Source organism: Phyllostomus hastatus, unplaced genomic scaffold (genome assembly GCF_019186645.2).
Source record: "Phyllostomus hastatus isolate PE091 unplaced genomic scaffold, TTU_PhHast_1.1 phas_contig_133, whole genome shotgun sequence".
NCBI lineage: Eukaryota > Metazoa > Chordata > Mammalia > Chiroptera > Phyllostomidae > Phyllostomus > Phyllostomus hastatus.
The window spans coordinates 1,507,977-1,632,799 of record NW_025333577.1 but is presented as its reverse complement, the minus strand read 5'-3'; the positions used below and the strand labels follow the sequence as shown (position 1 = coordinate 1,632,799).

The window sequence follows — 124,823 nt, the reverse complement described above, 5'->3', positions numbered from 1 at the left end:
TGGAGATCCTGGCAACACAACCAATGGTGCTGGGAACTAAGGAAAGCCTGCCAGCTGAGCACAAATTACTAGGAAAAACCGAGAGCTGCCTAAGCCACAGACTTCTATTTCTTTTCCTGAAATACAGTACCCCAGACTGGGCAAAGGGGGAAAGGAAGGACTGTGTGTGTTTGTGGGTGTTTCAGGGGACTTTGGGATTTTGGCGAGGTCATTGGGTCATTACTTTTAGTCTGTATAGCTTGAATAAATAGCTCTTTTCTTTTTAACCAATCTCTAGCATGGAGAGCTATAATTCTCTGGCTTAGGGAAAGGTGAACCTAGTACAGGGGGACCCCAGGAGAAATGGGGATTAATTTGGTAGCATTGTGGGACCCTCTTCCCTGGTGGCCAATCGGGGAGGATCATGGGAAACCACATACGCAGTAGCTTTAAAGTAATGCAACTATTTGTACATGTGCAGTCAAGTCCAACAAAACTAGCCAGAAGGGATCTGCCCTATAAAAATAAAGTCCCTCCAGCCCATGAGGTCAATCTCTGCTTGGAGTTGACCTGCTCCCATGTTCTCTTCTATGAACTCTGGGTGTCTGGTTCAATTCTTTGTCCCGATCACTAAGAACCTGGTTACCCGTGCCCACCTGTGACACATGTGCAAAAAGGGCACCTGAAAACCATCATCTCATTTTGCAGGGAAGGGACTACTCTTTCTCTGGTGATTGCTGGGACTTTTGTTCATGAGTATTGAGAGATCAGAAAAAAAGTTGTGAAGTGCTATTCACAGAGAGCTATTAATAATAATTGTGTATTTATTCAAAAACAATGTTAGAAAAGCTCTGAGGAAACACCAGTGGAATGAGGAACAAGACAAGACCGCAGTTAATTTTTTAAAATATATATATTTTATTTATTTTTAGACAGAGGGGGAGAGAGGAAGAGTGGGAGAGAAACATTAATGTGTGGTTGCCTTTTGTGTGCCCCCAACTGGAGACCTGGCTCACAACATAGGCATGTGTCCTGACTGGGAATCGAACTTGCTCTTCTTTGGTTCGCAGGCTGGCACTGAATCCACTGAGCCACACCAGCCAGGGCAAGACTGCAGATAATTTTTATCAAGAAACACTGAAATCTGAGTCAGGCTGAGCCCAATCTTTGTATTGTGATTTTTTAAAAATAATTTATTTTTAGAGAGGGGAAAAAAAGGAGAGAGGGAGAGAAACATCAGTGTATGGTTTCCTCTCATGCATCCCACACTGGGGACCCGGCCGGCAACCTAGGCATATGCCCTGACTGGGAATAGAACTGGCAACCCTTTAATTTGCAGGCTGGCACTCAACCACTGAGCCACACCATCCAGGGCTGTGATTTCTTTATGAGATCAAGCCTAGTTAATTTGTTATGCTTTCTCATTGAAGTTTTAACTTACCATTTCATCATAACTAATGTTAAATGATACTTCTAAGCCTAGTAATCATGTATTATTATATAAAGATTCTGTTCAAAGATCGTCTATCTTATATTTTCTTCGTATTGATTTGTGTAACTTCTATTCATGCAAGTCCTTGATTCAGATATTTACAACTTTTACTAAAATTTTCTGTTACTATTTTTAGTTATTTTTAGGAGACATACAGAGTGTGACAGAAGTAATGCTGGCTTCAGTGTGGCTTTATTATTTATTATCATCAAAGACAGCAATTTAAACATTACACCTAAAATGCCATATGGTGTGCTTAAGTATGATATTGTTATGTTATAGCATTACATACTAATGATTTTGTAATAAAAGAATTTGTAATAAAAAATGTGTTATTTGTGCCAGACAATATTTCATATATATATATATATATACACACACACACTTATAATGTAAACCCAGTGTTTTTAAAGTTGTCGTAACTATAATTAGCAACTCTTCAATTGGAAAACATTGACATTTACAAGTTTATTATACAATAAAAAATAAAGAATATAGATACATAGAAAAGGGTGAGGTCTGGGAGGGTCCCAATCTCAGGTGTATCGGTCAGTGAACCACAATCCTGGCCAACTGATGTGTTCATAAAGTTCATTAAACTCTGCACTTAAAACAGCATAATTGATTATTACCTCAATCTGTAGGTCCTCTCTTCTTCTTCAAAGATGAGAGTAGGGCTAAAAGTTACAAACTTTTGATCATAGTTTAGTCTTTCTGGTGACCAGCACCTATCCAGAAGCCATCAAGGAATCTACACCGAGTCACATGACTTTCAAAACAAAAGACACTCCTATCACCCAGGAAATTCCAAAGGATCTGGAAACTCTGTATCATCAACCAGATAAACAGCAACAATTACAACAAAAGATGTTCTTAGTGCTCTTATCACTTAGGAAAATACAAGGGTTTCCAGAGCTCTGTCTCAGGAACTGTGGCAGATATACATAGATATATATATTATATTATCTATGCTATAACAATGATAACATAAAGGATGTTATATTATAGATAATGTAATACATATCTATATATCATAATTATAACAATTATATTACAATAATAATAATTACATTATAATTATTTCACAATCTGGCTTACAGAGGTCTTTGGGAAAAAATTTCCCTTGACCAGGAATTATGCACAAGAACATTTATTAGATCACCTTCTTACATCATACACAAAAATCAACTCAAAATGGGTTAAAGACTTAAATATTAGAATCAAAACCATTGTTAAAGCATAGAAGAAAACATAGGCAGTAAGATCTCAAATATTTCTCATAGATATATTTTATCTGATATATCTTTCTGGGCAAGAAAAACAGGAAAAATAAAAAAATAGAACTACATCAAACTAAAGAGATTTGGCATAAGAAAAAACCAATCAACAAAATGAAAAGACAACTGGTTGAAGAGCAGAACACATATGTCAGTGATACATATGATAAATGGGTTAATATCCAAAATTTAAAGAACTTGTAAAACTCAACACTAAAGGAAAAAAAAGCATCCAATTGAAAAATAAGCAAAGGACCTTAATAGATACCTCTAAGGAGGACATACAGATTGCCAGTAGACATACGAAAATGTGCCTGGCATCACTAATCAGGGAAATACAAATTAAAACCGCAATGAGATAGCACCTCACACCTGTCAGAACTGCTATCATCAATACATCAACAAAGAGCATGTGCAGCCAAGGATTTGGAGAAAAGGGAACTCTTATGCCTTGTGGTGAAATACAAATTGGTGCAGTCACTATGGAAAACAGTGTGGAGTTACCTCAAAAAATTAACAACGAAACTGCCTTATGACCCAGAGATTCCGTTTTTGGGAACACATCAGAAGAAACCTTAAACACTAATTTACACATTCTAAAGAATGTCTGGATCCCTATGTTCACTGCAGCATAATTTACAATAGCCGGGATTTTAAAGTAACCCAAGTGCCCATTGGTAAATGGGTGTCAGTTTGAGGTAATTGGGGAGGTTTGGGTCAGAAAAAAAGTTATATGTCCTGGCTGGTGTGGCTCAGTGGATTGAGTGCCAGCCTGTGAACCAAAGGGTCACCAGTTAAATTTCCAGTCTCAGGCACAGGTTTGTGTTTTGGGCCAGATCCCCCGAAGTGGGCAGGTGGGAGTCAAGCACACATTGATGTTTCTTTCCCCTCTCTAAAAAATAAATTTGAAAAGATAAGAATGAGGATCCTGCTGTGGCTAGTGTGGCTCAGTGGATTGAGTGCTGACCTGCAAAGAAACCTAAGCACTAAGCACTAAGAAACCTAGCACACTGCATGTTCTGGTGAAAGAGATATAAAATCATGTAAATGGCTCTAAAGGAGGCTTTTCCAGTATTGTCATATAGAGAAACAAAATGCGCTCAGTACATTTAAGACTTTTCTCCAGAGTCAAATCTCTGGTGTCTAGGATGACATTTGCAAGTAAAAGATTGCTCACATTATACTCATTAAGGTCTAGTTCCAGGGTGAACTCTCTGATGAGGAATGAAGTCAGATTTATGGGTAAAGATTTTCCCACATTCACTACACTGATAAAATATTTCACTGTTGGGAACTGCCCTATCTGATATCAGAAGCTGTAACCCCCGCCAAGGCTAAGGCTGAGGGAGTGGCCTTGGACCATAAGCCAGCAAGGAGACAAAATCTTATCTCCCTGGCAGGAGCGCTGCTTCATTCATAACTGAACCCCAATGCTTGGTTCGTTAGCCAATGACGGGTACAATTCCCCAAGGGGGGAACATCCTAAGACAGGCACGATCACGTGGGAGGCCCCCACAAAAGGACTTTGGGGGCTATAGCAAAAGGGGGTGATGGACCCTCACTCCTCAGCTGTGATATAGCCTGAGTCCTCATTGTCTGGGAGAAAATCTCCGTATCCCTTGGCTGCCTTACTTCCTTGCTCCACCTAGCCTGAAACAATGACAGGGTGGTGCAGCTCTGTGCTAAAAAGGGCGGGTTCCCAGGGTGATCAGGCCTAAGAAAGAATATGTAAGATCCTGTGAAACCTGCTTTGTTTAGAATGCTCTCAGTTGAATGAGAAGGGTGGAAGGAAGAAGTAAGTTTGTTCTTTAAAGTTTTACAGGTCTTTGATCCTGACTCAAAATAGGCCCTCAGACTTCCTTGCTATCTATTGTTGGATCCTTACTTCCTAGCAATGAGTAATGAGCTTTTACCTGAATTCTTATTCAAACGAAACCAATAAAAGCCTCTCCAGAGGGGGAACGAGGTGCTCTCCCCACCAGAGAGAGGGTGGCCAAGCGGCGCCCTCCAGGAGAGAGGGTGGCCAAGGCACTCCCCACAGGAGGAGTGGCCCTTCTGTTCCTATTTCCCCACAGGATCTGGTTGTCTCTGTGTATGTTTTTAGCATGTTTCAACGAGCATCCGCAGCCGAGATGGATACTGCTGGCCAGTATCCTCCACATTTCACCATTGTGAACCCTCTGGTGTTGAATGAGGATAGACCTTTGTCTAAAGAACTTACCACAGCCACTACATTCATATGGCTTTTCTCAAGTATGAATTCTCTATAGTGTTCAATAAGTACACATCTGTAGCCAAAGCATTTCCCATAATAACTACACTCATAAGGCTTCTCTCCAGTGAAAACTTTCTGGAGTAGAAGGAGTAGAGAATTACAGCTAAAAGATTCCTTACATTTACTACACCCGTATGTCTTTTCCCAGTGTGAACACTCTGGTCTTGAATGAGGCTAGAGAAATTCCTAAAAGATTTCCAAAATTCACCATGCTCATTATGCTTTTCTCTAGAATAAGTCAGATGGGGCTGAATAACACTGGAGAGTTGCCTAAAGAATTTCCCACACCTGGCTGGCGAAGCTCAGTGGATTGAGCGCGGACTGTGAACCAAAGTGTCGCAGGTTCAATTCCCAGTCAGGGTACATGCCTGGGTTGCAGGCCATGGCCCCCAGCAACCGCACATTGATGTTTCTCTCTCCCTCTCTCTATCTCCCTCCCTTCCCTCTCTAAAAATAAATAAATAAAATCTTAAAAAAAAAAGAAAAGAAAAAGAATTTCCCACAATCATCCTGACTGGCACAGCTCAGTTGGTTCAACTTTGTCCTCAAGAGTGGTTTGATCACTTGTCAGGACATATGCCTATCGTTCAGGCCCAGTCCCCAGTTGGTGAGCATGCCACAGGCAACCAACTGATGTTTATTTACTCTTTTCCTCCCGTGCCTTCTCTCTATAAAAAAGAACACTACCAATTATAATCTTTCAAAAATACCATTAAAAAAATTTCCCACAATCACTGCACTGAGAAAGCATTTCTTGAGTGTGAAACGTTTTAGATCATATGAAGTTAAAAATTTTCTAGCCATGGCTAGGTTAAAGCATCATCCCAACACCTGAATGTGGCAGGATTGATCCCTGGTCAGGGCAAATATAATAATCAACTAGTGAATGAATAGTTAAGTGAACAACAAATCAATATTTTTCTCTCTTTCCTAAGTGTCTATTTAAAATAAAAAAAAATATGTCCAAAGTTGTTCTCATATTCACTTCATTCATAAGGCTTTACTCTACTATGAACTATGTGGTGACGGGAAAGGCTAGAGCTTTGTCTAAAACAATTCCCACACTCACTACACTCATAAGGTCTTTCCCCAGTGTGACCTCTGCAGTGATAAATGAGCATACTACTTTGTGTGAAAGATTTCCCACAATCATTACACTCAAATGGCTTTTCTCCAGTGTGAAGTTTCTTGTGTTGAATGAAAGCAGACCTTTGGTTGAAGGACTTCAAACAATCAGTACAATCAAAGGGCTTTTCTCCAGTGTGAACTCTCTGGTGTTGAAGGAGGCTAAAGCTTCGGCTGAAGGACTTCCCACAATTACAACACTCTTAAGGCTTTTCTCCAGTGTGAACTCTCTTGTGATGAAAGAGGTTAGATCTTTGGCTGAAAGACTTCCCACAATCACTACACTCAAAAGGCTTTTCTCCAGTGTGAAGTTTCCTATGTTGAAGGAGGTTAAAGTTTTTCCCAAAGGTTTTTCCACATTCGCTACATTCATAAGGCTTTTCTCCAGTGTGGACTCTCCTGTGTGTCTGGAGGTGATGCTTGCGAATAAAAAAAATTTTTTTAATGTATTTTATTGATTATGCTATTACAGTTGTCCCATTTCCCCCTTCTCTCCCCTCCACCCTGTACCCCCTCTCCCACCCACGTTCCCCCCTTTAGTTCATGTCCATGTGTCATTCTTATGAGTTCTTTAGCTTCTACATTTCCCGTACTATTCTTGCCCTCCCCCTATCTATTTTCAACCTACATTCTATGCTACTTATTCTCTATGCCTTTTCCCCCCTCTCCTCCTCCCACCCTCCTGCTGCTAGCCCTCCATGTGCCCTCCATTTCTGTGGTTCTGTTCCTGTTCTAGTTGTTTACTTAGGTTCTTTTTGGTTTTGCTTTAGGTGTGGTTGTTAATAATTGTGAGTTTGCTGTCCTTTTACTATACATGTTTTTTCTTTATCTTCTTTTCTTAGATAAGTCCCTTTAGCATTTCATAAAATAAGGGCTTGGTGATGATGAAACTCCTTTAACTTGACCTTATCTGAAAAGCACTTTATCTGCCCTTCCATTCTAAATGAGAGCTTTGCTGGATAGAGCAATCTGGGATGTAGGTCCTTGTCTTTCATGACTTGGAATATTTCTTTCCAGCCCCTTCTTGCCTGCAAGGTCTCTTTGGAGAAATCAGCTGACAGTCTGATGGGAACTCCTTTGCAGGTTACTGTCCCCTTATCTCTTGCTGCTTCTAGGATTCTCTCCTTCGTTTTTACCTTGGCTAATGTAATTATGGTGTGCCTTGGTGTGTTTCTTCTTGGGTCCAACTTCTTTGGGGCTCTCTGAGCTTCTTGGATTTCTTGGAAGACTGTTCCCTTTGCCAGATTGGGGAAGTTCTCCTTTATTATTTGTTCAAATACGTGCTCCATCTGTTGCTTTTCTCCTTCCTGTTCTGGTACCCCTATAATTCGGATGTTGAAACGTTTAAAGGTGTCCTGGATGCTCTTAAGCTTTTCCTCAATTTTTTGAATTCTTATTTCATCATGCTTTCCTGCTTGGTTGATTCTATCTTCCTTCTGGTCCACTGTATTGTTTTGAGACTCAGATTCCTTCCTTTCACTATTGGCTCTCCTCCGTGCATCTTCCTGCATCTCTTTTATGGTAACCTGCATCCTTTCATCTAAATTGCGCCCAAAATCAACCAATTCCGTGAGCTTTCTGATCACCAGTGTTTTGAACTGTGCATCTGATAGATTGGCTATTTCTTGGTCGCTCAAAAGGATGAGTCCTGGGGGACTGATCTGTTCTGTTGGAAACATGTCTTATGTCTTTCCCTGTCTCTCCTTTTTTTTTTTTCCAGTCTGGTCGCTCTTGTTACATTGGGGGGCGGAGCCTTAGGTGTTCACCGGGGCTGGAGACCCCGGTCGCTAGATTGTGACGTTATATGTGGGGGTGGGGACGGGGGCGGGGGCGAACAATGGCGGTAGTTCCGTTCTCCTGGGCTCAGACCCTTCTTTGGGATCCTGGGCTGCGAGCTCTGCCCTGGTCCACAATCGCTGCCTCACTGGGTCCGCCAGCCGCAGCTTGCGTACTCAGGGATCACCGCTGCGTTCTTGCGCCCCAGATGGCTGTCGCGCCGATTTCGCGCCAAATTTTCCCCCAACCTCCGCGTGCCACCGACTCGCGCCAGCCCCGCGGCCGCCCGGCTCATCATCTCCTACCAGTCTGGATGTACGGGTCTACTTCAACTTCTTGGCTGTCCGACTTCCATTCAGATAAATCCTCTGTCGGTTCTGAGTGATATTCTGTCTCTAATTATTGTTGTTCTAATCTTGGTTGTGCGAGGAGGTACGGTGCGTCCACCTATTCCTCCATCTTGCTGGAAGTCCCCGAATAAAAGATTTTCCACCTTGAATACACTCATAAGGCCTCTCACCAGTGTGACCTCTGCGGTGATCAATGAGTTTAGACTTTTGTCTGAAAAATTTCCCACAATCACTACACTCATAAGGTTTTTCACCACTGTGAATTTTATGATGTTGAATTAGAGAAAAGGAAAGGCGAAAAGACTTCCCACATTCACTACATTCATAAGGCTTTTCACCAGTGTGAATTCTCTCATGCTTACCAAGAATAGATTTGTAGCAAAAACACTTCCCACAAAAAGTACACTCATACTGCTTTTCTCTACTTTGAATACTCTGCTGTTGAAGGAGGCTAGACCCTGGGTTGAAGGACTTCTCACAGTCATTATAATCATACAACTTTTCTGCAGTGTGAACTCTCCCATGTCTCTGGAGGTGATATTTGTGACTAAAAGATTTCCCACATTCATTACACTCATAAGGCTTTTCTCCAGTGTGAACTCCACTGTGTCTTTCAAGGCAAGACACACTGCCTTGAAAGATATTTGCGACTAAAAGATTTCCCACATTCAATACACTCAAAAGGCCTTTTACCTGAGTGCCTTCTGCAGTGATCAATGTGTTTATTCTTTCCTCTGAAAAACTTCCCAGAGTCACTATACTCATAAGGTTTTTCACCACTCTGAATTCTGTGATGTTCAGTGAGAGACAAAGAACAGAAAAAAGTCTTCCAACATTTACTACACTCATAAGGCTTTTCACCATTGTGAATTCTCTGATGCTGAACAAGGAGCAACTTATAGCGAAAGTATTTGCCACAAACAGTGCACTTATGCTGCTTTTCTCCACCAGGAATTCTTTGCTGGTGAATGAAGCTAGAGCTTTGGCTGAAGGACTTCCCACAATCACTACAATCAAACAACTTTTCTCCAGTGTAAACTCTCCCATGTGTAATGAGGTCCAGAAAGTGTCTAAAGGCCTTACCACATTTACTAACCTCATAAAACTCTTTATTGCAGCAGATACTCTCACACTGAATAAGTTTGTGGTTCTGGCTGGCAGCGTCTTCACATTCACCCAACAGCTGAAGACTTTCTCCACCATGAAAGGCCTTCCTACTCTCAATGCCACTGTGTCGCTCCTCACTATTAGGAGTGGCCTGGTGCTGGAGAAAGCTTGAGATAGCTGAGATGTCCTCCCCAATCGCCCCACATATGAGAGGTGCCCCTGATACGAAAAAGCTGTACCTGGTCACAGATGAGACCATGTCTGTATCTGCCCCCCAGGGCTTCTCAGCACTGGCAGGCCTTTGTTGCTGGTGTAGGTTTCCACGGAAACAGAAGCCTCTCACAGACACGTTGCTGAAGAATGCTTTCTGCTCAAGGTATACTGCTTGGAACTCAATCACATGCAAAATATCTTTCAAGATTGAGACACACTGCTGACAAGGATGGGCCTTCTGAGTTGCTGGAGCTGTATTAAAAGCCCCAACCAGTGACTCTTCTTTTATAGGTACACACTGCTCACAAGAGGCTTCCTCATCTTCTTTTTTATGCCAACAACCTGAAAGCAGAGAAATGCTGATAAAATGCATACTGATTCTGGTGGGAGGGGCAAGTCTCATTACTAACATGTGGGGACATAATACAATGGTTTCATGACATTGTCTGAAACAGAGATATCAGGGCATATTGAGTGAAATGCTGCTTTGCAGTACTGGGCATCTGAAGATTACAAAATGAAAGAGACCTCACCAGATAAAGGACGCAAAGATGGCAAGCACCATATGGAAAAGAAGCAGGATGTCAAACTCATCTTCTGCTACCAGCATTCATCAGGGCTTGTGTGCTGGTGACATAGGCAAGATATGCGGGAGATTGGTTATTTCCTTTTCTGAGTAAAATTCAATAAATGAATAGCTGTTGTTTGAAGACTACAGATGGATATATTAATGCCTTATTAGCCCTGCATAGGTAATTATTGGACAGTACTGCAGAGGGAACTGTGCAGAAGAACAGGTGATGCATGGAGGCACAAATGTATGGGTAGCCAGGAGGCAAGAAGTCACAGATGAAATGACAAGTCAACAAAGTATCAAGTATGGGAAAGAAAAGGTAGAAATGTGTTATGGCCAGTGGCAGTTGCACAAAAACAGTACTGGACACAAGACAGGTTCTTGGTATCTTCCGAACACAGCCCTTATGTAATGACCTGTAGCATTTGCCACAAAGACCAGGCCTCCTCTGAGACCATCCTGCCATGTCTACCCTGTGAAAGAACTAGTGTTCTCCTTGCATCCTCTATTGTACTACTACTTAGAACCTCAATGATTCAAGTATTAACAAAAGATAACACATGTGATCAGCAAGCAGTGACCCAGAGAAACTCACAATACAGTTGTATTCAAGGGAGACAATATTACAAAAAAAAATACTTTAAGGAGGGTCTCACAAGAAAAGCCCACAGTTCATGCAAGTAATGATTATGTCCAGGTACACCCAGTCACAAAAGAACTTTATTAGAGAAATGAGGGCAGAACTGGAGGCCATGGATCTAGACATAGTCACCCCACAAGAAATAGGGCATGAAAGGTGAAATCCATTAAGCTATTTGCAAGACTCCTAACACCCATATATTTATCTGCACTGTTTTAAGCAATATGTGTTAGAACTCCTCAGGGAGTTCACAGCTCAGGGCACTACTTCACACAGCTCAGCACTGGCAGACACAGCTCAGATGGCATGAAAGTGGGGGAAGAAAACTGATTTCCAGTCAAAATGGCATCACAGGTAAATACAGCTTGCCTCTTTGCACAATAACATCATAATAACAACTAAACCATCATACAAGGATCACTAGAACAGTCAAAAATCAAACCAAATGAAACTCCCACAACCATGGAATTAAAGAAGAAAAAAAAAACACCACAATGTGACTGGTAGGAGGGGCATAGAAATGGAACAGGCTGGTCCTGCACCCACATGTGGTGAATAAAATTAAGAGAGGTATATTTGGAGCAAAGCTTCCTTACTCCATTCCAGGCCTCCTGGGCCAGGGCTCCAATGCCAAGAAGAGAAGTCACCTCAACTTCTGGTTGTAAAAACCAGTAGGGATTGTGGTTGTGGAAGACAGAAACTGCTGGACTCCCTGCCAGATACTCTTAAAGGGCTCGTGCATGGATTTACTGAGATTCAATCCCTCTGAGTTCTAGCGCCAGGGCAGCAGAGTGAAAGCCATCAGAGACATAAGGGTAGGAACTGAACTGTTCAGCAACAATGCAAGACTGGGGGTGGGAAGCTTTCTCCCAGACAGAAGAGCTGGCAGAGGCTACTGTTCCTTTTCTGAACCTTCCCACTACATAACCACATGGTCAGGAGAAGGCATATCTGGGACTCTGTCAACCTGGCTCACACTGTTTGTCCCACGATGGTGGTTCTCTGAGGTCCTACTCCACCAACTCTTGCACCCACCCAAGCTGTTTCCACTGACTTTTCCATATGCATGGCTTGTCTAGGCCCATGCTTCATTACCTCTAAAAAGCAGTATCTGGCTTTACTGAGCCTTGTGCCTCTCACTAAGTTAGCCCAAACCTGGCACTACCATCAGCTGGCCTCAGTTCACAGCTTGGCCTTACCTGGGCACCTCCAAGCCAGCAAACTAGCAGTCATCTGCAGATCACTTTGTAGCTTATGCTGTGTATTCCAGACAGAACATGGGCTGTGGATGACCTTGGCTGTGCCAACAACAATAAAGGCTGAACTACAACAGGAGGGTGTATACAGTCCACACAGTGAGTAAATCACGAGTACCTAGCTTGGGTAAAAGGGGAAGCTGTGCAACTGGACCCTATAAGACATGTACTACATCAGGCCACTCTACCAAGCCAGGGAGATGTATCAGGTCTACCTAATACATTGAAGCAAACACAAGGAGGAAGCCAGAATGAGGACACAAAGAAACACGGTGCAAATGAAAGAACAGAATAATATCCCAGAAAAAGAACTAAACAAAATGGAGACAAGCAATTTACTAGATGCAAAGTTAAAAACACTGGTTATAAGGACGCTCAGGGAACTCAGCGAGGACCTCCACAGCATACAAAAGATCCAGTCAGAAATGAAGGATACATTAATAAAATAAAGAACAATTTATAGGGAATCAACAGAGTAGATGAAGCTAAGAATCAAATCAGCAGTTTGGAACATAAAGAAGGAAAAAACACCCAATCAGAACAGTAAGGAAAAAAAAAAAAAAGAATGAGGATAGTGTAAGGATCCCCTGGAACAACTTGAAGCATACCAACAGTCACATCATGGGGGTGCCAAAAAGAGGAGAGATCAAGAAATTAGAAACGTATTTGAAAAAATAATGACAGATAACTTCCCTAACATGGTAAAGGAAATAAACATACAAGTCCAAGAAGCACAGATAGTCCCAAACAAGATGAACTCAAAGAGGCCCACCCTAAGACACATTTTTTTTTTAAGATTTTTCTTTATTTTTAGAGAGGGAAAGGGAGGGAGAAAGATAGGGAGAGAAACATCAATGTGTGATTGCCTCTTGCACACCTCCTACTGGGGACCTGGCCCACAATCCAGGCATGTGCCCAACACTGGAAATTGAACCGGCAACCCTTTGGTTCACAGGCCAGTATTCAATCCATTGAGCCACACCAGCCAGGGCCCCAAGATACATCTTAATAAAAATGCCAAAATGTACTACCCTCTGGGGGGGATGCACCAAAGTTTAGAGACAGAAAGAGAATCTTAAAAGCAGCAAATGAAAAGGATTAGTTACCTACGAGTGAGCCCCCATAAGACTGTCAGCTGATTTCTCAAAAGAAACTTTGTAGGCCAGAAAAGATTGGCAATAAATATTCAAAGTGATGAAAAGCAAAGACCTACAACCAATATTACTCTACCGAGAAGAACTATCATTTAGTGTCGAATGACAGATAAAGAGCTATCCAGACAACAAAAAGTCAAAGAAGTACATCACCACCAAACCAGCATTATATGAAATGTTAAAGGGTCTTCTTTAAGAAGTAGAGGACCAAAAATATGAACAACAAAATGGCAACAAATACATTCCTATCAACAATTCAATCTAAAAATCAAAATAAACAAAGAAGCAAAGCAGTAACAGAATTATAGGTACAGACATCATTTTGATGTTCCCTCTGGTTACCAGAGGGAAGGAGAGTTGGGAGGATGGATGAAGATGTGAAGAGGGTAAGAAGTACAGATTAGGTAGCTACAGAATAGTCATGGGGATGTAAATTACAGCATAGGGAATAGAGTAGCCAAAGAACACATATGCATGACCCGTGAACATGAGGATTGCCTGAGGGAGTGGAGGTAGGGCTGGAGAAGGAGGACAAGTGAAAAAATTGGAACAACTATAGTATCATAATCAATAAAGATAATTTTAAAAGTGGGAGAAACTAGGAGAGCCCATTGTCTGGCCATGGGAAAGACACAGCTACCTCTGGAGAAAATAAAGACAGGACATCATGACAAGACACTAGGAGTAATATGACCGTCTTACCCACAGATGCTACAACTGCAAAGATTTCCAGCATCACAGTGCAGTGCAGAAATCTCTGAGCCTCATCAAGGAGCCCCCACTCCTCCTGAGAGAAGGCAATGGCTACATCCGCAAAGTTCATATCCTGTCAGAATGGGGAAAGTTCATTCCATGGTCAGCTTCTCTTGGATAACAAGTTTGTCATACCCTATACCCTCGACATGCATCAGCTCACTTGACTCCCTGTAGCAGAGAAGATATCTTAATACCATTAGAGTTACCCTCTCCGTATATTCCCACGGATACTATGTATTCCAATAACAGTAATAGGCAGATAGGCAAATATATAATATCTGAGCTCTGAGCCAGGCATGTGGGCCACACTGCATCTTGTCAATACAGTGGGTGTGACAAACATAGGTTAGGGAGAGAATTTGGCCACAGAGATTGTGTGAGTGATTTGACAGTGGTCTTATCAGTAAAGATGCCTATTATCTCCGAGGTTCTACTTTCACCACCTCCCTAAGCTATTTCCAATGCCAGTGGAGGTTTTCAAGCTTGGATAGGAATGACACCTGCTACCTCATTGAGATCTTATCAATTCTCAACAATAGGCAGGAGCACAGTCAAATGGTATCTAATCATGGGACCAGGCATGTAAAACCACAACAACCCTTTCTTCAGGCAATTTACATGGGGTTACTCATGTCACTCCTCCAGAATCCACAGACGTGGGCTTATCCTACATTTACTATTAAGTCAATGCCACCAGAGCCCTAGGGCCACAAATTCACATGCCCCCTCCAAGTGCACCTCAGTCTTTCTCCCACACCTCTCTCTCAAACCTGCACTCCCACAGCCTCAGGCTCCTCTTGCCCTGCACCACAGTTATCACCTCGGCCTCTCTATTTAGTATTCTGTACATATTGTCCAGAAAATACATGGTAAAACCAAACAGTATCAACTATAATCCAGACTCTGACTGTGTCCACTGACAGGGCCTGCCTTGAGTCCTGCTTTGAAGGCCTCCTTCCCTGACAGTCAGTCCCTTGCTTCAATCTCACCTCACCAGAACCACATCAGATCTCACTCAGATAGATATAGCACTCCTCCACTGGTGTTGCACTTATGTCCTGACACCAGTCTCAGCCTTCCCCTGTCCACCTCACCTTTACTGAAGGCCCATCTTCAATGGTGCTCTACCCCACGCACAATAAGACTCACAGATGACCACTCTGACACTAAGCTAATCTATCAGCCTGAATGCAAAACCCCCGGTTTCACCAAGGGTCAAAACAAAGTCCTGGGGAGTCTTTAGTGCAGTGAATTCACACCAGCCCAGTCTCCTCCTATGTGAATTACTCTCAATTTTACAATCCATCTCATGTCCACTCATGTCTTAGCCACTTGACAAATCATAATCTTTCCTTGTCCTTCTACATGACCACTTCTGATCATATCCTCTGTTGTGACACCCACTTCCTACAACTAGATGGCCTGGCACGAAACCCACTCCTTAATCCCACCCTGCATTCCTGGGCTACTACTACCATTATAATCTTGTGGTCGAATCCCCTTATCAATGTATCCTACAGCTCCTCCCTGATCCATACACTTTTCTCTTCCTGTGGAGAAATCTACATCCTGAACTCCACCTCAGAGTTACAGACATCTATGAACTGCTCTCTGAAACAACTCATACCATTAACAGTGCAAAAACAAAACTCTGATATCCTCAATGAAAATTACTGTTACCTCTGGTTTTCCCCATTCTCTATTGATAATGCTTCCATATTTCAAGTTGTGAAAACCAAACCATCAAATCACTCCTGACTCCTACCACATTCTTTCTCTCAACCTCAAAATTAGAAAATTTTAGCAGCAACACCTAACAGTCCCACTCAGAAACCAACGGCTTCTGCCACCTCCACAACTTCCTGCCTGGTCCTTCTACCACCTCCCTCACACCCACACTTTTCTCCATGCTGCAGCCTCAGGGATTCCAACGAGACCTGGGTCAGGCCACCTGTCTCCACCGCTGCACATCTCCTACTGCTCCCATCACCTGCAGAATACACAGCCAACTTGTCACAGAGCTGCTCTAGACCTGACTCCTGCCCCTGTGGTTCCAGTTCACAAAAGGAAAAAAAGATACCTGCAAGTTTCTGAACCAGTTCAGCCTCCCTTTCAAGCCCTTACACATTCTGGTACCTATCCCTTGGAAGAGGTCCTCTCATATCTCGTTCTACTGTCTGCCAAACACAGGAACCACTTCACATAACTCTAAACCTGGATCTAGAACCCTAGGCTTGGTGACTATTCGAGGTCCACAGGCCCAAGGCCGGAAAGAGTGGCACCACAGTCCCAGGACACTTCTATCTTAAAGACCATTAGAGTGGAAGGCCCTGATATAAGCTCCACAACCAGAACCCTGAGCGATACTGCAGTCCCAGAAATTTGTGCAGACAAAAAGGTCAGCTGAGAGCCTGGCCACCACCACCAGGACCAACGGGCTCAAGCCTCTAGGTGCCCTGGCAATGACTGCACTACCTCAGGGTCTCCATCCTCAGTGCAGACTCTGTCAGTCACGTCACCTTTTATAGGATTCACCTTCCAGTCCCCAACAGCTATCACCTCTGCAGGTCTCTCCTTCCACTGAGCAGTGTTTGGAAAACGTTACAACCCAGTATCAGCCAACGTGGAACTTTTATTCACAACTCTCCACAGCCACCGCATCCGGAGAATGAAGTAAAACTCCTCCCGCACAACTTCGCCTTAGCTTCTGCGTCGCCTTTAGACACAAAACGGCACGGATTTTCCTCCCGGCTCTGCCTACCCTGCGCGTCTTTACACCACAGCGCCTCAGCCCGTCCACCCTCTCCCACTCCTTCACATCGGGTGTCAACCACGAGCGCCTCTGGGTCTGGGATCACTGGACTTGGGCTGCAGCACGTGATGGGCGCTCCGCACGGGCTGTGGGGTTGGCGGAGAAGGGAGGGCCCGGAAAACTGCACTCACCTCAGCTGGACGCCTCTACACGGTTGCCGCCAGCTCACTTAAGCGAAGCGTAGACTGCGAGGCTCAGAGGCCCTGGTCTCGAAAACAAGGAACTCACGCAGCGTGGAACCCTCCTCTGCACAGCTCCCGGGGCGCCCCCTCCTATCACACCACTAAGGAACCTTGCTTGACTCAGTGATCACAGAGGAAAGGTCAAAATGACCGCCACAGAAAACCGGAAGTCCCGCCCTAATCGGTATCGCACTTCACCAATGTGTTCTCTTCTGGGCTTTCACTGGTTCAATCCCGCCATCGCTGTGCTGTGTTGCCCTTTGGGTAAGATAGTAATTTTTAGTCACGTAGGAGACATTAGCTGCCCATCACTGAGTTTAAGAAAAAAAGGTTGTGACTCTGGGGAATGACAATTTGAGGTTTCACTGGACGGCTGGCAGATTTCTGGGAAGTGTCTGCAACTGATCACTTGTTTAGGAGACATTATTTCAGACTCTTTGAAGTTCAATATCCTACATGAGACAGAAAGTATTATTTCTAAAGCAATTTGACTATATTCTCATTGAAACACAAAATGCATCCACCATTACCTGGAATGTGTTAACCATTTCCTGCCTATTCAAATGCATGGAGGCAGAAGTGGATTTTGTAACTCAGTACGTTCAGTCTGGGCCATGATTGGAAGAAGGGATTTATGCTCTCAAGGAGGAAGACTGGGAGTTATCTGTCCCTGGTTCCCACACAGGACATCTCTCCTGACTCTATCCTCAGTGACTGTACAAAGCTATAGACATCATTGTTTATCCATTTAGTATTTCCTACTCAATATTTTAAGATATAGCCAATTTCTTTAGGAATCTGATCTATTTATAAAATGAAGAGCAACTCAACAAACTCCATTTGTGTATAGGATATTGACTACAGTGTTCTCAGGCAGATCACATGTGCAAAGGGTAAATCAGAACAGCATCATCTTGTCATTTTGCAGGGAAGGGATTGCAGTGTTTTGCCATATATAATGTACACCCACGTTTTTTCGGCAAACTTTCAGGAAAAAATTTCATTTAATTTTTTAATTCAATTATTTATTTTTAAAATATTTATTTTTAAATAAAGAGGAAGGGAGGGAGAAAAAGAGGGAGAGAAATGTCAATGTGTGCTTGCCTGTCACATGCCCCTTACTGGGGACCTGGCCTGAAACCCAGGCATGTGCCCTGACTGGGAACCAAATGGGTGACTCTTTGGTTTGCAGGCTGGCACTTGTTGGGAACAGTCCTGCCTGGTTTCAGAAGCTGTAACACCCCCCCAGCTAAGGCTAAGTAAAAGACCTTCAGACCATAAGCCACTAAGGAGACAAAGCTTATCTCCCTGGCTGGTGAACCGCCTCCGTCCCTTTTACTTCACCCTACCTGGCCCTCAGTGCACGATCAGTTAGCCAACGATAGGTAAGATTCCTCAAGGGACGGATGATCTAAGACAGGTATGATCATGGGGGACCCCCAGGGAAGGACTTGGGGGGCTATAGCAAAAGGGGCTGATGGACGCTCACCCCTCCGCTTTGACGTAGCCTGAGTCCTCATTCTGTCTGCACAAAGTCTCCTAATCTTCAGCTGCCTTACTTCCCCTGCCTGATTTAAGCCTAAAACAATGAGAGAGGGTGGTGCAGCCCAGTGCTGGAAAGGGCGGGTTCCCCAGGGTGATCAAGCCTAAGAAAGAATACATAAAATCCTGTGAAACCTGCTTTGCTAAGAATGCTCTCAATAAAATGATAAGGGTCTGAGCAGAAAATGAGTTTGTTTCCCAAAGTTTGTAGCCCCTTAGCTAACAGAATAGCCCTCATAGTTCTTTGTATGCTATCTATTGTTTGATCCTTACTGCCCAACAATGATTAATGAGCTTTAACTGTATTCCTGTGCAAACTGACGCCAATAAAAGCCCATTGAGGAAAAGGCCCTTGGCCCTTCTCCTTTGAGAGATCAGCCACCTTTCCTCCCCAAGCAGATCATGTCTTGGTAGACTTATTCTCATTCATGGTGGCTGGGGGGTGGGGGCCCTGTGGGTGGAACCCCCCCAAAGGCACTCAATCAACTGAGCCACACCAGCCAGGGCTTAACTTACAATTTATAATGACTAATGTGAAACTGTGGCAGGAAAAGAAAAAAGAAAAACCCCAAAAGTTTCTATGCTCTGTAACTGTAACACTTCCAAAATTTCACACAGGACTGTAGAAGCTAACCAGTCGTCACCAAGGCAATGGCCGGTTATCTCAAGGTCGTACACTAACTCCCATGATAAGCTCCTGTGCTCGGTAGCTTCCTCTTGCGTTTTGCTCCTTTGTCTCCCATATAAGGTACCTAGACCTAACTTCCGCACCTAGCTTCTGTAACCTTGCTTCACCACGTAGGTAGGAAGCCCGGGACTATTTAAACCTCCACAAGAGTAAAGATCAGGGCTCAGGATTTGGGATTTAACCCCTGGGCCCCTGGGAAATAAAGTTTGTGCTTCGTTATCTCTCGGCGGGTGAGTGATTTTCCACAACAAAACAACTTTTCTAGGCCTAATAACCATGTATTCTTTAATGAAAATTCTGCCCAAATATGTTGCATTTTTTAATATTTGTGATTTTCTTATTGATTTGTGATTTGGTTGTTATCAAAGGAATCAAGTCCTTCATTCAAATATTCACAATTTTTCCCTACAATTCTGTTGCAATTTTCTATTACTTTAAGGTTATATATGTAAGGTATACATATTTAAGCTATACATATTATGTAATCCCATTGTTTTTAAGGTTGTATTAACATAATTAGCAATTCCCCAATATTTAATGTTTTAGTTTATATTTTAATTAACTTTTTCTACACAAATTGCTATGGAATTTCTTTCTCATAATTGAATCGTAATTAATAAGTTGATAATGAGTTGCAGTAGATAAATCCCTAAGGTAAAATTTGGGGGGATTGATTTGGCCATCTCCTTGGGCTTGAATGAAATACTAAACATTTAACCAATGGGAAATTGGATGCTAATGACTGACACCACACAATACTGTCATAATTAACATGTTAAATTTTAGTCCCAGTGTGAAAACCATAAGTTTGTATGACAGCCCTAAATGAAGCTGTGATTTCTGTGTCTACAGTGCTTATATTGCTGAAAAATCAAAAGATTAATGTTGGAAAATTACAATATGAGTTGAATACAGTATTATAATTTTTCTTGTCAATTTTAGGGCATTCATTCATAAAGTAGGATTCAAAAATCATTAAATGAAGACAATTTCATTAGATGTAGAAGAGAATTACAATCTGGAACTCTTAAATAACTGAGTCTCTCTCAGCGGGTGTCTGGGAGACTAATCTTCCTCTGCTAATGTCACCTGAGATAATCTCCTGTAAAGGAATGCTAATTATTTGCTAGATTCACCACTACAACTTATAACTAGTACTAATTCTCAGCATGATCTAGAAAAATAATGGACACATCAGAAAAATTATACTTTGCCAGTACATTTTTTTTTTTAATCAAAAAAGCTAGGGAGCTACTGTGGGTGTGAGTTCTAAGGTTGTTTGACCAGGAAGAGCAAAATATATTAATACACCAATACAACAGATGAATGGACCAAATTCACTGATAGAGTGAAGAATAGAGATTCACTTTAGTAGCAGGTTAGCTTATGAGGCTGGAGGAGTTTGTTCTAACAGCCTACCTTTTCAGTTGACTGTGGATTCAATGGTGGCCTTTTGGTTAATGAGGCTGAGATGCCAGAATTTGTCTCATATGATATACAAGACAGAATTGAAAGGCTTAGGAAGACAGTGCTCCTTTCTGCAGCACCCATACTAAAACCAAAATGACAAAGAATCAAATCACCTTTGCATGACAATGACAAATTTGTGAAGCTTTCTATATTCTTTTAAAGGAAAAATTAGGAATAGAAGTATTGGCTGAATTTATCATGTGTGACAAGTACATCTATATGTGTATTAATGGCATTTTAAAATCTTCTGTATTTGATAATGTTGACATCTTGGAAGCCTACAGACCTGGAAGTGACTTCACCACCCAGAGCTACCTAATTCTAAATATACAACCTGCCCCAAAACCTGTCTTTATTTCATGTGCAAACCAGCCAATTCCTAACCATAACCCATACACTTCCTTTATCTGACTCTCACACAACAAACCAGTATTTTCCCTAAAACAACCCAGGGCTAGGTACCAGAATAGTAGTGATCACTCCTATTCCTGAAACCTACCAGAATCACTCAAAGTTAACAATCCTATATAGTGTAAGCTACCCTGCTATCCCTTTCTCAAGAAAGCCACAAGAAACACTTCTGCTCATGTTCTCACTCCTTTCTGCTTTCTGACCAGCACTGTTGCTTTGCAATGTGTCCAAGTGTGGTACAACGTGTCTCTGCTCTTGGGAACTGTAAGTAATGAAAAATTCTTACAGACATATTAAATACTCCATGTCACCAATCACCTCTGTAAATTAACACCCCAAGGGTAGCCCTGCTTGATGTGGCTCAATGGATTAAGTACAACCCTGCGAACCAAAGGGCTGCTGGTTCAATTCCCAGTCAGGGCACGTGCTTGTATTATGGGCCAGGTCCCCAGTAGGGTGCCTAAGAGGCAACCACACATTGATGTTTCTCTCAGTCTTTTCCTTCTTCCTTTCCTCTCTAAAAATAAATAAATATTTTTTAAAAATTAAAATAAAACCGCAAGGCTATAATCAAGATAATTGATGTAGAAAACAGGGAGACTGGTGATATTCTACAGAAGAGCATGCCTTCCTGACTGCTCCTGGCTGCCTAAGCAGATTACTTAAACATCCAACATTGCCTGAAAAGGCACAGCTAATTCTTGACCCATTTACTCTTTGGGTGCCATTTCTTTATGCTGTGAATGTGTACGCTGTCATGGTACTCCAACTTCATTTATAAGATGATCTCAAAGAAGGGTGTGGAGAATGGTCATGGCTAAGAACATCTGTTAAATTGGTTAGAACTTGAGCTTCCTTCAGACCTTCAACCTATCATTCAATGTCTAAAAAGAAACAGTGATTCCCAGATGGCACTCAGTACTAAGGGACTGATGGTAGGGAGAACCTTTTAGTAGTATTAGTAGGAAGACTAACAGGGTTTAAACACAAATTACTCTATGTAATGGTGAGGATGAGTGATGTGTTCATGGTGACAGTGATGACCTTGCTGCCTTCCATGAGGACAGGGAGGAGTTTGCAGAGAAGGTACAGCATGTGGCGGGGAGGGGCCCTGGGGCCTGTGGTGATATCAGAGCATTGTTATGAGACGGTCCCACCTCACAGGAAAGAAATCTGGGGGTCTGGCTGGAATCTGCTGTTTCCCTCAGAGAGAGGATGCAAAGGAACAAGTTGAGCTGACCCAGAACTTGTCAGCTAAATTTTCCCAGCTCATATGCCTGTCTGCTGGGCACTCCCTCTGATCTGCAGTTACCCACTTTGAGTTGACATAACAAACAATGCCTCTGCTCAATAATTTGAGGGGTGTTAAATGAGATAGTTCTGAGGAGAGCTCATTAATATTAGCTACCTATGAGAATTTTTTTTCAAAGTTGCCATGCAACTTTGGTAGAAGAGCCCCACACTTCCTGAGATACTAGACTGTGGGCTTAGAACGATGCCCGGATCCACACCCTCACTGGAGGTCACTAGAGATTCCCCCTTCAATCCAAGCCCATGTCCACTTTTCAATAGTGAGCAGAAATCCCTCCAAGGCTGTTGGAAGATATAAACAACTCAAGTGCCTAGAAATTGGCTGGTCTTCAGAGTTCTGATATTTCTGGAAGGAGGAATTGGTAATGGGTAGCAGTGCATCTGGAGAGGGACCACCCAAGAAGAAAGTTGTGATATTTTTACCCAAGGCTCCTATCGAAATGGGCATGTTGGCAGGGTTCTCACCTGCCTCTTCCTAAAGCTATAACCACCCCACCTGACAGAAATAGTTACTACATGGCAGAGCCACCCAATCACTTCCATGGGACCTTAAGTAAAAAGTGGCCATCTATCCAGAGCCCTTTAAACACTTGTAATAAATTTACCCAGCTTCTACCATCCTTGGGATTTGAATATTTTCAGGCTGACTTAAAGCATTTCTTTGCTGAAAAGCCCCAGCCCTTAGTTGCTGAAAAGGGGATATTTAATTTTTTAAAAAAAATTTATTTAGAGAGAGGGAAAAAGAGGAAGAAAGAGGGATAGGTTGCCTCACATACCCACAGTGACCTGGGACCAAATCACACTCAAAAAAGGCCTTTTGAGTATAAGAATTGTGGGGTGTCTTTTTCCAGAAGCTTTACCCTTCATTGTGATCAGAGTTCACATGGAGAATAACCTTATGAGTACACAATGTGTAAATACTTTCATGAGTAGCTCCACCTTTTGTCATCATTGAGTTGTTCACTAGATAAAAGCTTTTTGAGTACAGGGAGTGTGGGAAATCCTTTATCTGTATCAGCCAGTTGCATTGTCATCAGAGTTCTTACTGGGAAATGTCCTTATGTATGCAGTGAATGTGGGAAGTGGTTTTTTGTTTTTTTTTTTCTTCCCCATCAGTAACTCGTTATCATGAGTTTACACTGCAATGCTTTCTGAGTGTTGTATGGGGAATATTTTACCAGTAGCCATGGCCTCTGTTATCATAAGAGTATTCACAATCACTCAGTTCTTACAAGAAAATTAGGGAAATGTTTTACTTCTAGACATTTTTTATCTTCTCTGAAGTCACAGGTGGTAGGTTTTATACATACATGCAATATCAAAAGTGTTTTTTATAGCACTAAGCTCCATTATATTTAGAGATTTCACTCTAGCTAAAGGCCTTAGAAGTACAGGCAGTATGCAAATTTCTTTTTCCATCCTTTTTCCTTTATATCACCAGTTTCCATAGGAGATAAACTTTCTGGAGACACCAATGTGGGAAATCTTTTACTTTATAGTCATTTACACCTTAGTCACAATTCCCTGCTTAAAGGCTTCAAGTGTGGTGTGAACATGGGAAATCTTTAGCTGAATGTCTACAATCTTTTTTTTTTTTTAAAGATTTCATTTACTTTCAGAGAGGGGAAAGAGGCAGAGAAACATCGGTTGATTCTCACGTGCCAACTGGGGACCAGGCCCATAACCCAGGTATATGCCCTGGTTAGGACTTGAACTGGTGATCCTTTTATTCATAGGCCTGTGCTCAATACACATGGGCTGGCACTCAATCCAGCCACACCAGCCAGAGCGTCCACACCCTTTTTACATTGGAGAGTTCTCATTGTGAAAACAGTTAGATTTTAGAGTATACTTTTTTTTTTTTTAATTTTGAGGGGGGTGGGAGGGAGAAAGGGATAGAAACATCAATATGTAGTTGCCTCTCACCCACCCACTACTGTGGACCTGGCTGACAACCCAGGCACGTGCCCAGATTGGGAATCCAACTGGCAACCTTCTGGTTCGCAGGTCAGCAATCAACCCACTAGGCCACATGAGGCAGGTAAATTTATTTTCAAATGATTTAACTTACATTTACAGAGTGGAAGGGAGAAACATTGATGGATTGCCTTTCATACTGGCCCTGATCTGGGATAGAATCCACAACCCAGTCATTTGCCCTGAATGAGAATCTAATTGGTAGATTTTGGCTTTATAGGACACCCAATGAAATGAGCCCCACCAGGGAAAGCTAAAAAAGTGACTTTGTTTCCAACCCTGAATGATCTCAATGTCATCCAACTTGATAAGGTATAAAATAACTTTGTAAGGTGTTACCCCTGACTAAAAATATATACTATCACCCAATCTTTTGCAGATGAAAAAACCAATGGCATTTTTTAAAAACAATTTTTAGAGAGGAGGGAAACAGATTGGTTTCCTCTCACATGCACTCAACTGGTGACCAGGTTGACAACCCAGGATTGTGTCCTCACTGGGAGTCAAACTGGTGACCTTTTGGTTTGCAGGCCAGTGCTCAATCCAAGGAGCCACACCAGCCATGGCCCAATGGCTTTCTTAAAATAGCAAAAAGTTCAGAAAGCCTTGAGCTCCCTTGGCAAAATGTACGCTCATTAGCCCTAATGGCCATGTAGTCCACTCACAGGGACAAATCAGCTATCTCTATTGAAAGTTCCACAGGTGTGGTGTTTTCATTTCTCATACCAAGCTATACCCTATTATTTGCAGGCATGGCAAAATAGTACAAGGTACACACATACTACACTCAGCCCCTACCACCACCTTGTTAATTCCAGTTTGGTTCTAAAAAGTAGTATGAAAAAATAAATGGCTACCCTTCAATATGATATTAAGAAACGTCTAATTAGTTACCAGAGTAGGAAGTATAAACATTAATGTGCCAAAATATACGGCCCCTGGCACCAATATGTGATCTCTGGTAATACTTATTGATCACCCCACAACTCCCGGCAACTAATCTTTGCTTCTCCAAATACAAAGTGCATTATCTCCAAGGCAATGTAAATCAAGTAGTATATTGTTTACTTTTGTTCTGTGTGATCTTTTTTCTCCCAGATTTATTTCTCAACATTATCTCATATTATGACTTTGTGTGGGTGTGACTTCAATCTTTTTTCATCTTTACTAAGGTATAATGAACAAACCTGTGTAATATTTATAATGTACATTGTGATTTGATAAGCAAATACATTGTAAAAACAGCTCAGGACTTCTAATTTTGATTTTTTTTTTTTTTTAAGTTTTGTAACTAGGAGAAAACTTGGAATCTGTGACAGGCCAAGGGTACACTGTGTAAAGACCTGTTCTTTCTTTCCTATTCCTCCTAAAATGAATTTTTAAAAAATTGTCCGAATTTATTCCCACATTTGCTTCACTTGTTTGGATTTTCTCTACTATGAACTTTCTGGTGCAGGGAAAGGCTAGAGCTTTGTCTAAAACACTTCCCACACTCACTACACTCATAAGGCCTTTCCCCAGTGTGACCTCTGCGGTGATCAATGAGCTTACTGCTTTGTCTGAAAGATTTCCCACAATCATGACACTCAAAAGGCTTTTCTCCAGTGTGAATTCTCTGGTGTTGAATGAGGGCAGATTTCTGATTGAAGGACTTCCCACACTCATTGCACACAAAAGGCTTTTCTCCAGTGTGATTTCTCTGGTGTTGAACGAGGGCAGATTTTTGTTTGAAGGCCTTCCCACAAATACTACATTCAAAGGGCTTTTCTCCAGTGTGAATTCTCTGGTGTTGAAGGAGGCAAGAGGTTAGCCTGAAGAACTTCCCACAATCAATACACTCAAAGGGCTTTTCCCCAGTGTGAACTGTCTTATGCTTAAAAAATTGGTATTTGCGACGAAAACATTTCCCACATTCACCACACTCATATGGTTTTTCTAGAGCATGAACTTGATGACGTTTAATAGAACACCTCCGATGATTAAAAGATTTCCCAAATTCACTATACTCATAAGGCATCTCTCTCGCATGAATTCTCCCATGTCTCTGGAGGTGATGTTTACGACGAAAAGATTTCCCACATTCACAACACTCAAAAGGCCTTTCACCAGTGTGACATCTGAGGTGATCAGTGAGCTTACCCTTTTTTCTGAAAAATTTCCCACATTCATTACACTCATAAGGCTTTTCACCAGTGTGAATTCTCTGATGTTGAACAAGGGTAAATTTGTAGTGAAAATGCTTCCCACAGACAGTGCACTCATGCTGCTTTTCCTCACTGTGAATTTTCCTATGTTGACAAAGGTTAGATCTATGTCTGAAGGACCTCCCACAATCACCACAAACAAGCAACTTTTCTCCAGTGTGAACTCTCCTATGTGGAATGAGGTTAAAAATTTGTGTGAAAGCCTTTCCACATTTGGTACCTTTGTAAAGCTCTTTTCCAGAGCAAACACTATGTTGTTGAACATATTCCTTGGTGTGGCCAGAAGTTTCTTCACATTCACCAGGCAAGGCCTGCCCACTGCATTGCTCCTGACCATTAGGAGTGCCCTGGTACGGGAGAAAGCTTGAGATGGCTGGAAATTCTTCTGTAACCTCCTTATCGGTGAAAGGGGCCCTGTTTATATATCCTTTCCAAGGCTTCTCTCCACTGGAAGGCCTCTGTTGATGGTGAAGGTTTGCACTGAAACTGGCGTCACTGAAGAATGCTTTCTGCCCAAGGTACGCTGCCTGGGACTCAGTCAGGTTCAATATGGCTCTCAAGACTGAGACACACTGCTGACAAGGAAGGGCTTTCTGAGTTGCTGGAGATGTCTTAGAAACCCCACCCTGTGACTCTTCTTGTACATATACACTCTGCTCACAAGGGGCCTCCTCATCTTCCTTTTTATGCCAACAACCTGAAAGCAGAGAAAGGCTGAAAAAATGCATGTTGACTTTGATGGGAGCAGCAAGTCTCAACATAAAAGTGTGTTAGGCATTAATGTGATGGTTTCATGACATTGTCTAAAAAGGAGAGATCTAAGGGCATACAGAATAAAATGCTACTTTGCAGTACTGTGCCTCTGAGAATAATCACAAAATAGAAGAAACCTCAACAAAAAAAAGGACACAGAGATGGCAAGCATCACATGGATAATAAACAAGATGTCAAAGTCACCTTCTGCTAACTATTGGTGACATAGGCAAGCTGACCAGGAGCTTGGTTATGTCCTTTTCTGTGAAAAATTCAATAAATGAATAGATGGTGTTTGAAGACTTCTTAAGAATTTATGCATTCCTCATAACCCATATGTATGACATTGTTGCAGATTATTGCAGAGGGAGCCATGAAGAGGAACATGTGATGCACAGAGGGCACATATGTGTACACAGGAGCCATGAAGTCACAGATGAAATGACAAGTCAGCCAAGTGTCAAGTATGGGTAAGAAAAGGCAGAAATGAGGTGTGGCTAGCAGCCACTTGTACAAAAACAATAATGGACACAGGTGAGGTTCTTGATATTATCTGAATACAGCCCATAAGTAATGATGTACCTCAGTTCTCACCACAAGGGTCAGGCCTCTGAGACAATCCCGTCAAGTCCACCCTGTGAACAGAACGAGGATTCTCTCTGCCCCCTTTATTGGCTGCCGTGGCTCAGTGGATTGAGTACCAGCCTGTGAACCAAAGGGTTGCTGGTTCAATTCCCAGTCAGGATACACTCCTTGGTTGCAGGCCAGGTCCACAGTGAGGGGCACACGAGAGGCAACCATACATCAATGTTTTTTTCCCTCTCTTTCTCCCTCCTTTCCCCTCTCTCTAAAAATAAATAAATAGTTAAAAAAAAAATCTCAATGATTCTAGTATTAATTAAAGACAGCAGAGGTGCTCAGGAACCACTGACCCAGAGCAACTCGGCATAAAGTAGTATTCAGGGAAGGCAATGTTACAAAAACAAAAAACAGAAAACAAAACAAAAAAAACAACCCTTCAAGAAGGACCTCACAGGAACAGCTCAGGTTAATGTAAGTAATGTCCATAAACTGGTACACAGAATCACAAAAAAATGTTAGGTAGAGAAAAAAGGGCAGAACTGGAGGTCATGGATGTGGACACAGTGACCCAAGCAAGGAACAATGCAAGTAAGGTGTGATCCATTAAGCTGTTTGCAAGACTCCTGACACCCAAACACTTCCATGCACTTTTTGAGGTAACGTGTTAGAAGTGCTCGAGGAGTTTATGGCTCAGGACACTCCAAACAGCTCAGCATTGGAAGCCACAGCACAGATGACAAGACAGTGAGGGGGAATCAACAGAGCATGTGGTCTGGCTGTGGGAAAGAGAGCTACTTCTGGAGAAAATACAGAAGGTAGGACATCACCTCAGGATAAAAGGAGAGGTTTGAAGGTCTTACCCACAGATGCTAGAAGGACAAAGATTTCTAGCATCACATCGCAGTACAGAAGTCTCTGAGCCTCATCAAGGAGCCCCCACTCCTCCTGGGAGAAGGCAATGGCCACGTCTGCAAAGCTCATATCCTGTCAGAATGGGGACAGTTCATTCTATGATCAGCTTCTCTCCTAGGATTCTAAGTTTGTCCTACCCCTCAACCCTCCACATCCATCTGATACCTGACTCCCCACATCAGAGCAGATACAAAACCTTGGTGCTATTAGAATCACTCTCTCCTTATATTCCCATTGATACTGTTCCTGCCCACAAAAATATGCTGATGGGCACACAGACAATACCTTAGCTCTGAACTTGGCACCTAGGCCATACTGCCTCTTGTCAATACAGTGAGTGGAATACAGTGGGTGACACAAACTTAGTTTAGGGGAGAAGTTGGCCACAGAGATGATGTGAGTAATTTGAAATGGGTCTTGTCAGGTAATACTGCTGTGGTCTCCTAGAATGTCCCTCCAAGACACAAAAAACAGGGCATCCCCTTCAACCTATGTGTCCCATCCCAGGGTCCTTATTCCATCACTTTAAACAAACTTCTGTCCTGTACATAATTTTTGGAATTCCACTTCTCTCACACAGCTATCTTTCCAGAGTCACTTGAAAGGAAGCACAGCCCTGCCAGGACAGAGATTGTTCCCTGATCACCTTCTTTACCAGGATTCTAATGTCACCACCTCCATAATCTATCTCCTGCTTACTGTCTCCCTTCCCCATGCTAATGTTTTCAAACCTGGGTGGCAGTGACATCTATCTGATCAAGGTCCTATTGATCACTGTATCAGCCCTCAAAAAGAGTAGGCAGGTGGGCAGACAAATGGAATCTAATCTCTGAACTGGGAATGTAGAATCACACCCTTTTTTTTTTCATACACTTCCCATGGAATTACCCAGATCAGTCTTTGAGAATCCACCAGACACGAGCTCACCCTCTATTTACTCTTAAGTCAAGGCTAGTGCCCTGGGGCCATCAATTCACACTGCCCCCTCCACGTGCACCTCAGTCTTCCTACCATACTTCCCTCTCAAAGTGCACACCCACAGCCCCAGCCTCCTCCTGTCCATGCCACAATTATTGCCTTGGCCTTTCTACTCATTACTCAGCATATGTAGTCCAGAGAATACATGGTAAATTCAAACAGGATCAAGTACTACCCAGTCTCTGATGGTCCCCCACTGACAGTGGCTACCTTGATTCCTGCTATGAAGGCCCCCTCCCTGAGGGTTCCTTGCTTCAACTTCACCTACCAAGAACCACATCAGATCTGAGATACACACAGTCTTCCTCCACGGGTACTGTACCTGATAACCTGACACCAGTCTCAGCCTTCCTCTCTCCACCTCACTCTCACTCTAGGGCCAGCCCCAGTTGCCCTCTACCCCATGCCCCGTGAGTCTCACAAATGAATACTTATGCCCCTACACTTCACCTGTCAGCCTGACTGGGATACCCCAACACAGCAAAGTCCTGGTGAGTCTGTAGAGCAACAAATATGCACCAGCACCAATCTTCCCTTGTGTGAATTACTGATGTTTACAATCCATCTCACGTCCACTGATGCCTTGAAGGCCTTGGCCACTTATCAAATCATATTCTCTGCTCATCCTGCTACACAACCACTTCTGTCTGTATCCTCTGTTGTGACACCCACTTCCCACGACCAGATTCCCCAGCAGGAAATCCAGTCCTCAGCCCTGCCCTGTCTTCCTGGGTTACTACTACCAGTATCATCCTGACCAGGATTCCCCATATCACAGTGACCTACAGCTCCTCCCTGGTCCACAGACTCTCTGGTACCTTTTGGAGAAATCTTTATCTTGAACTCCTTCTCAGAGTTTCTGACATGTATGAAATGCTCGCTGTAACATCTTATGCCATTAACAGGTCAAATATAAAATTCCTGATATCCCCAATGAAAATCTTTCTTTCTAGTGTTTTCTCCCCTTTTCAATTGATGATGTTTCCATAACTGCAGTAACTAACACCAAACCATCAAGTCCTGACTCCTACCCCTCTCTCAACCTCAAGATTAGAAAAATTCGGCAGCCACACATAAAAGTCCCATCCAGAATCCAACTGTTTCACCCACCTCAAAGGCCACCTTCCAGGTCCTTCACTCACCCAAATTATATAATCAGACTTCTCCCTGGTCTTTCTACCACTTCTACCATACCCATAGTGTTCTACATCCTCCTGCCACAGGGATTTCAATGAAACCTAGGTTAGATCACCTGGCTGCACTGCTCCAAATCTCCCATTGCTCCCATCACCTGCAGACAGACACCCAACTTGAAACCAAGCTGCTCTAGACTTGACGCCTGTCCCATTGGTCCCAGGCACATAAGAAAGGATACCTGAAGGTTTCTGAACCAGCACATCATCTCCTCCAAGCCTATGTACATTATGGTACTTATGCCTGGAAGGATTTCTCACATCTCATTCCACTGGCTGCCAAAAACAGGAAAATCTAAACCTGGACCCAAAACCATGGGCTTGGTGTCTGTTGAGGGTCCCCAATACCAGAAGCTGACAGTGTGGCACCACAGATCACAGACACCTGTATCTCAAAGACTCTATGCGTGGGAGACCCTGAAATAAGCCCTGCAAACCAGGACCCTAAGTGATTCTTGAGTTGCAGGAATCTGGAAAGAGAATGATCTGTTGAGAGCCTGGCCACCACTCCCAGAACCCACAAGCTCAGGCTACTAAGTGTTCTTGCCCAACTCTGGGGCCAGGTGCTCTCAAGGTGACTGCATTATACCTCGAGGCCTCAGTACTCACTATAGATTCTGGGAGAAAAATCATCATTTATAGGATTCACCTCCCTGTCCCTCACTGCTATCACCACTTCTAGTCTCTTCTTCCTCTTGATGGGGGGAATTTGAAAGTTGTAAATGTTTAGTTTTAAGTAATACTTAATGAGCTTACTAATAATGCATGTAAAAAGCTACTATTTCAGGAAATAAAGGTACAACTCATCCTGACTCCAGGATATGACAAGTAAGTCCATCTTTGAGCCCCAGGAGGACTGAATGCAATCAGGATGGTATCTGAGCCATTGTGCTCCAGAGAGAGACATCTACTGCCCGGGGTACAGATAAAAACAACCACTGCCCTTGCTGCTATAGCTCTGTGGATTGAGCACAGGCCTGAGAACCAAAGGGTTGCTGGTTCGATTCCCAGTCAGGGCATATGCCTGGGTTGCGGGCTGTGTCCCCATTTAGAGGCACATGAGAGGCAACCACAAATTGGTGTTTCTCTCACTCACTTTCTCCTTCCCTTCCCCTCTCTCTAAAAATAAATAAATAAAATATTTAAAAAAAAAGACAACCACCCAGGTCATGATTGGTTATAGCTGCCTGACACTCAATCCACCGAGCCACGCCAGAGTCACCCAGACCACACTGCACAGGCTGCAGATAAAGATTCACTGTTCAACAAATAAAGGAATGCTGGGCTTTTATTAATCTTTTGCCTTGATTCCAAACCCCTTACCTACCGTTTTCCTTTCCTTTTTAAACGGGTACTTTCAAAATGGAATACAAGACCATCTTTCAGGGTGCGCAACCTGCAGTCTTAGATCGCCAGCCATCTGGAAAAAAGCGGACATAAAAGATTCAATCTTTTTCTCTCCTTATCGGGCCTGGTGGTGACTGGCAGCACCAACGCCAGCGTCTCCAGTTTCACTCCGAGCAATGTTTGGAAAATGTTACAACCCAATCAATCAAGATACCTCTTTTCCTCACAACCTTCCATGGCCACCCGCGTGCGCTCCTCACGTACAACTTCGCCTGAGCTTCTCCGGAGCCTTTAGATACAAAACAGGTCCCAGTTTTCCAGGTTCCTCCTGGTTCAAGCGCCCTTCCACGTTTTACGCGGCAGCCCCTCAGACCATCAGCCCCTGGGACCGTCAGCCTCTCCCACACCGTCACGCCCGGTGTTACCTACGAGTGCCTCCCGGCCCCGGAAGCTAGGGCCTGGGCTGCAGGACCTGACGGAAGCCCAGCACTGGGGCTGGAGGGCTCGGGGGGCTGAGCGGGGAGGGCCGGAGGACCGCGCACGCCACTCAAACCAGCGTCTCAGCCCGGCCACGCCAGCGGTTATGTGGGAGAAACGGAGCCTACGAGATAATGAGACCCGTTTCCGGCCAAGAGGAACACGCAGGGCCTCAGACCCACCTCCGCACAGCAGGGACCACACCTGTTCCGCGGCTTCTGTCCAGACGCAGCGATAGGGAAGCCCTGACTGGAAGAGATGGGCGAGGCCAAAATGTCCGCCAGAAGAAGCCGGAAGTTCTGCCCTAACACGTTGCGCACGCACTAATCCGCTGTCTTCTGAGTTTTTTCATTGGTTGAACCTCTCCATCCCTGTGCCTACTGCCCTCTGAGTCTTGTATTCTTTTTAGCTGCGTAGGAGGTGTTAGCTGTCCATCACTGACCTCAAGGTGTATATAAAGGTTTTGTTACACCAGGAGTGGCGCTGTCGGATGTCAACTTCAGTTTCACCGCCTGTTGTGCAAGTTTCTATTTCAGATTCTCTGAAACTCAGAATGCTACAGGAGACAAAAACTATTATTTCAAATCCAATTTGACTGTATTCTCACTGAAACACAAAATGCATCCACTCTTACCTGAATGTGCTGCCTTCTTCCTATACAAATGCATGGGGTCAGATTGCTTAGTGGATTTTGTTACTGGTTCACTTGCAGTGACTTGGCCTGTGTCATTAGAAGTAGAATGGCAGTATTCCAAAAAGAAGCCCACCCAAGATCACCTTGCATACTAGAACCGTGGTAGGTACCAGCAGAGGCTCTTTTTGCCCCAGTGTTTTCTGGATTTGCACTGGATGAGCTTGGGTGAGTTTCCTTGGAATTCCGGACCTCATGTTATAAGAGGCTGAATTTCTTTGATGGTGTTTGTTTGTTTGTTTGTTTGTTTGTTTTTTATCCTTGAGGTAAAACTAGACGGTTAAGGTTTAAGAAACCAGGCGAAGGTAGGACAGGGGGAGAAAAATGGATGGCTGATTTTTAACTTTGGCTTATAGTTGAAGTTGCTAACTGGGGGTCTTAACATTTGCTGGATAAATAAAAGTCTAAATTCTTTTAGCCCTGAGCATGAGAGGCGCTTACTCCCTCTGGTTCATCTCAGACATTCTTAGGTGACTAGAAATCTTTGTGGAGTGGGCAAGGGAGGCAGAGACTCCTGGGCAGTTTGAGATGCATAGACAGGGACTTACCCTTACTGGAAAGAATTCACTTACTTGCAAGTACTTACAGAAATGGGAAGATTTAACCAGAAGTGACCAATTTAACATGGCTAAAATGTGTCTCTTTTAATGCCTGAAATAATTTTTGCATGAAAAATTAGAAAAGCAGGCTCTAAGTTAAACTGAATGAATGGGAAGCTTATCTTGATTGCAAATTAGAAACTTCTAGGAGGAGCACATGTCAATTAGCACTAGAATAGAAAACATGGAAGGCCACTTTTCAGGGCTGGCTCTGGCGGTGGCTGCCCCCAGGATGTGTTTTCTTAAGTAGACTGGCAAGCTGTGGAAGCCATGGTTCCAGCGATCTGCCCATTTTCTGATTCTTGCCAGGCCAGGGTTAGGCCCTTCCTGGACCTGCTGGGGATTCATGCTCTTTGGTCAGCTCCTTTTCCAGGGTTGGAGAAGCTGGGCTGTGCCCCTTTGTGTTGCTATTTTGGCTTCTGCTGTGGGAACCTCTGGTGTTGTGCTGCCTCATCTTGTTACAGGGTGCAGCCAAGAGGGGGGGACCCCAAATGGACATTTGAAATGGGGTCCAGAACTTAAGGTGTCCAGGAGATTTTAAGATGTCTCCATCCCCCCCCACCCAGGGTGTGGGTTGGGGGAAGGGACAAATGGAGCAAGGCCATTGAGATCTGTTTTGCATAGCAACAGCCTTGCAGCTACCCTCTGGCGTGGTCATTTAACATATCTATAGCCTTTGGCTGGTCGCTTAGATATGTTAAATAGCTGTGATCATCTCTGGGGGGGGTGATGGAAGTAACTTCCCCACCAACACGTGACTGGGGGCAGCTCCCCCAGGCTACAGCGCCTGCGTGGGAGCTCGGAGAAGATTGGCCGAGGGGATTTAAAACCCAGACTTGGCGGCCATTAGGGGAGTGAATCATGCGCAGCCCTGAGAAGGAGAGCCATGCGCATCCCAGAAAAGGAGAACCACGCGGCTTTCGCAGAGTGAGGACTCTCCCTTCCCGCAGCCATAGGAGGGAGAACCACGCGGCTTTGGACAGAGTGGGGACTCTCCCCTTCCCGCAGCCCTGAGAGAGAGAACCACGAGGCCTGGACAGAGTGGGGACCCCCGCAGCTTTAGAAGGGGGAACCACCACCTGGTTTTAGCAAAGATCCTGGCGACTCAGCCGAGGGTGCCGGGAACCCAGGGAGGTCTCCCAGTCGAGAAGGAGGACTAAGAACCAGAGGACTGTCTGAGCCATGGACTTCGTTTTCCTTCCCTGAAATACGGTACTCTGGACTGGGCAAAGGGGGGAAGGAAGGAAGGACTGTGTCTGTTTGTGGGTGTTTTTGGGGGACTTTGGGGTTTTTGATAAAGACATTAGGTCACTACTTGAAGTTTGTATAGCATTAAATAAACATTTCCTTTCCTTTTCACGAATCTCTGGCATTGAGAGATGTCTTTCCTCGGGCGGCGGACATGACGGACCTGGGGGCCTTTTAAATAATAGTATATCGTCCCAGGCCCCCCCTTGTTCTGTTCTGTAACAATCTGGTTTCTGCTCCACATGTACTCAGAGGAGGGTTTTTTCCTGCTCCATCTTTTCTAGTGGTCCTGATTCTTGGCTTTGGTTGAGCCCAAGGGAAATGCTTCCTGCCCACCTGGAGGGTTAAATCCTAAGAGTGAGGACCAGGCAGCTTCCTGGAGTGTATGAATAATCCTGTAAATACTACAGATTCCAAGTAAATCAGGCATGATGAAGTGCTGTGGCTTCATGATGAAGCAAGCTTGGTGTCTGGTTCAACTGCCAAGTTTGTTGAGCTTAATGTCTAATGCAACAAAATTACTAAATTTATTTTGCTGGGAAGCTCTTGTGGAGAAGTCTGTTTCTACTGCAAAAAGCCAGGTTACCTAGGAGAAATTGGAGAAGGCTGAAGTGGGATTTGGAATGAGAAGGCAGGCATGGATGAGGTTGCTCTAGGGTGTTCCCTTTTCTTCTTGCTGATAGTTTGGGAGAGGTTGAAATTATCATGGAGAGGGAAAGTACTAAGGCCCTTACATATAGACTTTATCTGTTTTTTATTATAATATTTTATATTAATGTCAGGTATGTCACAGGTGTGACATAATCCCAGGGATTAGGTAACCAGGTTCTTAGTGATCGAGGACAAAGAATTGAACCGAACACACAAAGTTTTTAGCATAAAGAAAGAGGGAAGATTTATTAAGTGATAGTACACTCCACTATCGATAGGACACGGGAGTGGGCCAACTCTGAGCAGAGAAGGGACACGTGTGCTGGGGGTATTCTCTTCTTATAGGTCAGAAGCTCCCTGGCTAGTCTTTGGCGGGCTTTTCCTGCGCAGGTACAAGGAGTTGGATTTGAAAGCTACTGTGCATGTGTGGTTTCCCATGATTTTCTTTCTTTTTTTTTTTTAAGATTTTATTTATTTATATTTACTTTTAGAGAGGGAAGGGAGGGAGATAGAGAGAGAGAGAGACATCAATGTGCGGTTGCTGGGGGTTATGGCCTGCAACCCAGGAATGTACCCTGGCTGGGAATCGAACCTGGGACACTCTCATGATTTTCTTGATTGGCTACTGGAGAAGGGAGTCCCACAACGTTATTTCATTATAATGATATTATAATGAATCAGGGGTAGGGGCAGGCACATTCCATGATTCAGAGTTATCCCAGAAAACAGGAACAACCCGTCTTAGGGGGCCTTTGTCATGTATAGATGTTTTCTACCTCAGCCCTGCGGGGCCTCTTGAGTTTCCTTCCTGACTATCTCCTGCCTCAGGTATATAGTATAGTGGTTGGACAGTCATATACTTTATAAACCAATCCCCTCAATATTTTAAGTAACCACCTAGGACCTTACCGTGGTTATTATATTATTAACTGTGTCCCTTATGCTGAGTTTTATATCCTTGTGACTATTTTGTGACTACCAATTTGTAATTCTTAATCTCTTTCACTTTACTCACCTAATCCCCCCTTTTCCTCTGGCAACTCACCCTCGGAGTAAGCTTCTATACAAATGGTAGAAATAATTATCCAATGTTTGTTTTAAAATTAGAACCTATTTCCTTCCAACTAGGAAATGTTATGGAACAAAATATATTTTTACCAATGAAATCTATTCTGATTCACCTGGTAGAATGTGTTAGATCTATGCAGGCCTAGGAGGAATAAAAATCACCAGGTGAGAAAATGGCACTGTGGGAAGCTGCCTGCAGACCCTATCCAGAAAGATTAGGGTCTAGGGTCGGCTTATTGGGCATAATAGGATGCAGCTTTCACCCAGCAACCAGCTCTAGCCAATCAGACCCTAATACCCTAAATGCAGGTTTTTGCGTTTAAAACCCCTGATCTAAGAACAACGGAGCAAGTCCCAACCTCCCTTGGTTGGCTCCACTTTTCCCCAGGAGTCCCAATCTCCCTTGGTTGGCTCCTCTTTCTCCCAGGAGTCCCAACCTCCCTTGGTTGGCTCCTCTTTCCTCTTAACCTCCCTCGGTTGGCTCCACTTTCCCTCTTATTCCCCTCTAATAAACCCTGCTCTCCTTAGCTCGCTATCCCTCCGATCTCTTGAACGACTCTGAGCTAACAGCACGAGACTTTCTTGAAACCAATGATGCCCAAATATCTTTTTCCAGAAGAGTGAAATGCACTTAGAACTAAATAAACCAGATACTGGACCAAATAGGAAGATAATGATTTTAAAGGAACCTCCCAAGAGGAAACTAATCTTGAGACTGACTAAACATTTCCTAACCAAACCATCTTTTCATTGTTAACTTCCATCAGAGCTGCAGGGACAGCTTAACAGGATACAGGCTCTGCTCAGAATGGCCCAAAACATCCGAGACATACAAGGATGTCTCTAACTCTCAGCATGCTACATATCTGTCTCTCTGTAGATGGGAAACCAGTCCACAGTGCCGTGAAATTCCCCTTTTGGAGTGCATACTTGCCAAGTGCAACATCTCCTGGTCTCAATATAAAGTAGACATTGGAGAGATCTGGACAGTCAATGACACCATTAATTTTAATACTATCTTACAGCTGGACCTGTTTTACTATTCTTAAGGGAAATTGACAGAGGTTCCATATAGCTAAGGCCATGGCTCTCAGAGATGACCCTAAGCTATTTGTTGTGTGTAAACTGGAAAAATGTACCCAGATGAAAATATTTCAAAAGTGGGTGAATGGATTTGTTAGCCTTTTATAAACATTTCAGTCGCACCCCAGCTGTTCAGGTATTAAAATTAACTGTCTTGATTTTACAAATGAAGTTTTTACAGGGCCAGGTGTATGGGTCCAGTACATCAAAGCCCACCAAATACTTTTACCTTTTCAAAACCTCCTCTAGTCATCTTTAAAAGCGTATAGGTAATTGGATTTATGAAACCAAAGATCTTCTAGAAGAAGCTTGCTGTTCTTTCCCTACATTTTTGAAGAGCAAATACCTGGTCTCCTTCAAGAAATCTGGTCTAGGCCATCTTTTAAAATACAGAGTTTTGGATGGTAAATCTTATCAAAAAGGGAAACACATTAGCTATATCTGAGCAAATCAATTTTATTTATTTTGGCTGTGCTTTTCTAAATCAGTAAATCCTGGTAAAAGTTATTGAATATCTAGGTATTTTGAAATAACATGGAATATGAAACACGGACAAAGGAGTGTGACACATGTGTGAGTCAGGGGCTTGCAAGAAAGTCATGTTGGCCACCCACCCAACTCATCTTAAAATAACATGAAATACTGAAACATTAATCGCTGGACAAGTCTTAAGTTCACCTGCTTTTGGGTTTTTGTTACAAAGAGGCTGTAAAGTGGATTTGGAGCTGTTGATAAATGTCTTGTGCTTTGTTGGAGGTGCACATGTGGTGCATTTTCTGCCTCTGGATGGGGTAACTAGGGTATAGTATATTATCGGCCTAAAGAAATTAAATACTGATATAAATTAGGCAGGATCCTGTGCTTGGACAAATTATTTGATATTAAAACTGGTTTTAAGTTTGATTAATGTTTTTAGAGTTATTACCATTAAAAATGTTGTTTTGCCACGAGATTATGTTACGGTCTTTTAGTTAATTACTTTTGACAACCTCCCCAAAGTTCAAATTTTAAGAGACTTTTTAACTGAGAAATGACTGAATTACTCCAATGGACTCCTGGAATACCTCAAGGATTTGTTCTCTTTCCTTAGAAAGGAGAAGTTTTTGAATTAATTATGCCTATTTAATATGCTCAAAACTACATGGGAAGCTTTTCCAAGCAGAATAATAGTAATTATGTTCTATTTGTATACATATATTTTTGTTAAAATAGATGTTCTAGAAATTTCAGTCTGCCCCAGGGAGGAACTTGCAAAGATTCAGAATCAAGTATAAACAGGAAGCACCCAGGGGTAGCAAGTATCCTGTGAGTGACACTGGACAAGCCAAGACTGATGGTTCCCCGTGGAAATATTAAGCAATGATACTCCAAGTGTTTGTATCTCACACACTGGAAATTTGTGAATTGTTTCCAATGCTCAGTGCACACCTCTGATAAGTCATGTACCGCATTTCAAAACCTCGCATACAGTTTGGTCTTTATGTATTGAGATTTTGTGTTATATCTAAAAATATGGGCTTTGTATTGTTCTTTTATGTCAGTTCATAGTAATTACTACTTGCCTAGAAATTGTTTTCTTGGAATGTTATAACTTACAAAGCAGCAAAGTTCTTTATCAATTGCACTATAATCAAATCTATCGCCATGTCATTTTAAGTTTTGTCATTTATAAACAGTCATTGTTTTCCTCTTATGCATTTGCAAATACATTATGTCCCTGGAAAAGTTCATAAAAAGAATTCTTACTTACTCTAAATTACAGGTATCTAAGTAGGTCATATCTTTGAAATAAAAGATTTATAGAAACCTAAGGAATGACTGCATTCATGTAAATACAGGCACATAATCAAGACAAAAATTGATTATATGGGACTGAATGAAAATAATTATTTTTATGACTTTGTTCAAAATATTGCTAATTTCAAATCTTTTTGTTCTCCAGATATAAGGGAACTTGTTATTTTTTTCTCTAGAGCCATTTGATAAATTATACCCTCATAAGCAATACTGAAGCATTTATATTTTTCTATTCCTAATCCCTCCAGAATTTGGCAACACTTCATAAATATTGTTTTCATGGTAATATGTTTATTTGCAGAAATCCAATAAGAATCTGTTCTCTTTATAACAGAATTTTAATTAAGCAGGTTTTCAATTGTGGTTTTATTAACCAAATCTTTGTCTGGAATATCATGATCCAAAGAGTCATGCCTGACCCTGCTGCTGTGGCTCAGTGAATTGAATACCCACCTGCAAATCAAAGGGTCCCCAGTTTGAATCCCAGTCAGGGCACATGCCTGGATTGTGGGCCAGGTCCTCAGTAGGGGATGCTTAAGAGGCAACCACATATTGATGTTTCTCTCCCTCTGTCCCTCCCTTCCCCTCTCTAAAAATAAATAAATGAAAGCATAAAAAAATTAAAAAAGAAAGTCATGTCTGGACTGAATGTGAGCAGAAAGCCTTAAGAAATTAAGATTGGTTTTCAAAGCTAATAAAGGCCCACTGCAGAAGTGACCTGGCACCTTCCTTGGTCACATGGTTTATGGCAGTCTTTCCAGATAAAGGAAGAACACCACTTTACTGAAAGATGGTAAGGAAGTAACCTCAAGACATTTGGGGGACCTCACGAACTTGAATAATCCACCAAGTCCTCTAAGTATTACAAAGAAGATGGCAACTTTGTTGCTTGTCTTCTGTGCCCTGATGGGTTGACTAAATCTCAGTCTGAGGGTTCCTGTGAAATTCCATTGAAGTAGATTTGGAAGGACCTATATAATCAATTACTATTCTTGTGTTTATGCAAATAATCATCAAAATTGAAACTAGATTTAACGCAATCTCTCATGAAAAATGAGGTTAATTTTAGGGAGAGAAATTGTTTCAATGGAAATCACAATGCCCAGTTGTAAATATTAGACTCTAGTTAAAGTTTTATTTTTCACGTACAAGCTGAATTGGATCCTGAATTTTTCTAGTTTTCTTTCAAGCTAATGTTTCATTTTTTTCTTTCACCCTTTGACTTGGAATTATTGAGAACTACTAATGCAGTGTCAACCGTACAGAACATACCTGAGCACCTCATGACATCAGAGATATTTAAAATGCAGACAAAGAGTATCTATTAGATTGTCATTTTAAAATATTTTAATAAATAACCCAAACAAAGCCTTAACATAGAACAGTCACTGCTAATAACACCCAGTGTCCCTGCAGATGAGTTTAAAAAATGTATTTACACCTGGGAAATTAGCAAAGGCTACAAACCTAGACTTTACTTAATGTATTATTGAGTCTTTTAAGATTCTGTTTATTTTTAGAGAGAGAGGGAAGGAGACAGAGAGGGAGAGAAACATCAATGTGAGCTAGATACAGTAATAGGTTGCCTCTCACATGCCCGCAACTAGGGACCTGGCCTACAACCCAGGCATGTGTCTTGACTGGGAATAGAATTGATGAACTTTCCGTATGTAAGCTAGTACTCAATTCACTAAGCCATACCAGCCAGATCTTTTCTTTTGTTTGTTTGTTTTTCTATTGTTTAAAATATTAAATTCATAAAAAGAAAACAGGCAAAAGATTCTGAGCAGACATTTTACTAAAGGACTTAAACAGAGGGTAAATAAATGCATGAAACAATGCTCCCCATTATGAATTTTTAGGGAAATGCAATTATAACCAAAGCAAATTACCACTACACTGATTTCCAGAGCTAATATATAAAAAGATTAACTATAGCAAGTGATGGAAGGCTTAGCAGAAAAAACTGGAATTTTCATGTACTGGGGGTAAATGAAAAGGAAAAGGCAACAACCATTAGATCACTGTAACGCATATCATAAAATGTGAAACAGCCCTGGCTGGTGTGGCTCAGTGAATTCAGTGCCAGTCTGCAAAGCAAAGGGTTGCCAGTTTGATTCTCAGTCTAGGGCAGGAGTGTCAAACTCACTTTCACCAGGGGTCACATCAGCCTTGTGGTTGCCTTTAAAGGGCTGAATGTAATTTTAGGACTGTATAAATGTAACTACTCCTTAACTAGGGGCAAGGAGCTTAGCACTCCCGCCGGGTAGAATCAAGGTGCCAGGCCAGATAAAACAGGGTGGAGGGCCTTGTGTTCGCCACCTTTGGTTTAGGGTACATGCCTGGGTTGCCAGCCAGGTCCCCAGTAGGCGGCACATGAAAGGCAACCACACATTTAAAAAAAAAGTAAAACATTCACTGACACTGTAACAGTTTGTGTAATAAAACATATATCCATATAAAGAAATTAATACAAATATGTATAGTACCTTTAATTTCCTAAACCTGGAATTAACACAAACCACAAACAGATAAGTGAATAAATAAAGTGGCTATCTAGAGAACATACTACTCAGCAATAAAAAGAACTAACCATTCAAATAAGCATTAGTTTGAATTGAAAGTCACTCTGCATCATGAAGGTAACCATATTTTTTTAAAGAGTGTACACCTTACCATGCCTATAAAATTATACTGAGTACAAGCTGCAGCAGCCACTGGGAAGCAACAGCCATGGCTCTGTGCTACCCCATGGCCATGGGCCTCAACAGGGCCACAAGGTGACCAAGAACATGCCCAAGCTGAGACACAGGCAGAACCATGAGTACCTCACCAAGTACAAGTGTGTGTGGCACATAATCCCAGAGGTGTATGGCTTAGCATCCTATGAGCAGTGTGCCATGGACCTCAAAAGTCTAAGGAAAAGAGGGCCTTGAATTTCATCAAGTATAGAGTGAGGACACATACCTGTGCCAAGAGGAACAGAGAGGACCACAATGTCCTTTGATCCATGAGGAAGGCAGCAGCCAAGAACTGAGCCCCATCCCCTGTTTTTAACAAAACCTGGTCAGGAAAAAATACTCTACAAAAACACACTAATGTACCATAAAAAGAAAAGATTAACCAATGATTGCCTAGAAAACTGGGGAAGACAGGAGAGAGATTATAAAAGAACAGGAAGTAAATATCTATATGGGTGACATAAATTCATGTCATGTGTGACAGTTTCACAGCTTTATCTGTATATCAAAGCTCAGCAAACAGTCCACATTAGATAAGTGCACTGTGTTGCATGTCACCTGTACATACACTTGAATAAAGCTTTAAAATTTTTCAAATAAACACCTAGATATCCCTCTTTTCTTAGAAAATTAAGAGCCCTGGCCGATGTGATTTAGTGAATTGAGCACTGGCCTGCAAACCAAAAGGTCACTGGTTTGATTCCCAGTCAGGGCACATGCCTGGGTTGCAGGCCAGGTGCCCCGTTGGGGGCATGCGAGAGGCAACCAATCGATGTTTCTCTCACACATCAATGTATCTTTCCCTCTCCTTCTCCTTCCCTCTCCACCTCTGAAAATAAATAAAATCTTTAAAAAAAGAAAATTAAAATGGCAACCCTATGTGAACTCTACTACCCCTCCCCTTATGTTCTAGAAGGGGCAGCCTTGCCTCAGTAGCAGCAAATATCACCAAGAAGTGACAACTGTTGCTATTGAATCATCAGGAATGTTGACGGGGCCACAAGAGACACATCCTGGGACTGACTACTGGCAGGGATGTCTAACGCACAGCCCTCAGGCTGCATGTAGCCTGGGATGGCTGTGAATGCATCCCAGCACAAAATAGTAAATTTACTTAAAACCTTTTGTTTTTAAATGTGTGGTTGCCTCTCCCATGCCCCCTATTGGGGTCCTGTCCTGCAACCCAGGCATGTGCCCTGACTGGAAATCAAACCAGTGACCCCATGGTTCACGGGCTGGCACTTAATCCACTAGGCCACACCAGCCAGGGCTACGTCAAACTTTTTTTTTTGCTCATCAGTTTTCATTAGTGTTTGTGCATTTATTGAGTGGCCCAATAAAATTCTTCTTCTTCCAATGTAGGATAGTGTATGTTCCACTAAGAAATGTTTAATTCCCAGAGAAGCCAAAAGGTTGGACACCCCTGGTACAGGATCATCCTTCCCTCTAGCTTTGTTTTCTCACATGTAGAACAACAGCCTTGACATGAACATCCTAAAGAGATTCCTTAATTCGCAAAGCCATTAGTTTCTCTGCAAAAGACCTCAGCTTCAGGAAACAGATATGGGGGTCCTGAGAAGGTCTACACATACAAAACACACAAGCCACAGTTCCTGGAACATTTGTGAATAAATTTTCAGAAGAGGCAACTTCCATCTAATTTATGGTAGATTCTTCCACCCATTATTAATACACTATCAATATTTCTGTCCTAATTGTGGTTCCGCCTAATGCTTAGAGTCTTTTTTTTTAAGATTTTATTTATTTATTTTTAGAGAGGGAAGGGAGGGAGATAGAGAGAGAGAAACATCAATGTGCGGTTGCTGGGGATTATGGCCTGCAACCCAGGCATGTACCCTGGCTAGGAATCAAACCTGTGACACTTTGGTTCGCAGCCAGCGCTCAATCCACTGAGCTATGCCAGCCAGGGCTTAGAGTCTTAAAATAAATGAACCTTCCTATAAAATGTTGTACATCATGGCACATCATTCCTTTGCCCTCAAAATTGCTGGAAATTATGTAATATATGTGAGTACTATGAACAAAAAAATAAAATTCATATTGTTCATGAAAATACAACAAAGGCTTCCTCTACTGGGTGACCTTTGACCTCCCCAATAATCAGGGCATAAGGATGTAAATTCAGATCACAAATTCATGCAGTCTTTCTTTTAAGGACTTGGCCAGCAACTCAAAATAAACCCATATTGGACAAAGTGATTTTCTTTCATCATTCTGTCCCTTCTAAAGCACAGGAAGTTTGGGATCCTCACAAAACCTGTTTACCTCAACATGCTGAGAGATCAAAATTCTGCTTTCAAATCATCCCAAGCACTAAATAGAAGCACCAAAATTAAAGGTACAACAGCAAACAGACCTTTACAAAAAGATCATACACCAGATCATTCACTATACAGAAGCAATTCCCAGGTTTGTAAATGAGGACTTGGAAAAATTCATCACAGGGTAATGTGAGAACAACATTGTCCCTGAAAGAGGCATACCTTCTTAGCTGAGGATGGGTTTTCTGGACCAACACTGGGTCAGTGCCATTCTCCAGTCAGAGAGAAAGAAATGAGGATCTCACCAAGAGATCAGAGTATTCATAATATCTTCAAGCAAATTAAAGAAGAGAGGCCAGCTTCCCTGAGCCATGCTGGGATTGTAACTGAGGCAGCTGTGCAGGCGAGCCAGGTGATAGAGGTGAAATGGCTTCAGTCAAAACACTGGCCACAAATAGTGACATCAATCCAGTAACAGTCCTGGGCAGGTTAGAAAAGGCAATGCAGCTCCTTAAAGCCTCTTGCATCTAACACATAAAGAATGTAGCACAGTGTATGTTCCACTAAGAAATGTTTAATTTCCAGTAATGTGATAGTGTGTTAGAAAATAACATTCCCAGCACATTTAAGGCTTTTCTCCTATGTGAACTATCTGGTGTCGAAGAAGGTAAGATTTGAGGCTAAAAGGTGACCCACTACACTACACTACACTCTAAAGGTCTTTTTCCAGTGTGCACTCTCCAGTGTTGAAGGAGGCTAGAGCAGGGGTGTCAAACTCATTTTCACCAGGGGCCACATCAGCCTCGAGGTTGCCTTCAAAGGGCTGAATGTAATTTTAGGACTGTGTAAATGTAACTACTCCTTAACAGTTAAGCGAGAGCTCTGTGCTGCCACCAAGTAGAAACAAGGTGCCAGGCTGATAAAACAAGGTAGAGGGCTAATTCAGCCTGGAAGCCTTGTGTTTGCCACCTGTGGGCTAGAGGATTGGCTATAGGCTTTCCAAGAAGATGTACTCAACAATATTCAATATGGCGAGAACATCGTCTAAAGGACTTCCCACATTCGTATGGCTTTTCTCCAGTATGAACACTTGGGTGTAGAATGAGGGTATAGCTAAAGGATTCCCCACATTCACCATATGCATAAGGCTTTTCTCCAGAAAGAACGCAAAGGTATTGAATAAGGTGCCAGCATTGTCTAAAGGATTTCCCACATTTATTACACTCATGTGGCCTTTCTGCAGTGTGACTTCTTTTGTATTGAATGAGGACAGAGTTTGTGTTGAAGGACTTGCCATGATCCCTAGTCTCTTAGGGCACTGCTCTACTATGAACTGTCCTGTGTCAAATGATGATACAGATTGGTCTAAAAACTTTCCCACATTCGCTAGACTCATTAAGCCTTTCTCCAGAGCAGACACCTTCATGTTGAACGAGTTTCTGGTTGTGGCTGGAACCTTTTTCACATTCATCCCACTGGTGATAACCTTTTCTGTGAAAGGCCTGCCCATTCCCAGCCATCGGGTGGCTTCTCAGTGTTAGGAGTGGCCTCAAGAAGGCCTGATGTGGCTGGAACATCTTCCCAAACCTCCCTACAGATAAAAGGTTGTCATGATACATACAAGCTACATCTGGTCACAAATGAGGCCCTGTCCATATGACCTTCTCTCTCCACTGGCAGGCCTCTGTTGCTGGTGATGGTTTGCACTGACATGACTCACACATGTGTCACTGAAGAATGTTTTCTGCTCAAGGTATGCTGCTTGGAACTCAGTCAGGTGCAAAATACCGTTCAAGACTGAGATACACTGCTCACAGGGATGGGTCTTCAGGGTTATTGGAGCTATTTTAGAAGAATGGACCTGTGACTCTCCTTCTACAGATACACTCTGTTCAGAAGGGGCCTCCTCATCTTCCAGTTTATGTCAACAACCTGAAAGCAGACAAATGCTTAGGAAATGGGTATGGATTTTGGTTGGGGTAAGGAAGTCCCATTACAAAGGTGTGTCAGGCATACTATGTCAGTTCCATGGGATTGGCTGAAAGTAAGAGACTTGGAGGCAGGTTGAATAAGGTGCTGCTGTGCAGTTGAACCTCTAAGATCACAAAGTAGGGGAGACCTCACCAGAAAAAGGACATGAAGATGGTAAGCGTCACACGGAAAAGCAGGATCTCCAATTCATGTTCTGCTAACAGTGTTCAGCAGGGCTTGTCTGCTGGTGACATGGGCAAGATGTGCTGGAGGTTAGTCATGTCCTTTGCCCAGTAAAATTCAATAAATGAGTAGCTGGTATTCGAGGACTACTTAAGGATGTATGCACACCTCATTAACCCATGCATAGGTCAATGGCGGAGAATACTGCAGAGGGAGCCGTGCAGAGAAACAGGTGATACAGGCAGGCCACAAACGTGTAGGTGGCCAGGAGCTGGGGAGTTACAGATGAAGTGACAAGTCAGCAAAGTGTCAAGGATGGAATTGATACATCAGAAAAAATGTGAGCTCTGGACAGGTTGCTTAGTTGGATGGATCATAGTCCTGTGCACAGGACTGTGCACAGTCCTGTGGTGCATAGTCCTGTGCACCACAATTATTGTGGGTTGGATTCCCATTCAGGGCACATTTCCTGGGTTGGGCTTAGATCCCCAACTAGGTGGGTAAGGGAGGCAACCAATCCATGTTTCTCTGTCTCTCTCTTCTTTTCCCATTCTCTCTCCCCCTCTCCTTTCTTTCTAAAATCTACAGGGTCTGGCATGAATAACACCCTTTTTATTACATAAAAATCTTTTATTACAAAATCATAAGCATGTAATTCAATAACACAACAATATCACACTCAAGCACCACATGAAATTTTAGGTGAAATGTTCAAATTGCTGTCTATTCTGTGTGAGACATTTATGTACCCTACCAACCACACTCAATGGCATTACTTCTGCCAGACCCCATATAAACATATTCCTGGGTGAGGATTAATAAAAACATCTTTGAAATATGATTTACAGAGAGCTATTAATAATGATTATGTAGTTATTCAATGACAGTGGTATGAACTGCTCTGAGGACACCTCAGTGGATGGGGAAAAGAGTTAAGATTTCAGATAATGTTTATCAAGAGACACTGAAGTGTGAGTTAGACTGAGCCTAATCTTGGTATTGTGATTTTTTTAAGGTTCTCAACCACTCTTTTTTTTTTTTTAAAGATTCTATTTATTTAGTTTTAGAGAGGGAATGGAGGGAGAAAGACAGAGAGCAACATCAATGTGCGTGCGGTTGGTGGGGGTCATGGCCTGCAACCCAGGCATGTACCCTGACTGGGAATCGAACCTGTGACACTGGTATCCTGTGACACTGTGATTCTTTTAAAAATATATATTTATATTGAATTTGTATTTGATTCTTTAAGTTATATTTATATTTAATTTATATTAATTTTAGAAATATGGTAGACCAACACACATCTGAAAAAATGTCCAGTCAGTAATGCAAATTAAACCACAATGAGATATCACCTCACATGTGTCAGAATGGCTATCATCAATCAATCAACAAACAAGTGCTGGCAAGGATGTGGAGAAAAGGGAACCATTATGCACTGTTAATGGGAATGCAGACTGGTGTAGCCACTGTGGAAAGCAGTATGGAATTACCTAAAAAAATTAAAAATGCAACTGCCTTATGACCCAGTGACTCCACTTCTGGAATATATTTGGAGAAACTTGAAACACTAATTTAAAAAAATATATGCATCCCTATGTTCATTGCAGTATTCTTTACAATAGCCAAGATTTACAAGTAGCCCAAGGGCTCCTCAGTAGATGAGTGGATCAAAAAGCAGTGGACACCCTGGCCAGCGTGGCTCAGTTGGTTGTGGTGAAGTTACTTACATTGAAAGGCTGGGAGTTTGATTCCCAGTCAGGGCACATACCTAGGTTATATGTTCAGTCCTTGTTGAGGGTGGGTATAGGAAGCAACTGATCAATGCTTCTCCCTCTTCCTTCCTCTCCCTCCAAAATCAATAAAGATAAAAAAGCAGTGGTACACTTATACAATGGAATACTACTATGCCATAAAAAATAAGGACATGTTATATTTTGAGACAGCATAGATGGATCTGGAGTTTTATTCTAAATGAAATAAGCCCAGTCAGAGAAAGAAAAGTATTATATGATTTCACTCATATGTGGAATCTATTGAAGAAAACAAACAAGATAGAAACAGAATAATAGATACAGAGAACAGATTGAGAACTGTCAGAGAGCAGGGGGTTGGGAGGGCTGGGCGAAAAGGATGAAAGGATTAAGCAAAAAAAAAAAATCTTATTAACACAGAGAACAGTATAATTACCAGAGGTAAAGGGGGTTAGGGGGTAGTAGAGGGTAAAGGGGGAATAAATGGTTATGGAAAAAGACTTACTTTGGGTTTTTCACACAAAATACAATATGTAGGTGATGTATTATATGTATAATTGTACACCTGAAACCTATATAATTTTATTAACCAATACAATCTCAATAAATTTCATAAAAATATAAAAAAATAGAATAAAACTCTTGGATACAGCCCCAGAAGGCAGGCAACCTCTCCACACAGTGGAGCCTTATCTGCAACCCAATAGTCCTCCCTTCTATGAATGCAGAGAGGAAAATAGGGAAATGTCACAATTTACCTGGCACATTGCTCTCTTCCATGATTCAAGCCATTCCTTCATGGCGCCTTTCAGTTTCTCAGCGGGACGGAGCCCCAGTTCCTAGTGGACGCCAGTTCACAAATGGATTCCGAATAACCAGCACATGTGCTTTTGCCTCTGTGCTGCACAGAATAATTTTTTTCTCTAAACTGCCTTTTCAAACTAGTTGGACAAATAAGCTCCTTCACTGCCCCCCACCACACCTGTCATCTTTGCAACATATGGATGGATAATATTGCACTTTTATGGTATCTGTTCATAAAATGGCGTTCTGCAACTTTCAGTCACCAGTCATATTCATGTCGCATTTAGCTACTGATATTTCCAATGGATTAAAGAAATTATTATATCATTTGAATATACTGATTCCTTTTCATGGGCCAAGGCCTATCCCCAAGTTCCCACCTCCCCTCCCCATGGTTTTAGGTGCCTGTGGATCCATGAAAATAAAGGGTGTGGACAGAGGACTAGGTAGCAGGTAGAGTTCGTGCCCTGGCATTGGAGCTCACTGTCTTTTCACATGGGACACCTTCCTAGATTTTAAAAAGTAAACAACACAAACATTATACTTTCATTCACTCAACAGGTATTTATTGGTCATTTAAAATGTGTCAACCACTTTGTAGGCACCTGAGGCACTTTGCTGAACAAAAGAGAAATTCCCTGCCCTCCTTAAACTTACATTTTAGAGGGGGAGAAAATGAATGGAATATATGATCGAGAAGTTACAAAGTATGTTCTAAATAGAGAAGTACTATGGAAATATGCATACTCATAGACATATTCATATGCATTACCCAGAGGAAGCTTCAAATGTGGAGGAAACACGTCTGAAGGCATTTCTCTGGTGCATCCTCAGGTGGCGGTGGTAGGTGGATGACTGGCGGAAGCATCTCTGGCACACAGAACACACATAGGGCTTCTCTCCCGTGTGGATTCTCTCATGAGCCAGAAGGTTGGTTCTGTGGCTGAAGGGCCTACCACAGGTACTGCACCTGAAAGGCTTCTCTTCTGCATGAATCTTCTGATGCACTTTTAGGTCTGAGGCTTGGACAAAGCCTTTGTTACACACGGCACAAATAAATGTCCTCTCGTTATTGTGTCTTCTCTGATGGACTCTTAACTGAGAGAAATGCCTAAAGATCTGGGAACACTTGTCACATTGGTATGATCTTCGGGCTCTGTGGAATCTTCTTTGGCGTCTCCCACGTCTAGAGCTTCCAGCATTGTTCTGATGGGTAGGATCAGGCTCAGGGGTGACCTGGTGCAGCCTGGAGAGGAATGCCGGTCTCACCTCCATGAGGACATCTTGATTACAAGGTCCTTTTGGGGACCCTTCCTGGGACCTAGAGGGGCTTAGACTTACTCTTCTGTAGCTGAGTGAATTCTCTAAAGAAACATCTCCCCCTCCAGGCCCAAAATAGTTCTCTTCCTGGATAATGAGCAGGGGTGGTGTTTGATAGCCTTGACCAGTAATATTGTCATTTACTTCAGTAGTTTTCAAAATGTTGCCACCATTTTCTTTATCCTCATCTCCTGTGAGTATAAAGAAGTGACTGAGCAAATCTGTACCCAAGAAAGAGTTTACATGGTAAATCCCTCTGGTCCCTGGGTCCCCCTTACTCACCTTGTCCTGTTTGCAGAGAAGCATTGTGGGAAGTCCAGAAGGGTGTCCCCATGTTTGCCACTGTTGGGGTTCTTGCTGCCAACTGTTTTGTTAAATGAACAATGACTTCTCTTAAGGGCATATTCTCAGAAAAGAGGGCTTCCTGTCCCTGCATGTGGACGTGTACCTGTTAAAAAAAAAAAGAAAAGAAAAAAGAAAGGCCTACTGTGTGGGAAACCTACCCAGTCAGTCTTCCTAAATCTCTATACTGCAGGCTCCTACTCCTCTTTGTTCTGCCCATAGCTCTACTTGCATTATATTTCATTCTGATTTCTTCATTCCTAATGAAAAAAGACCAAGGTTTTCTGAGGGAAAAACCAGCTCATGTTCAGGCATTTCTTCTCATCCTTGAGTTTCTGCTTAACTGACAGTCTCTTAGCAAGTCCTCCTACCACCTCACCATGAAAACCACCATAAATTAATGTTGGCTTTTCTATGTCCCACTGAATTAATGCCTAGAAAACTTCTTTATTCTTGCTTACTTAGGATGGTAGATTCCCCTAGTAAGGACTAATAACTGAGTCTATAGTAACTCTTTCTCTACTTTGGGCATCCCGAACAGATTGAAATTATTCTCTGTCCCTTCTGCCCCTCTCCCCAGGGTCAGAACCCTCTACTCACCAAGCCAGGAGACTTCATGCAATCATCACTCAGACATTCCATGAATGACTCCAGGTTTTTGCCACTTGTTTCCCATTTCTCCTTCAACATGGATCTGTCACTACAATGCCTATTGATCATAAATTGTTCCAGGACCACTTGAAAAATAATTTCATCCTTGCTGTGTTTTTCTGGTTGCAGCCATGAGTGAAATGACTTATAAATTCTTTGCAGTTCCTGCCTTGCACACATTTTATTGCTGTTCTGAAATGAGCTGAGCTGAGTGTTCTGGAACCCAGGGCCCCCGTCTGCCTTTTGGAGAGCAGGTCTTTGGCTGGGGGTAAAGACCACATTTTCTGACCTATAGTCATCCCCACATGGTTCACAGAGAAATGAAGTCCTGAGATCTAAATCCATTCTTACAATATTTCTCAGAGACTCAACTTTCAGGATTCTGTTCTTGAACACCTGTGTTGATAGTGCTGGATGCTTAAAAAACTGTGAGCTAGAAATAAAAGAGAGATGAGAGACATGTATTAAATTCTGTCACTGGCATACTTAAAAAATAAATAAATTTCAGTTGGTCAAGATGGAGGCATAGGTAGAGACACTGTGCCTCCTCAAATAACCAAAATGAGGACATCAAAAATTTAGAAACAAAAAACAACCAGTACTGACAGAAAATTGAACTGTATGGAAGTCCGACAACCAAGGAGTTAAAGTAGACACATTCATCTAGACCGATAGGAGGGATGGGGTCGGGCAGCCATGAGGAGAGGGGTCACGGCAAAAAAAGAGAAAAAAACAAAGCAGCAGCTGGTGGACCCCAGGCACACAAGGCGGCAGCGGGCGGACTGTGGAGGGGCTTGGTGGGCAGGGTGGCTGGCGGACCAGGTGGTCCCACATTTGCACACAGATAAACCAGGAGAAACTGGGAAGTGAGACAGACCAAGCAACCCAGGGTCCAAGCACCAGGAAATAAAACCTCAAAATGCCAATTGAAAACACCTGTGGGGTGTTGAGGCACCAGGAGAGACTCTCAGACCCACAGGGTTCTAAAACATATACAAGTCCACCCACCTGGGATTGAGCACCAGAAAGGCCCAGTTTGCTTGTGGGAAGCAGCAGAAGTGACTGAAATCCTACAGAGAGTGGAGCAAGCGCCATTTTTCCCTCTTGGACCCTTGCCCCACTTACAGCATCACAACACAGCGACGGGGTTGCCCCGTCCTGGTGAACACCTAAGGTTCTGCCCCTCATACATAACAGGTGCGACGATAAAAAAAAAATGTCCCAAACAAAAGAACAGATCAAAGCTCCAGAAAAAAATATAGCTAAGTGAAGAAGAGATCGCCAACCTATCAGATGCACAGTTCAAAGCACTGGTGATCAGGATGCTCACAGGATTGGTTGAATTTGGTCACAAATTAGATGAAAAAAATGAAGGCTATGCTAAGTGGAATAAAGGAAAATGTACAGGGAGCCAATAGTGATGGGAAGAAAACTGGGACTCAAATCAGTGGAGTGGACCAGAAGGAAGAAAGAAACAACCAAACAGAAAAGAATAAAGAAATAAGAATTCAAAAAAATGAGGAGAGGCTTAAGAACCTCCAGGACATCTTTAAACATTCCAACATCCAAATTATAGGGGTACCAGAAGGAAAAGAGGAAGGGTAACAGGTGGAAAACTTATTTGAACAAATAATAAAGGAGAACTTCCCCAATCTGGCAAAGGAAATAGACTTCGAGGAAGTCTAGAAGCTCAGAGAGTACCAGGAAGCTCAAAGAAGTTGGACCCCAGGAGGAACACACCAGGGTACATCATAATTACATTACCCAAGGTACAAATGAAGGAGAGAATCCTAGAAGCAGCAAGAGATAAGGGAACAGTCACCTACAAAGAAGTTCCCATCAGACTGTCAGCTGATTTCTCAAAAGAGACCTTACAGGCAAGAAGGGGCTGGAAAGAAGTATTCCAAGTCATGAAAGGCAAGGACCTGCATCCAAGATTGCTCTATCCAGCAAAGCTTTCATTTAGAATGGAAGGGCAGATAAAGGGCTTCCCAGATAAGGTCAAGTTAAAGGAGTTCATCATCACCAAGCCCCTATTATATGAAATATTAAAGGGACTTATCTAAGAAAAAGAAGATAAAAAACATGTATAGTAAAATGATAGCAAATTCACAATTATTAACAACCACACCTAGAACAAAAACAAAAACAAACTAAGCAAACAAGTAGAACAGGAACAGAACCACAGAAATGGAGATCACCTGGAGGGTTAGCAACAGGGGAGTGGGAGGGAGAGAGAGGGGGAAAGGTATAGATAATAAGTAGCATAGATGGCAGGTAGAAAATAGACAGGGAGAGGGCAAAAATAGTATGGAAAATGTAGAAGCTAAAGAGCTTATAAGTATGACACATGGACATGAACTAAAGGCGGGGAATGTAGGTGGGAGAGGGTATGCAGGGTGGAGGGGAGTGAAGGGGGGGAATGGGAGAACTATAATAGCATAATTAATAAAATATATTTTTAAAAAGATAAATTTCAGGCTCAGATTACCATATTTTGCTGTGTATCATGCATACTGTTTTGTCCATTTTTTTTAGGGAAAAATAAGGATGCTCATTATACATGGATATAATGATTACATACCATAGGTATAATAATCTCATGTATAATGCACACAAAAATGTGGGTGCACATTATACGAGGCAAAATATGGTATTTTATTTGTGAATTTTGAAAGATACTTAAGAAAGAAATAACATTAATTCTTACCAGAATTCTCTAAGAGAAGAGATAATCCTCTTTTAATTAATGGAATTAATTAATCAGCCTTCCTGATAACAAAACCTTACAAGTGCATTATGGAAAGGAACAATAGTGGCCAATAATTCTCACCAGCATAGACACAAAAATTCTAAACTAAATATCTGAAAATCAAACCCAGTCATACATAAGGAAAACACCTCATGAATAGACAGCTTTTATCTTCTACATGCAAGTTGGGTTAAATTTCAAAAAGCAGTATGAATTACCCTTGGAAGGGAACAAACATAATGTATCTTAGCAGATATATTAGATATGCTCAAGAAAATCACTATGCAATGCTGAGAAAAACATTTAGTATACTAGAAACAAAGTACAGAAAAAAATTATTCTTATATGTTTTGTCCTCGAGACTCAAAGAGGGAAGCCCATTATCAATGTACACAACATTTTTCTGGTACCTAAACCAGGGAAATAAAATCAGAAAACATGTCAACTATTATTTATAGATGGCCTAATTTTGTCTGAAGGAAAAATACAAAATATTTTACAAATACTAGACTAGGAGAATATAGCAAGGTGCCTGATACAGTTCAAGATGCCAAAATCAATTTCTGTAATAAGACAAGCAGATAAAATTAAAGCAAAAATTGTATCACTTCCTTTACCAACACCACATATCTACAAACAAATCTAATAAAAGATATGCAAGCTCTGGCCAAGAAGCTCAGTTGGTTAGAATGTTGTCCTAATATACCAAGGTTGAAAGTTTGATCCCTTGTCAGGGCACATGAAAGAAGCATCCAATGAATGCATAAATGTATAGAACAACAAATCGATATTTCTCTCTCTCCCTGCTTCCTCTAAAATAAATTTTTTAAAAATTATATTTTATTCATTTATTTTATCCTCACCCAAAGACATTTTCTCATTGGTTTTAGTGGTGGGGAGAGAGAGAGAGAGAGAGAGAGACATTGGTTGCCGTCTTATTTGTGCCCCAACTGGGGATCAAACCCAAAACCTGCGTATGTGCCTGACTGGGAATCAAGCACACAACCTTTTGGTCTATGGTACAACACTTCATCTGAGACACACCAGCCAGGACAATAAATAAAAAAAATTAAAGAAAGATATGTAAGGTGTCTATACTGATAATACAAATTATTAATATATGCCCTAACTGGTGTGGCTCAGTGGGTTGGTGTTGGCCTGGAAACTAAAAAGTTACCAGTTCAATTCCCTGTCAGAGCACATCCCTGGGTTTTGGGCCAGGTCCCTGGTTGGGGTCATGTAAGAGGCAAACAATCAATGTTTCTCTAGTACATCAATGTTTCCCTCTCTCTAAAAAGAAATATAATCTTTAAAAAATTAATATATGGAAAGAAAAGCCATGTATGTGGATTGATTGAAAGGCTGGAAGTTATAGAAAATGTCATATATTTCCAAATTGATTTATATATTCAAGGAAATTCCACGGAAAATCCAGAGAATTTGTGTGAATTTAAGTGTGAAAATTGATAGTGATTCTAAAATGCCATGGATATCAAAAGGCCAAAAAATAAACAAAATATTTCTTTTTAAAAAACACTTTTAAATTTTATTTTCTTATTTATTTTTAAACAGATGGGAAGGGAGGGAGAGGGAGAGAGACAGCAATGTGTGGCTACCTCTTGCGTACCCTGCACCAGGGACCTGTTTGGCAACCCGGTCATGTGTTCTGATGGGGAATCGAAGCAGCAACCCTTTGTTTCACAGACCGGCACTCAATCCACTGAGCCATACCAGCCAGGGCTAAACAAGATATTTCTGAAGAAAAAATTTAGAGGGTTTACACAACCAGATAATAAAGTCTCATTTTGTGACTATTATTAATACTGAAGACAGTGTCCTAATGGCACAAAGATTGACAAATACAGCAACAAAATAGTGTCCCAATAGAGATGGAGAGATACAGCTGTTTGATTTGTGAAAAATGTGACACTGACTTGATGCCATTAAATGAAGGCAATGAATGGTCTACAGTATAGTCTTTTAATTAATGTAAGAAAATCTACTATTAGAAGTACAGAAAAACAAGAGTGGGCCGGGATCCACGCAAATGAGTTGTGCTGAAAAGTCTAACTTAGGCACAGACATGTGTCTGTCCACTGCAGCTACACCTGTTAGTCCTATGATCTCTTAGGAAACTTTCCTTCAGAACATTTCTTTCCGCTTCACTACTTTTGTCAAAGTTAAATCTTTATATTTATCTGTTTTTTTAATTTAATTTTATACAAATTGACTTTAGGGAGAGAAAGGGAGTGAAACATCAGTTTGTTGTTCTACTTATTTATGGATCCATTGGTTGATTCTTGTATGTGCCCTGACTGGAGGTTGAACCTGCAACCTTGGGGTATCAGGATGACCCTCTAACCAACTGAGCAACCGGGCCATGTTGATTTTAAAATTTATTGATTTTAAAGAAAGAGAGAGAGAGAAAAGGATCAATTTCTGTTGTTCCACTTACTTATGCATTCATTGGCTATCATATGTGCCTGGACTGGGGATCAAACCCACAACCTTGGCATATTGGGACAATGCTCCAACCAATTGAGCCACCCAGCCAGGCCCTTTTTTAGTTTTGTAAGGTTTTCTTAGACCCCACCGAGGAAATAAACAGCCAATTAGCCATGGAAACAGGCAGATAAGTTTTATTTTGGAAGTTTGTGCTCCCGGGCGACATTTTCTCCACCCGGAGAAAGGGCTAAGAAAAGCCACGTGGGAGAAGAGAAAGGGTGGGAATTTTATATGGCTTGACTTCGTGCAGGAGCCAAGGATTGGTTCTGGTCTGACATCACCACCTCCTTCAGGTCAGAGTTCAGTTGCCATATTACTTGTAGTCCAAACGGTGGCCATATTTGTAGTCCAAAATGCTAATTGTAACTAGGTTCCCAATTGTCCTACCCCGCCCATCCTGACCTCTTTGGTATAATAGGGACAGGGGGATAACATGGTCTATCTGGCTTCTTCCTGCTGTCAGAATGGGTGTAGAGGGGAGGGGCAAGAGGTCGGCTATCAGGGATGGGAGGGGGGAGTAGTTTTGGGCCTGAAGCAGCATCTGGTTGAAGGTAACCTGGGAGGCTTCACGCTTTCCTGGAGAAACTTCAGGAAACTGGGGCCAAATGTTAACAGTATGCAGATTATTATGAGTGGCCCTAGGACCAGGGCCAGGGTGGTAAAGAGTAAAGAATGTCACCACAGGGTTATTGTTTCTAGAGAGGCAGGGTCCTGGTGTAATTTGTCCCTGAGATCCTGTAGGATATTGACATTTCCCTCTACTAGGCCACTTTTATTTACATAGAAGCAGCAATGTCGCTGCAGAAAGACATGTCCTTCCTTTTTCTGCTGTTAGTAGGTCCAGGGCTCTGTGAGTCTGGAGAGCAACCTGGGCTACCGAGGTTATCTGTCTCTGCAAAGATGCTTGAGAGGTGGCAGGGGCATTAAGGGCCTGCTTCAACTCAGCCCATAGTTGGCAAGTGGCTTAGAGACTGTGTGCTAACCTAGCACTGCCTATTCCAGCTGCTGGCAGCATTGTGAAGGTTGTATCTACTAGTATGAGCAGGAATACTGGCCCATTTTTCTTCATGCCTGGTTAGTTTGTCCCTGAGCTTCCCCTCTCCATAAAGCATAAGCTGTGGGGTCAGCACAGTCAGGAAGCAGGAGAAGGCAGAGGCGGAGTTAACGGTCCACAGCAGCATTTCATTGCACCAAAAAAAAAAAAAAGTACCGGGGGGCTGGTGGTGCTACCTGATATGGGAATAGTTTGGTTGCAGGAGGAGGTGCTATCAGTGGCATAACATACCTGCAGCTGGTATCCAGGATCTTAGAGAAGAGATACATCCTTTAAGAGGAAAGGTGTGGGGGAGTCGGTGATATTGAGAGGATTAGGGATGGAGACGGCTGCAATCGGAGAACGATCGAGATAAGCACATAAGGAACAGTAATATTTCCTGTATCAGTAAGAGTAAGGTTTAGGATGGAAATACCTTGACATAGGGTTTTAATCCATGGACCTGGAATAAGAGCTTGGTATATTGCAATGGAACTCTGGGGATGTGAACAGGAGCAGCTTTGGTAGTTTTCCCTTTACTCCCTGCTCCCATTTGGAGTCCCACGGGTTATTAATAGCAAAGTGCCAAGGCTGGAGAGTCTTCTATTTTTTAATTATTATTTATTTATTTAAAGATTTTATTTATTTTAGAGAGGGAAGGGAGGGAGATAGAGAGAAACATCAATGTGCGGTTGCTGGGGGTCATGGCCTGCAACCCAGGCATGTGCCCTGACTGGGAATCGAACCTGCGACACTTTGGTTCACAGCCCGTGCTCAATCCACTGAGCTACGCCAGCCAGGGCTGAGAGTCTTCTATTCATGGTATTTGCAATAGTAGGGGAAGCCTTCCTATATGTCTGGCCAGAGTTTGCAATTACTGCCCATCTGATCATACAGGAAGCAGAGAGCATGCCATCTGTATGGGGCAATCCAGCTGTCTAGCCCTTTAAAGCTACTTTTGGAAGCAGCAAGAAGGATGGATGTAGAGCAACTGGAGGGAGGGCAATCCGCGCAAGTGACTGGGTGAGAAACCACCTGTCCATCTTTGTTACAGGTCTTACATACGAAGAATCTCCAAATGTATTTGTTTTGTAGTTTAGGAATGGTTTCTGACAGGCATGGGTGAGCAAGGAGGAGGATCAGTAAAAACTTAATCGGGAGAACTTGGTGTTTGAGTAAAGCAGACTTGGGTATTTCCTACGAGCTGCGCTGACCACTTTTCTGAGGCAGGGGCCAGCTTAAGGCAGATTTGGACTGGTTGGGCAGTGCTGGCCTGGCCAGGAACCCGAGTTCCTAAGGGATTTACTTTTTGTAAAATCTGCATCGGGATATTATTTTCCTTCTTGTCTTTATAGCCTAGCATAATTATAAGGACCTTATTTGAGACCTCCTGAAACTGTAAAATAGCTTCCAGGCTGGCCAAGAGGCCTTGTCCTAGCAGTGGTATAGGGCATTGTGGAATAATCAGAAAAGAATGCTTAAAAAATTTGGCTTTTAAACTGACAAGTGATAAGGGGCGTGTTAGAGTTCCATCAACCCCCATGACTGAGATCTGGGAAGGGGTAAGGGGACCAGAATGTGATGGCAAGACTGAATAGGTAGCTCCCGTGTCCACTAGGAATGAGATAGACTTACCCACTATTTGTACCATTACCCTGGGCTCGGCGAGGGTGATGAGTGTCTTTGAGTCCGGGCTGCCCATGAAGCCAAGGAGCTTTAAGGCCAGAGAGGAGTCCTCACCTTGGCTGGCTGGTCCCCCGTGTAGAGTCGCCGGAATGAGTCTTTAAGGGGACAGGCATCTCTTTAACGGCCGAGCTGCCAGCAGTTGAAGCAGTTTGGTGGCTGGTTGAGGGTTTGGACATTGGCAGGCCCAATGTCTTTCCTTACCGCATTTGAAGCAGGCTCCTGGCAGCGTTTCTTTCAGTGGCCCGGACTTTGACTCGGCCCTGGGCTGTGACGTCCTGGGTTTTGGGGCGGCCTCAGGGCTGCTACTGTAGTCTAGGTCTGCAGCGCTACTGTCTGCTGCAGGTGCACTTGTCGGCAGCCTCAGCATTTTTGTCCCGGTTGTTAAAAAACTTTAAATGCCATGTTTACCAGGTCTCAGATGGGGGTTTGAGGACTGTCCTCTGCCTTTTTTTTTAGTTTTTTCGAATGTCTGGGGCTGACTGAGTTATAAAGTGTTGATGTATTAATACCTGTCTCTCTGGAGACGATGGGTCTATATTAGTGTATTTTTGAAAGGCTTTTACCAGTTTGTTGTGCAGAAAGAGTGCAGGGTTTTTCCCCCCAAAAACATTAGTTAGAACTATGTACAGGTCTTTCCAGGCCATAATAAAGGCAAGGGTTAAAATATGGAAGTTACTGATGAGTTATGAGGGATTTTTAGAAAAGTTTACTAGCCTTTTCTTGTACTGCTGCTGGTTAGCTATTGAGAAAGGCACATGTACCCGAGTACAGCCCTATTTAAAGGAGGAAAAAAAAACACCATAAGCTGCTGTTTGCCAGCATTACGAAAACTCTGGGTGCTGCGGTGCCCAGCCCCCTGCTCTGCTCAGGACAGAGGCTGGAAGAACAAAACAAACAAACAAACAAAAAACAACGCAGAGATAATAGGCTTAGGACTCAGGCACAGCTGTTAAAAAACAAAACACCTCAGTTTAAAATGTTACCTTCTCCGCAGCACTGGAGAGGCAGGTACCCCGCTGTTTTGAGTAGCCAGTTAATTACTCTATTGTTTTGAGGACCTACAGTAGCTCCCAGGTTTAGAAGTTTACAATGCTCCAAAGTCTTAATTCCTCAGTTTCCTTTCTGAGTTTTACAGTCAGGGAGGGAATGAAATTTTCACTTTTTTGTACTCTTTGTTTCTAGGCAATGTGGGCATAGTGGGGCCCACAGCCCAATATAAAGCTGAAATTGAATGCAAGGCTTAGGTTAGGCAGGTAAGATATATCATCACCTCCTGCTGTGCACGCAATAAGGATCAAAGGCATGGTTTTACAGACTAGATGGTTGTCTGGCTAGAAAATAAACACAGCAATTATTTGGTAAAGCAAACAGGGATGAGAGTAGCCAGAGATGCAAATGTAGTTAGAGAAAGGAGAAAATATTCGAGGCAAATTTGAACAAAAAATACCTAGTTAGGAGAACAGAGCCTGGAAAAGGCAGGACTTCCACTACAGGCTAAAATCTTGCTTTCTTTTCTTAAAGACTACACCTAAGTGGGGAATGTACCACAGGGATGAGACAGTGTATGCTTTTACAGTGTGCCTCTAGCTGCATGAACATTCGCTTGCAGTTGGCAGGAAACCTAGTGCTTTGGGTTTTTTTCAGTTTACGTTTAATGTAACCTCCCACAGGTGTCTTTGTTGCTGCGAGCGCCCTTGTGGCTTTTAAATGCTTGATCCGTGCCCATGGGGTGTGGCCATTTTTTGAGAGAAAGAAAGCAAGACATTTGCCCAGCAGACATAACACTGTCCACTCCCTTCAGTTTTTGCAAGGGGTATTCGGATGTAAATTGAGTTGTTAGAAGTTACCGAGGAAGAGAGAGAAAGCTGCTTGTGTGCAGGGCTTCCAAAAGCCATTATTTCTTTGGTTATCCCTAACTTTTTTAGGTTTCGGTTTCTCCCCTGACTAATACATCCAGGGTGGCTTGGAGTGCTGGGTGACCAGCCGGAGTTTAATTACTGTGATTGGAATTCCCTATGAGGCCCCTGCACGTTTTAGGGATTGACCTCAGACACCACAGCAAGGCCCCCACTTACGTAGGGACACTCAAAGATTTGGGTTGGGGGGAGGGGGAGGCTGCCTCTTTTCTTTGGAGCTCGGGCATAACCGGAGCACTCATTTCAGATCTCATTGTTTTTACTTCCAAGCATAGGCTTAGCACTTTGAAATCCCCCACCTCCACAGCACAGCATTTCCTTAACTCTGAAGGTGGGAAAGGCAGCCTCTGCTGATAACATACTCACTGTGTTTCAGTCGGCTGGAGACAAAGAGTTAAGTTTTCTGGCACAGCCTCAGCATTTTCCTCCTCGCATAGGCCTCTGCTGGATGAAGGCCACTGGCTGGCGGGAGCTGGTAGGGAGGGGGGAAAGGGGGAGGGAGAAAGGCCCTCAGAGGGAGGGAAACAAGATCTTCAGGAGAGTCAGAAAAAGAAGGCAGGTAGCTCCGGAGCTGTTAGTTTTGGAGAGAGAGCAGATTCAGAATTTTTCCAGGGCAAGAGGACTTGTGCCATGGAACAATGGGTGCACAAGTCCGAGCGGGAGCACAAAGTTCTGAAGCTCTGAATGTGGGGACCTTAGACTATTTTCCCAGTCCGTCTGCAAAAATTATTTAGGTCAGTAAGGGTAACAAAATTGAAAGTGCCTTCGGGGGGGGGGGCCAGGTTTTGCAATTACTGAACTGATATAACGGCCAGGCCGTATTGGACAGAAAAATTAGTCATTTCTTTTTGAGGCCAGACACGCTAGAGGCGACTTAGGGTCTGGTTTGAACCCCTGCCCTCCCATTCCTGATTCCAAGGACTGAAGATCAGTGACTGAAAATTGGCGTCCCGCAACTCAAGACAGACCAAATCAGACAGAACGGGGATCCAAGCCTAGAGAACGTCTTCTCCTAGACTTAAATCCCAGGAAAACAGTATCTCCCGGAAGGGCTACCCCAATGCAGCGCCACGATTTTCGGTTAGGAAAGCAGCCTTTCCCACGGACAGAATCCGAGGACCAGGAAATTGAGGGACCGCAGCACTTACCCTGATTTGGTGCTCAGACTGGTGGGGTAGCCCTAAGGCCTTCTCGGGGAGCCGGGAGAGGAGCAGTCTTCAGCAGACAATGACTCCTCCCGGGTTTCGGCACCAAATGTAGTTTTCTTAGTCCCCGCCGAGGAAATAAACAGCCAATTAGCCATGGAAACAGGCAGATGAATTTTATTTTGGAAGTTTGTGCTCCCGGCAACGTTTTCTCTAACCGGAAAAAGGGCTAAGAAAAGACCACGCGGGAGAAGGGAAAGGGTGGGAGTTTTATATGGCTTGACTTTGCGCGGGAGCCACGGATTGGTTCTTGGTGAACAAAGAAGCAACATGTCATTGGTGGCTCCTGGTCTGACGTCACCACCTCCTTCAGGTCAGAGTTCAGATGCCATATTACTTGTAGTCCAAACGGTGGCCATATTTGTAGTCAAAAATGCTAATTGTAACTAGGTTCCCAATTGTCCTACCCCGCCCATCCTGACAAGTTTCATAACATAAAAACAGAAAGAATGAGGGAACGGTGGGAGTCTTACGTGGGCCCAGTAAAGGAACTGATTAGTTGTTTAATATTTGTTAATTAATTTCATCAGGTTGTCTGATCAAATTAAGCACCTTTATCCCATTAATAACAGGCTAAGATGAATCCAAAAGGATCCCAGAGAAAAGGCAACAGTCTTCCCTTTTAAACTTCCAGGTGACCTTAATCTAATTAATGCTAATCTTCTTAAATCCTGTGGGTTTCACTCTCCTTTGCCCTGAGGGAAAAGTACTAAGTCCTTCCCAGGTCCTAGGGGCCTTGCTTAGGCCTGTTCTCACCCCTCCACCCGCCATCTTAGGTGTTGTGCGTAGTTCTCTATTTCCAGGTATACTGGCCTTTTTTATTTTTCTGTACCCTATCCTTTCTCTGGTCCTCCCCGAAAATTCTCCTTTTCAGGACTACTCCAGGTGCACACAAACCACCACTTGGTCATACTTGCAGACATCCCACAGGGACACAGCTGTGAAACACAGTGGTAAAAACCTTGGCATTAAAAACTAGACTGCCAGGTTTCCAATATGGAACCAGCTGTTTGATCCAGACCGAGTACCCACCGGGCGCCATCAGTGTCACAGGGTTCTAAACACACCCAGCTCCCAGAGTTGTCGGTAGAGCTCAGTGAGTTAATATATGAATAAGGCTCAGCTAGTAGGTTTGAATTTTAGCCCCCACCCCCCACCCCAATAGGCCATAGACCAATACTTTCCCAAGAAGCCATAAAAATGAATTACTAGAAACATACAATTAACAAGCCCACACAGGCATAGACTTTTTTAGGAAAACTATCAGACCAGGCCTTTACACAGAATCCACAACATCAAGCCCTTTTAGGCCAGAGCAGTTGTCAAAGTAGACGATACTCCTTTCCTGAAAAAACCACATATCTTTATACCTAGGAATTTTCACCCCAAAATTACACCCACATGCACATGCACAAAACACAAGAACAAAACTAGAAATTGTTATTTCTTTCTAGCAACTCACCGCCTTGAGAAGACCGAACTGCCAACTGGGTAATCCTGGATCAAAAACTGAGCTACTGACTGGCTGGCGGCACTCACTTATCTGTTGTCCTTACCCAAGGCTCCTCCCTCTTACAAAGGGACTGGGGTCAGTGGTGGAATTAAAGACATGATTGGATAAAATCTGCCCATTGGTGGACCTCTGATGTCATCTTCATCCTCCAGCTCTCTAATACCTACTGCAAAACAGCTTAATCCCCTGGGAGGGGGCAAGAAGCCGTCATCAACCACACTCACATTTCCCCAGTGAAATCTAACAACATTCACACTAAATGGGAATGCAAAGGTTAACATTAGTCACATAAACTCTCGTCAAGTTATGTCATACATGAGTGTCGTACACACTTGCTAATTTTCCTGGATTTGGATATCGCAAGAGTTGAACGGAAGAAGCTCACGTGCAGCCAATGAACACCCAGAAACAAAGCGTTAACGGCGCTGGGGGGAACTACATCACCCACAATGCCCCCTGCCGCGCGCCGTTTTGGGGCAGCCAATGAAAGCCCAGAAGCAGGGCGTTTTCGCATTTGGACTAAAGGTGATCACTGTGCATCATCCAGTCTCTCAGGAAGGGGTACCCCAGAATACGACGGCGGAGGCTACCCTGAGGGGCCCGGCTGAGGTGAGTGCGCAGCTCCCGGGCCTTTCCCCTTCGACTCACCGAACTCTGCAGCTTGGGGGCGGGGCGCCCGTCACGTTCTGCTGCCCAGGGTCGTAGGTGCTCGTGGGTGACACCGTGTGACGGGAGGGGGTGACGGGTTGAGGGGCCGCCGTGTAACGACGCGCAGGGGCGACTGAGCTAGAAGCATTCGCGCCTGGAACGTCAGGATGAGGAATTTGCCTTCAGTCTCAGGGAGCCATGGAAGGTTGTGAGTAGAAGAGGAGCATGATCCGAGTTACACGTTTTTGTTTATGTTTTTTCAGGTTTGCCCAGAGTTAGACTGGAAAGGGGATAATGGCACTGAGACACAGGAAGGTTGAGATTTTTTGTTTTTGTGTTTTTTTAATGGGATGGTGTTGTGGAAAATAACTCACACGCGGGGGAGATGGCGGAGCAAGATCCTTTATTACGCGCTCGGGCTCACAGGGGTAAAATTCCCAAATCCTGAGCAATGAGCTCAAGCTGGAGTTTTCTTTATTGCTTGTTACACAGGCAGAAGGAGGAGGAGAAAGGAGTGCAGCTGCTAAAATGGGGGTTAGTGTACGACCTTGAGATAACTGCTTATCTGAGAGTGGCTGCTGCCTGAGAAGGGCTGCTGGTCAGCTCCTACCTAAGAATAGCTACTACTCAGCTATGTCCTGTCACATTCCCTCCTTTGATGCTATAAGGTGTTTTTATCCCTTTAGCATCACTATATACCTGGCTATATGGCTGAGATCCTTGGGAGGGTTGCAACTGCGGATACTGGTGTCGGTATGGCTGGAGGGCTAACACTTTGGCGGCTGCCCTACAAGTCACTGTGTTGGACTTGGGATTTGGATTTCCTGGTCTGCGTACCCGGCGACTCTCCTGCCATTAACCATATAGCTGCTTCCATCCATGTAGTGGGTGACATCAGGTTGGGCCAGGAGCTGGTCCTGGAGGTCTGGCCGGCTGGTGTGGACCTCTTCGGTTACTTGAAGACAGTCATGGTCCTGCTCTCCAAGTTCTGCCGGTAAGTAGGTGGCTGGATTGACTTGTTTCATGGTCTTAACATGCACCCTCTGGTTTCCTTGGAGGATGCTCTGGTACTGAGTCAGTCTAGGGTTCGACAGCCACTTATGCCCCTGCCCAGCAAGGAGGCTGTTTACTGCATGGGGTATGTGAAGACTGACTTCTTGGCCTAGAGTTAGCTTGTCTGCCTCTTGCAAGAGGGTTATGGCAGCAGAGACTGCCCTCAGACAAGGTGGCCAGCAGGTGACAACATGGTTCAACTGCTTAGACAGGTAAGCCACTGGGTGTTGCCATGGTCCGACAGACTGGGTCAGGACCTAAGGGCTACCTTGTCTCTCTTGTGGGTATACTGATTAAAAGGCCGCCCCGGCTCTGACAGTCCAAGGGCAGGAACATCACTGAGTCACCCCTTGATATCTTGGAAGGCTTTCTTTTCATTTTCTCCCCATTCTAGGGGCTTAATGTCCGGAACCTTCAAAGCCTGGTAGTAGGGCCGAGTTCCACAGCAGCAGGGTGTAGGCTGGCTTTTCCTCAGGAGAACGAGCATTTTTCTTAGAAATCAGACAAGGTTCTGGAGGGTGTTGGCAACTTTGCCATTTTCTGTCTGCGCCCATGATTACACCATGAGTACTTCCGACAAGCCTGGTTGCTGAGCTCTGCACCTGGTGACAGTGCCGGAGCCCCAAGGGAGCTTGCAGGCCACTGGAGCAGGTGAACCCGATGGAGCACCGTGAAGGGCCATGACAGAAGACTGCTTGGACAGCTGTGGGAGCACTTCAGATACACAGCGTGTGCCCTCTGCAACTCGATGTGAAGAGTAGGAGTGTGTTCAGGATGTGCTTCTGGTGTTCTTTCCTTAATTCAGCCAGGTGCTTCAGCAGCATGTGCGTTCCCTCCCAGCACCGTTCCTGGGATGGGCCGCCAGGAGTAGGTCTTCCATGTACTGCGGAATTGTCAGGTCCGTCCCGCCTTAGCAAGGGGCTTCAGGTCTCCTGCTAGGGCTTCCCTAAATAAGATTGGGGAGTTCTTAAACCCCTGGGGCAGTTTAGTCCAGGTCAACTGAGTTTTGACTGCTGTGTGTGGATCTTTCCATTCAAAGGCAAAAATGGGTTGGCTGGAAGGTGCCACAGGAATGCAGGAGAAGGCATCCTTCAGATCAAGGCAGGTAAACCATGTTGCTGTTGGGGGAAGCTGGCCCAGGAGGGTGTACGGGTTCGGGATCACCGGGTGGCGGGTGACGGCTGCTTCGTAGACGGCCCGCAGATCCTGGACGGGCCGGTACCCACTCCAGTCTGGTTGCCATCATGGGTCTGGGCAGGTGTGGCCCCATGCCATGGAGCCAGTCTTCTCCGAGCTCCCACACAGGCACTGTAACTTGGGGAACTTGCCTCCCAGTCACATCTTGGATAGGGGGAGTCTTTCTTTTATCTCCCTGGCCCAGAGCATGGCCACAGCTATTCAGCATATTTAAGTGACCAGCCGAAGGCTATAGGTATGTCAAATGACTATGCCATGGATCACCTGTAAAGCTGCTGTTGTACAAAATAGCCCTGCATGTTCTCGCTCTGTGTGTCCCTCCCCAACTCACACCTGTGGGGGAAGGGGTGAAGACATCTTAAAATTTCCTGGACGCCTTGAGTTCTGGACCCCGTTTTAAATGCCCATTTGGGGTCCCCTCTCTTGGCTGCACCCTGTAACAATTTCTTATTTTAAATATACACCCACTTTAAATTTTTTAAAGGACAATGGACAAAGGTCTCATTTTCTTGTAACTGCTTCCGGCTGGAAATGGATGTTGTTCTACCTACCCATGGGTCTGGGGTGCCCTGAAGGGGGGTACAGCATGGAGGGAGTCCTTCCTGTAAGGGGAAGGACCTTACAGAATCCTGGTTAGTTGGCTGTCACCAGGAAGTCGCAGGCTTGGTGTTTAAAGACTGGCATTACTGGACCATTGGCATCCTGGTCATATTCTGGAGATGACAGATTTGGAAGGAGTTGGAAGGCACAATTAAATCATAACCACTAAATGACAAAGGCAGGGGCTTAGGTAAAGAAGGGCTTATCTGGAGGAAAGTGTACAAAGCATGCTACACCTATCCAAAACTCTTGTGGCCCATTATACTTTACTCGGGCTGAGGGGAATATATTAGGATTTCCCTCCTTCCAGATATCTGAACCCTTCCTGTTCAAGCCATTAAGACAGAAAAGGGAAAATCAGTTCTAAAGTGAAGCCCACAGATCGCCCAAACTGCTCACCAACCCAGCCACTCAGTTCAGCCAAACCCTTGAGTTTCAGGGGGTGATGATGAAGAATGGGCTCCTTAAGTGAGGCCTATATTGCAACTAATCACTCAGGTAATGAAGTCATAGGCATACGTCTTATGAAAACAGAAGAGCATACAGGTTAATTTACACAATAGTCCCCAAACCAGTCTCTGTGCCTGTGAGACTCTTTTGGGAAGACATTCAGTTGCAAGGTCTTTCCTGCAATGACATTTAGCAATGGCAATTTGATAGGTCCTCCATACCTGTAAGTTGTATATCTTTGATGATATTACAAAACCAGTTTCAACTTTCAAATGAAAAGACGCTTTTAAGACAGTTAGCTTCTTCATTCTGGTGTCCAGTACTAAGCATTGTGATTTTCTTTGAACCATCATTTTTCTCCTTAAGATCACCCTCATTGTTATTAAAGGGACTACTTTGAGTTACACTTTTCATTTTGACTGTTCATTTGCATAAACACACCAAGAGCAGCCTGGATTACTTATGATCTTTAATTCTGCTTTGCTGGAACTCACAAAGGGAAACTTTAGATTGACTTCTCAGTCCGCCCCTCGGGGAACAGAAGCAGAGCCACACATCCGCCCTCTAGCTTCGTCTGTACCAGTTATTTCACTCAGATCCTTGAAGCTTCCATTGTGCCCACAGGTTTCTTTTTGGCCATCTTTCAGGAAAGCAACCTTCATTCCTTCCTGGGAAAGACTGCCATGAACTGCACAAGCAACCAAAGTACAAGGCTTTTCTTGTGGGCTTCCACTAGCTTTGCAAGTCAATCTAGTTCCTCAGGGCTTTCTGGTGATGACCAGAACCCATACATGCCTCCTTCAGATGTGACATTCCACTTAAAGTCTTGGTTAACAAAACCACTATTAATGACTGGTCTTATTGGTTTTATGCAAAGAAATCTTATGTTATCACTTAATCCTTCAGAATGCCAAATTCTGGAGAGATCAAGTAGGGAGAAAAATACAAAGCGTGAAGGAAAATCTTTTTCCTTCTGATATCCATTAGGCTTCTTAAAACTTTCACTTCCACAGACTTTCTGCAACATTCACAAACCCTTTATTCTTTCATACAGCTTCTGATATCCACCAAGATTGCATCTCCATGCCTTGTATCTTCTATTACTAATTAACACCATGTAATTCCTTCTTAAAACTTTTATTTTTCTATTTATCTTTGCAGTTTCTCACAGACCTTCATATATATAATATTTTTTATTTGCTTTCCTATAGAATGTGAAGTTTCAACCTTCCCTGGAATCCTCAATTTCCTTTTTAGAGCAGATACAGAGCAAAAATCCAAAACACAGAGTTCCAGAACAATACATTGGTAGGCGCATTCTCTTGCACCAATGCGTTCATTGCGTTCATGCGTGCCTTGCAGAGACATGCTCCTTCAGGCCCAGTCTTTTGGCAGAGACATGCTGCTTTGCTTCTGGCTGAAGCACTCATCAGCCCCAAATGACCCTTCCTAGGTCCCGAGTGGCAAAGGCATTCTCCCCGACTGGTTACAGGCATCCTTTTTTAGGTCTTACAGGTGACCTTAAACAAGTCTTTAAGTACAGAGGGTTTCTGATCAGAAACAACACCCATGTTAGAAATTTGCTCTTTTCCCTCAAAACCAGAAAACAAATGGTTGAGGTTTCCTTTACTCTAGATTTAAAACTTTACATTCTTTATACATAATTTTACTCATTCAGACTTAACCATCATTCTCTTTTTTTTAAAGATTTTATTTGTTTATTTTTAGAGGGGAAGGGAGGGAGATAGACAGAGAGAGAGAGAGAGAGACATCAATGTACGGTTGCTGGGGGTTATGGCCTGCAGCCCAGGCATGTACCCTGGCTGGGAATCGAACCTGGGACACTTTGGTTCCCAGTCCGCGCTCAATCCACTGAGCTACGCCAGCTAGGGCTTCATCATTCTCTTTTAATCCTGGTTCCTTTCCCACTTTGGGAAGGACTATACTTAAACTCAGCATGTGGCAGCCTAAAGTCCCTGGCACTGCAGGTACCTTCCACTAAAATTTCCTAGATTTGCAGGGACATTTTGCAGTTTTCTGAAGCTCAGACCCTGCAAACACCCTATAGGTCGGATGTTAACCCCTGGACCTCAGTTCATGTCCTTCAGACCAGAGCTATTCTTATCAGAACCAGTTACACAGAGAACCAGACTGATGCAGTGCCCACACAGCAGCATCATACAGCCTATAATCTGAAAACAGCCCTTAGCCTGGCACCTTGCCCAGTTCCAAGATGGAGGGGCTCTCACATGACCCATCATCCAAGATGATGACAACCATGCACGCTCCACCCTCCACCGTGGGACACTCACGTGGCTTGTCCTCCATTTTACCCAAAATGGTGGCGTACCCACATGGTTTGCTCTCCGATATCCAACATACATGCCATATAGTACTGTGGTAGAACCCACCCCCTCCCCATGATGAATTCTCCCAATCGGCACAGACAAACAAAGGAAAAGGGGATCTTTCGCCCGCCCACCACAGGTGAGGGCCCAAGCAGACTCTGTAAGCCTCGCCGGCTCATGGAGTCACAGATACATTCACACACACAGTCACACAGAGTTTACAACTTTTCCTCCTCCAAGTAGGAGTCCAATGGTCTGAGCCTTGGCTCGGACTCCTGAATTTTTCCAGTTGAGAGGTGATCAGCCTCTCTCGGGTCTGGTCCCCGGGGCACTTACCGATTCCGATTGGTGCCTCCGACAGTTCGTGGTTCGTCTCTCCCCCCTCCACCCGGGTTTTAGAGTGGTAGGGGATGTGGCACAGGAGTCTCCACCCCGGGAAGCCTGAAACATCCAGGGCACGTGCTCCTTCCCTTGCAGCAGGGCTCCCTCACTGACCCCCTACCCCCACCACCCGGTCGCCTTCACTGGAGGTGAAATGCCTGCTCGCGTGAGTCGTTTCCCGATCAGGGAACCAAAATGTTTCGGAAAATAACTCACACGTGGGGGAGATGGCACAATCCTTTATTACACTCGTGGGCTCAGAGGGCTAAAATTCCCAAATCCTGAGCAATGAGCTCAAGCTGGAGTTTTCTTTATTGCTTGTTACACAGGCAGAAGGAGGAGGAGAAAGGAGTGCAGCTACTAAAATGGGGGTTAGTGTACGACCTTGAGATAACTGCTTATCTGAGAGTGGCTGCTGCCTGAGAAGGGCTGCTGGTCAGCTCCTACCTAAGAATAGCTACTGCTCAGCTATGTCCTGTCACAATGGTACATACATATTTTTAAATCCTCACCCGAGGGTATGTTCATTGATTTTAGAGAGAGGAAGGGGGAGAGAGACATCGATGTGAGAGAGAAACACCAATCCATTGCCTTCCTTACACACTCTGACGGGGGATCAAACCTGCAGCCCTTTGGTGTATGGGGCAATGCTTCAACCAACTGGGCCACTCTGGTAGGATGAAGTTGAGTTCTTGTTCAAAGGCACACAGCTGCAGAGTCAGCACTGAGGACTATGGAGCCCTGCTATGGTCACATCCCTTTAATGAATTTCTTCTTTCTCCAGATTCCCATGACTCTGGACGTGCTTATAGACTGTATACAGGTGAGTGGAGGGATATTCCAGGCCCTCAGTGATCCCGATCCCACTCATTGGCTCTATGATTGTGTCCTGGGAGCTTGGGGACTCTGAAGAAACCCAGGGTTATAAACCCAGGTTACATGGGGTGGTTCTTACTGCTAGTAACCAATATGATGAGGTGTAAAAGATTGTTGCAGACATAGGTCCCAGATTGTGCTAGTGCTGGGAGGTGAGGATAAACTTGTTCAGGCACCTGCAGGATCCTTTCTCCTTTCCAGTGAGACTGAAAGGAGAATGGAGATAGGGTGGGATAATGTCAGGCCTGCACTGACTCCTTGAGAAGTTGGCTGTCTGTTCTGGAGGTGATGGAAGAAATTGGAGGTTTGGAATGGAGGAGAGGAGGGGTTGACCTGACTGGAGGTCAGGCTCCCTGTGGCTGCAGCCTGGAGGACAGACCGTGAATGTGGGGAGGCGATAGGAGCAACAGGGAGGAGGTGACTGTAATACTTCAGGTGAGTGGTGGTGGTTGTACCAGTGTGGTAGCCATAGAGGTAACAGAACTGGTTGGATTCTAGATCAGTGTTTTAATTAGGGCCACCCAGAATTTCAGATTTTAAGGAAGAGAGAGAGAAAGGTAGGAGTCAGGGGTGATTCCAAAGTTTTGGGGGTTAGCAACTGGAAAGATGGATACTCCATTAACCAGAATAGTAAGATTAATTTTCATTGAGAAGTCAAATCTGTTTTTGGCTATCAGAAGAATCTGAGATGCTCCCTGGCTGGCTTGCTTAGTGATTAGAGCATTGTTTGGTGAACCAAAAGATTGTGGATTCAATTCCTAGTCAGGGTACATACTACCAGGGTTGCAGGTTCAATCCCTGGCCAGAGCATGAGGTGGCGGTAGGAGGGGTCTGGGAGAGTTGATGGTCTGTCAGGTGGCCAGGGCTTCCATGAGAAGCATAGACATAACAGGAATGCAAAAGCAGAGGAATAATTGAGACAGACAACTATGAAGCCCCAATTATTACTTATTTATGCTTTGGACTCACCGGGATTTCTGTTGTGACCCTTGGTGTATCTTGGTGTTTCAGTCACTCTGGCAGATTAGCACAGGGACACTAGTCACCATTTGGGATATAGTCACTGGGCCTAAGGTTGGAGGACCTCTGGGGCTGGGCTTCAAATGATGATGAGGTGGAGAGGGGAAGGCTGTGATTGGAGAGGGGACATCAGGGGCAGCACTAGTGGAGGAGGGGTGTGGGTCCCTGAGATCTGATGTAGTTCTCAGTGGCTGAGGCTGAAGTAAGGGGTAGCATTAGGCAGGGAGGCCTTCAGAGCAGGTTTTTTCCCCTCTGGCAGTGAGGACCATTGGAAGTCTGGGTTCCATGTGCTGAGGAACATACAGGGAGTCCAGGGAGATGCCTGTGGTGTGGGCAGGAGGGTATAAGTGGTTTGCTGGAGTGAGACTGAGACAGAAGGGTGGGAGAAAGAGTGATGCGGAGAGAGAGCGTGGACTGCAGGATGTCAGGCCTTAACATTGAGGGCGTATGTCCTAATGCCAGGCTGAGTTTGAACAGCTTCTCCCTGCCCTTGTCCCTGTAGTTGCTGTGGGAAGACACAGTGATCGTGATACCATGAGAAGACAGTAGGTATCTATGACACCAGGGCATGGTGTCTGCTCTAAGGTGGGGACATTGGTAGGAGGGTGAGCAGGGATGGATGTCTGGGTGGATGAACTTGGGGTCCTAGGAGAGAAATTGATCATGGAATGATCTGTCCCTGTGATGGCAGGGCTGTGTAACCTTTGGAGACGTGGACATTCTCTTCTCACAAGAGGAGTGGGGGCTCCTTGATTAGGCTGAGATGCCTATACCTTGATTTGATGTTGGAGAACTTGTCACTTATAGTGTCACTGGGTAAGGCCGTCACACTTACCCCAGTATCCTGATCCCTGTCTGTCCTCCTTCCCCCAGAGGTAGCCCCACCCTTTCTATAGCCAGACCGTTGTCTCCGCTACTTTTCCCACTTTCCTGGCAGGTGTGCTGTGGCTGCCAGTGCCGAGTTGTGTACACCTCCCCAAGTAGCCCCAAGTCCTTTTGCCCCAGGCTTGCAGGAAGGGTCTGGGATTGAGGAGTCATTAGTCAGCCTAATGCATCTTACTTTGTTTGCCCTCTCACAGGAGAACAACTGTGCCTAGAACCATGGCACCTTGTGTTTCAAGTTCTAGTGGAGTCTGTAATAATTGTTTTAATCCTTACCCAAGGATATATTTAGAAAGAGGAAGGGGCAGGAAGGGAGTGTATGGGAGGCAACAGTCACTCAAATGGGGATCAAATTTGCAACATATGTATGTGTCCTGACCTGGAATCAAACCCATGACCTTTTTGGTGTATAGGATGATGCTCCAATCTAGTGAGCCACCTGGCCAGGGCGAGTCTGTAATTTTAATAATGTTGATATTGTATATAGGGTCCACTAGAGGCACCCTTTAATTTTTCCAGATTTAAGAACAGGCACAGTTGAGCCCTGGCTTGTGTGGCTCTATGGACTGGATAATAAATAGCCTGTGAATTGAAGAGTTGCCAGTTCTATTCCCAGTCGGGGTGCATGCCTGAGTTGCAGGCCAGGTCCCCAGTAAGGGGTGTGCAAGAGGCAACCACACATCAATGTTTCTCTCCCTCTCTTTCTCCTTCCTTTCCCCGCTGTAAAATAAATAAATAAAATCTTAAAAAAAAACAAAAACAGGCACAGTTGGGCTGTAGGATGGAGAAGCCTTGAGGATAACCCCTTTGTTTATTAGATATTATATAATAAGTGTTAATCCCTGAAGGCCCTGCTTTCACTCATATTAGGCCATTGACTACTTTAACTGGGTGAACGGTGGGGTACCATTTTATTAAACCAGTTTATTTCAACAACTTACATTAATTTAAACTTATTATTCATCATGTTAGAGCATCTGTACCCAGTATGGGATATTGCTGGGTTACGGATGCTGTGTGGCTTTGAAGAATTTAGGACAGGTGACAGTTCAAGTCAGACATGTCTATTTTTATTTGTTTTTTATTTAGTTACTTTCTAAGAGTACAGGAATATAGCAAGTAAAAGTATTGGGACCCCCAGGTATAATTTGGTCCCCAGTAATCATTAAATTTATGAAATTTTACTTGGTACCTTTTAGTAAAAGTCATTAATTAATTAATTAATTAATTTATGTATTTCCAACCCACATTATTGAGGAATAATTAACATGTAAAAAGCTGTAAATATTTCATGGATACAACTACATGGGTTTGGGTTAAGTATATGTCCTTGAAACCATTACCACCATTAAGGCCATAAACATATCCATTAATCCATTACCTCCCAAAGTTTCCTCCCATCTCTTTATTATTATAATTCATTATTTTGTGTGCGTGTGTGGTAAAAATACTTAACATAAGATTTACCCTCCTGGCAAAAATCTCTTAGTTTTTATTTTTTCTATTGTTTCTCTATTCTCTTATATTTATTTCCTTTTGGATCTTTTTTTCCCTTCCTTCTGCTATCATTGGGCTTGGTTCTTCTTTTTTATACTTCCTTGAGGTGTGGCGGTAGAGTGTTTATTTAAGACTGTTCTTTTTAAAAAATATTTTTAAAACTCACCGGAGGATATTTTTATTATTGGTTTTTTTTTTTTGAGAGAGAGAGAGAAACATCAATTGGTTGCCTCCCATATGTGCTCCTTTTGATTTCATCTTTGGCTCATTGCTTGTTCAAGGATGTGTTTAAATTTCTTGTGAAATCACAAGAGTGTGTTTTCACATAATAGGAGTAATTCTCCAATTCCCCTGTTATTAATTTTTAATTTTATTATATTTTGGTCAGAAAAGCTACTTGGCATGATTTTACGGCATGTCTGTTAGGTCCCTTTGTTCTATAGTGTTGTTCAAGTCTGCTATCTCCCGAGCCATCAAGGTTTTATAAGATATCAAAACATCATATTATACAGAAAGTTTAACAAAACATGGTTAATACTCTCTTACCACAGTCAGCATGACCCATCAGCATTTCTCTTCTTTCAGTTTGTTGGCATACAATGGAGAATGAAGAGACACCTGAGCAGAGTGTTTCTGTAGAAGCTTTGTCACAGGTGGGTCCATCCATCCAGAAGACTCACCCCTGTGAGAAGTGTGTCCCAATACTGAAAGACATTTTGTATCTGGCTGATCTACCTGGAAACAAACCATACTTTGTTGGGGCATGTGCAAACCTACATGAGCTTCAGAAGCATTTCAGTACAGAGAAAAGCCAGGTAGATAGGGCATCGTTTGTAAAGAGCTGCATATTCCATGTGTCAGGGAAGCCCTTCACCTGTAGGAAGGTTAAAAAAGAGTTCCCAGCCACTTTTGACCTTTTCCACCACCAGTTCATTTCCAGTAGTGAGAAGCCAAACAAAATCTCCAAGTGTGGGGAGTTACTTCATGGCAGAAAGCGTCATTACAGGTTGCGTGAATGTGGGAAAGCTTCTAGCCACAAATGCAGTCTTTACCACCTGACAGTCTCCACTAGAAAAAGGGATTCTGAGTCTAGCAAATATGGAAAAACCTTCTGCTATAAATACTTGTGGTCAACGTCGGTGCGTCGTGAACCCCGGGTGAGTGTCCGAGCGGCGGAGCTCGCGCAAATCAGGACACAGGGGATGCAAATGCGGGTGATCAAGAGCAAATGCATGCTCAGGCTTTATTAGCAGTGATATTTATAAAAATATATTTGGCAAGTATTCCTAAGTATATTGAATTTTAGCACAGCTGCACCTATTCAAAACAGCTCCTAACAAGTTTACATATTTGTAGAGTACACTTATATCTTTGTTCTTTTCCCAAGACTCATTTTCCCAAAATTCAACTCCTGGTATGAGATAATGGCTCTTATCCTACTAGCCCGGGGGAGTAATACAAGCCAGGAGTCCGGTCTCAGAAAGCCTTCTTTCTGATGCCGCCTGGTTTGCCAGGGCTGACACAGACTTCCAGCTGCTTGTCCTTACTCAACCTGAGCCTCAGGAGTCCGCACATTATCCCCACAAATACTCACTTGTTCAGCTTCAGAGAATCCACACTGGAGAAAGGCCTTTTGAGTGTAGTGAATGTGGGAAATCTTTTAGGCAAAAAGCCACCCTCATCATACACCAGAGAGTTCACACTGGAGAAAGACCTTATAAGTGTGATGAGTGTGGGAAATCCTTTAGTCAGTGCTGCAACCTTATTGAGCACTGCAGAATTCACAGTGGAGAAAGGCCTTTTGAGTGTGAGGAATGTGGGAAATCATTTGGGTGCAAATCCAACCTGGTTCGGCATCAGAGAACCCACACTGGAGAAAGACCTTATAAGTGCAATGAATGTGGGAAATTCTTCAGACAAAGCTTCACCCTCATTCAACACCGGAGAATTCACACCACAGCATGGCCATATGTGTGTGTTCAGTGTGGGAAATCCTTTAACCAAAGAACCAGTCTTGTTACACACCAGAGAGTTCACACTAGTGAAAGGCTTTATGAGTGCAGGGAATGTGGGAAAACCTTTGGATCCAAATCCAAACTTGATCGGCACAACAGAAGTCACACTGGAGAAAGGCCTTATGAGTGTGCTGAGTGTGGGAAATCTTTCAGACAAAGCTACAGCCTCATTGAACACCAGCGGATTCACAGTAGAACAAGGCCTTTTGAGTGTGGCCAGTGTGGGAAGTCATTTGGCAGAAGAGCCATCTTCACAAAACACCAGAGGATTCATACTGGAGAAAGGCCATATAAGTGTGGTGAATGTGAGAAATGCTTTAGTCGAAGCACTAGCCTCATTCAGCACTACAGTATTCACACTGGTGCAAGGCCTTACCAGTGTGGTCAGTATGGGAAATCCTTTAGGCAAAAGTCTGTTCTCCTTCAACACCAGGTAGTTCACAGTGGAGAAAGACCCTATGAATGCAGCAAATGTGACAAAGCCTTTAGCCAACCCTCCAGCCTCAATCTCCACCAAAAATTTCACACCATGGAGAGGCCTCATGAACATAGGAAGTATGGGAAATCCTTCACTCCGACATCTAATGTTCAGCACCAGGAAGTCCACACTGGAGAAAAGCCTTAGACCTGAAGGAAATGTGCCGTCTCCTTGTTCACTCTAATGATATGTGACAGCTTATCATTTATGAGGGAGCCATCTGCCTGAACTTCAAACTCCTACTTCACACATACAGAATTCCCAGCATATGTGAGGCTTACAGGACCAGGAGAGCACATTCTAAATTCTCTGGGCCCTTGCCAGTTACATCGCTGCCACTTTCTCTGGTAGAACCTGTCTCATCTCTACTGCTTTGCAGAGTGTTATATCAGTCATGCCATGTGCCAAAGGCAAGGGGGATATCTGTGCTCACTCCTTTTCCACAGAGGAAATCTTGAGTGGTCTGTACTCTTACATCAAATTCCCTTTTCTGATTAACTGAAACTGACCCACTTTGGGCCACAAGTGGGTTCTCCTGGTGGCTAGAAGGGAATGTTACTATCTACATGGATGTTGATGGTCTCTCATGACATTTGTTGATCTTTTCAGCCTCCAAGTCACCAACTGGTAACTGCCTACCTCCCATTGCTCTGTTTTGTGCGATAATAAAGGTATTATTGTTGAGCCTACCTTTAATCTTGGGGGTTCTTTTCACCATGTGGGGTAGGTGGAAAACAGAATTGGGCTTGGTTTGTATGAAGGGATAGACTGCTTTTTAAAAATTTTTTTTAAATTTTCAATTACAGTTTACATTCAATATTACTTTGTATTACTTTTTCAGTTCAGCATAATGGTTACATAACCATATACTTTACAAAGTGTTGCCTCTGATATTTCCAGTACCAACATGGCATCATACATATTACAATATTGACTATATTCCTTTTGCTGTACTTTACATCCCCATGACTATTTTTTAGCTACCAATTTAGCTTCTCAGTTGCTTCACCTTTTTCACCTAGCCCCCCCATCTGCTTCCCTTGACAATCATCTGTCTTTTCTCTCTGAGTCTTTGTCTTCTTTTTTTAAAATTGCAATGACATTTTTGTAAATTATATTTTATTGATTATGCTATTACAGTTGTCCCAATCTTTCCCCATTTGCCCCTCTCCATCCAGTAATTCCCCCACTCCCTCAAGCAATCTCCACACCTTTGTTTACATCCATGGGTCGTACATAGATTCTTTGGCTGCTCCATTCCCTGTACTGTACTTCACATACCCATGGCTATTCTGTAACTACCTATTTGTACTTCTTAATCCCCTGACCACTTCAAACTTTCCCCAAACCCCCTCTTATCTGGCAACCATCAAAATGCTCTCTGTATCCACGATTCTCTGTCCTGGTTTGCTTAATTTGTTTTTTAGATTCAATTGTTGATAGATATGTACTTGTTGCCATTTTATTGTTCATAGTCTTGATCTTTTTATTAAGTCCCTTTAACATTTCATATAATAATGGTTTGGGGATGATGAACTTCTTTAGTTTTTTCTTGTCTGGAAAGATCTTTATCTGCTCTTTGATTCTAAATGTTATCTTTGCTGGGTAGAGCAATCTTGGCTGTAGGTCCATGCTTTTCATGATTTTCAATATTTCTTAACCTAGCCTGCAAGGTTTATTTTGAGAAATCAGCTGACAGTCTATTTGGAACTCCCCTGTAGGTAACTAGCTGCTTTTCTCTTGTTGCTTTTAAGATTATCTTTAACCTTTGTCATTTTCATTATGATGTGTCTTGAAGTAGGCCTCTTCGTATCCATCTTGTTTGGGATTCTCTGTGCTTCCCAGATTTGCATGTCTCTTTCCTTCAGAAAATTAGGGAAGTTTTGTCTCATTATTTTTTCAAGATTTTCCCAATTTTCTACTCTCCCAGGCAAAGCCGAGCAGTAAATCTAGTCTGGTTGCTGCTAGTGCTGGGCCTGGCCTCTTAGCAAGAGGTATGGAAGGCTGGGGCTCACTGAGGCTGGCTATTGCTTGTTAGAAAGTATTTAGGAAGTTGTGAAGTATGAGCCAAGACTGGCCATTCATAGGGAAAAGCAGCTTGAGTGGGCCCAAAAATTGGGTGTGATGGAGTCTCTGGGGATCTCCAGGGCAGGACAAACAGTATTAGCCAGTCTCAAATATGTCACCCACTTGCTGGCTCTGTGGCTCTGTGGGGCGAAGGTTCAGAAAAGGGTCAATGGCCCGCCTTCCTGTCTGAGAGAAGGCTGTCCCCTAGCTCTCACCTTGATGTCAGACACTTCACTTTCTCCCTGTATGCTACTGGTGCCTTTCAAGCTGCTAGATCTCTGAGGGAGTGAGTCTGATTAAGTCTGTTTATGGGTTCTTTAAGAGGAACTGCTTGGGACTGCAGTAGTTTCTTCCACTGACTCAATCTCCACTGGAGATTGCAGCCAGCAGTTATGGGGGCTTATCTTCCTGACACTGGAACCCTGGGTTGGCAAGCCTGGTGTGGGACTGGGATTTCTCACTCCTGAGATATCTCTCCTAAACTTTTATCCACCATATGCGGGTGTGGGACTGGCCTGTTCTGCATCTCCGCCACTCCTACCAGTCTGGATGGATGTGTTTTTTTAAATTCCATAGTTGTCAGACTTCCATTCAGGTCAATTTCTGACTCCTGAGTGATGGTTGTTGTATATTTTAATTGTAATTTTGATGTGGTTGTGCGAGGAGGCGAACCATGTTTACCCATGCCACCATCTTGACTGGAAGTCCATCTTTGTTTACATCTTTCGTTAGATTCTATACATAAGGAAAATCATTTGGTATTTTTCTTTCTCTGACTGACTTACTTCACTCAGCACAGTATCCTGTATATCCATCCATTCTTTCTTAAATGGGAAGATTGGTGGGGGGGAGGGGTTAGTTCTTAAAAATTTTTTATCCTCACCTGAGGACATTTTTTCATTGCTTTTAGAGAGAGGAAGGAAGAGATAAAGAGAAACTGACCTGAGAGAAACCTTCTGTACCCGCCCTGACTGGGGATGAACCTGCAACCATTTGGTGCATGGGGTGATGCTACAACCAACTGCGCAATATTGGCCAGGGTTTTATTTTGTTGTTGTTGTTGTTTTTAAAATTTTTATGAAGATTTCATGTATTTATTTTTAGAGAAGGGAAGGGAAGAGAAAGAGAGGAAGAGAAACATCAATATCTGAGAGATACATCGATCAAATCACCTCAACTGGGGACATGTCCCACAACCCAGGCATGTGCCCTGACTGGGAATTGAGCGGACAGCCTTTGGGTTTGTAGGTGGTACTCAATTCAGTGAACTACACCAGCCAGGGCTTTTACTCTTTAATTTTTAATGTACTGTTTTTGTGGCCTCCCAACTTGGTTGGTGTTCCTCAGCAGGGACAGTGTAATGACAAAGTGCTTCTCATTCCAGCTTTGGCCTAATTTACATTGCTGCCCAAGACGTCCCAGAAACCAGTGCAATGCTTTGTGATCCTAATTGTGGCCTCCATATATTTTGAGACAATAGATCATCACCCCGAGGAGGGGTCATTTGGCATACTCCAGTGCCTTTGGGAAGTTCCCAGAGGGTGTCACATTATGTTCGGCACTGTTGAGGGGAAGTTTTTCACCAAGTTCTACAAAGGAGCCAAGTGTCCAGATGTTTACAACTCTGTACACTGGTGTCACTCCTCAGATCATGGGAACCAGATTTCAACCATTATTGGTACTGAAATCCTGAGTATATTTAAAAGTAATAGAGGAGCTTGCTGCAGACGTTATGGAATGTGCCTTTTCAAAAAGTGCATCCAGAAATCTTCCAGTGACTGAGGAACCACAGGCCCTCCGGAGCTATGTATCTTCTGTAGCTGAGGTCACTGTCATAGCAAATAATCTAAAAGGTTATGTGAATTCCCATTGTCATTCTGTGTTGTTCACCTCAAGTCCATTTCTGTAAAGGCAGGGAAACAAGGACAAAGAATGGACATCTTGTTGTCCAGGTCTGTGGCTTTTGTGATCAGCTAGCATTCCTGTTGTCCAAGATCCATTACTTACCAATATTTCCTACACTGATTCAGGGCTGCTGTTCCCCAAGTTTAAGGAGAAACAGAGTAGAATCACTATTGGGTGGTTAAACCTGGTTTCTTAAATGAGTGGGAGATCCAGATTTTTTATTTTGAACTTTTCTTTAGAAACTTTACTAAAGCATAACTGACATGCAATAACCTATAGATATTTAAAGATTTCCAGACATATAAGCTTATAAAGTCATCATAATCATATTGAATATATCTCTGACTTATCTTGTGCCCTTTTATAACCTTACCTTCTTCCTGGGCCTACAGGAATCCAGTGATTTACTATTTTCTTTTTTGTAGATTTTATTTATAGCTATTTTTATAGATATTTATTTTTAGAGAGAGGGAAGGAAGGAGGAAAGAGGGAGAAAAACATCCATGTGCAAGAGAAAGATTGATCGGTTGCCTCTCGCACACCCCCAACTGGGAATTGGCCCACAATCTAGGCCCAGGCATGTGCCCTTACAGGGAATTGAACTGGTGACCTTTTGGTACACAGGCCAGCACTCAATCTACTGAACCACACCAGCCAGGGCAATTTACTTTCTTTAACAAAAAATTAGTTTGCATTATCTAGAATTTTAAATGAATTGAATCAAAGTGTTTACTATTCTGATATTTTTCACATGGTGTAATTATTTTGAGATTCATAAATGTTGCTTATGTGAATAGTCACTTTTTATTGTTTAATATTCTTCTCTATAGATAAGCCACTATTTGTTTATCCATTCTTCTGTTAAAATGAGCAGTTGGGTTGTTTCCAGTTTAGTCTTGTAAGAAACAAAGTTGGACATAGGCATATAAATCGGTATAGGAATGTGTTTTTTCTTGTGCAAATACTTCAAAGGATGTAAATGTTGACATGTTTAAGAAACTGCCAAACTTGTCTAAATTGGTTGTACCCATTTATGTTCCCACATATCCATGTAGTAATATTAGTCTTAATTAATAATAGTAATGCCATATATTTTCTTGTAGACTGTATCCCTGACTCAGGAAAAGTTAGATATTTCTTCTTGGACATGACTATTTTCACTGTATTCCACATCTCACCCTTTCCCACATTCTCCATTTATTCATCCTCCTCTTCATCCATTAGGTTCTCAAAGGCATTCCTTTGCACTATATCTCCATGACCTTTGTGTTCCAAAAATATTATTATAATATTTGGCCTTGTCTGTCCTACATCTGACTGCAGAGGCAGCTGAAGCCATCACATGAATGGATTGGCTTCACTGCTATGTTGGGGCCTCTCCCCTCTAGTTATCCATCTGGCTGCTCAGCCAGCCAGTGTCTGTGTTCAGCCTCTACTCAGATCCTGAGTCTATTCCAAATGCTCCCCTGTCTCCTCAATCCAATGTCAACCCTCGATGTCTCAAACACACCTGGAGTTCACCATGAGTAACAATTTCACCATCTTGCCTCCTTCAACATCCCCAATTTTAGTGAACAGTATAACCATCCAAATGAGTTTGAAATCTAGGTTAAGCCTTTGGCTAGTATACTCCACACAGTGACAGGAATTGTAACTACGTGACATAAGTCCACCCTGATGTCTGAGTGTCTCTCATGGGTCCTGATGTTGTTAGTATTTTCTATCCAATACCAATTTGCCATACATCTTTTATCTGTTGTGTCTGCATGCAATGTGGTGTGGTTGATTATTTTACAAGTTGTTGAAACATTTGAATCCTACATCTATTGCTATTTCTGCATTTATTAGCAAGAAATCCTATACAAAGAATTTTCCACAGTGTTCTATATGGTTACCTCAAAACTCGGTCTGTAGAGAAAAGGGAGGATAGAACTGGATACCTTCACTGTAGTTAGCAATTTTCAGAATAATTATTTGGTTCGTTGATATCCTCAAACAGTAACAAAATGTTTATCTCAGGGATAAAGCTGTCTGTTTTGCACACAGGCTTTAATCACAGCGGCCACAATCATAGGAGGAAAAAAGCATTTGGTAAGAGGCTCTTAAGATAAGTTTTAAGATTTTAAAATGAATTGTATCTATTTTAGTCCGCTCAGGCTGCTGTAAGCAAATATCCTAGACTGGTAGCTTATATGTAACAGAAATTTATTTCTCACAGTTCTGCAGGCTGAATATCCAGGATCAAGTTGTCAGATTCGGTGTCTGGTGAGAGCCCTCTTCCAGGTTCATTGACAGCCTGACAGTCTCCTTCTCCTTGTGTCCTCACCTGGAAGAAGGAGCAAGGGGACTCTTGAGGGTCTCTTATAAGGACATCACACGCCACCGCAGGGGGCCAGATGGGATCGGTGCCCAAGGATGGGGCTCAAACAATCAGGAAGAGAGCCCAGAGAGAGAGAGAGAGGACCCCTAGAAGGGCTATTATTAGGACGTGTACATACAACCGGGATATCTGGGTATATCCCTTTTGAGAATACCCTAAGGTCCTCCCTCCTTGGAGCCTACACCAGCTTTCCTCGCCTGGCTTCCTGAGGCTTAGCTCCTAGAAGGAGCAGAGCATACCTTGCTTGGTCGGATGCAGGGAAAAACTACATTACCCAGAAGGCAATGCGCTGCAGGTCCCCGCGTGTGTGCCTGACCGCTGTTATGAAGGGAAGGGGCGTGACTGCCCCCGTTTGGCATGGGGAGACTTCCGATATATCCAGCTGGGTGTCTGAAAATATCGTGGCGGTCTGTGGGATCTGAGCACATTTAGGACAGTGAGACGGCCGCTGCCGTGCCTTCGTTGGATCTGGGGGACGTTTGGCTGAGCCTGCGGGGCCCTGGAGCCCTCGCACAGCCTGATGGCATCAGTGCAGGTGGGTGGGCCGGGTCCCAAGCCCCTGGACCTCTCGGGATGGCCGGGTCGGTGACTGCTTGCCTTGTCCCAGCCGTTGTGTCTCCGGGATTGAGTCTCTCTTTGCTCCGTGTCCCGTCCAGGGGGTACTTGGAGTAGAGTCCCGTTTCTGCCCCCGACGGGATGCCGAATGGAAGTGTCATGCGGTGTCAGGAGCTCCCCGGACCCCACGCCGCGTGCATCGGGTGGCGCGCGAGGAGGAGCACAGGCCGCGGAGACCTCCTTGTGGGTCCTGCTGCACCCCTAACGGAGGCCGTGATGTTGAACACCCCCCTCACTACTCTGAGCTCGTTTTCTCGGGTATGAAATTGTAGCGATACTGACGGTTTCTCGTCCAGATTGAGGGAAATAGAAGAGACACGTGGGTGATATGCGCCCAGTGTCCAGCGCAGACCCGTGCTTCCTCGGAGGTGCCTCCTGTACCCTCAGCCCCTACAAACTAGGCTGCTTAGGAGGGAGGTAGGAGTAGCGTCTTGGAACTGCAGTTATACAAGGGCAGAATAGGTGACAGGCAGCTGGGAGCCAGAAGGGCAAGTTCACCTTTTGGCTGACAGAGTGTGGAACTGACTTTCCACTGACGCAGTGAGTCCGTTTTCCTGTTCAGGACATTGAGTTGGGTTTGAAAAGGGATCCCATTGAATGCTCAATAATGTTAATGTGCAGGAATGCAATGTTCCTATGGACACAAATGCACAAGAGTCCCTGGGTAACTGGCAGACACCCTGAATGTCTCCATCAGAGCCGGATCACTGTCAGGACTGTCTTACTGGTTAACTTCCCATCCCTAGGCTCCCTCTCTCACTTTCTGTCAGCCTCACTCTGGTACGCCTTCTGGAAGGAGGTCTTCCGTGTTGCTCAACTTAAAGTGGACTGTGATCTCTTGTCTCCTCTACCTTCTTTTCTTTGGTATTTTTAGGACCCTCTGAGGTTGTCTTAGTCATTTCTTTAGCTGCTTCGTTAGGTCCTGTTTCCAGGTCTGGAGGGTAAGCTCCTGTTGCTGCTCTATGCCAAGACTAGAACAGCCTGGGCTTGTAAAAGGTACTGGGTAAATGGTTGAATGAATGAGTGAGTTTCCCCCTCAGGGGCTTCCATCACTCTTATAACCAATATAAACTGCCCATTGTGGTCTGCAGGGCTCTCCTGAATGTGCCCCTGTGACCGCCTCTGCTCTTCTTCCCTTGCTCAGGGCACCCACCCAGGCGGCCTTGAACTTGCTAAATTCCTACCCATTTGGCAGTCTTTGCCCTCGCACTCCTTTCTCTGGGGCCCAGTCCCCAGGTCTCTACACTCTTCCTGTGCATCTGTGTCACCTCTTAGGGTAGTCTTTTCCTGGCTGCTTTAGTTCTAGCTAAGGTACCCCTGGCTCTGACCTGGCCTCAGCTCTTTGCCATTTTTTGTCAGATGTTTAAAACCTATCTCTGCTCCTTAATAGTGAGATTGTGGGTGGTTTTTTAGAGTTGCCAGAGCTGCAAACTGCTGTGACGTGAGGGTGACAATGGCATTTACCTCATGTGCCGTGGGAAGATTAGTAAAGGTCAAAAAACACACTGAACACTAACCTGGGCAGGTCCCCCATTGTTTGCCAAGTGAACACTTCCTCTAGTTCTCAGAGCTGCCTGGTTGGTGGGTACGATATTGCACTGATGGGAAATTGAGGCTTAGAGAAGTGATGTGATGCCCTCTCACGTTCAGAGTCAGTAGTCTGATTCAGTCCTGGGAGTCGGGCTCCAGAGACTGGGACAATCTCTACCTCAGCATGTAAAGTTCTCAGCCTGGGGAAGGTGGGTAGTGAGGACTCCAGAGGCTTAGCTGCTGCTGTTTCTATTGTTGAAATTATTATCATGCTCATTTCCACCAAAACACTCATCATCTGCTACTCAGTCCTCATGGGAATGGCATCGTCTGCGTCATCTGCAGTGGGTTCCCCTGGGCAGTCTTTTCTCTCAGCCACAGCTGCATTATGTCCAAAGGCTTGCTCCGCCCCTCCTTTGCACCCAGCAGAGCTCAGCCCTCGGAAAGCCTTGGTGATCCAGTCCTGGGTCTCTCTACCTTCACCAGTGACTGAGTGACAGACTCTGATCTCACCGGACAACCCCAAAGCATGTGATGATGCTACTGTGTTTAACTTTTCAGGCACCAGTGACCTTCAAGGATGTGTCTGTGACCTTCACCCGGGAGGAGTGGGAATTGCTGGGCCCGGCTCAGAGGACCCTGTACCAGCAGGTGATGCTGGAGACCTGCAGGATCCTGGTGTCTCTGGGTGAGTGCTCACCTCTCATTCCTGAGGGGGACCCCAGCATCGATTTCTGGCTGGTCAAAGTCACAGAAGCCACCTTCTCTTTTCCTGACAGTCCCTGCAGTTTCCTGATCCCTCCTCTTGCTGCCTGGTCTGCCTGTGTCTGCATCAGGGATCGCTGGGGTAGAAACAATGTCCTTCTGGACCCTCACCCCCATGTCCAGCAAGCTCGGGCCTGTCTGAGGTCTGTATCCCAGCTTCCACAGGAAGGGAGCTGACTGCCCCACCTGGTTGGGTCAAGTGTCCCCAATTAGCAAGGCCCGGCGAGATGGGCTGTTCTCAAAAGAGGTTAAATCAGGAAGACTCCCACATGGCATTTGTCGTCAGTGCCACCCAGGGATCCTCTAAACAACACAACCTCGGTACACAGGCCCCTAGCGTGTACATGATCATCATGTCTCCTAAGACCCAGCCACTCAGCAGGTGATTTAGAAGGTGTGTGGGAATGTCACGGGTGGATGCCCTGAGAAAGCTGCTCCTTTCTACCTTCTCTGTCCCGCATGCTGGTCGTTGTCAAGAGAAAATCTCATCGGTGCTGAGTCTTTTTGACCCCTAATTGTGACTAATTACTCTTTTCAACGGAGCAAGCAGCCTCCAGCTCACAGCTCTGAGCGTCTACACGAGCGCACTGGGACTTAGTGGCACTGTTTTGATTTCATTGCTGTATTTTGATGGTAACCTTCTGTTGTGGGACATGCAATGGACATTTCTCATTTGCCAGAGAAAACCAGGGTTCCTTTTAGAATAAAACATTTAAGAACAATAAAAGGTGAGTCAGTTTAACAAGAAACCATCAGTAATGATGGCACACTGTGGGTGGACATCAGTTCTCAGATGAATTGCAATGAGTCGTAGAAGAAAAAAACAGGAGGATTTAGGAGTTTGTAACCAGGAGGTCATAACCTGTCATGGGCGCTCGAAGAAAGGCATCTGAGGGAAGTGATTTGGAGGTTAAGAGCTCACTGGGAGGGGTAGGGGAGGAGGGGATTCCAAGTGAAGGGACCAACATGAGAAAAGGCCCTGAGATGGGAATGAGCTCAGCTAGCAGAGCCAGGGGATGTCTGCGTCACCATTTGTCCTGCCCCTCCCTGAGGCTGGTGCCAGGCACACAGCACACGTCAGTGACTAACTATGGCTAAGACCTGTATGAATGGGCTTCTTCACAGAACCGCTTGGCCTCTGCTAAGATGTGCTAGGCACCACGTAACAGAATGGTGTGAAGGTTCTCTCTGTTCCTTTCCCTAGACTGGCCCCTGCTGTCTCCAGACAGGGATGTTGGAGGCCATGGCTATGACCGAGGCAGTGGGCCCCTTGCTCAGCCCTCTCCTCCCGCACAGGATTCCCAGCCTTCTCTTTAGATGCAGATCCAGCTCAGGTCCCCTGCCTACCGGGGGTTGCACAAACACTGATGCCTCGGCCTCACCCCAAGTGATTGGGTTTCTTTTGGTTGAGACGATCATGCCTCCCTAGGTGGTTCTGAAGAACCAGGGACTTACGTGAATTATGAGATGGGCTCAGCTTTCCAGTGTCCCCTGACTGTGTGGGCAAGTGGTGTGCACCTGAACCATGTTGGCTTAGGCTGGTGAAGTTCAAGGGCAGTGCTATTGTATGGACAGATGGCATCAACCTCCACAGCAGTTGCAGCCCAAGAATGGGGTTTGTCCCCGTGGTGTCCAGGTCACATATTGGTTTCTTCTTTACTTTGGGAACAACTTCTTATCCTGTCATGAAGTCCCAGATATGCTGGAGGGGTTTCCTCCTTCTCTGCAAAACACCCATGTCTGGTTTCTTCATCCACAGGGCATCCGGTTCCCAGGCCAGAGCTGGTCCACCTGCTGGAGCATGGGCAAGAGCTATGGACAGTGAAAAGAGGCTCCCCACGGCACACCTGTCCAGGTAGGAGCAACAAGGCGAGATCACAGCAGCCTTCGGAATACCACTGCCTCACTGCCTCTGAACTCCTGTGTGAAACTCTCTGTGACCTCCTGGGGCTTCTGGTTGTTTCTCTCACATCAAGGTATGGTGTGCCTCAGCTGGTCAGCTGTGAGCCACACCGTTATGGAGACCCAGGCACCTTCCAATGTCACCATGCAGCTCTAAGGTTACTTCATAGTACTGCAGTTAGTAGAGGGGAAATCGGGGTAGGTAGTCACACCCAGAGTGCACATGCGCTGCACTTCCATGTGTCCTATTGACAAGATCTGGGCATCTGGCCACACTGGGCACTCAGGACTGGAGAGTGCAGGTAGCAGTGTGTTCCAGGAACAGAGCCAACCGCTGGGTCTGTATTGGCTCAGCCTACTCTCAGAAAACTAGTGGTCATGGTTCCCGAATGATTGAGTGGGTTAAGGTTGTAGTGAGATGTCAGTACAGTGCCTGGCCTGCATAAGGGGGACAGAGTTAGCTCCTATTGGAGCTATGTTTACATTAATCATGAGTGATAGGGATTCTGCACATTTCTTTCTGAATCCAGAGGAAAAGGGGCCTTTCTTCCCACTGAAAGTACGATCTATACCATGTGTACTCTCTGTCACACTCTTTCCTGCCTTCTCCATCCATTCATCCATCATCCTGTAGACACTCAGAATCAGCCCCTTGCACTGTATCTTCCTGTCCCATTTGCCCCAAGAAACAGCAAGGTGACGTTTGGTCCACATCCGTGCTCTGAGTGTAGCTGAAGTCAGCCACTGTGAGCTATGGTGTGTCCTCTCTGGTGGCCCTCAGGCTGCTCAGCCAGCCTGTGAGTGTCTGTGGCCAGCCCCACACTCAGCCCTCCATTCCAGGTGCCACCCCCCAAACTCCCCTCAAGTGTCTGAGGCTCATCCTGCTTTAGAAGACACTTATGAGAATGCCCATTCCTCCCCACCCCCAAGTTCAGAGAAGGTCCTGCCATCCAAACAGGTAAGACAGGAAGCCTCTCATCATCTCTGTCTCCATCAAACCCAGCAGCCACCCCTCCCCACTCCAGCCCATTGGATATTATCTATGTCTCCTGGATTTGTCACCTCCACCATCTTCACCCATCACCCATCACCTGGATGATGCCACACCCCTCAGCAGGTCTCCATCTACTCTTCCTTCTGCACCAGCCCCTGCAGCCATCTACACACGCTCCAAATCTTCACTGCTTCCTCTGTCACTGGGGTCTCTGCACGTTATCAATGTCATGTTAAAAGTAGAGGCGATGTGCTTCTGCTTCCTGTTCCTCAGTCCCCAAAGGCTCATCAGTGTCTGCCTCACACCTGTGCCTTCCCTTCTCGTCCTCTGTGGATGACGTCTTACCTGCAGTCATGGCCAGTGAGCCCACGCCACACCTTTGCCTTCTTGGGAACTTGATTTTTCACTTGTTTTTTTGCCTTGTCTGTTCTCATCCTCTCTGCTGAACATGTGACATGCTCAGGGTGTCTTCACTTGGGGAAGAAGAAGACAAACACAAATGTTTTTAAGTCTATGAAAGCCTCAGCCAACATAGACTCTACTTATAAAGCCAAGTTCCTAGAAGGAGTTGTCTCATTTCTGGGAAAGACATATACACTTGACTCCATACCTATTATTTAAACTCTCCTTACGTAATTGTTTTTATATGGGAAGTGTACAGTGATGTGCACAAATCTAAAGGGTTCAGCTTAAGTTTTTACATATGTATAAACTGAAATGTACTCTGCCCCAGTCAACATTTAGAATACTTCCAGAACCGTGACAGGTTCCTGGTACCCCAGCCCTGTCAGTAGCTCCTCCTGAGGTGGTCTCCACTGTCTCTGTGGATTGACTTTATTCTTTTTCTTTTTTCAGTATGTGTGTGTGTGTGTGTGTGTGTGTGTGTGTGTGTATGCACATGCCTGTGCCTTGAGCAACCAAAATTTATCTTACCAGTTCCTGGAGCTGGGAGTCCGAGATCAAGGTATTGTCAGAGTTGGTTTCTACTGAGGCCCCTGTCCTTGGCTTGTAGAACAAGGTGATTGTTCTTGCTGATGACCCTGCTGTCATCCTCATTGCCCACGGCAACAGTGAGAGGGGCACGCAGGGCGGGGCAAAAGGTTCACAGCTGTGAGTATGCAAAGTGCAGTTTATTCTTGTATTATTACTTATTAATTATTGTATTTTCCATGTGAACAACTATAAACCTACTTTAGCCCCACCCTGGATTAGTTAGGGTTTTTCAGTGAATCAGAACCAACAGGATGTGTGAATTTTATTTATTTTAATGAATGGGCTCTTGCAATTGTGAGGGCGGAGCAATGTTGAAGTCTTGCAAGGCAGAAGAGTGGGTGTTGCAGATTGGGGTCCGCAGGCGAATTCCTTTCCTCCCTGGGGGGCTCAGTCATAAGGCTGTTAACTGGTTGGCAAGCTAGGAATCAGGAAGGGTTTTTGGAAGTGAGGCCACATAATTATGAAGGGTTGTCTGCTTTTCTAAAAAGTCTGCTGATTTAAATGTTAATCACACTCAAAAACTACCTCACAGCAATATCTAGACAAGTGTCTGGTGACCGAACAGCTCAGCATGCCACCCTGGTCAAGGTGACATGTAAAATTAACTATCACAAAGAACAAGGATGATGAGGCCCAGTTTAGTGAACACTCACATTAAGAACTGTGCTGAACACTTTTCTCCTTTAACCATCATGGCAGCCTGGGAAACTGAGTCTCCTCATCAGTCTCTCAGATAAGGAAAGTATGACTTTATAGACGAAAGACATCCATCCAAGATCAGCTGACTGGACAAAGGTGGGGGCTTTCGGGGAGCCAGGCATTCTGGTTTCTGAGCCTCACTCTTAAACCAGCACACTGATTGTCTCACAGAGCAGAAACCTGTCTCAAACTATTCGGCCTGCATGTCCCTCTGTCCCCTCTCCTGAAATCACCCCTTGCTGTCGGCTTCACCAGGTATCTGGTGCCCTTTTCCTCTTTCATGGGTGAATCTCCCCATTTCAACCCAGTGTCCCTCCCTCTTCCTGGCATCTCTGACTTCTCCATCAGGACCCAGCTCAGGGACACCACCTCTAGGAAGGTGACCTTTTTTTCTCCCCAGTCTTAAGTGCCACTTGCCTATAGAGCACTAAGAGACGTCAACCTCAATTCCTGGGGCACATTCCTCCCCTAACCCCGCCAGTGTTATCAAAACTGCCCTCACTTACTCTGGACTATGAGGAGGGGTCTCCACGCCAGGTCCCATGTTCCGTGGTCCAGCCTGCTGTCCAGATTTTCCCTTTAATGATGTCAAGAGTAGAAGGACCATAAAAGGTCATTGGAAACCTAGGTTATAGGGACGTGAAAACACAGCAAACACTAGAGGTGGCATTATTGTCCTTACTTGCCCATTGAGCCATTGCCTATATTCTAAATTGTGTCACTAAAAGTCACCCTTTGTGCCTTGGATTTTCTTCAGGTGATGGAGCAAAACTTCAGACCAGAGAGCCAAGCACCATTCAGCCAGTTTTGTGTGAAGGAGCCCTGCTTCAGGGAAGCTGTACTCTGGAATTGTCAAGGGACTCCAGATTGGAGCAAGCCAGGGAACGGGAAGGGCTTTTGGAAGTGAGGCCAGAGACAGACCCCCACGAGGAGACCCATCCCAGGAAAAGGAGCCTTGAAGATAACAGTCTGGGGACAGGTGACAATCTGCACTCTAGGATGTTACAGGAGAGAGTCTCCCGGGGAGATGTTCTCTATGAACTCGACCCACACGGACCAGGGAAAGGCCCCAGGATCCAGGGCGGGAGGAACCTCTACAAATGCAAGCAGTGCGGGAAAGGTTTCAGTAGGAAATGGTACCTTGCTCGCCACCAGCGGGTTCACACGGGGATGAAGCCCTATGAGTGCAACGCTTGCGGGAAAACCTTCAGTCAGAGCTCCACCCTCATCCGACACTACCTCATCCACACCGGGGAGAAGCCGTACACATGCCCGGAGTGTGGGAAAGCCTTTAAGCGCAGGTCCTACCTGGTGCAGCACCACCCGATCCATACTGGGGAGAAGCCCTATGAGTGTGCCCAGTGTGGGAAGGCCTTCAGCCACCGCTCCACCTTCATTCGGCACAAAAGGACCCACAGCAGGGAAAGGCCCTTTGTGTGCAAGGACTGCGAGAAGGCGTTCAGCAACAGAGAGCACCTTACCCAGCATTACACTGTGCACACTGGGGCCAAGCGGTTTGAATGTGCCGTGTGCGGGAAGGCCTTCCGCTGCCGTTCAGAGCTCCTGCAGCACCGGCGCGTGCACACCGGGGAGCGGCCCTATGTCTGCGCACAGTGCGGAAAGGCCTTCCACCGCAGCACATACCTGCTGCAGCACTCCATCATCCACACGGGGGAGAAGCCTTATAAATGCGGCCTGTGTGGGAAGGCCTTCAAGCGCAGGTCCCACCTTCTGCAGCACGAGCGGGTCCACACCTGAGGTAAGCCCTGCCAGTGCAGGGGCTGGAGAAAGGCCTCACCCAGTGCTCCTTCCTGGCCCGTTAAGGGGCTCCACGTGGGAGAAAAATCTCCCTCAGTGCAAAGATGTTGGAGGGGGATTTTTGTCAGCTCTGAAACGCACAAGAAGTTGCCTTGGCGAGAAGCCCTGTGAACGCAGTGACTGTACCTAGAGCTGAAGGTCAGCCTGCTCTCATCACGGTGGGAGAGAAAGGAGAGAAGGTGGGTCACCAGTGGTTCTGCCTCTGTTAGCATCAGAGAACTTATTGGGGAGAGAGGCTGGGTATAACTACGAAGGACAGTCTTAAGCCAAAAGGAAAAATCTTACTTGCTATCTGAGAATTCATAGCAAAGAGCCACATAATTGTCATTGTGAGCATACCTTCTGGGACAGGTCACTCTGATACAGAGAAATCTGATCAGATCACTGGGGAGGAGAAGGCAGAGGCCACAGGAGGAGGTTGGCTGAGGCAATGGTAAACAGACTAGGGTGTGGTAGGCAGAGAAGCTGAGGGCCTCCTGTGAACATGTAATAAAAGGAGGGCAGAGACTGGCTCTCTTCCTCCAAGATTCCTGGATGAGAAGATGCCCAGATTAGTGTGCTGCAGCTGCCTGCAGATGGTATTTTGGACAGTAGAAGGAACTGGGCACAGCCTAGAGTCAGGCTGGCTTGGCAGAGGGTGGCAAGGTTATTCTTTGGGTGTCCTAGAGGAGTGGGCTCCAAGGCAAAAGCCTACCATTTTTCCAAAATTGTGTAGTTATTCTATCTTTAGTTTGTAAACTAATCCTATCAAAATAAGATGATTAAGAACAGGGGGGATAATAGGAGAACATAGCAGTTAAAGAGTTTAGCCTTAATTGATAGGCTTAAGACACTAATGCATGTGGAAAGCTGCTATTCCAAAATTGTGTAGCTTTGGAATAAATACTCCTTTCCTTTATCATGAAACCTTTGTCTCTGGAATTTTGCCTAGAAGGTGGCAGCAGGAAGTAGGATCCCACTTGCTGTTCAGTAATAGCAGTGGTGACTCTGGTGGGACCCTATATGCCGGTGGTGGTCAACCCCAAGACTGGGACTGTGGGGTTTCCCAGTCACTGGGAGTTTGCTGCTCCTCTGCATGCCTGCTCAAGGTGCTGGCTGCCTAAATGTATCTGGCAGGTGGAAAGGAAACGGGTCTGGGAGGGGGCTGTGAAATAAAGTCCAGGTGAAGACTGCTTTGGGGAAGCCATTGTATGGGGACCACGGTTTGTGAGATTGGTTGGTAAATATTTGCTTGTGAGTACTCTTTGGAATAATGCAGTCATGGAAACCAGTTTTGTTTATACATTCTCAGGTAGTTTGGATATTTTTAGTTACAACTTTTGGCCCGTACATTTGGGCCAATAAGGGCAGTTCTGTGCTGACTCCTACAGGGAGCCCACTGGGTAGGATTTTGGCAGATTGGAGCATGTACTGTCATTATCCAATGTCCAAGGAGGTATTGATTTTTATTGTAATACTGTGTGAGAAAAACATTGATCAATTGTCTTTCACATGCCCACAACTGGGGACCTAGCCTACAACCCAAGCATGTGCCCAGACTGGGAATTAAACCAATGACCTTTTGGTTTGCAGGACAATGGATGCCCAAACCACTGAACCACACCATTCAGGCTATGATTTTCATTCATAATTTTTTTTTTAAATTTTAGAAAGAGAGGGAGAGAGCAAGGGGGGGGGAACATCAATTTGTTATTTCACTTACTTATGCATTTGTTGGTTGATTCTTATATGTGCCTTGAGGGAGGACAGAACCTGCAGCCTTGGCACATCAGGACAACGCTCTAACCAATTGAGCTACACGGCCAGGGATCATTTCTTGAGAGTACACAGGGTACTGCACCTGAAGGGGAGTAGTGAATTAGTACCGTTAGGACGAATGACAGAGTGGTACAAATGGATAGAAAAGTTAAGATGACATTTACTCAGTGCCCTGCATTTTTCTAGCTATATAAGATGCACGTGCATAAAATGTTACAGTGGTTTTCCCTTCATAGAATTTAAGATTCTAGTTGAGGGAAAGAGTCAATCAGCAATGTTTCTAAGTTATTAAGTTACATACTGTGTTAGAAGGTGATGAGTTCTATGGAAAAGAAAACAGACCACAATGGGTCAAGAAAAACATGGTGGGATAGGCAAATGACAACACAGTGTGCTCATATCTGAACTGATAAGGATACTACTATTCTAGCACATACTTTTAAAGAGGTCAGAAGAGTTTATGTTTTTCTTTCTAATGCATATATGTATTTATATTTTTTCCTGCCATTCAATCCTAAGTAGTCCCTGTGGAGTGATGAAGGACAAGAAGAGATACCAATTTGTCTTTTGTCCTTGATCTTAGGGGAAATATTTAATAACATTATGTCAAGTATGTTGTAGAATTTTTTTGTAGATTCTTTTTAAGATGTTAAGGACAATCCATTCTACACTTTAAAAAAAAATGCCAAGCATGAAGTTATATCTATCATATGCATCTTCTGAGTTGTAATGTGACAGATATTTTCTGTGAAGTGGGGAAACAGTGATTTCTGCATTTAAAATTGTTTAGATGTATTCAAACTTACAGGAAAGTTGAAAGTATAGTACAAGATATTCTTGTATAAATTTAATCCAGATTAAACGATTTGTTTTGCACCTTTTGCTTTATCATTCATTCTTGCCCCACATACATGTGTTTTTGCACAATGAGTTTAGTTCAGAAATATTTTTGCTTCAGTACAAGTGAATCCTTCAGTATGTATTCCCTAAGAGCATACAGTATTCAGAATTATCAGAGTGTTAGCATGATGAGGTCATTCAATATGGGTAAAATAGTATTGTTTAATGCAAAATCCACATTTAAAGGCTATCTTTCATCCTAATATTATTCCTAGGTATTTTTCCTGGTCCACAACCTAATCTAGAACAATATACATTTCTAGAACAATATACATAAAGACTAATGAATGATCATTAGTCTTTAAAAATTTTTTTTGATCAATTAGAGAGAGGCATCAATTTGTAGTTCCATTTATTTATGTATTCATTGGGTGCCCTGACCAGGGACTGAACCAACAACCTTGGCTACAACGCTCTAACCAACTTAACTACTCACACAGAGCCAGAAGTACTTGTGAACTCTCCTACATGCCCTGGCTGATGTGGCTCAATGGACTGAGTGCTGGCCTGCAAACCAAAGGGTCACCGGTTCGATTCCCAGTCAGAGCACATGCCTGGGTTGTGGGCCAGGTCCCCAGTAGGGTGTATGAAACAGGCAACCACACATTGATGTTTCTCTCCCTCTCTCCCTCCCTTCCACTCTCTCTAAAAATAAAATCTAAAAGAGAGAGAGAGAGAGAAATGGAAAGCAAAACCAAATACTACAAGAATATTGGTAAAGCACACATCAAATGAAGAACTTGTATCCAGAATATATTAAGAAATTGCAAACAAGTATTTTAATCATAGGCAAAAGATATGAACAGAAGGTAAATGGATGGCAAATAAACCCAAGGGAAATGCTTAACATTTAGTCATTAGGAAAATACAAATTAAAACAATGAAATACTACTACACACCTATTAGAATGGCTAAAATGAATGGCCTCTGTCGTATAAATAAAGGTCAGCAGGATGTGAAGAAACTTGAAATCTAATATACTCCAGGAGGAAATGTGAAAAGGCATGACCATTTAGAACACAATTTGGTGAGTTCTTAAGAAGTTAAATGTGGATCAACTTCCAGCTTGGCAGTGTAAGGAGTTTTGTGGACCTGCTTCTCACCTGCTTAATAAAACTGTGGAAATAGTTCTAAGGGTGTAGAGCAAATGAAGAAACATTTATTCAAGGAAATCTAATGTTCAATAAGAATAAGCAGGAAGCAGTCATATCTGAACCAAGTCACTTCCTCTTGCCCCTTCCAAACTCAGAGAAATGAAAAGGCCACTTCAGACTGATACAGGCGAGAACTCAGGGCTCCCCCTCTCCAGAACTCCTGGGCAGAAGGGCTATCTTTCAGATGGGTCAGGATGTCAGCAATTTATCATCCTGCCCTCAGGATGCATAACTAGATGATGTTCAATTGCTGGCTTAGTGATAAAGGCTACTCTCAGAACTTCTCTCTGTGTTAGCTTAGGCTGACCAAGGGCAGCATGTGCCCTGCACTCCTAAGGCCTTTCTCCACTCTGAGCTTTCTGGTGTTGAAAAAGGTTAATTAAGCCTGTGGCTGAAGCCTCTCTTCATGTTCACTGTGTTCCTATGGCCCACCTGGTTTGTAAAGTTCGTATGATTGGATCAGAGCAGACTTTTAGTTAAAGGTTTTCCTACATTAGTTGCATTCAAGAATTCTTTCCTCTGTGAACTTTCTGGTGTTGAATGAGGTTGAAACGCTGGCTAAATGATTTTGCACATTCACTGCATTCATAAGGCATTTCTCCAGTGTGAATCCTTCGATGTTTAACCAAGCTGGAGCTGTGGCGAAAAAACTTCCCACATTCCCTGCACTCATAAGGTCTTGCTCCAGTGTGAACCCTGTAGTGTTTAACAAGGCTGGAATTCTCACTAAAGAATCTTCCACATTCATTGCATTTAAAGGGCTTTTCTCCAGTGTGAACTCTGTGGTGTTGCATGAGGCTAGAGCTTTGGCTGAAAAATTTCCCACATTCCCTACACTCATAAGGCCTTTCTCCAGTGTGAATTCTCCAATGATTAATAAGGCTTGACTTGTGGCTATAGAATTTCCCACATTCAGTGCACTTATAAGGTCTTTCTCCAGTGTGAACTCTCTGATGTTTCATGAGGCTTGAGTTGAAGCTAAAGAATTTTCCACATTCACTGCACTCATAAGGCCTTATTCCAGTGTGGATTCTGTGATGCTGAACAAGTGTGGAATTATGCCTGAAGGCTTTCCCACATTCGCTGCATGTAAAAGGCTTTTCCCCAGTATGGACTCTCTGGTGTTGAATGAGGTCGGCATTGCGGCTAAAGGATTTCCCACATTCACCGCAGCTATAAGGCCTTTCACCAGTGTGAACTATTTGGTGTATAAAAAGGTTGGATTTGTGGCTAAATAGTTTTCCACATTCATTGCATTTGTAAGGCTTTTCTCCTGTGTGTAGTCTCTGGTGCTGAACAAGTAAGTATTTCTGACCAAATGCTTTCCCACATTCACTGCACTTATAATGCCTTTTGTTAGGGCAACTTTTGATGTTCCTGTGTGGTTCCCCTGTACTGTGAGTCACCTGATGGTTAAGACCAGAGCTAGTCAGGATGTCCTTCTCATTCTGCTCCCCCTCTTGTCTTAAGGATTGCTCTATACAGTGCAGCTTCTGGTGTTGGTGAAGGTCTATGCTGAGCACTCCTCCTATGTTAACATTCTGCTCAACCTCTGCTCCATGCCAACGACCTGAAAGCAGAGAAAGGCTGATGAAGTGGATGTAGACTTCAGTGAGACCAGGCAGCACCCTCACAAATATGCATCTGAGACATCTAGCCATGCATTCCTAGGACTGGTGGTAGAATGAAGGGCCAGAGATCAGAATGAAGAAGGGTTTGCTGTGCAGTGCTGGACCTGGCAAGCTCGCAGATCTGTGGGGTGGGCCTTTTAAGCAAAAAGGACACATGAATGGGTGCAGCTTCAACACACTCCTATGCAAACGGTTTTTGGCAGGGCCTTTGTGCTAATTAAACAGGAACACAGTGCAGAAGGGTGTGTTCAGAATCAGAAAAACTGAAGTAAATGAATAGCTGGTGTTCAAGAACTATAAGGATGCCCTCCCCTGACTTGGACCTAGTGCCATTCAAGTGCCCCCACAAGCCCTGGTCAGGTAGCTTGGTTGGAGCATCGTCCTGATGCATCAAGGTTGCGAACCTGATCTCCAGTCAGAGCACATATAAGAGTCAACCAAAAAAAATGCATAAATGAGTGGAACAACAAATCTCTCTCTCTCTCTCTCTCTCTCTCTCTCTCTCTCTCTCTCTCTCTCTCTCTCTCTCTCTCTCTCTCTAACATCGCCTAGCTTTACTGGATACTGGAGCCAAAGTTACCATTATTGTAGGCAACCCATTCAAATTTCAAGGAGGTACCCCTTTTAAACTACAGGGATATTGCAGCAATCTTTATTAAAACAGCTGCCCATCATGGGAACTCCTAATGCTTAGAGCTTTCCCACTATAGACAGAGATGCTGCTGTATGCATCCTACAATGCTGGAACAAGCGTAAGTGTCTTGGTCCTGCTCGTCAGAATCACAAAGTGAGGACCTATGGGGCAGTCCCCACCAATGAATGTAGTAAACACCACAGTATTGCCTGAAACAAGGTACTGCAGGCCTTTTGCTGGTTGTTCAAGATCTAAAAGAAGGGACAATTATCCTCACTATTTCTCCTTCAGTAGTCCAATTTGGCCAATCTTAAAGTCTTCTACCAACAGTGGCACTTAACTATTGATTATTGCACCTCCAAGCTCAAGTCCCCCATCAAGGCTCCAAGACCTCACATAATCGAATTAAATGACTCTCTCCAAAGTGTGCCCAGCAGTTATTTTAACATGTTGTATGCACCTGGCCAGTATATTTTACTCTGCACCTATTACCAATCAGTCACAGCTCTAGTGTGCCTTTACCTTTTAAAGAACCCAACACACATTTTTTGAGCTGTCTGTGAGTTATTTATTTTTTAAACTTATTGACTTTAGGGAGAGAAAGAGTGAAATATCAATTTGTTATTCTACTTATAGATGCATTCTTGCATGTGCCCTGACTGGGGATCGAACCTGCATCCTTAGCACATCAGGACAACGCTCCAACCAGCCAAGCTACCCAGCCAGGGCTATTGTCATCTTAATAGGACTTACCACAGCTACAAGAAACGCCAGCACTGGCACCCTTACAGCAGCCTTCATCAAGACCATACCGTGACTGCCAACCAGCACCTTTTGGTGGTCCTCTCAGGTGACATTCAAAGGCAGCACAAAATATTGTCCCTCTGTGACAAACCTATGAGTCTCTAAGCCCAAACAGTCATGGACAACAGATGGGCTCATGACTGTTTACTAGCCAGGAATGGGGGAATCTGTGCCACTTAGGGTGCCTCTTGCTGTGTGTACATTAATAACTCTGGACAGGTACAAGCAAAGCTACTAGGATTAGGCTACAAGGTAAAAAATATCTTTCATAACAACCAACACCTTCCGGCAGATTCCCTTAAACCCACAGGTACCTGACCCCCTTTAGAGGTGGCTTTTCCCCTTTAAGGACAGTGGCTGGCTGCTGCCTCCATTTCACCTCGTCATCATATGCCTAGTGGGACTCCTCTTAGTTGTCACCTTTGTCAAAGCTTTCCTTCGGTGGCTAGACCACACTATCCAGTCACCTTTAATTCTCCACAACCCAACTGGCAAGTGTCATCCATCCCTATTAGCGCTGTTCATGATGCTGAGACACCACAGGGTCAATTGTATTGTATAATTTTAAAACTTCTGCTGCCTCAACGTCCCCTCACAAACAGGCTGACAGCATACCTGGAGACCAGGTGACCCTACTGATAAGGTGAGCCTCTGACACAAGTCCCCTTTCTTGCCCTCCCGTGACTGACCTAGAGACATTCTAATGTTCCAAGTGCATCCTCTCACACCTTTTCTCATGTTTTCACCAACCCCTAATGTCTTTGCTCACTCTCTGCTCCCCACCCCCTGCTTGACTGGGTCCACCCTATGGGCATACCCTCCCATATGCCCCCCACCCCCTTGGCATGCAGTGACTATCTCTCTGAAGCTGTTGAACACAACAAACTACTCTGTGTATCCTCTTGTGGCCACACTGGACTGACCATCTCAGAATATAGAACAAGGCTTCTATTGGAGAGCACTGTGGAGGGTGCAGTGGAGAGGATCAGGTGAGACACACGAGAGAAAGGTGGGGGACAGCCCTGGGTCAGAAATCAGAGTAGACATGATAAATGGGCAACTGGGAAAGAAAAGATGCAATCAGTCAGGGTCCCTTGCCTTGACACCAAAACATCAGGGCCCACTGCAGAGATTCTGGCACTATCTGACCCCTCTCTGAGCTCACACCTCTCCTGTTTCTCCCTCCAAGTACCTCCTGGCATGGCTGCAGTAATGACTCCATGGGCAGGTAAACAGGGCTCTCCCCACTGCTCCAGCTGGGTAATTTCACGAGTCCTGGAAGATGCAAGTCCTAAGGGAGAGACAAAACAGGTGGTCAAAGCAACCCACCCCATAACAGACCACAGGAAAGAAAACTAAATACTACAGAAAGAACCCTGGAGGAAGGCCTTGTGTGAACAACCCATTCAAATGGTAGCCATGTTGGTGCCTCAATTCCTGCCACAGGCATATCCCACATAGAGGAAGAGGGTGGCACCTAGGGGTAGAACTGCCATGGACCTTCAGTGTCACCAAGAGGCCAAGAATTTGATCCATTAGGCTGACTGCAAGACTTCTCATCTCCAGACCTAGCTGGTATAACTCAGTTGGTAGGAGCATTGTCCCATACACCAAAAGGGCATGGGTTTGATTCCTGGTCAGGTCACATGCCTACATGGTAGTTTAGTCCCTGGTTGGGGCAAATACGAGAGGCAACTGATATTTCTCTCTCACATTGGTGTCTTCTCTCCTTATCTCCCTTCCTCCCTCCCTTCTCCTCTCTTTAAAATCAGTAAGCATGGCCTCAGGTGAGGATTTAAAGAAAAAAAAAGACTCCTCATCGCCAACCTTTTCCCACAAGGCTTTGGGGCAGCTTGGGGACCAAAGGAACAGTGCACAACCCAGGCTTGGGCTAGATGCTCACAGCACCCAGTCCAGGATGGGGAAGGAAGCAGTACCCATGGAACAGCTTTGGGAAAGGCAACCCTGCCCCTAGGGTAAAAGGGAAGAGCAAGCCCAGCGCAGGGTGCTTACCCAGAGAGGCCATCAGTGAGAAGTTCTCCAGCATCACACTGCGGTATAGATGTCTCTGAGCTTCATCAAGAAGCTCCCACTCCTCCCAGGAGAAGCAGACAGCCACATCTTCAAAGGTCACATGGCCCTGCCAGGATGGGGACAGTTGAGTTTACTGCAGCCTTCTTTCCCAGGACTCTGGGCATCTACCCTAACATCCACCCTCCTCCCGGGCTCCCTGTTTCAGAGGAGAGACTAGGCCTCAGTGCCAGTGATGCCCACTTCCTCCTCACAGTCTCACTAATTACTGCTCAGCCCACAGCAACCCCAGACAGCTGGGCAGACAGATATGTGAGCTCTAGGCCTGGCCTATAGGGCCTCACCCTTCTCCATCCAGACATTTCAACTGAGGGCCCCCAGACAGTGTTTCCCAAACAACCAAATTCAGGTCACTGTTCTCCCATTAGCCCACAGGACAAGGGCCTGAGGCCATCAGTTTATAGTCCCTCCAATAGTGCACGTCACTCTGTACCACACCTCCCTTCATGTCCCCAGCCTCTGTGGTGATGGCCCCGACTACCAGCGACAACCCCCAGGCCTGCTTTGAAGGGCCCCCTACCTGACCCTTATCCTCGCTTTATCCTCAGCCACCCAGAACCACACGCAGACTTCAGATACCCTCATCCCTCTTCCGTGTCTCTGATGCAAAGGTGTCCCCTCAACAATGTCAGCTTCTCTGATGCTTGCAGGAAGCTGAGGCCCACATGTCTTGCACATCATGCCTATGATTCTCCCAGAGGGTCCCATTGGATCTTGAGCTGATTACAGAGCCTGTGAGCCATCCACTTTACTGTCATCTCACTGCCTTGTCTCCACATCCATTTCATATCCACTCCCCATGGAAACCCTGGCCACCAGCTAGACCCTCCTCACTCCTGCGACCCCAATGGCCACTGTTCTCCCTTGTGTGTCTTTGTGAAGCCCACCACCCTACCCAGGTGTCCAGGAAGAGACCTAGTCCTCGGTCCCACACTCCCCTCCTTCATTACCTAACAGCACTGCTACCAGGACTGATGATGCCTGCTGCCAACTCTGACCCACAGCTTTGTCCTGGCCCACACACCGTGAGTGCGAGTGTCTCCAACCTGAACCCTTCACCTGAACTCCAGGCTTGTGTTTCCAGGTGCCCACTCAACAAATCCACTCAAGGGTCTCTAGAACACCTCAGTTCAATATGACCAAAACCTGACTCCTAATATTCCCACTGAAAATTGCTCTTACATCTGGTGGGCAGCTCAGTTGGTTAGAGCATTATCCCGATATGATAATGTTGTGGGTTTAATCCCTGGTCAAGGTACATACAAGAATCAACCAATGAATACATTAATAAGTGGAACAGCTCATCAATGTTTTTCTCTCTCTTCCTTCTTTCTTTCTCTCTCCTCCCCACCTCAAATCAATCTTTTTCTTTTAATTTAAAAGAAAAAATTACTATTACAACCAATGTTGACATGGTAGTATTTCCCTGTTGCTAGCTACTAAGGCCCAACATCTTGGAGTCACCCCTGACTCTCCCACTTTTCTCTCCCGTCCACCACATCAGAAAGTCAGCTTGGATCTACTTAAAATCCATATACAGACTCCAACACACCTTTAACCTCCATAGCCACCTCTAGTTTAGCCACCAACATTCACCTGGACTATTGCAGTAGCCTCCTTCCTGGTCTCCCTGAAACCCAAGTCTGCTCTCTACTCTGCAGCAGAAAAGCTTGTTAAATCTGAGTCAGATGACTACCTGCCTCTGCTCCAAATGTTTTCTGGCTGCCACCACCATCAGAACAGAGACCAGCTCTTCAGGCTATCATTCCAGGTCCAATTCCTGATTCCTGCCATTTCCACCAGACATAATGAAGACCTAAGGTTGCTTGAGCATTCCCAGCCTAACCTCACCTCCAGCATTTTGTGATCACTGTGAGTACAGTATCGTGCCACTGGTTGCCAGAAATGGGAACCAATCCATAAAATCCCTGGTCAGGACTCAAAGCCCTAACCTTGGATGATCGATCACCTTCCAGGGACCTCAGATGGAAGGATACAGAGAGTAGCAGGCAGAGTCCTAGGATACCTGGGAGCCCATGCAAGTGGGAATGGAAGAGGATGAGTATCTGGGATACCCTCCTTTACCTCTGCATGGTCTGGAATAAGTTCTGCAGGCAACAATGTTGGGCCCCAAAGGCTCTTTAAGCGCTTTCACACCATTTGGGCCTTAGTCCTCAATGATGCCTCTTACCAGCTACATGACCTTAGAAAAGGACTAGACCTCCCTGTGCTTCAGTGTTGCTATCTGTAAAATGGGAATACAATGGTGCACACCCACTGCAGCTATGGTTTGTATCAAACTCATTCCTGTGCGTCAAGTAGTATCAACTCTTAGTGTCCTCGTAACTAACTTCTGTCAACATTTTCAGTGCAAATGAACTGGGAGGCATTGAAAATGTGGATTTTTGTGCACACCTTTCAACTAAGAGAATGTGATGTTTAAGGCATTTGATTTTAATCAAATGCTTAGCAGTATATTATGATTCCAACCAAGTATTAAATGCCTACATCACTTTTACTTGTCAAATCCCTATTATTTTAATTGCCTATGTATGTGTGTCTATGTGTGTATACACATACGTATGCATATACAGGGTGGAGCAAAAGGTTTACAGTTGTGAATATGTGAAACAGTTTATTAATTATTGTATTATTTTCCATACAAACAACTGTAAACCTACTTTTGCCCCACTCTGTATGTGTATATAGGTATACATCTGTATTTTTTATCAGCTAGTGCTTAAATACTTATTTAATAAACTCATAAGTTAACGAAGTGGGGGACTGAGCTTAAGGAAACTGAGTAATACTAGTCCTATTCGAGATCTCGCTGCCTGCTGTATACTCCTGAAGGCAACCCTGCTGGGGCCTTTCCATTGGAGCAGTCGGTCATCCTTCCTACCCTGAGGGCTGCTCCACTAGCCTGACTAGCATTTTCTTTTCTCTACAAGGAGTGGACAATGGGGGTCTGCCGAGCCTGAAGTGGCCCCTCTACACCACTGAACATCACAATCTCTTGGTCCTTACACCGGTCCCTGTAGGCATCCGCTCCCACTCACACCAGCCAGAACCAGGTAGGGCCACAGGAACCTCCCTATCCCCACCCCCGCCCCCGCTCTGGAGGCTCATCTAAGATAAGAACTTTAAGATTCTCCTTCCAGAGGTGTGGCTCAGAGGATAGAGCGCCACCTACGAACTGAAAGATCACCGGTTCAATTCCCAGTCGGGGCACATGCCTGGGTTGCAGGCCAGGCCCCAGCTGGGGACATGCGGGGGGCAACCGATTTATCGATGTTTCTCTCCCTCCCTTCCCCTCTCTCTAAAAATAAAGCCTAAAAAAGAAAGTGAGAGAGATAAGATTCCCCCTCCTAATTATGAGCACCGGTGCATAAATATGGTCCAGGCCCAGATCCCTCCTCAGATATACAGATGTGAGTGAGCAAACTGCTACTCATATGACACCTCCACTGTGGGATAACTCAGGGTTACCATGTCGAAGTCGAACTCCTATCTCTGAAAACGTGCTGCCTTCCCCATCTACAATATTTCCAGATATTCAGGAAACAGACAAAAACCGCAAACCCCAAAAAAGGGGCAGGGGATGGTGCTTCATTCCCTACTTTCTTCACAGCCACATCTGGTAGAGCAAGAAAGCCTGTCCAGTTTTGAAAATCCACCCCAGATCTAATAATTGCTCGCCCCTCCATTGCCACCAGTATGGTCCAGTTCGTACCACAACTATTAGTCCATTGTATTGACTTCCCTGAGGAGGGGACGCTCACTCGGGGCTTTGGGGTTCGGTGGGGTGAGAATGAGGAGGGCCCAGGGGACATGCCCTCACCTGAGCCGGGAGCCTCAGCTTGGCAGCGGCCATCGGATTCGGTGGACTGAGCGGGGCGGGGAACGGAGGACCAGGTCGGGCCCGGGCATCCCGTCCCCTGGCCCAGAATCGGGATCGCCCGGGCGGCGTCGCCGAGCCTCCGCCTCCTCGCACCGCCCCTTCTTGCTTAGTTGGGCCCAAACCAGCCAGTCGGACTGAGGGAACAAACGGCCCCAGACACCCCCAAAGTCAACTCGCCTGAGCCGACGCCGGAGGTTCCGCACGACCGTTTTCATTGGCTGAGCACCAGCACGGTGGTGAGCAGTTCCTTCTGGGCAATGTAGTTCCCATAGCGCGAAACGTAGAGGAAGTAGAGCTGCTGAGATGGCAGTGGAGGAGAAATCAGGGTCCAAAGCTCAGCTATTTGTCGTCCAGAGACTAACCTTATTGATAGGCCTGGATTTCAAATTTACCTGCGGAGCTGGGAGTCCAGTTTTTTCTTTACCATCTTGAGAGGCTCAATAAAGCGGTTTCCTCCGTCTGCGCCAGTTACCATTTCTAAATTCCCCTGCCAAGCGGGGCGCCCTATGTCAAACACCAGGCTGATGAAGCATTTCTCACCTGATGTGTGAGAAAAAGCTCAACAACTGTTGCTCCTGGGTGAAACCTACGTCTCCATTCCTGTAAGCCAGTTAGTGTTTGCTTTACTCAGTCCAGGTGAGAGATCTCCACAACTGCAGACAATTTTTATGAGTTTATTTGAACCAAACTTACAATTGCTGGGAAGCAACATTTCTTTGGATTGAAAAAATGCCTCGGAGAATGGCAGTTTTGCCGCTTATTTTATACATTAGAGTAAAAGGAGGACCTGTAAGCAGGGTTACATGAAATCCATTGGTGGTAGATAAATACGGTGGGAGAAAGCAAAGGAAGGGAATCACTGGGATTAGATAAAAATTAAAACAGAGACATACTTTTTTTGCATTTGTGGATAGAACATAGTTAATACTTAACATTTACAGCACATAAAGATGGTATTTGGGCAACCAGGTAACAATGAAGATTTCTGCCTTGAGGAGTCTGGATGAGGAGATTATCCTGACATTTCAAATGTATGTTTTCTTAGATGCAAAAAGACAACAGGCAGACACACTTAGGTTAAAGACTGAACTTTGTCAAGGAGGCTACACACAGGCCTAGGATGTGGCTATCTGCCATGACTCACTTTTAGTTAGGAAGTTTTAATTTTAGATCATCCTATGTGCTTAATTTTGGACTCTATGTTTGTAAGGCCCATTATGCAGGCCTCCTCTGAGCTTGTCAGGTTTTGTATATGGCCCCTTTTTCGTTTACAATCCCTCAAAAAAGAAAGAGGCTGCCCTCGCCTGCAGGAGAGCACTAGAGTGGGGAACATGTGCTGCATGTCCCAGTCTGCCTCCTATTGGCTGTGCGGGACTTCAGGAAACTGCTTTGCCTCTCCTGGATTTTGTCACCATATATACAATGAGACAGTTATGCATGAATGATGGGAACTGACATTAGGGAGCATGTTACTAACCCTGAGGCTAAAGTTTGAGGGGCTAGTAACACGAGGACTGAGGCCCTTGCCCCTTTGGTCATCGATGTCCTTCTGAACCACCTGAATGTGCCAGGTAGAACCTGATTTGTTTTGAAATCACCTTCCTGATGTGTGAATAATGAGGTGAGGCAGAGCAAGAACTGATGTTGGAGGCAGGGCAGAGTTGGGTAGTCCAGAAATGTGTTTTGGGTAGACTGGCCCAAGGGAGCAGAGTTGGGGGTGTTGAAAGCAGAAGTGAAAGCACATGTGGATGTTGGAGTGATGGGGCAAATCTGAGTCAATGACAGTTACTCCCCTCAATCGTCCCTGTATCTGTCAGCCAACAGGGCTTTTCCTGTTTTGATTTCTTGGTTGGTGCCCAGAAAACATGTATTTAGAGAATAGCATTGAAGGCTAATGTTTCTGAGACAATGAAAAGACAAAATACATCCCTGGTCTCATGTCACTTACCTGGAAATATAAGGGCTTTAGTACATTAAACAATTAGGTACCTCTCAATGTATATGTTCAGATGTTATGCATAGGAATTTCATCATTTTAACTCCATGAGGAGATATATTCATGCCTTCACAGCCAATGAGCAGTTATTTTAATCAAAAGATGCACCCATCTCTCAATCCTCATACCTTCTCTCATTGTAGGCCTTTCATCTGGGTTCATCCTTCTTTGGACTTAAATAATATGTGTTGAATTTTATTTCTGTGCATTTTTAGATCACTACATTCATCACTGTTGACCTTGAATACTCTTATGTCACAGTTTCTTAAGATATTTTTACTGTGTATAGAAACGTAATTTGGTAGTTATTTCTTCTGCACAAAAATTGTTCTTGCCCTCTTAATTGCCAAATACATTTAGTATTGTAAATTATCCTTCTTGTCAGATATTTGTAAGATAGCTTAAAGGAATTGCATACATTTCTGTATATAGAGAAAGAAATATTTTGTGCCCTGGCTGGTGTGGCTAGTAGATTGAGCACTGGCCTCTGAACTGGAAGATCATGGGTTCCCTCCCAGGTCATGACACATAACAGGGTTGTGGGCCAGGTCTCCAGGCAACCAACTGATGTTTCTGTCTTTCCCTCTCTCCTTCCCCACCCTCTAAACATAAATAAATGTTTTAAAAATATTTTTTATTTATTTGTGTTTAGAGAGAAGGGAAGGAGAGAGGGAAAGAAACATCAATGTGTGGTTGCCTCTAGCACGCCCCCTAATGTGGACCAAGCCTGCAGTCCAGGCATGTGCCCTGACTGGGAGTCAAACCAATGACCCTTTGGTTCACAGGCCTGAGCTCAATCCACTGAACTAAATAAATCCAGCCAGGGCTAAATAAATGATTTTTTAATGTCTTAAAAAGAAATATCTTGTAAAAATAATGTTATTCACTGGGTTTGACACAATCATTGATTATACACACAGGAAAATGTTTTCTGAGATAACTAGAGAAACAAGCATTGTCCATGGACTTCAGTGGTGCCCAACATCCCATCTCCATTTTCCAGATTATGTTGTGTCTGGAATCTTTTCTCTCTTCTTCTTTGCCCAAAATACTGAGGATCACAAGACTAACTCTAGAGCTTCAAGCTACATATGTTTATTTGATGACAACAAAATATTGAACTTCTAACTGTAGAGGTCTCAGTGATGTTAGCATATGTTGTGTCCACTTGGTTTTTAAGAATTTATTTTTCATTTATCAGTGAGAGAGGGAGAGACAAGGGGAGAGAGAAACAACAATTTTTTCCACTTATTTATGTATTCATTGGTTGATTCTTATACATGCCTTGATGGGGGATGGAACCTTGGCATATCTGGACAACTCTCTAACCCATGGGATCATTTGATTTTTTTTAAGAAAATTAAAATAATATGCTTGTAAGCATTTCTGGGATAAGTTACAGACTACACACACTGGAAATATGGGTGTGGTTCCTTTAAGCAGAAGGTGCTTTTAAGGTGCTTCCAAGGTGCTTCCAACTCTGTGATTCGCCCTTTGTCCTGGAGGTGGTGCAGTGGCAGCTCTTCTTCGAGGTTGGTGCTCTGAGAACTACGTTACCCAGAAGCCTCCATGACTCTCGGCCAATGAAGGCCCAGTGAAGGGGTGTTTCCGTTAGTGAGGACGATGTTGGGGCGGGATTTCCTGTTTCCTTCTTGGGTGGACATTTTTTTTTTTTTTGGTTTTTGATTAGTCCTCCTCTTCAGTCTCGTGGACGCACTCTAAGACCCGAGTGACACGAGAAGAGGTGGTTCTTCCCTGAACGGAGGCCAGCTTGAGGCTCGGCTGTGGCGCCTCACGTGTCCCCTGGCTGCCAAAGCCCGGTTCCTCGCACTTGTCTCCCGCCTTTTATCCTCTCTCCTCCCCCGCCTTCTCCCGTCCACAGGTTCAGATGGCGCAGGTAGGTGTTGCGCCCCCAGGTTCTCTCCTTTCATTCTGAAGACTCGAATATGGGCTGTCCAGTCCGGACCAGGGGCGGCGGGGAGGGCCTCTCGTGGGGTCCCAGTTCTGACAGCCAGGATGATGGGATGTGGAAGTTCTGGAGGGGAGACGCGGCCAGAGCATTGGGGGGCACGCGGGGGCGGGGGGGCCGCTGTGTGATAGGATCAGAGAATGTGAGGAGCAGCTGTGTCTGGAAGGTCCGCTTGACCAGTTTTGCCGCTATTCTGAGGGCGATGGGGGCCCTGGAAGGTTCTGAACAGAGGAACACGATCTGAGGGTTTTAAAAGTAGACCATTGGCTGCTCAGGGAAGAGCAGACTTGGGGTGGGGGGTTGGGGAGATGATGAGGACAGTGAGGCACAGGAAGGTGGAGGCCTAGTCTGGGGTCATGGCTGTTGGGTAGGCCTGAGGACTGAGCACAGAGGGTTGACAGTCACCCCTGGGTGTTAGTGGCAGGGCAGGCCTAAGGGGAAGGCATGAGACTTTGAGACTCCTTCGTGGTTGCTTGTATCTCATAGACTCTTCCCACAGGTTCCCATGAACTCAGAAGTAATTGTGGACCCTATGCAGGTGAGGGGAGGACGTGGGTGCTCTCATAGATCCCATTCCCACCCCCACCCACATAGTCTCCAGGATTATGATATCATAGAACACTTAACTTGTACTCTCCCAGCTCTTGAGTCTAAAGATCCTGGAGAAAGCTCAAGCCCAGGGTTCTGAGTCCAGGCCTGAGGTTAAATGGAAGGGTTCCCATTTCTGGTAGCCAGTGGAATAAGGTTTGGAAGGTTGTACCAGGCGCGTGCAAGTACTTGGAGGTGAGACTGAGATTGGTGTTATCAAGAAACTACAAGTGTCAGCCCTGGCCAGGTGGCTCAGTCAGTTGGAGCATTGTTCCACGCACCAAAATGTTCCACATTCAATCCCAGTTGGCACTTACATGGGAGGCAACCAGTTGGTGTTTCTCTCTCACGTCAGTGTTCCTTTCCCTCCCTTCCTGTTTCTCTCTAAAATAAAAATAATAATAGTAAAACATTATTCTTGAGTGAGAATTTAAAAAAAGTTTAATTAAAAAAACAAAAAACAACTACATGTCTCCATCATGTCCAGTAGGAATCAGGAGCGGGTGGGCACAAGTTAAACCTCTGTTCTGAGGGTGGTATAGGAGGTAGTTGATCTGATCCAGGCTTTAACGGGCTCCCTCTGGATGCCACGTGGCAAACAGATTGTGTAGGGTGAGGGTTCAGGGAGTTACAGTGCAGACCAGGGAGGAGGCTACTTTAATATTCTAGGTGAGTGCTAAGAATGGATGGGCTAGAGGAGTGGCTGTGTAGATGGTAGAAGTGATTGGATCAGATGCTTTTTTTAAAATCCCCACCTGAAGATGTGCTCATTGATTGTTAGGAAGAAGGAGAAAGAGAAACGTTAATATGAAAGAGAAACATCTGTTGGTTTCCTTCATACATGCCCTGACCAGGGGATCAAACCAAAAACCCTTTAGTGCACAGCATCAAACCAGTCAATGCACCAACCAACTGAGCCACCTGGTCACGGTGGATCAAGTATTCTGGGGTGGAGGGTGTGTGTGTGTGAGAGATAATCCCCAGGTTTTAGGCCTTATCAGTCAGAAGGGTAGACGCTCCATCAGCTGAGATGGTCAAGTTAGTGGTAGAAATAACTCAACGTGGATATCCAAAGTTTACTTGTGACCATGTGAAGGGGCTAAGATGTTCCAGAGAATACTGCATGGAGGTGTTGAGTGAACTGGACGCAGGATGGAAGTTCTATGGAGGAGTTCAGGGTGGAATGTTTAAAGGGTAGATGATGGCATAGAAACAGGCTTAGAAGGGGCAGTCTGTGCATCACAATGGTAGTGCAGTCAGTGAGCCAGGAGGGCTAGTGACTGGATGGTGGGGACCAGACTTGTGAGACAGAGTGATCCAAAAGAGTGATGTGCAGGTGGAAGGGAGTATAACTGATGGCCCCTGGGCCCTGATATTGGGGCTTAAGGGAGAAAGGTGAGCATGATCTTAGTAACCTCAGGAGAATTGACTGCCATGGTAGGTGTTGTGGCAGGGGGTGGGAGCCTGCATACCACGCCCAGAACTGAGGTGGTGCCTTTTAGCCCTCCTTGCTGTAGGTGGACACAGTGATCACAGGGACCATGAGACAGCACGGGGATCCTGTGGCACTCAGTCCTGATACTTTTTCTGAGTTGAGGAGTTAGGTAGGAAGGAATGTAGGGGCACAGATGGGTGTCCAGGTAGGAAGGAATGTAGGGGCACAGATGGGTGTCTTCAGGAGACAGGCCACTCATGTACTTGGTTCTCCTCATGGTGACGGGCAGGTAACCTTCGAGGACGTGTTCATGCACTTCTCCCAGGAGGAGTGGGGGCTCCTTGATGAGACTCAGAGGCTCCTATACCGCGATGTGATGCTGGAGAACTTGGCACTCACAGCCTCACTGGGTAAGGCCCTCACACCCACCCCAGGGTCCTGGAGTGGGCTCTGCCCTTCCCATTTTCCAGGGTGATCCTGGCCTTTTCCTGTACCAGAGCCATGGGCATGTCCTCCCCTCTGTAGTGCTCTAGAGTAGGTGCTGTGGATGCCACCTCTGAGTCCAGAACAATGCACACGCCTGCTGCCTTGAAGGCTTGCGTGGCTGGCCCAGGAGTGAGGGATCTTACAGTCACCCAGTGGGTCATATCCATCTTGTCCTTGCCCCAACTAGGTGCCTCTGTCCAGGCCCATGGCACCCCTGTGCCTCAGGTTCTGCCCCCTTCCTGTAGCTGATATTTCTGAAGGCCTGCCTACGGCAGAAATTGCAGGGACCAGGATGGTCAGTCACTAGTACCACTGGACTATTCCTGAGGTTATTTTTATAATATCGTTTCTCTCCGTTTAAGGTTGGGCCACCCAGACCAGTGCTGCCCACTTACCTGTCCTGTCTTTTCCTTAGGATATGCATCTTCCATGCCCCGTGGGGTGGCTCCACTGGAGCTGTGCAATGAATCCTGGCTATCAGACTGGGCACATATGACTACAGCCATGACCAGAGAGGCTCAGGGTGAGTGTGACCCTGGTGAGTGGGAACAGGCCAAGGTGTCATGTCAAGACTGGGTCTTAGTCATTGCCTAACCTCTTTGTGCCCACAGTTGTTTTAGAGCCAAGGCCACTGGCCACATTCCATTTCTCTTTCCCATTTATACACTTGCCTTTGGCCTCTGCCTGTCCCTAACCTCTGCCTCCACATCTCCCCTGTTCCTCTGCAGTGCTCTCCACTTTGACCTGTACTTAATGTGTCAGATGTGCACAAGCCCCAAATCATCCTTAAATACCAGCGATTTGATTGTACCTTTTTAGGGGACATAGCCTTCCACACACAACTCTCATTTGTCCACAGCAGCCAAGGCCTCATTGAAATCTGGATGACTTCTTTGGAGACCCTGGCTTTCCTGGGCTGTCCCTACATTTGTGTCCTCCACCAGCCAAAGCACCTTCCCTTCCATGACTTTTAGATGCCAACCACTGTGTAGCAACCCTTCTCTCAACTTGAGCTTGGACTCTTGTCCTATGGCCTTGCTCTTAGTTCTGTTAGACCCATGTTTGTAACGAGACTGCCCCCTCCCACCTGTTTAACTTCACCAGCATTTGTCTGCTTTCAGGTTCTTGGCATAAAATGGAGGATAAGAAAACAATGTTTAAGCAGAAGGTCTCTACAGGAGGAGCATCACAGGCCAGAACTCCTAAGGCGGGCCCTTCTACCCAGAAAGAAGCCTATCCCTATGAGACATGTGGCCCGGTCTTGAAAGACATTTTGCGCTTGGCTGAGCACCAAGAAACACACCCTGGGCAGAAACCAGGGGGGAAACAATTCTGCTTCAGTGCAGACCTTAACCACCAGAAACAGCATGGTGGAGAGAAATCCTTCAGAAGAGACGAGGGCCAGGACTTTCTTGTGAACAGCTGCTCTGGCCAGCCTTTGGAAATACCCTTTATGACTGTGGAAGGTTGTAAGGACTTCTCGACTAACTCAGGCATTTTCCAGCACCACGCCTCTTGCAGTGAGTGGAAGCCACACACTGGACAAAGGCATTATGAGTGCAGCGAATGTGGGAAAACCTTCAACCGCAAAGACTCTCTTGTCCAGCACCAGAGGGTCCACACTGGAGAGAGACCATATGAGTGTAGTGAGTGTGGGAAAACCTTCAGCCGCAAACCCATACTTGCTCAGCACCAGCGAATCCACACTGGAGAAATGCCCTACGAGTGTGGCGTATGTGGGAAAGTGTTTAATCACAGCTCCAACCTCATTGTACACCAGAGAGTTCACACTGGAGCAAGGCCTTACAAATGTAGTGAGTGTGGGAAAGCCTATAGCCACAAATCCACACTTGTTCAGCATGAGAGCATCCACACTGGAGAAAGGCCTTACGAGTGCAGCGAATGTGGGAAGTACTTTGGTCACAAATACAGACTCATTAAACATTGGAGCATTCACACTGGTGCGAGGCCTTATGAGTGCGTATCCTGTGGGAAATTCTTTAGCCAAAGTTCTGACCTTATTGCACACCAGAGGGTCCACAATGGTGAAAAGCCCTATGAGTGCAGTGAGTGTGGGAAAGCCTTTAGCCACAAACATGTGCTTGTTCAGCACCATAGGATTCACACTGGGGAAAGGCCATATAAGTGCAGTGAATGTGGGAAAGCCTTTAGGCAAAGAGCTTCCCTTATCCGACACTGGAAAGTTCACAGTGGAGAAAGGCCATAGGATACTGGGATAAGTCATCTCCTTGTTCACCAGTGAGAAGAAGCTCTGTGACTTTGAGAGTAGCCATCAACTGGAATTTGAACCCCGTCAATCTGAACACCCATTCCAGGGAGATTCTTCTGAGGGCCTCTTCCATGGTAAGCTTTCTAGAGCAATATTGTACTTTGTCACCTGCCCAGGACCCCTGCCAAAATTCCATCACTGCCAGTGTCTCTGAAAGAAGCCATCCTTCTATGCAATGGCAGGGTGCCACATTGTGCAAATATCACCCCAACAAGCTCTGTTAGGCACACCTGTGCTGCTCCTTTTCCTACAGGGAATCCTCAGTATCCTGAGCCCATTGATCCTAGTCCTTCCTGTCCCTCCTGCCCTGGCTTCTTTAAGCATGGACATGGCCCAGTTTCAGCCAGGAGGATGCAAGTTTTGTTTGCTGGCTGCTTACAGAGCAGGATTCCAGTTTTTGTGGACTTTATTGGGGTCATGTGGCACTCATGGTAGATTTGTCCATCCTCTAAGTTCCCTAACTTGGGAAATGCCTGCCCCAGTATTGTGGTGTTTCAGCAAATGCCTTAATTTTTAAACCTGGGATCTTAATCTTTAATCTTGGGGTTTCAGTTTACTCTGTAGGCTGAGTGGAGGACAGAAGCAGGCTCAGCCTACATGAAGGGATGGGTAGCTTTAGGAAGTGCTCAGTGTTCTGAGTTCAACAGCAGACACAACGACTCATTCTAATTTCCACCTAACTCGCACTGCTGCCCAAGGCCTCCTAGGGAAGAACACCAGACTGTGTGGGCCTAACCTTTTGTCTTGTGTGCCAAGATTACCTGTGAGACTTTGGTGGATATTTGTTGTGGCAACCACTGGTCGGTCTGGGAACACCATGCATTGAGTCCCTTGTTCCCAGGGGATGTTTCATATTTTCTTGCCCTCTTGAGGAGAGCCTGACCCCCTTGGGCTTGCCAACAGCCCTGAAATCTAATATTCAGTAGGCAAATGTCACTTTCCCCTAAAAGACTAGGTAGGAATCACAATTGGTACAGAGACACTGATACCAATATGGAATTGGGGGATTGCAGCAAACCTAGCGGATGTAACTTCCAAAGGTGTATCCACAAACATTCCCTCCACTATGGCATTGGTATGAGGGCTTACAGAAATTCTCAGGGCTCCCATATTTGTGTGTCTACTGTGGCTGTGGTCACTATCAGAGAAATTAAACATTTTCTACAATAAACTACCTATTTATAGTGTACAGTTTGATATGGTCCAATGCGTTTGCACTTGTGAAACCAAGTTCCTGATTCCCATTATAATCCCTCTCCTGACCCCATTCCCAGGCAAGCACTCCTGTCACTAGATTTGTGTTTCCTAGAATTTTATATATGATGTATATGGACTAATTTAATATTTACTTATATATCTGACTTATTTGACTCTGCATGGTTATGTTGTGATTTATCAGTGTTTTTCTGTATCAGTAGTTAATTCTTTTTAATGCACATATTTGCTGAAAGTGTTCCCTTTGGGGGAAATAATTCCAAAGCAAGCAATCCAGGAGGACTCATACAACAATGAAACCATAGTATGTATTATAATCTTAACTTGAAAATGATGCGCCATCATTTATGACATGATCTCTGGCTGACACAGACTAATTCTGCTACAAGGTGGCAGGAGGCTCCACAATAGTGAAAATGCAAGAGGTGGGATTTGCGGGGAGGCGGGGGCAATTTCTTTGACATTGATGACCATAATTATAGTTATTTTGAATTTTCTTTACCTTTTTAGTCTTTGATGATGAATTACATTGATTTTCAAAAGGTGAAACTAACCTTTCATTTGTGAGGCAGGTCCCAGTTGGTCATAATGTATTATTTTTATGTATTATTGGATTTTACAGTCATGCACTTCACCTCGATTTCATCATTATGTAAACATCATGGAGGCACTTACACAAACCTGGATAGTCTAGCCTACTACATACCTGGGCTGTATAGTACAGCCAGTTGTTCCTAGGCTACAAGCCTGCACAGCATGTTACTTTGCTAAGGTACTGTAGGCAGTTCTAAGAATGGTAAGTATGTATCTAAACATAGAAAAGGTACAGTAAAAAAAAAATGGTGCACTGTATGGGGCACTTACAATGAATGGAGTTTGCAGGACATGGAGTTGGTCTGGGTGAGTGAGTAGTGAGTGATGTGAAGGCCCAGGACATTACCGTACATGACTATAGACTTGATATACTGTATAGTTAGGCTACACTAAATTTATTTTTACATACTTTGATTTCTTCAATAATAACCTTTGCTCACTGTAACTTTTTTACTTTTTTTTTTTTCTGGAGGGAGATTCCTCCCCTTCTCACCCCCCTCCCTGATTCCCCAATTCCTTTTTTACTTAAACCTAATTTCAAAAGCTATTCAGTTCCTGTAATAACAGCTCCAAGCACAAACACCTTGTATAGCTGTACAAAAATGTTTTCTTTATACCCTTGTTCTATAAGCTTTTTTCTATTAAAATTATTTTTTACTTCTTAAACTTTTTTGTGACCACATACATGAAGACTAGACAGAAGTAGATGATAATGAAAGCATAAACCTTAGTGGGTCCACATTTTTTGAGAAATGGACAACCTAGCACCTCACTGTGGTGGGGGAAGTTGTGCCTAGCTCACCACACTCCACCCAGGGTTGACCGGGTGGATCCCCAGTGGTTCCATTGTGGCCATAATGGTGTGTTGGGGAGGGTGTTAGGCCACAGTTAATTGAGGCTGCTGTTGCCTATACATTGGCCCAATTGTCAGGCACAGTAATTTTTTCACCCAAAATTGGTCTTTTCCTGCTACCAAATAGGTGGACACAGCCCCTGGTCACTGTAGACAAAGAAGATGGCTCTCTGGTGGATGTGCAGGATTCTGCTTGAACAGGACATGCACGGCTCTGTTCTTGCTTGATTCTCTGCATCTGACTCATGTGCCTGGGTCACCGAGCATCCAAGGACAGTGTGATCCTCACCTTGTGCGCTCCCCACCACAGACACCTGGTATGGTTGTGGCAACCCCACCACCACAGGCTCTCTGTCGTGTGTGAAGTGTTCTCTCCCACTGTTGGTTTCCTGCAGAGGGATGCCTTTTTGCAAAAGAGATCAACAACCATGGGAAGACAGGCCAGGTTGCTGTCCCCCCTGGGCTCTCTTTGAGATTTTCTTTAATGATTGCTCCCCACGCCTAAACTATGCCAAACCAGAGATGGACGTTCATAGTGGGTACAGCGCTCTACCCATAGTCCCTCCTCTCCTTTCTGCCCAGGGATAGTGTGTGGAAGGCAAGGGTGCAGACCTGTTAGCCTCGCTCTTCTGTAATTGGCTTCAAGGGAGCAGGAGCCAAGGTCCCCTGACACAGCAGCCACTCACTCAGCCTCAGCTGTGTCCCCCCACAGTGGGGAGGCTGCCCTACTCCAGGCTCTCTGCAGAGCCCATGGAGGCTCCAGGTAGCCCCACAGGTGCTCAATGTCAAGTGGGCATGTAGTTCCTAACTGACCCCCTCTGGCCACTGCCGCAGCATCTGTGCTGGACCCACTCAGTGTGTGTGGGAAGAGAGGGTGACACCTCTTGGGACTCGACAGCACAAGTGCTCTGTGTGCTTGCGGGCAGATGCTGGTGTGGGGGTGAAGCCAGAGAAGGGGTGGGGGTGCCTGCATCTTTGAAAACTCTCTTTGCAGGTTTGTAGTTCTCTTGGTTGATTTTCTTAAGGAAAACGCTAATCCTGAGCATCACTAGGGCCCCATAGGCAGGACAGGCCAACGCAGCCCTGCACAGAGAGCAGGCACCTCTGCGGTGGAAGGGTGAGGCCCTGTGAGGCCTCTAGCATTTGAAGTGACCTTGGGGTCCCACATCCCAGCCACCTCTCTTTGGCACTATAGCCACTGATGGGACCATCTTGCATGTGCGTGCAACCCTCTCTGCCAGGTGTTTCCCAGACCTACACCAAGGGGGCCCTCCCAACCCCATGCACACTGTGGTGAATTTCCTTTTCATCTTGAGATGCAGCTGAAAAGTGCAGGCCCAGCCACTTCACTTGGGGGCTTCCCCAAGATGTGACCCTGGAGCAGACAAGATGAGTAGGCAGGCAGGTGGCCAATGGCAGATGCTGTGCCGAGGCTCTTTTGTTTGTGGTGTTGAATCCCAGCGCATTTTGCTGTTGATCTGACTGCATTGAGGCCTTTTCTGAGGGCCTCTCCTAAATGTGCGCTTCTGTCCAGGCCCCAAAGCAGCCTTGCTGAAGGCAAGAATTGTCCCTAGCTGTCCGGATCCCCACCAGCCAAGATGGAGGCATAGGTAGATACACTTTGCATCCTGGCAGAACCAAAAGGACAACAAAAAAAATTAAAAACAAAAAATAACCAGAACATCCAGAAAATGAACTGTATGGAAGTTTGACAACCAAGGAGTTAAAGAAAAAACATTCACCCAGATCAATAGGAAGGGCAGAGATGGGCAGCCAGGTTGGAGAGGATAGGGCCTTCTGGCAGACAGAAGGAGGCAGTGGTGGCTGGTGGACCAGGCAGTCCCATATTTATATTGCGGATAAACCAGGAAGAACAACTGGGGGGCAAGACAGACCACGCAACCTAGGGTCCAGCGCCAGGAAGTAAAGCCCCAAAATCTTTAATCGTAAAAACCTGTGGGGGTTGTGGAGGCAGGAAAAACTCCCAGCCTCACAGGAAAATTCATTGGAGAGACCCACAGGGTCCTAGAAAATACACAAACCCATCCACCCGGGAATCAGCACCAGAAGGGCCCAGTTTGCTTGTGAATAGCAGGGGAACTGCCCTGAAAGCCAGTGGAGCCAGAGCCAAGCAAGATGCACTGTTCCCTGTCAGGCCCCTCCCCCACATACAGCGCCACAAGGCAGCAACTTAGCTGTTGCCCCAGGGAATACCTAAGGCTCTGCTCTTTACTACACAACAGGTGAGTGGAGAAAAAAACATGACCCAAATGAAAGAACATATCAGAGCTGCAAAAATAGAACTAAGTGATGAAGAAACAGCCAACCTGTCAGATGCAGAGTTCAAAACACTGCTAATCATGATGCTCACAGAAATTATTGAATATGGTCTCAAAACAAAGGAAGAAGTGAAAGCTATGCAAAGTGAAATAAAGGAAAATGTACTGGGAAGCAACAGTGAAGGGAAGGAAACCAAGACTCAAATCAAAGGTTTGGAGCAAAAGGAAGATATAAACATTCAGCCAGAACAGAATGAAAAAAAAATTTCAAAAAAATGAGGAGAGGTTTAGGAACCTCTGGGACAATTTTAAATGTTCCAACATCCGAATCATAGGGATGCCAGAAGGAGGGGAGGAAAAGCACGAAATTGAAAACTTATTTGAAAACATAATGAAGGAAAACCTCCCTGATCTGGCAAAGGAAAGGGACTTCCAGGAATTTCAGGAAGCTCAGAGACCCAAAGAAGTTGGACCCAAGAAAGCACATACCAAGGCACGTCATAATTATATTTCCCAAGATTAAAGATAAGGAGAGAATCTTAAAAGCAGCAAGAGAAAAGTAGAGAGTTACCTACAAAGGAGTTCCCATAAGAATATCAGCTGATTTCTCAAAAGAAACCTTACAGGCCAGAAGGGGCTGGAGAGAAGTATTCAAAGTCATGCAAAGCAAGGACCTACATTCAAGGTTATTCCATCCAGCAAAGCTATCATTTAGAATGGGAGGGCAGATAAAGAACGTACATGTACGACCCATGGACATGAACTAAGGTGAGGAATGCTGAGGGGTGGGGGTGGGGTGCAGGGCAGAGGGGAATAGAGGCGAGAAAAAAATGGGACAACTGTAATAGCATAAACAACAAAATATATTAAATAAAATAAAATGCCAATGTTCTAACATTAAAAATGACCTACCAGACTCCTGGACCCTTGCGCCAACCTGCAAGCCCTCAGGATCAGCGTGGGTTGGAGAGACTGGGGCAGCAGGTTGAGCCCTGTGAGATGTTCATCAAGGCTAGTTGGCATCCTGATACCGTGGGGTGGCTGTGGGGAGCCACCTTGTGCTGTGGCTTCTGGGAGAGTCCAGTGTGTCCCAGTAAGTGATTTGAGACTGAGGCTTTCCAGGCTCTTTCCTGCCGCCCACTCGGGCCTTTCCATCTGCCTGAGCGGGGTTAGCATCACTTCCTGTGCTGCTGTTGTCCTGTCCCGGCGCGCAAGTGAGAATTGTTCTGAGCCAAACGTGTGAACCGGTGAGAGGATCGCTAAGGAGGGACAGCTGCGGCCCGGATCGATGGATGGGCCGCCCACCTGTGCAGTGCGTTCCCTCGGTCGGAAGAGAAGAGCGCACGGGAGGAAGCGCGGGTCCGGGACGTGCGCGGGTCCGGGATTCTCCACTTTGGTACCCCGTCGAGGCCACTGCGTCCCCACAGCCCCCAGCACCTCTCCACCTCCATCAATGAGGGTCCAGGGTCCAGGGCTGCGCCCAGACCTTCGACTTGGGCGCTGGTTGATTCCGGTCGCCAATTCCCCTGAGCTCTCTGTGCGTCTCCCGATGCGCTTTGCATAGGACCCCTTTCCCAAGTCCCCAGGATTAGGCTCCTAGGTCCCTTATATCCAAGGCTGACACGGGCAGCCGGGCCCCTCGGGTCTTTCCACCCTCTCCACCCCTCGGGCCAATCTGGTACTTCCCGCTGGCTTCCCGCTATAGTGCCATCCCCTGTGGTGAGGGTCCCTGGTTGTTGGGAGGGACAGGAAAGATTTGGACTTGAGAAGCCTGACCGATGTAGGGGGAGGCGGGCCCATCACAATCACAGTGCTGAGGTTTGCGTCCTGCGCGGTGCTGCGCACAGGAGTCGGCGTGGAGGCGTCGCTGTGCTGCTCCGTCGTCATCAACATCTGGGTAACCAGCACTGAGGCCCCCGAGGCGGCTAGGCAGGCGGGGAGTGAGGATACCTGGCCCTTTTCCCACAGACTCCGCCCCCACCCCTTGCCCCTCCTCACCACGGTCTTGTTACTGGGAGAGGGCCACCTGGTGCCCCTGTCCTCTAAGAGATGGAAACGGGAACCCCTGGTCGCTGGCCGCGGGGGTCGGGGGTGGGAGTGGGGCCGCGAGTTGTACCACCAGGCTGTGCCAGGCAGGAGTCTGGTGTTTTACCAACTCCCGGGAGCCACTCAACTGGGTGCTCCCGCAGGAGGACCCACCGATAAAACTCGAATATGTGCTGACACTTTCAAGTTACTTCCCAAGGCGACTCTGAGACTGTGTGGCCCCTAGGGTGCGTGGCGGGGTGTTCTGTCATCTGTTGCGTCCCTGCACACTCACCCCTCCACCGCCAACTCTAGCAGCCGGCTAGCGGTTGTACAGACTCGGTGCCTCCACCTGCTGGACAGACGGTGACTTGCAGTATTTAGAGCCACGGAAGTTGGGAAAGTCAACCACGGTCCGTCATTGGTGCCAATCCAACACCAAGAGGAATGCGCATTTTGGGGTCCGCTGAAGATCAAACTATTGGGTGCGAACAGCTCTATTATGACATAGCAGGGAGGTGGCCCGTCTGCTCTAGCAATAGATGTCTTTAGTGTTGCAGGTCCCCTTGGGGAAATGTAGCCTTCAGGAAAAGTGCTGCGCCCAAGCCACAGGGGAACTGACTTTGTATAGAAGTCCCTGCCCCATCCCTAATTGGTCCATTTAGAATCCTCATGAGGATTCTAAATCCTTAGTTTGATTGGTCAAAATGGAGTTGCTCTGATTGGTTGGCATGATTATGCTAATGAGGAAGGCTATAGCTGCCAGCTCCTAGTTGGACAGGAAATGTCTCAGGCCTGTTGGTTGAATACAATTCCATAAACTCCTTTACAAGGCTTGCTTCTCCCTGAAATGCAGTTAGCATTAAAGGCCCTCTGTGTAGAAATGGCTGCTAGAATGCGCTTTCAGATTTGAGCCCAGTTAGCCACCAGGAGGCCTTCTTGGAGTTAGGTATCCACAGGAATAACAGATGCCAATAAGCCAAACACAGTATCTAAAATCACAATAAATCAACCCCCAAAAACGCCCCGCAAAAGGCCTGGAGAAAATATTGGGAAGACTGTACCTTAATGTTTACAGAGATTACATTCCGTTATTCATTTGGATTAAAGGCAAAAATAGCAACCAGCGACAATGACCCCAAATTCTAGGCAATTTAGGCTAAACTAACAAATGGTCCTATTGAGTCCCCTCTCTCTCTGAAGCTGTTTATCTTGAGAACTTGTAAGGGGGCTCTAGGGGGGAAACACGTGATTCCACGTGTTTACAATCTGTGCTGGGTTATCTCTGATGTGCATCATATTCTAGTTTTGTGCTATAATTTAGTAATAAAATTTTCATTTTTTTTCTGCCTCTGTTGAGATTTTGGATATTGTTTTATTTCTCCAACAACGTGGAATGTTAGAGTGTTAGACTAGAGATTCTATTAGACTAGAAGTAAAATCTGGAATGTAGTAAATCCTAACTTCCACAAATGTTAAGGATAAGAAAAAGCAGTCCTATAGCTACAGGTTAAGGAAACTTACCAGGACACACCAACAAGTTACAAGAGGACAAATAAGACAATTGAGGATTAACTGCCCTACCCTAATGTAGTAAGCTGCTTGATGTCCCCCAAAGATGTCCACTTAGGTCCTCAGTCCTGAACTTTGAAGACAAAGATTCAACCATAGAGCTGCCAGAAACTGCACCCCTACCACTGACATCTTGATTTTTCTTAATCCCTATGAAAGGCTACTGATGAGAGCAAAGGAAGATAACACATAGGGCTGAGTCCAGGAGATACTATGTGCTAGCTTCCAACAGGGTCACAGGATAGAGCTTAAACCTGCCACCAATGCTAACCAGGGAAGCCACCAAGCCTTGGTGGTTTTTTTTTTTTTCACTCCCTGAGTTTGCACACAGACAAGGAGCACTTGTGTTGGCTGTGTCTAGCTTCTCCTGAGGTCAAAGGCTCTCCATTATCAGTATAGATGGTCTGGCATATGGTCCAAGGCCCCAGATAAAGACTGTTTTTTAAAAAATTGCATTTATTTCAGAGAGGAAAAGGGAGAAAGAGGGAAACAAACATCGAGTGGTTGCTTCTTGCATGTGCCTCAACTTGGGACCCAGCCCACAACCAAGGCATGTGCCCTGATCAGGAATCAAACCAGCCACCTTTCATTTTGTGGGATGATGCTCAACCAACTGAGCCACACCAGTCAGGGCAAGACTCTTAATGTTGATCAATCATATAGAATGTTTTAGGAGCTTTAGAGGTTTACCTCACAGAAGCAAGTGCCAAACCTTTCCTTGGAATGTGCAGAGGTTGGACAACTCAAAACTGCTGACAATCCTTCACTGCACACAGGGAACACTCAACGATGTGCAGATGAACATCTCTCTCCAAATTTAAATTTGGTGAACCTCTTGGTCAGCTGGAAATAGTTGCTTTATTAACTGTCTAGACCTGTAAGGGAGACTATATGAGGACTTGAAACTTTACATGGAAACATTCTTCC

The 124,823-nt window shown here is 44.8% G+C and overlaps 7 protein-coding genes across 17 annotated transcripts; 3 read left to right on the top strand and 4 right to left on the bottom strand.

The window, feature by feature from the left end:
• Positions 1–5,527: 5,527 nt before the first annotated feature.
• LOC123826280 (zinc finger protein 530-like) lies at positions 5,528–17,055 on the bottom strand. 2 transcript variants are annotated; one of them, XM_045850273.1, is made up of 5 exons: positions 16,918–17,055; positions 13,921–14,044; positions 9,621–9,936; positions 9,371–9,538; positions 5,528–6,567 (listed from the first exon to the last, which is right to left on the bottom strand). In XM_045850273.1, the coding sequence occupies exons 2-5, from the start codon at positions 14,039–14,041 to the stop codon at positions 6,249–6,251; spliced, it is 924 nt and encodes a 307-aa protein (XP_045706229.1). In that variant the 5' UTR covers positions 14,042–14,044; positions 16,918–17,055; the 3' UTR covers positions 5,528–6,248. The 2 variants fall into 2 exon arrangements, with proteins under 2 accessions (XP_045706229.1, XP_045706233.1); XM_045850277.1 differs by having other exon boundaries at positions 9,371–9,936.
• A 2,490-nt stretch (positions 17,056–19,545) lies between these two features.
• On the bottom strand, positions 19,546–33,114 carry LOC123826254 (zinc finger protein OZF-like). Of its 2 annotated transcripts, XM_045850248.1 has the most exons (5): positions 32,996–33,106; positions 32,551–32,625; positions 32,317–32,409; positions 28,767–28,890; positions 19,546–27,268 (listed from the first exon to the last, which is right to left on the bottom strand). In XM_045850248.1, the coding sequence occupies exons 4-5, from the start codon at positions 28,885–28,887 to the stop codon at positions 25,782–25,784; spliced, it is 1,608 nt and encodes a 535-aa protein (XP_045706204.1). In that variant the 5' UTR covers positions 28,888–28,890; positions 32,317–32,409; positions 32,551–32,625; positions 32,996–33,106; the 3' UTR covers positions 19,546–25,781. The 2 variants fall into 2 exon arrangements, with proteins under 2 accessions (XP_045706204.1, XP_045706196.1); XM_045850240.1 differs by lacking the exon at positions 32,551–32,625 and having other exon boundaries at positions 32,996–33,114.
• A 17,339-nt stretch (positions 33,115–50,453) lies between these two features.
• On the bottom strand, positions 50,454–52,343 carry ZSCAN4 (zinc finger and SCAN domain containing 4). The gene is made up of 3 exons (XM_045849636.1): positions 51,948–52,343; positions 51,288–51,453; positions 50,454–51,196 (listed from the first exon to the last, which is right to left on the bottom strand). The coding sequence occupies exons 1-3, from the start codon at positions 52,341–52,343 to the stop codon at positions 50,454–50,456; spliced, it is 1,305 nt and encodes a 434-aa protein (XP_045705592.1).
• Positions 52,344–65,110: 12,767 nt separating this feature from the next.
• Positions 65,111–95,248, top strand: ZNF550 (zinc finger protein 550). 3 transcript variants are annotated; one of them, XM_045849398.1, is made up of 6 exons: positions 65,142–65,217; positions 72,070–72,108; positions 76,146–76,213; positions 87,112–87,238; positions 89,075–89,170; positions 92,661–95,248. In XM_045849398.1, exons 3-6 carry the CDS (start codon positions 76,160–76,162, stop codon positions 93,659–93,661), a joined length of 1,278 nt encoding a protein of 425 aa, XP_045705354.1. In that variant the 5' UTR covers positions 65,142–65,217; positions 72,070–72,108; positions 76,146–76,159; the 3' UTR covers positions 93,662–95,248. The 3 variants fall into 3 exon arrangements, with proteins under 3 accessions (XP_045705361.1, XP_045705354.1, XP_045705371.1); XM_045849405.1 differs by lacking the exon at positions 76,146–76,213 and having other exon boundaries at positions 65,111–65,217; XM_045849415.1 differs by lacking the exons at positions 65,142–65,217; positions 72,070–72,108; positions 76,146–76,213 and adding an exon at positions 84,772–84,940.
• On the top strand, positions 76,769–81,161 carry LOC123825268 (zinc finger protein 418-like). The gene is made up of 3 exons (XM_045848651.1): positions 76,769–76,774; positions 77,004–78,724; positions 81,031–81,161. The coding sequence occupies exons 1-2, from the start codon at positions 76,769–76,771 to the stop codon at positions 78,198–78,200; spliced, it is 1,203 nt and encodes a 400-aa protein (XP_045704607.1). The 3' UTR covers positions 78,201–78,724; positions 81,031–81,161.
• Positions 87,936–106,787, bottom strand: LOC123825715 (zinc finger protein 773-like). Of its 7 annotated transcripts, XM_045849352.1 has the most exons (8): positions 106,535–106,787; positions 102,616–102,742; positions 101,795–101,893; positions 98,940–99,103; positions 92,410–92,480; positions 91,145–91,319; positions 90,557–90,684; positions 87,936–89,109 (listed from the first exon to the last, which is right to left on the bottom strand). In XM_045849352.1, exons 1-7 carry the CDS (start codon positions 106,565–106,567, stop codon positions 90,682–90,684), a joined length of 672 nt encoding a protein of 223 aa, XP_045705308.1. In that variant the 5' UTR covers positions 106,568–106,787; the 3' UTR covers positions 87,936–89,109; positions 90,557–90,681. The 7 variants fall into 7 exon arrangements, with proteins under 7 accessions (XP_045705308.1, XP_045705313.1, XP_045705325.1 ...); XM_045849357.1 differs by lacking the exons at positions 87,936–89,109; positions 90,557–90,684; positions 91,145–91,319 and adding an exon at positions 91,463–91,622; XM_045849369.1 differs by lacking the exons at positions 87,936–89,109; positions 90,557–90,684; positions 91,145–91,319 and adding an exon at positions 95,424–95,561 and having other exon boundaries at positions 92,410–92,527.
• A 3,473-nt stretch (positions 106,788–110,260) lies between these two features.
• ZNF772 (zinc finger protein 772) lies at positions 110,261–118,345 on the top strand. The gene is made up of 5 exons (XM_045849347.1): positions 110,261–110,487; positions 111,059–111,097; positions 112,872–112,992; positions 113,484–113,606; positions 114,190–118,345. Exons 1-5 carry the CDS (start codon positions 110,479–110,481, stop codon positions 115,293–115,295), a joined length of 1,398 nt encoding a protein of 465 aa, XP_045705303.1. The 5' UTR covers positions 110,261–110,478; the 3' UTR covers positions 115,296–118,345.
• Positions 118,346–124,823: the final 6,478 nt, after the last annotated feature.

Coding starts and splice junctions, on each gene's coding strand:
- LOC123826280 (XM_045850273.1), bottom strand. CDS start 14,041: ATGAACTTTGCGGATGTAGCCATTGCCTTCTCTCAGGAGGAGTGGGGG. Junction 9,539..9,620: donor ATGGTCTCATCTGTGACCAG/GTACAGCTTTTT, acceptor AGCTTTCTCCAG/CACCAGGCCACTCCTAATAG. Junction 6,568..9,370: donor GCAATAAAGAGTTTTATGAG/GTTAGTAAATGT, acceptor TTTATTCGCAAG/CATCACCTCCAGACACACAG.
- LOC123826254 (XM_045850240.1), bottom strand. CDS start 28,887: ATGAGCTTTGCAGACGTGGCCATTGCCTTCTCCCAGGAGGAGTGGGGG. Junction 27,269..28,766: donor TGTCCTTCTAGCATCTGTGG/GTAAGACCTTCA, acceptor CTCTGCTTTCAG/GTTGTTGGCATAAAAAGGAA.
- ZSCAN4 (XM_045849636.1), bottom strand. CDS start 52,343: ATGGATTTAGATCTCAGGACTTCATTTCTCTGTGAACCATGTGGGGAT. Junction 51,454..51,947: donor GCATGAAGTCTCCTGGCTTG/GTGAGTAGAGGG, acceptor TTTTTTTAACAG/GTACACGTCCACATGCAGGG. Junction 51,197..51,287: donor TTCTCTGCAAACAGGACAAG/GTGAGTAAGGGG, acceptor TTATACTCACAG/GAGATGAGGATAAAGAAAAT.
- ZNF550 (XM_045849398.1), top strand. CDS start 76,160: ATGGAGAATGAAGAGACACCTGAGCAGAGTGTTTCTGTAGAAGCTTTG. Junction 76,214..87,111: donor CTGTAGAAGCTTTGTCACAG/GTGGGTCCATCC, acceptor TTAACTTTTCAG/GCACCAGTGACCTTCAAGGA. Junction 89,171..92,660: donor CCCACGGCACACCTGTCCAG/GTAGGAGCAACA, acceptor GATTTTCTTCAG/GTGATGGAGCAAAACTTCAG.
- LOC123825715 (XM_045849351.1), bottom strand. CDS start 106,567: ATGGCCGCTGCCAAGCTGAGGCTCCCGGCTCAG. Junction 102,743..106,534: donor AGCTGAGGCTCCCGGCTCAG/GTGAGGGCATGT, acceptor CCATCCTGGCAG/GGCCATGTGACCTTTGAAGA. Junction 99,104..101,794: donor TACTGCAGCCATGCCAGGAG/GTACTTGGAGGG, acceptor CTCTGCTTTCAG/GTCGTTGGCATGGAGCAGAG.
- ZNF772 (XM_045849347.1), top strand. Junction 112,993..113,483: donor GGCACTCACAGCCTCACTGG/GTAAGGCCCTCA, acceptor TCTTTTCCTTAG/GATATGCATCTTCCATGCCC. Junction 113,607..114,189: donor TCAGGGTGAGTGTGACCCTG/GTGAGTGGGAAC, acceptor GTCTGCTTTCAG/GTTCTTGGCATAAAATGGAG.